At 40.3% G+C, this 144,179-nt stretch overlaps 4 protein-coding genes and 1 long non-coding RNA gene across 9 annotated transcripts; 4 read left to right on the top strand and 1 right to left on the bottom strand.

The window, feature by feature from the left end:
• The first annotated feature begins 35,208 nt into the window (after positions 1 to 35,208).
• wfdc1 (WAP four-disulfide core domain 1) lies at positions 35,209 to 54,908 on the top strand. Its single transcript, XM_088341073.1, has 6 exons — positions 35,209 to 35,611; positions 43,248 to 43,437; positions 44,118 to 44,201; positions 46,454 to 46,594; positions 48,304 to 48,354; positions 54,063 to 54,908. Exons 1-6 carry the CDS (start codon positions 35,519 to 35,521, stop codon positions 54,116 to 54,118), a joined length of 615 nt encoding a protein of 204 aa, XP_088197199.1. The 5' UTR covers positions 35,209 to 35,518; the 3' UTR covers positions 54,119 to 54,908.
• Positions 48,840 to 52,517, bottom strand: LOC148363405 (uncharacterized). The gene is made up of 3 exons (XR_015850998.1): positions 52,270 to 52,517; positions 51,384 to 51,500; positions 48,840 to 51,288 (listed from the first exon to the last, which is right to left on the bottom strand). It is a non-coding gene; the product is annotated as an uncharacterized LOC148363405 (long non-coding RNA).
• An 18,593-nt stretch (positions 54,909 to 73,501) lies between the features above and the next one.
• Positions 73,502 to 114,307, top strand: dyrk4 (dual-specificity tyrosine-(Y)-phosphorylation regulated kinase 4). Of its 4 annotated transcripts, none has more exons than XM_088341069.1 (14): positions 73,502 to 73,954; positions 78,156 to 78,233; positions 83,802 to 83,957; positions 87,079 to 87,229; positions 88,521 to 88,684; positions 91,856 to 91,992; positions 92,898 to 93,038; positions 95,090 to 95,228; positions 95,919 to 96,000; positions 101,934 to 102,106; positions 102,189 to 102,249; positions 106,152 to 106,281; positions 106,381 to 106,544; positions 110,529 to 114,307. In XM_088341069.1, the coding sequence occupies exons 1-14, from the start codon at positions 73,934 to 73,936 to the stop codon at positions 110,756 to 110,758; spliced, it is 1,827 nt and encodes a 608-aa protein (XP_088197195.1). In that variant the 5' UTR covers positions 73,502 to 73,933; the 3' UTR covers positions 110,759 to 114,307. The 4 variants fall into 4 exon arrangements, with proteins under 4 accessions (XP_088197195.1, XP_088197197.1, XP_088197198.1 ...); XM_088341071.1 differs by having other exon boundaries at positions 110,532 to 110,602; XM_088341072.1 differs by lacking the exons at positions 106,152 to 106,281; positions 106,381 to 106,544; positions 110,529 to 114,307 and adding an exon at positions 102,353 to 102,407.
• A 3,029-nt stretch (positions 114,308 to 117,336) lies between these two features.
• On the top strand, positions 117,337 to 130,081 carry ndufa9a (NADH:ubiquinone oxidoreductase subunit A9a). 2 transcript variants are annotated; one of them, XM_088341067.1, is made up of 11 exons: positions 117,337 to 117,461; positions 122,823 to 122,999; positions 123,177 to 123,274; positions 123,356 to 123,447; positions 123,527 to 123,668; positions 124,357 to 124,459; positions 124,532 to 124,602; positions 125,511 to 125,587; positions 127,652 to 127,747; positions 129,711 to 129,777; positions 129,859 to 130,081. In XM_088341067.1, the coding sequence occupies exons 1-11, from the start codon at positions 117,416 to 117,418 to the stop codon at positions 130,027 to 130,029; spliced, it is 1,140 nt and encodes a 379-aa protein (XP_088197193.1). In that variant the 5' UTR covers positions 117,337 to 117,415; the 3' UTR covers positions 130,030 to 130,081. The 2 variants fall into 2 exon arrangements, with proteins under 2 accessions (XP_088197193.1, XP_088197192.1); XM_088341066.1 differs by lacking the exon at positions 117,337 to 117,461 and adding an exon at positions 119,579 to 119,684.
• Positions 130,082 to 133,510: 3,429 nt separating this feature from the next.
• LOC148363401 (apelin receptor A-like) lies at positions 133,511 to 136,693 on the top strand. Its single transcript, XM_088341119.1, has 3 exons — positions 133,511 to 133,524; positions 135,361 to 135,791; positions 136,176 to 136,693. Exons 1-3 carry the CDS (start codon positions 133,511 to 133,513, stop codon positions 136,691 to 136,693), a joined length of 963 nt encoding a protein of 320 aa, XP_088197245.1.
• The last annotated feature ends 7,486 nt before the right edge of the window (positions 136,694 to 144,179 follow it).

The raw sequence follows: 144,179 nt of genomic DNA, 5'->3' as shown, positions 1-144,179 counted from the left end.
CTATCGTCTCCACTTGTGAAATGGTCTTCCCTTAAAGTAGGCACATTCCTGCCAATGCACGTACAATAAAAAATTGGTAGGGAAAGAATGTTGTTTGCTCGTTGACTCAGAGAGTTCTTAAGGAAAATGTATTATTATTATTTTTGTTTAACATTTCTTGGCTTGATGAGTGTAATATATGCCCTGTGACTGAATGGCAACCACTTGGTGTCCCCTGCCCACGGCCCAATGATGCCTGGGATGGCATTCTATGTTGACCTCAAATTTGTTGAGCATAAAAAGGTTAAAGAAAAAAAAGTTTAACTTTGTTTTTGTAAATCTAGAAGTATTCTGATGATGTCTCCTGTGTTTTTCTGTCAGTGCCAGAACAGGCAACAGGATCCACTCGCGTAACGTTACTCACAGTTTATTGGGGAGCACACTCGATCCGGAGATCGTTGGTCGCGGGGAGTACATTTCTCGGAATGCGGAAGTGGTATTTCCATGGCGAGCGAAGGCAGAGTCGAGAGCGGGGGGAAAAGAGATCGATGGCCGGGAGGAAAACAAGAACAAAAACACAGGACAGACGAAAACAGGGCTTGCTGAGTCAAAACGGAGATTCGCAGATGCACAAAAAAAACGACTGACAGGACAGTGTTTAAATAAAAGCAGGCAGCCAATCTGACAACAAGTTTCAGCCGGCGCCCACGGGCGGGGCCAATTGGGCGCCATGGCAACTGTGACATTTTCAGTGTTAATGTGTTTAATAAAAACGTGAAGTTACTTCTTTATCTCTTTTTTTGTTATTGCATTTTCCTTTTGTTTCTTGTTTTTATTTTTTGTCTTACTTTACTTTACTATTTCCCCCCTTTTTAAGTCCTTCTGTGCAAAATGTTACATGATAGTTCGTAATTGAGAGATTACAGCAACAAAAAGAACCTGAAGAGTCGTTTTGTGAGCCGAGCGAAAAAAGCCTAATCTCTAATAGTCAGAAGTTTTATTCATTACAAGTAAACGCCATGTTTCGTGTGTGCTCAGAAAATTTCAAATCATTAGGCATACTAAAACTTATTTTTAAAGTAATGAAAATAGTTACTTCCCTGGTAACTAGTTACTTATACTATAGAGTAAGTCAGTTACTTACTCAGTTACGTTTTGGAATAAGTAGTGAGTAACTATAACGAATTCCTTTTTTAAAGTAACGGCCCAGCACCACTCCCCTGTTCTTAACTCCCTTCATTGGCTCCCCGTCCTTTTTAGAATTTATTTTAAACTTTTAATGTTTGTGTCTAAAGAACCCCATATTATTTACCTGAGTTTGTATTTGTTCACAATCCTGGTAGAGTTTGAGGCCCAAGGACCAACTTGTGCTGGAAGTGCCCAGGTCAAAATTTAGACGCGGGGGTGACTGAGCCTTGTCTGTTGCGTCTTGATGCGTCTTGTTTCTGACCTGGGCCTCTTTAAATCCAGGCTAAAAACACAGTTTTAGGAAGGCACTTTTTTAAGATATATATTTCCCCCAGAAATGTATATAGCATATTTTACACACTACTTACAGTAACGGCAAGCGGGGTGAATATTTAGCCGAACAGAATGCAAAGGACAATGCACAGATGATGAGTTTAGTGTTTTATACTTGGGATGTCAGTTCTTTATTTGTACAACCCCTGGCAAAAAAATATGGAATCACGAGTTTTGGATAAGTACTCACTCTGTTCTGTAGAACACACTCAGATAGAAAGCATGAAAAAAATCAGTTTTTAAAAAGTGTAAACTCTTTGGCATTCAGAAACACTAAATCAAATGAATGAAAAAACTTTGTGGCGGCCAGTAAAAGCTACTTTCACCAAGCACAGGGAAAAAAATATGGAATCACCCCTTGACGGTCCATCAGCGAACCACCACACATGCAAGGCAAGCATTTTCGACTCCGGCTCCCATTCTGTTCTCCACCTGTACCTGTATCCTCCTCGATTTTGTTCCAGTTTCCTGTATCGATCCCCTGTCCCTGGCTTCCGGATCGTCTCCGGTTACCTGACTTGTTGTGATCTCTGATCCACGTTTTGTCTCCCGTCCAGGCTGTCCGACTTGTTCCGATCTCCGCCAATGCTCCGTTCTCCTATCCCGGCTGCCCGAATTGCTTCCGAACTCTAAACACGCTTCGTTTGCAAGGGCTTCCCACTCCTCCTGCCCAGCGAGCACCAGATCGCTGTCTTTTTCCTCTAGCCCTTACTTCCCCAATCCCTTAATAAAGCATTGTGTGAAACGATACACATTTCATTCCAGTCATGACAGTACGAACTGACCAAAAATGGATCCAGCGAATGCTCATACAAGCACTGATCGGGGAGAGTCGGTCTACTTCCGCCCTGCAGCGTTTACAACGGACTAATGGGGAGGTCTGAGAGATGTCGGGTGACGTCTTTGCCGTTCTTCGGCTTGTTCAGCAGCAACAACAGCTACTTCAGCAGCGACAGCAACGGCTGGCTGCACTCCCGGGGCTCCCTGCCCGTCAGGTGCCATCATCGGCCCAGCCCGCCAAGGAGTTCCCAACAGTCGTCCTGCTGCTTTCCCCGCCCGTCCAACCCATGGACTCTACAGTCATGATTTTGGCTGAGCCTGAAGTCAGCTTTCCAGAAAAGTTCAGTGGGGATCCTGCTCAGATCCGGCCAACTACCTGAAGGATGAACTTGTGTCCCACGACCCCGCCTGCTGATCTCGACGATGCGATTGCTCTGACGGCCCGTATCAATCATCAGGTCCAGGCGCGACGCCATGACAGGGGTCGCCAGAGCCGGCCAGCTCCCGGTTCACACAGATGAGTGGGCACCACCTCAGCATCCCAGCCACCACCCGCGACCCATCTAAATCCACCATAGTCTATTGATGCGTGTCGTTCAGCGATGTATGTCTGAGGGTCTTTGTGGCGGGCAAGGACTCAATAAGGGAGCTCACCGGACGTTTAGAGGAGTCTGACCGAGCTCAGCCAACACCCAGACCTCCAAGACCACAAGACCAGTGCTCCAGGCCCACATTCTTCGTTCCGGTTTCAAACTGTTCCTGTCCACTCTTGCTGACTCTGGAACTGAGGCCAACATCCTGGACAGGGCCTTAGCCCGAAGCATGGGTTTAAACCTTTTCCCCCTTTCAATCCCGGTTCCGCCCGAGCTCTGGACAGTCACCTGCTGGGCACAGTGACACACGTTTTCAGTGTTAATGTGTTTATATAAAAACGGGAACCAACTTGAGAAGATCTGGTTCCACCTGCTCCCCTCTTCTAGCCAGCCTCTCGTCTTGGGTCATCCTTGGTTGGTTCAGCACAACCCTCACTTCAACTGGCGGATAGGGGCGGTTCTGGAGTGGGGGGGTGAATGCCACCAGACCTGCCTATGCACGACCTCTCGTTCTGTCCAGTCCGCTCCCAATCCTTCACTGCTCGATCTGTCCAAGGTTTCCGACTGCTGCCACCAGCTTCAGGAGGTCTTTTGTAAGGCCACCTCTCTGCCGCCGCACCTGGGCGCAAGCACGTGACTCCCTTTTTCAGGCTGTCAGCGAGTACTCCGTCGGAGCAAACCACCTGAGGAGCCGCACCTCTGTCTACCAGGGGGGCCAGAAGGCTTGGTTGTCCACCGACGCCATGTGGGTCCATACGACGTCCACGTCTTCCACGTCAAGCCGTTCCGCCAGGGCATGTTGACGCCCGAGACCGAAAGCTGTCCAAAATGTCAATGTAAACTTGTGCAATTATTGCAGATTTGACCACAGCCATCTCCCCTGTGCCTTTGCCTGACAAGTAGCCCCATTTAATTAAGGACTTTGAAAAGTTTAATATTTTCTTTAGGCAGTCCTCTTTGTAAATCCCACCAGAATGGGAACAAACAAAAGTTCCAGCATATCACCTTGTCCAATGCAGATTCGTGACTCATTACTGAAGATAACCTTCATCCAGTCATCAACAGTCTATGATTGCCTCTTCTTAGCCCAGTGCAGTCTTGTTCTTTTGTGTTTAAGCGTCAACAATGGTTTCCCTTTGGCTTTCCTATATGAAAATGTTGTTACCTTTAGGGGGTTTTGCTAATACATTGTCATTTGTCTTGTTGTGCATTTTCTGTTCTCAAATCTATTACATTGGCTCCATCATTTAAGTTGGACCATATCAGTCCTATATTAGCTAACTTGGACTGGCTCCTAGTCCGCTTAAGATGTGATTTTAAGGTTATTTTATTACATACAATTGTCTTCCTGGACTTGCCCCCTCTTATCTCGTTGATTTGATTTCCCACTAAGTTTTTGCATGGAGCCTCTGCTTGGAAAATTCTGGTCTACTTGTGACTCCAAGAGCCAAGAAGAAATCTGCAGGCTCAAGAGTGTTCTTCATCCAGGGCCTAGAGCTGTGGAATGCTCTGAAACCTTAGTGGAAGTTTTAGAAAGCTAGACTAAAGACACACTTCCATTCTATAGCTTACAATTGATGCCGACCTCTTACTTTTATTTTCCTGTCCTATCTGGGTGCCTCGTTGGTGGTGAAATGAGGGAGAAAATTTTATCAAGATGAGTCAGCAGACCAGCACCTGGACCTGATGCATGTCAAAGTCTACATCAAGGAGCATCGTTGCTGTCATGGACTTTTTGGACAATGTTACATGTTACCTATGTTTTTTATTTATGTTCAACATAGTATGTGTATCGTTAGCCAATGCAACATCTATTGCAGCCTGGTCATCCTGGAAGGAGGATTACCTCTTGGGTGGCCCTATGTCAAGGTTTCTTATTTTCCTTATGTTGAGGTTTTGAGTTTTTCCATGCCCGCATGTCTGTTTCAGATCAAGGGGTGGTGTAACTGTGGCCTGCGTAGTCCTTTGAGAAATTTTGTGTTGAAGGGCTATGCCAATCAATATGACTTGACTTGATTTGAATCTGCTGCTTACACGCTATGTAGTAACTGTGTTGTGGTAGATTGCTGTGCTGGAATGCTGCCCAAATTGTCTTACGTTTGAAGGATTTTATACATTTGACTATAAAGGATTTTATACAATTAAACAAGTTACATTTATTGAATTTAATGCTATAGTAATTCACTGACTGTGCCTTTATTCAATGAGAAGTGAAAGTTCAGGGCAGGCATAAGTGGTGGAAGAGATTGTTTACATGAACGGTATGTACTGCTGATAAGATAATCAGCGCATCCAGACGTTGTTGACGCAGGCGTTGTTTTGAGTACCCCAGACATCGGGACGCTCGTCTACGAGATGGTGAAGCCCAGAGGCCTTCCTTGGCGCGCCCTTGGGAGGAGTCGGCACGCCTTTATGCGGGGAGAAGATGGCCAATAGGAAAAAAGATAAAGGACTTCAGAAGAAGGCTTCTCACATGGACTCAAACGTCACTAATTCGGCCATTTTCGATGGAGTACACTTAGTTAAATTGTTAGGGAAAATAAATCCCTGTCTGAAAATGTCGGCTTTCCTGTTCATTTTTCCCTCAAGAAACAAGCGTGCATAAATTGTTGGGTGAATGTAGGTTGTGTTTGGTTAATGGAGTCAGATAACTAATTCGAACAATTAGGTAAAAAGGTACATTTTGGTATTTAATTCCCAACACGTTTTAAAATAATAAGCATTCATAGAGAGTTGATGAGTACCTGGTAAATTAAAAATCCTGACGGCAAGCAAAAAAGTAATAACAAGATTATGATACAAACAAGATCTATATGTGGAGCGGTGGGTGTGCCCTGTGGAGGAAATCTTCGTAATGGAGAGGAATGCATTTCGAATAATACAGGAGGCCCAATTAATGAACGAATGGAAAAAACGAATAGACTAAGGGGAAGACAAGGGCACCACTTACGAACAATGAAGACTGGACTTGGAGAAAAATTTATTAAACATGGAAGATGTTCCCCAACACTTTTGTTTTGCTTTTTTTTTTGTCACCCACCGCCTTTCCCCCTACTACTCTTTGTTTATTATATGTTTAAAAGAAAAAATAGCACTATCAAAATTAGGTTACCAAAAAAAAAAACCAAGCATTTTTCAGAAAAAATCTGCATCTGCTGCCCGTTGTTGTAGGTACGGATTTATGTCGTAAATCAGATGTTAACTGTGCTGGATTTTTTTAATCTACCTCCCGCTGTATTGCTCCTCATTTTCACACCCTTGAATGCGCATGGAATTATTGAAAATGTGTGGCAAAAAAAAAAAAGATTTTAATATTTAAAAGCTGGGCACCTGGTAGAAAATGTTTGACCTTGCAATTATTTCAAAAAAATGTCTGAATGTATCTACTTGCTGAATAGGCTTACAGAATACTAAATTATACAATACATCCCTAGCGAGTGCTCTAAAAACAATCAAAGATTTATAGGCACGGCTGATAAATTATAAATCCGTGGCGGGGATCACTGGGAAGGCTGCAGCAGTGGTAAAGATGTTGAGGAACACCTCCTGAATTATAAATATGAGCAGAGGAGTGACACACAAGAGGCCAGAGGCAAGTGTTAGCTGCCCAAGGACTGCTCCACCGTCTTGTGTCTTAAGTGTGCGTCACCATTTCTGCCATCTGGTTGTTTGTGTCATATGCACCCTACATACCCTGTTCAACAAATCGTGTGTCTGGAGGCATGGTTGCGGTGCAGTGACTGGAATATACAATTATGCATGTACACATGGTAAAAAAACATTTGTACTGGCAAAATGATAGCTTTAATATTTTTACTTTTCTGACATCATCAATATAAGGATGTGCAATATTATCTCATCTCATCAGCCGTACCGCTTATCCTCATTAGGGTCGCGGGGGGGCTGGAGCCCATCCCAGCCATCTCTGGGCGCCTCGCCTGGGCAGGGGACACCCTGAACTGGTTGCCAGCCAATCGCAGGGCACACGGGGACGGACAACTCACTCGCTCATTCACACCTAGGGACAATTTGGACCGGCCAATTCACCTGAAATGCATGTTTTTGGAATGTGGGAGGAAACCGGAGTGCCCGGAGAAAACCCACGCAAGCACGGGGAGAACATACAAACTCCGCACAGGAAGTCTGGAGCTGGATTTGAACCCACGCAGGAGGTTCCCATGACATGAACTGTGCCGCACAAGTGCTAACCACTGCGCCGCCGTGCTGCCCTGTGCAATATTAATTTAGAGGAAAAAATAACTCTAACTTTAACTTTAAGATCTAAGATTTCTCTTTCAAGTCAATTCTCCTTTTAAATTCATATCTCAAGGGTGGTACACCATGTTGACTACTTACTATTAAACCACTCAACTATGTGCCTTTGAAGTAGAGGTCAAGAAATCGCTAATGACATATAATGTAATTAATGAACTTTTGAATGTTAAGTTTCCCCGATATGGTCATGCAATGCATATAAAGATTTTATCTCCTGTGCATTCTTAATTCAACACCAGGGTTCTGCAAAACTTCTACGAATGAAACAAAATGTTGAGTGCAGAGGTTCCGTTGACGTTATGATTACAATCAAACAATGAAACAGAATACATTCTGGGCTATTGAAATACAGAATTAGCTGTTTTCTCAGAAGGGCATTGACAACATTGCTGACCATTGTTTGAACACCAGAGAAAGAGAGAGAGAGAAAGAGAGGGAGAGAGATTGACAGAGAGAGAGAAAGAGAGAGGGAGAGCGATTGACAGAGAGAGAGATATCGAGAGAGAGAGAGAGGGAAGGATAGGGAGAGAGAGGTAGAGAGAGCAAGATAGAGAGAAAGAGAGAGACCAAGATAGAGAGAGAGAGAAGAATAGGGAGAGAGAAAGTGAGAGACCAAGAGAGAGAGACCACGAGAGAGAGAGAGAGAGAGAGAGAGAGAGAGTGAGAGAGAGAGGCTTGCACTGAGAAGAATGAAACCATAATACATGGTAATGATGAGGTGGATTAAGTGCAACTAAATGAATTAAGGCAGCATGGCGGCTGTGTGGTTATCGCGTACACGGCATAGTTTATGAGGTCGGACCTTCCAGTGTGCAGTTTGCATGATCTCCTCCGGGCACTACGTATTGCCCCGACATTCAAAAAACATGCATGTCAGGTCAACTGGCTGGTCCAAATTGTCCCTAGGCTTAAATGAGCAAGTGAGTTGTCCGTCTCTGTGTGCAACAGGCTGGCAACCAGTTCAGGGTGTCCCCTGCCCACTGCCCGGGGATGGCAGGGGTGGGCTCCAGTACCCCCGCGACCCTACTGAGGATAAGCGGTGCAGATAGTGGATGGATGGAAAATGAACAAAATGATTAGATAATAATGTGTGTAATTATGTCAGAATAAACAAATGGAAAAAAACTACAAAACGACTATATATGCAGTGACATGGTTTATTGGTTACAGTCATTTTCCTTAGCAAGGGAAACGATGTGTCTGCATCCTTCGTATTTATTATCTTAAGCTTTGTTTTCATTGTCATCAACTTCTTGTTTCTCTATTTGCCATGACTGCAACTCAAGTAACTAATAACTAAACAAATTCACTTTGGAGGGGAGCATTGTGTGAGGGAGTTTAGGCAATGGCACATCAGCATCCTCATATGTGTATTTAATTATGGAGTTAACAAATATTGATATACTGGAAAAAGCTAAAAATACATACCGTATTTTCCGCACTATAGGGCGCACCGGGTTATAGGGCGCACCCCCAAAAAATAGTTTTTGGTCCTATATCTTCCATAGATAAGGCGCACCGGATTATAAGGCGCTACAATGGGAACGTCGAAAAAACAGTCAGATGATTCAGTCAAACTGATTACCCCCTTAACATTCCCAAAGCTTGCAAAGAAGCAAATACTTGTCGTAGACACGTGCGGATGCGGTGTCCGTACGATGTCACTTAAATGCGTCATTTCAAATATCATTCGGAAGGTTAAAGTCTTGGAATTCAAGAAATGCCAACCATTCCTTACTTTCTATTTTCTTTTTCGCTCGCAACTTTACTGTGCATATGACAATAAACACTTGGAATTGAGTTTAATTCATTCAACTCATCACAGCAACATCAAGATCGTTCTAAAACAAGATACCGGGAAAATATAAAGCCGCATAACTCACCTAAGTTCTCACGTTCAATAATGATACGCAATCATGGTCTTCTTACAACCGTGAGTGTAGTAAATCCAGGAGAGTAAAATACAGACTAATGAAACATGTTTCTTTATGGCGTACTTTAGCAAGCTTGCTACTCAGTCATCTTTTTCGGCCAATTGCAGGGTTTATTTTGGCCCTCTAGCGTATCCGAGGCTCCGAATAACTTCAGTCAATAGCGATCGATGTAAAGGATGATTGACACATCTTTTTCGGCCAATTGCAGGGTTTGTTTTGGCCCTCTAGCCAATCCGAGGCTCCGAATAACTTTAGCCAATAGCGATCGATTCAAATATTGATTGACACATTGGTTAGCCAATGAAACGCCGGTATATAAATCCCAGCATACACAGCGGACTACTCCACGTTCGGGGGAAAATCGAGTCGGCGGCTGTTGCGTAAGTTGCGAGACCTTGCAAATTTAATATTGATCCATAAATAAGGCGCACTGTATTATAAGGCGCATGGTCAGCTTTTGAAAAAAATTAAGACTTTTAGGTGCGCCTTATAGTGCGGAAAATACGGTAATTTGAAACCATTTACTGTACCTTCCAGCAGGGCTTCTATGGCAGACACGTTCACACTTGCAATCAGTTCCTTCTTTAAATCGATTGTTGTTGTCACTGCTTTCCACTTCTCCTTCCCCTTACCAATGACTTTCTTGGGACCCATTATTATGGGCAGACAAAGGAAATAAAAACCAATACAATCAAAGTGAAATTAGATGCGGTCCTTTTTGAACATGCTGATTGGCTGTACAGGATCATATTTGGGCCTCTGTTTTTTTCTTCTCTCCATTACCTAGCCCTGACAAAAGTCCTCTACACATTGTAAACGGGTCCGGGACTCACATTTGAGTCCCAACCCTTCTGTTGAGAAACATTGGTTTTTATTTTGTGCAGATTGTGATGTTGAGACCTTTCAGGACAATCAAAAACACAGAAAATAGAAGAGTCTATAGTTTTGTTTTTCCACATCTGTCGAGTGCAAAAATATGTTATTCGTCATAATTGCCCTTTTTGGAACACCTGTGGCAGCTTGATTGGCGCCAACAGCCCGGACAAGCTGATTGGTGGCCACACCCTTCTTAAGCCCCCGACTTTATTTCAAACTTTGTCGGATCGTTGCGAGCTGTTGTGTTTCACTCAGGGAGCATTCACGTCCGACTTCGTCCCTGTTAAAACCTGTTTCCTGCCTGATTCCTGTTTTTTCGACCCGTCTCCGAACCTGACTACGCCTGTTTTGCCTGCCGCCTGCCTACGACTACTATTACGAACTCGACATCGCCTCTGATCTCCAGCCCTGGTCAAACGACCTGCTATTCCCGCCTGCCTTCTTCCGACACAGAAGTGTCACCCCCGCCTTGCTCGATCCCGCTCTCCCCCAGTCTTTGGATCAAGCAATAAAGTAAGCCTTACTCTCACTCTCTTTCAATAAAATCTGACAAACGCATGCAATTGAGTCCTGTGTCCGTTCTGGTCTGTGACATTATTTTCGTTACAAGTTTAACACAATTATAAATCAAAAGGTTTAGGATGATAGTAGAACAAAAACATCTTTGATTACTCTTGATGAGGCTAACATAACTAAACCCAGCATGTTTGTGTGTGTGCAGTAGCATATGCACGCTTGATTGTGATCCAAGGTCATTTCGGAAACACCCAATAGAGCTAATAATTTGTGGAAGGCAACCACTGGCAATGACCAGCCCACTCCCACTGTTGCCCCAACTCATCTTCTATTCATCTGATTGCTAAATTCATCTCTGCCTCCTGTGGCGGGGGAGGACATGCACACAGCCACACGCCACAGATACAAAGTCAGTTGTTTTCTCATCTGAGAAGCTACTACTAACGTGTTTATATTGGCTTAGATGTGTAGATGCTCCCCTGGGGGACAAGTAATTGAGAAGACTCAGTCGAAGTCGATAATTACAACCATATAAACTTCTTGTGATTAAGGGCTAAACAAATAAACATGACTTGACTTGACTATTTGTTTCCATTCAAAGTTTTGCATTCAAGTTTTTACTGTTTATTACTGCATTTGAGCAATGAGTGTGCAACGAATCTTCAAATCGATTTAAAATTACTGACCTGTATTGCAAAACATTGAATGTAACAGGAATTAAACCCTAGTAGTGGGGTAAGAGCGCCAACATTTTACCACTAGACCACTAGTGGTACAGATGACATACGACAAGGCATAAGGGCTTATCTTATTATAACACTATTTTTATGGTTCCAGGAGCACTGATTTGCCTAGAGCATTCTGATAGGTTAAAAGGTCTCTCTACTCGTTTACCAAATAATGTTAGAAAATTTAGAAAACAAAAACTATTTCAACAAAGTACTATACAAGCTCTTTTACATACGCATATTACAGTATCTTGTGAAACTCTTTAGCCCCCTTGAAGTCCAGACCTCAATCCAAATGAGAATCTATAGAAAGAACTGAAAACTGCTGTTCACAAACACTTTCCATCCAACCTCACTGAGCTTGAACTGTTTTGCAAGGAGGAATGGGAAAAAAATATCAGTTTCTCGATATGCAAAACTGATATAGACATACCCCAAGCAACTTGCAGTTGTATAGCAGCAAAAGGTGGCGCTACAAAGTATTAACTCAATGGGGCTGTATAATTTTGTTTTTTATTTGTTAAAAAAGTTTAAAATATCCAATAAAGTATGTTCCACTTCATGATTGTGTCCCACTTATTGTTTTTTCTTCACAAGAAATTACAGTTTTATATCTTTACGTTTGAAGTCTGAAATGTGGCAAAACGTCACAAACGTCAAGGGGGCCAAATAGTTTTGCAAGCCACTGTATATTGAACCTTTTGGTGAGAAAGTGGAGAGACTCTTTGAAGGTCATCACAAGGAGTCTCAAAGGGCTGCACAGACCGCAAATTATTGCAAACTGCAGACGACTCCATCCCCTGATCTAAAACCTACATGAGGGTATGGAAAAACTCAAAACTTCAACATGAGGTAAATGAAGAAACCTTGAAAAGGGACTGCATATGAGGTACCGGTAATACCCCTTCCAGGATGACAAGGCTGCAACGGATGTTACAATAAGAAATAATACACAGATATTGTCAACGTGAAATACAGTATAGGTCATTCATAAGCCACTGAATAGAAGTGTGTTTTAAGCCTAAATTTAAAGAGTTCCAATTAGGTTGCGGATCGAATCTCAGTGGGTAGAGCATTCCAGAGCACCGGGGCCCGAACTTGGGTTAGGGTTAGGGTGTCAGGACCAGGACAGGAAACAGGAAGCAGAACCCACACGCGTAACGTTACTCAGTTTATTGGGGAGAAGAAAAAGGAGCTCACACTCGATCTGGAGATCGTTGGTCGAGGGGAATAGATTGCTCGGAACGCGGAAGAGGTCAAAATCAAACAGATTGTAGCGAGAGCAAAACAGGAGCAAAAACAGGAAAAAACGGAGATTCTCAGGGCTTTGTCGTGTCAAAACAGAGCTTCACAGAAACTCAGACAAAAGGCGACTCTCAGGAAAGCGTTAAAGTAGTGACAGTGTCAACGAGTATCAGCTGGTGTCCATGGGAGGGGCCAATTGGGCGCCATGGCAACCATGACATAGGGTTAGGGTTAGGATCTCTTCTTGGCTCTTGGGATCACTAGTAGACCAGCATTTTCAGAGCGAAAGCTCCAGACCGGAACATAGGGGGATTTTAAATCTGAAAGAAATGAGGGAGCAAGTCCCTGCATGACTTTGTATTCCACTAAGAGAACCTTAAAATCACATCTTAAGCTAACAGGGAGCCAATGCAGGTTAGCTAAAATTAGGATAATGTGATCAAACTTGTCTTAGTTAAAAGCCTCCCGGGAGCATTTTGTACCAACTGCAGGCTCTTGATTCTGGACTTCGGGAAACCGAAGAGTACTACATTTCAAGAAGGGAGGTAACAAACCCATAAAATATGATCCCCGCATCAGACTGGGACAGCATAGGACGAATTTTAGCAATGTTGCAAAGATGGAAAAAAGCTTTTCTAGTAATATTCTTTGTTTGTTTGGAAGGACAGATTGGGGTCAAATGTGACACTATTTTTTTTTCGCTGAGTCACTCTGGGTGGTATTTCGTTTGTCAATTGAGGCGCTGCCCTACTTACGAACGATATAGGTTCCTGACGATCGTTCGTAGGTTAAATTTATTAGTAAGTTGCTTCACTGCTACATTTTGTACGGAATGTCTGTTTAAGGTTTATATAAATATGTTTAAGGCTTCTATAAGTAACTTGTAATGAAATGAAATGATCTGCATTTGTATTGTTTTGTTCTAAAAAATAAACATTTAATGAAAGAATTTAATGAAATAAATAGTAAGTTAAGTTTAACTTACTTTCGGAAGATGAGCTTCAAGAGTTATGCGACTTCCTCCGCCGTGGAAGAAAGTTGCCGAAAAAAAGGGATCCAACCATTTTGTCAACCGCATCAAGCTTTCTTATTCCACTTTCATTTCAAAAGAAACGGCTCCCCTCTTTACACTTTACTCCAACCATATTGAATGGATGCACGAGATATTAAACAATAGAAATGTCAAAGTTCTTAGCGTGCTGGAGATACTGTACGGTATGATTACACATGAACTAGGAAGAGGAAGCGGATTTTTTCTTCGGGGTGGATTCTGGGTGAGCTGTAATTGAAACAGAAGGGAAGCACGAATGTACTGTCCTGTACTTGGAGAGAGGTGCACAAAACAAAATTTAAGTTACAGCAATATTTTTCCACATCCCGAAAAAAATATTCGTATCCACAGTTCTTCGTAACTCAAATGTTCGTAAGTAGGGGACCGTCTGTATTCAGAGCAGTTTTTGAGAACAAGTCACTGCATTTAGATGGAACAATGATTAACATTTCAGTCTTTTTCAGGGTTGCGGTGCAAGAAGTTGAGTGACATCCATATTTTTTTCTCAGTGAGGCAGGCCTTTCAAATTTCCACAATTTAGTGGGGAAGATTCCTCCATTGGAAGATATATGTACCGTAAATTCCGGACTATAAGCCGCTACTTTTTTCCCAAATGTTCAGCCCTGTGCTTATTCAGTGAAGCGGCCAATTTATGGATTTTTTCTATCGGCTACCAGCTGTACTGGAGTATAAAATGTAAGATTAAGACCAATGGATTATGTGCGCCAGGGAAGACTGCAACCTCTACGTTCAAGCATACATTGTAAAGTTAAGGTACGTTCCGATATTGAGGAAGACGCCCTTGATGGCGATAGTTATGAGGAGGAAGTTGAGAACGATCTACCGAGAAGGGGGATTTTGTAGAGGTTTATTGTTCTACATTCTTTATCAATTATCCGTTATCGGTCAAATCATAACACACTACAAAGCCAAGAGGCTCAGATACTTGCTCCCAGCCAAGAGGCTGGGTCAAGGTCCTAGCCACAGGGCTGGGCAGTGATAAGTACGAATGCACCATTACCGGAGGTACTACAATACCGGGCCGATGCGTAGAATTTCACAATTAAGGGATTCTTTCTTTTAACAGGTATTTTTGATACGTTGCGAGCATGATGCTAACTAGCGTGTTGGTGCCTTTCAAAGGCACGGTTTGGGATGAAAGTTATATTCTTATTATTAAAGCTTTGGCTTTGTAGCGTATTATGAACTGACCGATAACGGATAATGGATAATTAATAAAGAAAATAGAACAATAACCCTTAAAAAATACCTCCCTCCCCCAAATCACAATCGTGGAACTCCAGGATGGTCAGGGTCTAACTTGTGATCGTGTCACGAGTTCTAATGCGGGCACACGCGGCTTATGCATGGGTGTGGCTTGTGTAAGTATAAAAGCGGTTAAACACCTAAAAAGTGGTGGGTGCGGCTTATAATCAGGTGTGTTCTATAGCCTGGAATTTACGGTAGTTGCGTGTCATCTACGTAGCATTGGACACTGATAGACTAGCGAATAATGTCACCTCATGGAAGCACGTAAATGCTGAAAATTAGGGGGCCAATTACTGAACCCTGCGGAACACTACTCGAAACACTCCTAGGGCTCAGTGTGTACTATCTGAGAGGTAGGATCTGAACCATAAGAGGACGGTTCCTGAAAGACCAATGCAATTTTCCAGCCGGTCTAGTAAGATATTATGGTCCACAGTGTCAAAGGCAGCATTAAGGTGGGGTGTGTAGTTTAAGGTGTCCTTAAAAAAGTTCAAAAATAGGTATTTTCTCTATGAAGTCTTTGTTAACAATGCCCAACTGAGTTCAAAGAGCCTTTATATAGAAAACCTTTTCCCTGTTGGATGAAAATCCCCTAAGTAAGAGAAGGAATGTTTCAAATACAATCCAAACACCAACTCATACCACCATGAAGATAAAAGAATGAGTTAATTTGAGTGCATCTAAGAGAGAAACGTACGTACATGCGGCACACAAGCAGCTTGACAGAGGCAGCAATGATGATTTCAGCCTGAAGATGGCATCAGCAATTGGGTTATTTTGAATTGACGTTCTTATTAGAATGTACTATGCAAATCGGTGTAAAAATTGTTGGATAATCGTATAAGCTCGAATGCATTTTTGTTTGTCATCTATGAGGTTGGTGGTAGTGTAAATAATACAAATACACACAGTAGCTCCTACTGTAGTCTCACTTTTATTAACCTTACGTATCAAAAAAATTATGACAACAGTCTGTTTTTTAAAGATGTGTCTTATAATCCGGTGGCTTTTTGGCTTTTTCTGCCTGTGCGTCACAATGGTTGTGGTCCAAGTTTCACACGAAAGTAAAACAGCTGACATCTTAGGTCCGATCTGCAACCTCAGAGGAGGTGTTTAAATCTAGTCTCAAATCACACTTATAACCAATAGCTTATGAATGATGTCGACCTCTGGAACCTGTCAAAAAAGGTGTTATTACCTATATAGTGCTAGCTCTACTTACAAATGTCTCTACATACAAAAGTTTCAGGTTACAAAGTACCTGAACACGAAAATATTGTCTCTAGTTACAAAGGCGTCTTAAGATACGAAGTCAAATTTACAGTACAGTACGTGCTGCCATTTGCCCCTCCCAGGGTTCTACCTAGAATCCCGATGTGTATGCATGGATCCCAACATGCTCTTTGTGTTTGCGGTATGGTATCGCTACGAAGAGCTATCGTTCACAATTTACCCCACGAAACATATGCAGGAAAGTGGACAAGGAGAAAATAAGAGTATGTTACTTTTTCTGGCCATAAAAACAAAGCAAGAGAAGTTCAGAGAAGACAAAGAGGAGGATGCAGCCCAAATGAAATTATTTTGGCAAAATTTCATTAAGTCTCAAAATTTGTGAAAAGGAACCACCCAGAAAAAGTGTTAACGGGTCGCTTTTTATGATGACGTTTGCCTCGCGCATTACCCACGGATTGTCAAAAGCAGACGCCATTGGATCTTTTTTTTTTTTTTTTTTTTTCAAAAAACGCGAGGCAAGCAACACTGCTGAGTACACGTAAACAAAGAGACCGGTTAAAAGGTAAATGAGTATTTTGTTTATTTCATTTATCCTTTGTTTTTATTTTACACTATATGCCTCTCATCTTATGTTTATAGCGCGGCAATCTAATTTTAATGTGTATTTGTTTCATGTTCCGATTCTCTTTTATGAATTGTTTGAAAATATATCATACTTCTGCGGGGCTTGGAACAGATTAGCGCATTTACATTCATAAGGTGTCTGTACTTGTTTCAGGTTGCAAAGCTACTCCCAGAACAAATTCAATTCGTAAGTAGAGGTACCACTGTATGTCATGTGGATGATGTGGGGGGATTACCTTATGTATGGCCCCTTCTCAAGGTTTATTCATTTCCTGATGCTGAGGTTCTGGGGTTTTTCCTTGCCCTCATGTATGTTTTAGATCAGGGGAGGGTGTAATAGTAGTCTGTGGTCTGCAAAGGCCTTTGTGATTTTGTGATGAAGGGTGTCACAAATAAACATGACTTGACTGGACTTGACTGACCAACTTACTATACTTTTGTGCAAATCTTTTTAAATTTCCAATTTTTCCATCATTCAACAAAACTCTCTTTGTGTGCCGCAACAAGGGTTGCTGACTAGTTAAAATGTTATATTTTGGGATTCATGTTGTCTAATCCCGGCAGCGCAGTGCTTAACGCATGTGCGCCACAGTTCTGAGGTCATGAGATTGAACCTTCCTGTGTGGAATTTGCATGTTTCCTCCAGGCACTGCGGTTTCCTCCCACATTCAAAAAACATGCATGTCAGGTTAATTGGCCGGTCTAAATTGTACCTAGGTGCTAATGAGCCAGCGGGTGAGTCTGTCCCAGTGGGCCCTGCGACTGGCTGGCAACCGGTTCAGGGTGTTCCCTGCCCACTGCCCAAATATAGCTGGGTTGGGCTCCAGCACCACAGCGACCCTACTGAGGATAAACGGTGCAGATAACGAATAAATAAATTAATGTTGTGTAATCCGTATTTGACTGTTGGGGGAATTTTTTTTTTCAGGGTATTGAGTTTTTTACAGCAGAAAGGGTAAGAGATGTACCAGTATATCACCAGTATATGGCAAAGTCTCACAGGTAAGAGAAGGGTGCTTGGGCCAAGTCTTATGGGATCTCATCTGACTTGCCCGATAAATGAACATTAATGCTAAATTTAAATTGTGTCGCGTGAGACTGACATTTATAATCTATTTTGCAGGTGAGATGTATATAGTGGGAACATACTTACTGTAGGGATGATGATATGTGAAAATATGTGTGTAAAGGTTGTTTGTGATGTCTGTAAACTTTTACAATAAGAGAGTCAGGCCTCGGGTGAGGTATGCTATGTTATGCTGGGCTGGGATCTCACGTGATTTAGTGAGACTTGCCCAATAAATGAACCTTAATGCCAACAATTAACATGTGTCGAGAGAGACCGACATTTATCATCTATTTTGCAGATGAGGTAAAACAAAAAAAAAAAAATATATATAAAACAAATGAGTAACACCAGCTTGAGCTAGCCTGTCCACCTGGGTCCCGTTACATGAAAACACAAAAGCACCAAAAGGCAGAAGAGCATACTTTCTTTCTCTCAAAAACTTCTCCACGTTCTAAAGGAAGGTATAAGCCTTTTCATGCCACATTTTTGTCTTCCAATAACGTCCAGGTGAAGAGACTAAATATTATCTGAAGTAAGGATGGCATCCTAATTTGATAGATCAGAAGTTATTTGTGAAAAATAAAATAAAAATAAAAAGATGAAGTAAAGTACTTGTATTTGTCAAAAAAAATGCTTGAGCCTGTAAATAGTTTGTTTTTTGGTTTTAATGTGTAAAAGTGTGTTTTATAAATTTAAAAAAATTCATGGAAGTTTGCGTCTTTTGACTTTTGGGAACGCAACCACTGTGAAAATGAAGGGATTACTGTATTTGCAATTCCAGTGATAATAGTTTTGACGCCGTGAATTGAAAATTTCCAGGCTATTAAAGCAAGTTGACTTATAAACAGACGTTGAGAACAATCCCTTGAGTTCTTCATGTGTTACAAAATTTAAAAAGGAAAACCCATTTTTGGAATCAGGGAGCAATTTTATGTTCAGAGCTTTGGGGATGCAGGCAACCAGTGTCGAATGCATCTTGCATTGGATTCAATGCAGCTAAAATAAGAAGGGATTACTGTATCTGTTGATGATGACAAAGTCAAGCTGTTGGATGGTAAAATAGCTGTTCAACCCAGCCACTGTATAACATTCTCTCAACGTCGTTGTATACAAGAGCCTCCACAGACTCTGTCGTTAAGTGACACTAGCTCAACGGAAGAAAAGCGGAGAGGGTGGCAAGAGCGGTACTAGGAATCCAATTGACTGAACCATTTCAAGGCACTGGAGTTCTTCTGACTCTGCAATGTTTGAATTCTTGGTTTGTTTTACTTTTTTTAATTTTTCATTTAGTGTTTTTCGTCATATTTGAAGCCCCAGTATGTAATATTTGACCACTAGATGGCACTGTGTTCCTAATGCGAACAAAAAACAGTGGCACAGAGCACAGTATAGCAGCAAGTTGCCAGAGAAACATGGCAGCCATCTTAGGTAGGGATTCCAGTATGTAAAAGACATACACATTTCTCAACCAATGATTTTTTTATAATATTTACCATTGGTATGATAGTTTGGGTATTTTGCCTAGTTAGTATTCAAATAAATGTTGTTTTTTTTACTGTGTGAAATATTTCTGTACCACTATGAAGCACTGAATATTCCACAATGTCCCTTTAAGCTTATTCTGTCCTTTATTAAGGAAAACAAGAGACTTGAAAATGCTATAATTTGGGTATAAATTGGGTTGAATTTGGAGGTGCTTGAGTACCCTCAAAAACTGACAAGGTATGCCCATGTTTGGAATGAAACCGACTTCACCAAGCTTCCATCAATACAAAATTGTTGTCTCTGACGTTTGGCATGAACGAGCTGGCATTGATTGTGCAGAGTTAGCCCCTTGCAGAGTTTTGGCTGAAATAAATAGCACCGGGATTATTGAAGTCAGTAATGATTTGGCCCACCCGAAACTTCACGGTCAAGTATTTTGGCACCCTTGCTAAAAGGCAAGCAAGTGATTTTCAAAAGATTTACTTACAGGACAAAAACGGACTACTAAAAAATGTCATGGTTGTAACCGCGGTGTACCCGTCCCACCAAAGATCCACATTCATGCTGGACTGGATGATGAGGTTTTTATTACAGTTGCTGCAAATGAATGTCATAGTCAATATAATCCAAACTTTGAGAATTTATAAAGGATTTGTCAATTTAGGTAAATTATACTACAATACTCCTTATGCCAAGCCTTCCAGACACACAGAGATATAAAAATATGCTGCAACTGAATGCCTTCTACAATGACCATGGGTTGAACTACTTTTACCTCTTCAGGGTTGCTGCGGATCCCAGAAAAGTCTTAAAAGGCATTTAATTAATTATTATAAAAATAAGGCCTTAGATTGACATTTAAATGTCTGAAATAAAATTTTGAAAGTCCTAAAAATAGATAAGATTTATATTTGTTTGAACTAAAAAATTCAATAACATTTATGAATTGTCTTTTTTAATAATTCACAGATTTACTTTGGTGGCAACATGGCATGGTAACGATCACGGAACTATCAAAACTGTGGTGTGGTTTCGTTCGGGCCTTTCAGAGCAGACGCATGTCTTAGGTCTAACCACAATACGCAAAGCAACTTTGGACAGACACGTTTACTTTGGACTATGGGAAAGTGTGAAATTAAGGAGTGACTGTCCGATCTATTTTTTTTCGCCATGGCTAAAAGTTGTGCCAGGTATTGTGTACGAGGCACCATGTATTGAAGGCAACAAAATATTTGTGTTGTTGTTTCTTGTGTGTGTTTCAATTGTGTTTTGTTATTTTGACTTGGTATTAAATTGTATTTCAAAATGTATTAAAAATGTCTTTAAAACTTTTGGATTTAACTTGCCTTAAGCAGGAGGAACCCTGCTCTTTGTAATCTGTATCCGCTCTATCAATATGATTATTGGTTTGTGACTTGAAATGTCATCAGGTGGCCGGAAAACAAGTATTGATTCCCTTATTGAACTCCCTACAAAAAACAATGCAATTTACTGTTTGTAACCAAAAAACTGTGTCGGCTTACACACAATAAGTGGCTGTTTTTCAATGCTCCATTGTTACTTAAAATTAGATAGCTACTTATCTACCAATTTATTTACTCCCATTTATATCTGACTTCACATATGTATGCACTTTATTAAAGTGTAAAATATTTTATGTCCTCATTTATCATACATCTACTCTAGGGGTCTGCAACCTTTTTCAAGCTGAGAGCAAGTTTTGTTTCTAATTAGCACAAAGGACTCTTCGTTCAGGATGTCTCATAAGGTGTTAATCTTTGTCTCCACCTGGGAAGCAAATATAGTGAAAATTTGAATCATTTTTTGCTAAAATAATCGTTCACTGTGCAAATCAATTTACACACACACACATATATATATATATATATATATATATATATATATATATATATATATATATATATATATATATATGTTGAAGTAGTTCTTTGATAAAGTACCTTGCATATTATTACACGTGTCCTACGAGTAAGATCACGTTGTAAATAAGTGCAATTAATTTATCAATTGGCGTCATCCATTGCAAAAGCATAATGAATTCAAGTGAATCAAATTCTTGGTACAGAGGAAAGCAAAACATAGTCTACACTGCTCTCTAGTGGATTACATTTAGAATTGCAATGTCAGCTGGGGACATATTTGTGCCTAACCATCATTTACCGCTGGATTTTCATCATTTTCTTCCCGTGCAGAATTCTTTGTGTGTGCATTCATCAAGAGTGAGCCAATTTCTTGCAAAACTGCCACTTCACATCACCTTCCATGAACCATAACAAATATTTTCGTACGAAGTTTGGAAACACTGCCCTTCTAATGGGATTTGGGCTAAGGCTTCTTTACTCTGTGCAAAATTAAGTTAGCATTTGTTGACAAAACGAAGTTCTATTGACTAGCAGGTAAACTTTTATTGTGGGATGTGGCAGGTAGCAAATGTTAATTGCAAAATGACCAAAAAAATGGGTTCAAAACTCTTGATTTAGATATTCTTCTGTGTGCATTGTACAAACTGGAATGCAATTACTGTATCTGCTATCAAAACAGCCGACTTGAGGCCAGTCAGTATTGGAAGAAAGGTTCCAATGCACAATAACTGTGTTTTTCCCTACTAAAATCTTGCTTCTGAAAATGCATACCACAAACAAAATCCAACTCGTTTTATGTGTGTCTTTATTTATGTTCACAAATAAAGTAACATTATACAGTTTGGATAAAAAAGTCTCCAAAGAGTAGTGTTGGAGGGATTAACTCCAGGGTCCGCAACCCGCAGCACAGCTCCACATGTAATGGCTCAGGAGCCACATGTGGTAGCTCTGGGGCCGCACGCGCGGCTCAGGTGTTGCATGCGGCTCAGGAGCCTTTGAACATTTGAATTGGTCACTACTGGCTAAAGGTTTTTGAAGCCGAAGTAGGTCATGACGGTTTTTATTAATCCAGGCCTTCATAGGTTGTCACAGCCTAAGGACCGTGAAAAAAAGCTTGCGATTGGCACAGACTGGTGTAAAAAAAAAAGGTCAGAGGACAACAGCTATATTGGAAATCATCTAACAAGACTGTTTATTGTTAAAAGGAAATTATGGAGCAAAACAGACAGATTTCAATGAATCGTCAAAGATGCAGGAATGTTTTTAGGCAGATTTTTTTTCTGTCACCATTATTGTGTGTATTAGAGTAAATATTTTGCTGGATGGACTTAGGGTTAGGGTAAGGGTTAGGGTTAGGATTAGGGTTAGGGTTAGGGTTAAGGTTAGGGTTAGGGTCATAATAAATCCATGTTTGCAGGTAATCCTATGATCAGCTGAATTCGAGAACATGTTGTTGGTGAGGTATACTGGCTTTATAGTTTTGGGTTATCTTATTTCATTGAGATGTTTCTGTGATGTGTGCATTTTGAAGTCATATCTTATATTCCAAGATTTAAAGATTTCAAGCTTTCCAATGATCTGCGGCGTGACTTATTTCAGTTACTGGTGGCAACGTGAAGACACAAATTTGTTTATCAACAGTCTGGCAGTAGGCTATCCGTCGGAACATTAGGGGTAAATTTAATTAAAGAAATGGATTAATCACCTGGACTGAACCATGACTTATCGACCAATTAATAAATGCTTACAGTATTTGTCAATAAAAGCTACAATTACTATAACAAGATATTGTTGTGGGCACCATAATGTAGACATAAAATGCAGATTATGACGGGTGGGATCATTATGTGAAAATTCTTTAATTAAGTCAAGTCATGTTTATTTATATAGGCCATGAATCACAAGGAGTCTCAAAGGGCTGCACAGACCACAGATTATTGCAAACAGACTATTATTACACCATTTCTTGATCTAAAACCTACATGAGCACAATGAAAAACTCCTAAACCTTTACATGAGTAAAAAAAATCTTTAACTCATTCTTATGATGTGACATTATCTTACATGTACAGACACCTTATGTACATTGGACCTACAGATTCCGGCAGATACGTTTTTTTTTTTCGGGATGTCGAAAAATTTCTGGACATTGCTGTAAATTAGATTTTGTAATGAGTGCACCTTTTTCTGAGTAGAGGACAGCACTGTAGTGTTTCTTCCTGGCCTGTGGCGCTATGAGAGGTCACCCAGCATCCACACCGAAGAAGAAATCTGGCTTCTACTTCCTGGTTCGTGTGTAATCATATCAACACGTACTCTGACTTTCATTCCATCCATTATCTGCTCCATTCCTCAGTAGGGTCGCGGGGGTGCAGGAGCCCATCCCAGCTATCTTCGGGCATATATACCGTAAATTCCGGACTATAGAGTGCACCTGATTATAAGCCGCACCCACCACATTTTAAGAGGAAAACCGATTTTGTACTTACACAAGCCGCACCAGTATGTAAGCCGCATGCGCCCACATTAAAAAATGTAACACTATGGCCCAATCCCATTTCTCTCACTCGGCCCTGAGAACCCTCCAGTGAGGTCCCTCGATAGAGGAGTGCCCTCCGCGAGTGGAGTGCAAAGTGGAGATGGTTTGGACAAGACTTGCAAGGTTCCACCCCTGTCCAGGAGATGGCGGTAATATTAATTGGCTGTAGACCTCAGTGACGTATTGGTCTACGTCACATGTAAACAACTCGAGTCTCAACCTGTGGTGTGTCAGTTGGAGAGTTCGTGCAACGTTAAAAATGCCCGCTACAGCTGTGTTATTACCGATTGCCTGAAAGCTCATCATCTTTTCCGTGTCTCCAATCAACGGAGGAGAAATGTGCTATACTGAAGACAGCTTCGGCGCTATGTAGTGCTGATTCATCTTTACAAGGTACGTACACTCATTAAAAAAAATGACCCGTTCGGTCAAATACAGTAAAAGTTAACATACAATGCACGTTCACATAATACCTTATGTTTGTGTAGACATAAATGGCAATCTACTTATTAGTATCTTAATGCCATTTTATGACATATAGTAGGGGTCTTTAGTGTGTGACATGATGAAAAGTAAACAAACACAAGAACAGTCCACCTGACCCTTAAGCTGACATAATATCGTCACCAAACTTCCCTGTACGACCCAAAAACCTTAGTTCATAAGGAATTTAATTCAAAAGAGTTGTCATTGGATATAAAAAAGGTCATTTCAACATTTTTTCATGATGCTTACATCATCTATGCCCACATTTATGTCTAAATTGTTTGTTATCTATTGTGTTCCAGAGTGGCTGTCCCATAAGCGTGGACAGGTTAGACAGGAATGTTCCCATCCTGTGCTTATGGTTCGATGTGAAGTCAAAACTCATTCAGGACTTAAGGTTGAGCAAGAAGGTCATGTGGGCCCTGCAGGAGCTGCTAAAGAGGGAACAGGGCCATGGCTGGAGGGCCTATACTGGCTGGCCCACGGTCTGTCCTACCGTGTGGTGTCACGGGTCTTCAGGGTTCCCAGGTCCACGATACACAGAATTGTCCACAGTTAATATGGAATAAATTGCCCAAAAGCCATGTTTTAGGCTTTGGAAGTCAGACCCACATTTGCATTCCGTGCTTTTCTGCATTACTATTCAATAAACATCTTTATTTTGAGTAACACCTTGGTGGTTTATTTCATAATGATGTGAGATACTGTGTGTGAACTATGTGACTGTTGGACAGAAAACAACTACAAATCACTCGAGTTTAAATAATAGTTTACTTTCAGAAAAACAAAATCACATTGGGCCGAAATACATAATAGTAAATAAATAATATGTCACAAATTGTAACAAAAATATACCAATACTTCCATAAAGCTGGAAAACACAAACTGGAACTTCATTGAGTTCTTAATAAAATAAAATATTTTCCTTTTATAAAACAAAGGGAAACATTGCAGGGATGTCACTGTTCTGGAAATTTGTCCACGAGCTTCCCAAAAAGGACGGGAACCGCTCAGTTTTGGCCACAGTTTCCTCGAGCCTTTTCCTCACTCCGGCAGACTCCGCTTTCAAAAAGTCAAGGAGTGTATCGTGCTTCCTTTTTTTTCTGGGTGGTTTGGCGCCGGATTAGAAGATGCCAACGACGTGCCCGTCGGTGTGGATGGCGTGGTAGCTGTGATGGTGGCCAGCTCTTCCACGGGACGTTCTACATTGGCCTTTAGGTTGGGTGGAAAAAACAAGAATTACTTAATGCTTGTGTATTGCACAAAAACAACTGTGTATAGGATGCTCAACAAGTTGATGTGAGAAATTATAGGATGTGTTCTGGATAATTATTTGATAGTGAATAGATACACAAAATTGACATGTTATTCTTATGGCTGTAAGAGCCTTCTATTGGCCAGCATCACATATGCTTTAGAATTGTCTCCACATTTGGACAACATTTTGAGAAGGTAATTAGTTTACTTAATATGTGTTTACAGAGAAGGCAGTGGACTGTGTGATAGTAATTTATTTCAACTGTATTTCCACGTGAAATTCGGAGACATTACTCATAATGCATGATGAAAACTAATGCATTCTGATCTCACATGAAATAATCATATTGTAAATAAAACACGACACCCGAAATTGTGTGCAGTAAACAAGCGCGTATGTCCAGAACGTTATTCTGACTATGCTCCTTTAGCGACTGGCCATGTAGATGTAAAAGCACGACTCGTTTAAGATACAAACAGGGATGGGCTGAACCGTGATTTTCTGCACAGTTATCCTACTTTAGAGTTTGTAACATGAAGATTATTTTTTGGCAGCTCCCTTGGTAGATTTGTGCACTTCGTAAAGTAGCGATTTTGCAATGTTCATGTTTTAACGCGAAAATACGATTTTCTATAGCATTTACGTCTAACTAAGATATCTCAATACATTTTGTTGCAAATACATGCGTGGTTGTGGAAAACTACTTACATTTGTGCGGTTCCTTTCCGGGCATGTTTGTTGATATTGAGAATTCGCAAAGCCTTCTGGGTAGTCACTTCGCCGCCAAGTGAGGTAGGGAGCCCCCTCGGTCTTGAAGTGGTTACGACATGGTTTGAGGTCACTTCTGCCTCGGACTTGAGAGTATCGGGACACACCCCATTTTCACGTGAACACGCAAACCGAGTGACTAGGGCACATAGCGAGTGAAAGTGCGAAGAATGGGACTCAGCCAAACACAAAATTAACCCAAACCCGACTTCAAGTCCCGCGATTGAAACTGAATTTTTGGTTTGAACAATTGTATTCACACTTTTAGCAGCAATTAAACACATTCACAATTTCGTTATATCATATTCTAACAATATGAGGTTTGAACAATTTTTATCAACACTTTTAACAGCAATTAAACACATTCACAATTTCGCCATATCATATTCTAACAAGGTTTCTGGAGGTATTGTGAAAGTGTGACATTCCCAATCATTCAGTTGGTCTTGGGTAAAGTCCGATGCTAAAAAGGGGTCTTGACGCACTGATCTCGAGATATGATCTAATACATGCCCCATTTCATTCTCATGTGTTTCTTTCCTTTCATATAATTTTTTGTAGTAGTCTTCGACTAATTTGGTTATTTCACAACTTTCTTTTGTTATTAGCCCGTTTTTGTTTTGGAGTTTAAAAAGCCCCTCACTTTTGCTCATAGTTTTTCTTTTAAATAGCGCGTACATTTTTCCCCTTCTTCAATTTCTCTTTCTTTGCTTCTTATTATGATGCCTTTGTTCTTTATTTCCGCCAAAGCGTTTAGTTCTTGTTTGATCTCTCTGATTTCATCATTAAAGTCCACCCCCTTTTGTGTTAGGGTAAAATAGCGATGGAGTTTTCTTTGTAGTCCCGACATCCGTTTCATCTTTTTAAGTTTCTTGTTTTTCCCTGCATTTAAAAAAAAAATCTGCGTTCGTTTCTTTGTCATCTCCCACCCTTGTGCTTGTGAATCATACGAGTCTTGAAGGGTCTGCCAGTCCTTGTACCGCTCCCTGTATTGTGCGGCTAAGGCCTCATCCTTTAGCAGGGAGCAGTTCAACTTCCACAGACCCCTCCCAACAGTCATGCCTGAAGGAAATGAGAGAGAGCAGGACAGTAGCAAGTGATCTGAAAAAAAGACAGGAATTCATCTGGCATCACTCAGTGTTAAACCCCTTGTAAATATGTAGTCTATTCGAGAGACTCTGGCATTGTCACTACTGAACCAGGTGAAGCCCTCCTCTCCTGGATGTATGGATTTGAAACTGTCTTCCAGTTTAAATGTACGGCACATGTCCTGTAACAAAATTGATGTTTTATCTACTTTAAACTCCTCATTGGTCCCCTTTCTATCCTTTCTACTTGGGATGCAATTAAAATCTCCTCCTACAATTAGTGGTTAATGGCCTGGCATATGTGACTGGATGTCTTCTAAGAGTTCGTACCTGAGTTGTTTGTCACGATGGCCGTATATGTTAATGAGGTTAAAAATCGTTCCCTATATAGGAAAGTCTTGCCAAAATTGCGTGTCCGTCTCTCATCACAGTGCTACCCTTTATGATGAGTTGAGGGTTGTTTATTAAAATGGCCACCCCATCGTTACGGTTTTCATTTGAGCCACTCCGTAATGAAGGATATGGCCTAATCTCTTCCCACTGTTTATAATTTTTTAAAAAGGGGATGCAGCATTCTTGTAGTAAAAACACATCCGTTCTGATGGTTTTAAAAACGATAAAACGCTGTGAGCTTTAACCTTTGATCTCACACTTCTCACATTGATAGTAGAGAAGGTAATGTTCATAAATGTTGTTAAAGTATACAAACTACTTAGACTAAACCTGAGTCCATTCTCTGGTGGTCATTGAGAGTGTCACCTGTGTCGGATTCCTGATTGGGGCACAAAGCACCACTTAAGAACGGTACCTCATTTGGAGACCCACCGGGGAAAACTCTGGAATCCTCTGACTCTCTGTCTGTGGTTCGAGGTCTTCCCCCTTTTTCTGGGTTAGGGGGTGGGCCAGAGGACCTATCGGAGGGTCTCTTACTTCCCTGCCCACAAGGGATCAGATTTTTTTTCTTCCCCGACTTCCTCCGGCTCAACTTCATACAGTTCCCTTGTGGGCGTTTTTATTGGCAATCGGCTTTCCTCTAAATCTCTTATCTTTGTTTCCGTTCTTTTCACCACCCCCAATTTTGTCCTATTTTTACCCCTCTTTTCAGTGGCCGTATGGGTTTTGGGAGAGTCATTCGCCTTTTCGATTTGTTTGTCTTCTTCAAATTCCGATAGTGGAGTAAAAAACAATTTTGATATTTTGGACTGTCTTCCAGGCCCTTCCTGATTAACATGGGTTTTGGGCAGGGGAGAGACAGTTGCCTTTTCTATTTGTTTGTCTTGTCTAAATTCAGGTAGTGTATGAAAATTCAAATTTGAATTTTTGGCCTCTCCTCCAGGTCCTTCCTGACTCAAATTTGATTCTTTGGCCTCTCCTCCAGGTCCTTCCGACTAGGAGTTTTGGGAGGGACTTCTGTATTTTCAATTTGTTTGTCTTGTCCATTTTCTTTGTGCATTACTTCTACATTTTCATTGGGTATTTCCATAACTTTATTCATTTCATTGCCATTGTTATCTTTATTCATTTTATTGTCTTTGTTACATTTATTCATTTCATTGTCTATGTTGTCTGTAATCATTTCATTGTCTTTATTGTCTTTGTTAACTGCCTTCCTAGCTTTTCAACTTGTTAGCAAACATACAGAGGTGGTTCGTTTCTCCACAGAGGTTGCATTTTCTGCTATTGGTACACTCCTCAAAAGAATGTCCAATTGTCCTTCACTTTCCACAAATAATTCGATCACGAACCTCAGCCAGATGCCCATGCTCACCGCATTTGCAACAGAGTTTTGGTTGTCCTTGATAGTGGCTAAAGCCACGGTTTTCCCCCAGGACTATCATCGACGGGAGGTGTTTCAGTCCCTGAAAGCCCTGAGGGTCTTGCCATCGTTGGATGGGTATCCTACGGGTACAATTCCAAATGCCGTTCTCATCCTTCACTTTCATAGCCTGGCCTTTTATCGAGCAATATCTGCTCAACCAAAAACAGATGTCACCTGCATTCACCACTCTATTAAACATTCTGACAATGACTATATTGCTAGCATTATCAGTCAGCTTCTCCACCATAAATCCAGAAAACTGGGGCCTCACCCCCTCATAGCGATCCCAGAACTCTTGCAAAAGAGCCGCCGTTACAAAACTTACATCAAAGCCCTTGCCAAAAGGCAAGGTTATATTGCAATATATCTCTTCTGGTTTAAACTTCAGACACTTTCGAACAAACCTGTTCGAAAAATCCAGCCTTGACATTTTATCCGAATCAGCTCCCACATCTTTGAACAGGAATCGCACGCAGTTATGTCTCCGCCCGCCTGCATAATGAATGGCAGGACTCGGCTGCTTTACTTTGCTAATAGGAACGCAATATATCGCAGACCGAAAGGATGCAATATAATAGTGGGCAATATACCTCTTAAAACAGATTGATACCAGAGCCACAAGCCAAAGTTCCCAATCCTCCTTCATAAAAGTAATGTCCTTCATTGAAGTACAAAGTCCAAAATATTTCTTTAAAGTACACAGTCCAAAATTCACAGCCGGCATAATGAACAGAAAATGATACCGGTACTTAAGGTTTGATGCAGACCTGCAGAGTTTGATAGATAGATAGATAGATAGATAGATAGATAGATAGATAGATAGATAGATAGATAGATAGATAGATAGATAGTTACTTTGTTCATCCCCGAAGGGAAATTCACATTTCCAGCAGCATCCCTGAGCTGAGAACAAACAATCGAGAACAATCGAAAATAACACAGGAGCTGCTGGAGTGGCTGCCATTCGTGACGGCGCCGGAAGAAACGATTCAATTTGAATCATGTACAAACAAACAAACAAAATATTTATGTTTCAATAAGTGGAAAATGGGGGGAAAATAATTTCTCATACTGAAATAACCAGGTAAAACTAATTTTAAGTTACCTGAATGTTGTGCCATCTCACCTTTCCCACTCTCTCTCCTGCAGTTGACTTGCTGCTGCTCGCTCCTGAAACTAATACTTACCTCTTTGTGTATTGCCTGCATATGGCGACACCCTGGATTGTAGGATTTCTTGAAGACTCTCCTGTCTGACACGTGTGACGTTCGCTCGCTTGCTCTTGGCCATGAGCATGGTTCCAAAACCTCCCTGGTAGTTGTTTGCAGAAGGGACTCCCTCCATGACACCATTGTGTAGCGGGAGCAAAAACGAGGCCTGCTACACGTTGTTTGTGTGATTACGCGACAGCTAGCGACTGGTCTGGTCCCAAGAAAGTTGAGGTCCGTGTTTTCTCCAAACAAGTAACCTTCCGGGTGAGTGGAGTCAAACTTCTCGCCCCCCATGATGAAATGGCTAGCAAAGTAACTTCCAGATTTGGGTGGAGGCCAATGCTACATCATTTGCTGGCATTTTAAGAAATTCAGGCGATAAGAGACCCTTTTATTTCTGTGTGTTCCTACTCAGATTACTCAATGTTAGTAGCACCTTCTGTTTGGGACACAACCTCAGTGATACCGTCCAAAAGAGACCAAACGTGTCTTTACTATCCAAACGATTCAACAACAGCATTCAATTCACTTTGGGTACGTCTTGGATTGGGATTTTACAGGAATGGTAAGGTGGGTCCCGTTGAAAGTAATCCAAGGAAAAAAAGTGTATATTTCCAAATGTACGGGTGGTAAAAATATATATCCACTATTGTCCGCCACGTCCACAAACACGTCTCACGTTTACTCCACTTCCCGTCGGCCCCCGTTGTTTTCGCCCCTTTTTTGATTCGCCCGTTCAAAACATATCAGAATAAGTCTCTAAAATAAATACATTACAAATACATATTATACATGGTTACACATATTTACAAAGAAAGACGGTACACCGAGAGAGTTTTCAAAGCTTTAATAATAATAATAATATAACCTTTCATCCTAAACAGTGTCTGTGACAGGTATCAACACGCTCGCAACACAATAAACGGGTCTGTTAAAAAAAACATACCGTTATCCACGGTAAACCGTCCTCATCTTCCTCCTTAGAACTGAAGCCATCAAAGTCGTCTTCCTCAGTGTCGGAAAGAAACTTTGTCATATAGACGTCGTCCCACGCTCCCTTATTCCAAAACACGCTAGCAACACGCTCACAACACTTTAAACGGGTCTGGTAAAAAAACATTCCGTACTTGAAAAAAATCACGGTAAACCGTCCTCATCTTACTCCTTAGAATATATATATTATACATATGTGTACCCCTGCTACAACGGGGTTTATCAACCGAAATTAGAATAGATGACAGGTCACTAACTGAAGTGTTCTCCATTAATCTTACCGGTCATCAAACTAAACTTGTCCAGTAGCCTAAGATCACACGTGTTAAAATTCCCGCACACGCTTACCGACCTAGGGACGATTTTGAGTTATTCTTTATTTTCCATCCATCCATTACTCACTGCTTATCAGAGGACTGGTTGTGAGGGCGCAGCCTCAGCAGGGTAGTCCAGACCTGCCTTGCCCGAGCCACTTTGTCGAGCTTGTTCGACAGGATCCTGAAGGCGTTGTCTTTCCAGTGTGTTTTTGGTCATCCCGGGGCCTCCCATTGGTGAGTGAAATGAAATGAAATGATCTGCATTTATATAGCGCTTTTCAAGTCAATGACTTCCCAAAGCGCTTTACAATGTGCTCCACATTTCCCAATAGCGGCCTTGCAGCCTGCTTATTGGGGGTATTAGGGGTTCAGTGTCTTACGCAAGGACACTTCCACATGTAACACGGACGAGCCGGGATTCGAACTGGCATCCCTTGATCCCAAGACGAGCGCTCTACCTCCTGAGCTACTGCCGCCCCATAAGACACTGTTGGAACACTTCCCGAGGGATGTGACCAGTAGGCATTCTTATTAGATGCCCAAGCCACCTCAACTGTCTCTTCTCAATGCGTAGAAGAAGCACCTTTACAGTGAATCCCTCCTGTATAAAAGCGCTTTATTTCCAAAGGAGATCCAAGCCACCCTGCAGAGTGAATTTATTTTATACACTTGTATCCGGGATCTTGTTCTTTCTGTCATGACCTACAGTTTGTGACCATAGGTGACAAAAGGAACGTAGATCGACAGGTAAATTAAGAACTTTGCCTTTTGTCTCAGCTCCTCAATTTCCGATTCCATCCTACTCTTGGTTATGAACAAGACCCCAAGATACTTAAACTTATTTGCTTGGGGCAGAATCTTATCCTTGACCCGTAAAGGGCATGCCACCATTTTCTGGCTGAAAACTATGGTCTCTGAAATGGAAGTGCTGATCTTCATCCCAGCCTTTTCAAACTTTGCTGTAAATCACTCTAGTAAGACCTGAAGAGCACAGCTTAAAGCCAATAACACCACATCATCTGCGAAAAGCAGAGAAACACAATGATGAGCCTCCCAAAAATGACCTCCTCCACACAATGGCTGCACCTAGAAATTATTTCTGTAAAGTGATGTATATTCTTGGAACAATTAATCTAATTAGAGAATTTCTTGTGGTGCGCTGGACAAGGTCTCAGGGCCCACTCATGGTCCACGACACACTGCCATAAAGCAACTCCTTTTTCCAAATGTTTTTATCTTTACAGAAAAAATTCTCATGTACACCCACACTTACAGTATGTGCGCTTGTCACTCTAAGAACCATTCAAGCAGGTTGCTTGCGTAAGGCCCTTCCTGCACTTCCATCTGGACTCTTTTGTGTAGTGTAGCCGGGCATCCCATGACATGAAGCCTGTTCCTATGAAACTAATAATGACGAGGTTTTTGTCGGCTTAGCATTCTTTCTCCCCTTCACGCCTTGACACCGAGAAGGTAACAAGGGGAGGGGGTAGGAGGGTCAAAGTGAGGTTTGCTTCTCACATACTCTACTCTTAAGTTTGGGGTCGCTAAAAAGATGCAAATGAAGGAAAAGCACTGTTTTTTTCAATGAAGATAACATGAAACTAATCAGAAATATGCCCTATACATTATTAACATGGCAAGTGACAATTTTAGTTGCAAATGTTTTTTCAATGCAATATATACATCAGGTAGGTTTTACACTCCGAAAAGACACGTAAAGAATTTTTTGGGGGTGGAAAAAAAGAAAGTTTATTAATTGACATAAGGTTACAAAAAATTAAAGATCATACAATACTGTAACAATCACACTGGAATGAAAAAGAACGATATCACAGCTTGTTTTCACATGAAACCTCTTACATTGTCAGATATTCTGAAAAACGCAGTATTTATGTTTCATTAATATTCTGCAGTTGGATTACATAATTCACACACGGAACATTGTTGTTGAGTAGAGAGTTCCAGTGAGACAGGTTAAGAAGTTGCGCTGCCCCTTCTTCCGGTTAGAGAGATGGCATTGTGCTATTGTTATTGTGCCCTGTTTTGAAGAGGTATATCATTAAAACCCCCGTTAGCTCCTACATGTATTACTCCGCCTCAGACTCCTGTTCTTAAACGCTAAAATTCACATTTTATCTGCTTGAATACAAACGTGTGAATTCACGTTCAATCGAAACCAGATGAGTTATTCATGTATTTTGTACTAAACATCATTTGGAGGTCGGCAGCACGGCGGCGCAGTGGTTAGCGCGTGTGCGGCACAGTTCTAAGGTCGTGGGAACCTCCTGCGTGGGTTCAAATCCAGCTACCGGCCTTACTCTGCAGAGTTTGTATGTTCTCCCCGTGCTTGCGTGGGTTTCCTCCGGGTATTCCGGTTTCCTCCCACATTCCAAAGACATGCATTTTAGGTGAATTGGCCGTACCCAAATTGTCCCTAGGTGTGACTGAGTGAGTTGTCTGTCCCCGTGTGCCCTGCGATTGGCTGGCAACCAGTTCAGGGTGTCCCCTGCCCACTGCCCGGAGATGGCTGGGATGGGCTCCAGCCCCCCCCCCCCGCGACCCTAATGAGGATAAGCAGTACAGCTAATGAGATGAGATGAGATCATTTGGAGGTCAGGGGTCTAAGAATACCGGACAATGGCTGATCCGTTTACTCGGATAATACAGATAATTTTCCCGGTCCATTTGAATCCGGAATAACAGAGTTTTACTGTATCAGCCAACTTACTACAGTCTGCTTTTTAGGGTTGAAGCTTGGGTTGCCACAGTGTATAGAGGCCTATTTACATCAACCAGCACTCCAGTGTTCTACTATTACATTGGGTTTGATAATTTCATTAGAGGGCTAATTCGTGATTAGAAAACCGTTGTACAATAAATAATGTTAGCACAGCTGAAAGAAGTTTAGTTAGTTAGAGAAACTATAAAACCGACCTTCTTTTGAGTTGGGCGAGTATCAGGAGTGTCACATTGTGGCTGTGATTAAACTTTCAGAATTGCCAGAAAAGGGTCTAGCCTTGTTCTAGATTGCCGAGAAACTGCAGATATCCTACAGAGGTGTGTGCTACTCCCTTCAGAGAACAGCACAAACAGGCTCTAACCGAGAGTAAAAAGAGAAGTTGGAGGCTAAGTCAAGCAAGAGGACATTAGAGTCTTTACTAGCAGCTTTTTTGAATAGTACCCACAAAACACCACTGTCAACATTGAGATGCTAGCTTTCAAGGCAGAGCGGCAAAGCCAAAGTCATTTCTGAGACTGGCCGACAAAAGGAAGAGATTCATATGAACAAAGAACACAGGCCACCGACAACTTTTTTGATAAATAAAAGTGTAACTTTTTCACAGAAAACAACATTGTTTTTGTGACGCCAAGCTTTCTATTTGTAGTTTACGCCAAAACAAAGTGCAAAACTTCAGTGCAAAAGTTATAAAATATGCCAAGTTCCCAGAATCGAGGTATCATTCCTTCTCAGACTTGAGAATATAAAAACCCCTCTGCTGCTTTCCCAGCCAAACACACATAATTCATCGCCAGCGCTGGCATGCCAAAGGAGGGCTGGAAATATTCAACACGAGTTAAGAAATACTTCATCCAATTCCTCAACTTGAAATTCCATGTAAGGATCCCCAGATGTGGGCGGGGATAAAAGTTAAGGGCAAGGAGGAGGTTGGTGTGGGGCCCTCTTCTCTAGACATGTGCTCGCAGTGCGTCTGATGCACAGACAGCTGCCATTCCTCTCATCTCCCGCTTACATTTCTCTCCCCCCCTAACTTTCCCCACAACTTTCCCGTTCCCCCTGTCTACTCTGCACTTTTCATTGTGTGGATATAAAGGCAAGTCCTGTCGGAGGGTGTTTGTGTAACTCAGGGTTGCGTATGAGCGCCGGAGGGTCTCTCGCTTGCTCGCTCACTGGACAAGCGTGAGAGGAAAGTGAGGAAGGAGAAGTTGGATTTCAGGTGCAGGAGCTTTGCACGCACCATGCTGGGATCTCTGGCACTTTTTCTGTCCTTGTTGCTGCTCTCCACAGGAAGCCATGGTAGACAAATGAAGAAAAGAGGACTCACTCAAAAGGTGAGACGAAAAAAATATGTTTTGTAAGCCTTGACCTTTTGAAATGTAGCTGCAGTTTATTATGTTTGCCTGTGGAAGTTGATGAAAGGCATCATGCGCTGATGCAGCACAATGGCCGCTCTGTTGGAAAGCAAATGCCAAGGTGAGAGGTCGGCAAATTCGGTCTTTGTGTACATCTCACTCGTGTTACTAGGAAAGTTGAGACGGTTACTTTTAAAAATGCACTTTGTCAAGTGTCTGTGCTGTAGAAACAGGGGGTATTATAAATTATATTGTAATCAAACATACTGTTCAGTCTCATTTTACAAAATATTTGATTTGTGGTGTGCTGCGAAATGTTTCCAATGTAAAAAAACGTGCCCTGGCTCAAAAAGCTTGAAAAACACTGGATTACTTCATTACTCTTGGATTACTTCAAAACAAATATCCTAATAAAAGCCTAAATGAATTAAATGTAAATAAAATTACTCAATATTGTTTAAGATAAAAGTTAAACTAAAAAGGAGTGCTAATAAGCACAGAGACCCAAAATGACCAATACGCATCATTTTACTTCTCATTGTTTTGCTTCGTCTTTTTTAATTCAGTGGGTAACCATTGCAGCAAGATGTCAGACGATTATGTCAGCTCCCTTGCTCATGGCAAATGTAACAAATGCAAACTTATTCTTAAAATTCGTGTTTATATGACAGTCAATGCGTTTTTGCTTATTATTTAAAAGACCCACTAATCCACCCTAATGACAAGCTGCAACCCAAATCAAGAAAATATTTTATCTTCTCAAATATATAAAATGAAAGGCATGTGCAGTTCAAAAAGGTTTTAATCCGACCTGCAAAACAACACTGAGGAGCGCAAGAGAGAATTGAGCTGCAGTTTTCAATATGTCCACCCAACCCAGGAACCCCTCGCAAAGCAACTGTAGTAGTATTTTTCTCTCTTTCTTTCTCTTTTTTCTCTCTTTTTTCTATCTCTTTTTTTCTCTATTTTCTTTCTCCCTATCTCTTTCGCTCTCATTTTCTCTTTCTTTCTCGCTTTCCCACCTTTCACCCCCTCTCTTTTTTCCTCACTTAATCTCTCTCTTTGTCTCTCTCTCTCTAGCTCTCTCTCTATTGCTCTTTTAATCAATCTTATTTTCCTACTCTCTCTCCCTCTCACTATTAATCACGCTATCATTCTTTCCCTCTTTCTCTTAAACTACTAGTCCGGCCCCTGAAGTATAATATGTATAAGTTACATACACAACCTTTAAGAATTATGTTGTTTGTTTGTTTTTACCACCAGGATGCGCTACACAATCCACACTGTCCCTATCTCCTTCTCTTTCTCTATCCATTTACCTACGAGTGGGGCCTCAGAGCAAAATGGACAAAATGTGTTTTTTTTTTCTGAGAACGGACAGAGAAATCAAAGCAATTGGATCGCATAGTGAAGTGTGTAGCATAATGGAAACAGTCAGAATTCTTTTGTATTTTTAGTGAGCACACTAATCAGCAAAGAACATTTGCATGCAAGTGCTAGTGTGCAACGGAGGCTGCTTTTGCTTGTAAACTGGGTTGAGTGTGGCTGAGTGATCAAAAGTTCATTGTGGCGTGATGCCATGTCATCTCCTTGCGCTCCAATGTTCTTACTTTCCCAGCAGTTGACATCATTTATGGGTTTCCATTCTTCCCTCAATTTAGCTCGAATCCATTGACCTCTTTTCTAATATTTCTTCTCCGTAGGCCACCGTTAACGTTCCCTCTAAGCTACGCGCGTGCCCAAATGCCAATTGCCGGACCCTCTCAGTGCACAACAAAAGCTATCCAGCGCATAAAAATCAGGAATAAAATTTGCCAAATCAATTGCCTAACAAATTCCGCCACAATTATTGTAATCTCTCTCTTTCTCTTCCTCTATGTTTCTTTTCTCAATTTATATCTTCATATCACTGAAGATATATCACTGCCTTTCATTTTCTCTCTCTCTCTCTCTCTCTCTCTCTCTCTCTCTCTCTCCTCTCTCTCCTCTCTGTCTTCAGTGTCTCCTCTCTCTCCTCTCTCTCCTCTCTGTCTTCAGTGTCTCTTTCCCTCTCTCTTTTTTCTCCTCTCTCTCTTCAGTGTCTCTTTCTCTCTCTCTTTTTTCTCCTCTCTCTCTTCAGTCTCTTTTCCCTATCTCTCTTTCTTCATCTCTTTATCTTACACACTTTCTCTTTTTCTCTCCTTCTTTATCTCAAACTATCTCTATCCCTCCTCTCTTATCTTTTTATTTTTTTCACTGTCTCTCTTTTCTCTCTTTCTTTCCCTATATCACCATCTCTTTTATCGCTATCTCTCTTCCCTCTCTCTCTCCTATCTCTTTATTTCTCTCCTTCTGTTTCTCTTTATTTATCTTGTTCTCTCTATCTCGCGCTCTCTTTCTCTTTCTGCCCTCTGTCTTTTTCTACCTCTCTTTTTCATTTTTCTTCTGTTCTCTTTCTCTCTCTCACACACACATTTTCTTTTTCTATATCACTTTCTCTCTCTCCCTCTCTCTGTTTTTATCTCTCTTTCTTTTTTCTCTTTCTCTCTCTTTCTGTCTCTATCTATCTTACTCTCTCTCTTTTATCTCTTTCAGTCTCTTTGTGTCTCCCATCTCTCTTTCTCAATTTCTCTATCGCTTTCTTTTTTCTTTATCCTGTTTCTCTTTCTCTTGCTCTTTTTCTCTTTCTTATATCTCTGTTTCTCTCTCTCTTTATCTTCTTGCTCTCTCTCTTTCTCTCTCACTCTCTCTTTCTCTCTATTCTCTATTTCTCTCTATTGCTGTCATTCTTTCTTATTTCTCTCTCACTCTCTTTTCTTTCACTTACGCTCTCAGTCTCTTTCTCTCTTTTTTTCTCTCTTTATCTCCTTCTCTTTCTCTATCCATTTACCTTACGAGTGGGGCCTCAGAGCAAAACATGAGTTTACCATTTTTTTACGGACTGTAATGCGTGCCTAAAAACCCAAAATTGGGCAGGAATTCGAAAATGTGCCTTACTGCCAGTTACTACACCATGACTTACAATATATTACCTTATTTGTGCAACTAATGATCCTTCGAAAAGCATCGCCGGACAAAAGTACACTACATCGAATGCAACAGGAGTCAAATCCGGGTCACGGCAGTGAAAGCTAGCCCGTAGATCACCAGCAATACAGGTGTGATCTGAAAAAGCATTCAATTTGATCTCATTATTACATTGTTTTTAGTTGGTGCAAGAAAAAAATATATTAGAGAATGGAGAAAACCAAAAGTTGTCATGTAAGATATAAATGAACGCAAAGTCCGATTCATTATCAGATATTCCAAAAAAATGTTAAAGTGTGGTTGGTCTTCACTTGCCCTCTTGTGGCCAATTGTAGAAACATGCTTGCTGCATTTCAACTAATGATGAAAGGGGTTCGTATATTAAGCAAAATGAAATGTTACTATTTTTGAATTTATCTTCAGGGCTCAGTCAATTATCTGAGACCTTTTCATCCAATAGGTTTTACTTTTTAAATTGTGTAGGTTTAATCAAGTATACATAAATAACATTCAGTTTTGTCACGTTTTGCGGTTGGACCCAAGCACAGGGAATCCAGAAAAGAGGCAGGTGTGCTCAAAAAGAGGGGTGTTATTTGTAACAAACAAACATGTGGTCACAAAACAAAAAAACAAACAAATCCAAACCTGACATGATAGCGGAAGACAGCAGAAGTGACATGAATATGGCAACTAGGATCACAATGGCAATGACCCGACGCAGTGAGCTGCCCGAGCAGTCAGTATAAAGTCTTGAAAACAAAGATAATGTGAACCAGGTATGGAACAAAAAGTTAAAACCAATGCACACCGGAATTCATCATTGTTCCCTGAAGTGTGCAACATAAAAATACTTTTGTATAAAATTGTAATCCTGCAAAGTAATCTCCTGTTACGTCTCCTTGCGTCCTGCATTTGTGTCTGTCCGACATCTCTTGACACATTCGATTTAATAGAGTTAAAATGAGGATGAATATTTGTTGATTAAAGTCATGGTATTGGGTGCTAAAATAGTTTGTAGTCAACATAACCACCGTTTAACATACTCTCATCAGAATACACTGGAGCCTCCATAGACTCCGGCACGATGCTACAAGTCAAACTAGCTGTGCGAAAGAGGAGCGGGGAGGGAAGCAAGAATGGTACTGGAAATGGACTGAACCATTTCAAGGTAGTGGAGTATTTCCGACGCTGTGTGATTCACATTTTTTGATTTGTTTTACTTTCTTACATTTTTTTATGGATCTAGAAGTTTACATCATATTTTCATTAAGGAAAAGAGAGCTTTTAAAATGCTATAATTTTGTGGGTGAATTTGGGGGTGCTTGAGAACCCACGTTTCCATCCCCTTATCTGAACTTGAAAGGTCGACAGCAGTTAACCATCGCCGACTGTGAGGGAAAGAGACTGTCTATCAGATGAAGAAGTTGTGAGGAAAACAACAAAAAGTGGGAACATAAATCTATCGTGATCTACTAGTCAGAAATGCTTTTGTGTGCTGTAAAGATTAAATGGCTTCCGCCTCAAAGAGTGCTTCTTTGAAATTGCCTGCACATCATACACATGCATGCACATAATGCAGACATAACACACCACTGGCTACCGCTTGCAGAATGTGAACAAAAGATGATTGACTTCTGGAAAAAGAAGTCAAATATGTACACTCTAAAAACAGGCCAAAGTAAAATACATGGTTGCAAAGGTTTTAGAGCGGTAGGTTTTGGAAAAGCTTTGACGTACCTTTACAAAAAAGTGTCAAATACAATGTTTCATTATTCGGATAGTGATCAAATTTGACTACGGACCAGTTAAGGCTTCATGCTCTTTTCCCATCTGCAAGCATGTGATTACAAAAAAATTCAAGCGAGAATACAAAACTTCTATTTCTGTGTGTTCTAACTACATGACTGACTCAATGTTAGTAGCATTTGCAGGGACCATTTAGTTTGGGATAAAAACTTCAGTGTGTTATCTATCTATCTATCTATCTATCTATCTATCTATCTATCTACCTTGGTTATATACCCCTCAAGAGGGATGACCGACAGCAAGACAAACATACAAAAACAAGGGAAATTAAAGGGGGGAAAAAAAAACAAACACACACAAAAACATTTTTGGACCATGGCCAACCCAAATGCCCAAACACCCAAACAAGTTAGGCACCTCGGCACCTAAGTTGGTCATGCTTTCGTCCCTCCAGATGAAACGGGACACAAGAAAGTGTCTGTGTCACTCGGGTCAGGGTGACACAACACACTCTTCTGTTCAACAGCAGGGCCCAACAGCTTTCACTGGTTTACCCCTGCCGCATCATTCGGGTGCCCAGCCCATCCTTTAGAACGCGCCCACAATCCCACTATCCTTTCACAACACCTCTCCACTCCTTCCTATCACCAACAAGTGCTTTAGCTTCCATTATATTTAGACCTCTTTCCTGCAGTGCACTCATCACACTATCCATCCAGGTCAATCGCGGTTCAGTGTGTTACCAGTAAAAAAAGACCAAAACGCCCATATTCTCTAAACGGTTCAAGAACACCATTTAATTTACTTTGGGTATGTCTTGGATTTGGGATTTTAGGTGACATTTACAGGAACGTTAAGGGTTTAAAATGTAACCATATAAGCATATATTGGGAGTTAGGTGACGACGGGTCATTTTGCCACAGGGTGTACACGGAAAATGAGCACAACACGAGGGTTAAGTAAAACAACATCTAAAAGGGCAAGGAGGTGCTTTCATGGCTTCTATTTGGCGTGATGGGACTTTTGGATTTACAATTTAAAATTTGGTGAAATTTGAGTAGAATGGAGATGATCTGGTGTGTTAAGTGCAAAAAACGTCCCCATCAATTCAAACAGGAAGGAAACATTTTGGATTTCGTCAGAGATTTTTGCAGGAGGACTGGGAATTGATCGGATACAAGATACTAAGTCTTTAAGCTCTTATCCAGCCCCGGTCGACTTGTGCTACATGCAGTTTTGGTGGAAACCAGACTTAGGTAAACAAAGTTATACTTAAAAGCAAGACATTACAGCCGAAAACAATTGTCAAATCATGTTTATTTGTATAGCCCTTGATCACAAGGAGTCTCAAGGGCTGCACAGACCACATAGGGTCAAACTTACCTTGAGATTACCGACTGAGAGTATACGACTGTAACAAAAAAAACAACTATAGATCTACAAATTAAAACACAGAATTGTTGTTGAATGAATAGTCTTTATTGTCATTATACAAAGGTACAAAGTAATTGGTCGGTTTCTCCTTTGCAAGAAAGCCATTTATGAGGTTTTTCCAATGCAGTGACAACAAAAATGGATTTTTGCAAACTATGGCCTATCCCTAGAAAGGAATGCTAGCCTTAAATGACGGAGTTTTCGAGTTTTCACTACTTTAAACCACAGAGACAATGGCTGTGATGCACATTCCATCACGTTAGCACACAAGAGCAGATGTCAGGAACAGTGGCTGCATTCCTGGCTGCGTGCAAATCTGCCCTCTGGGGCGACCGGAAAATTGATGTTTGTAGAGCTGCCAAGGTGTGTGAAGTGAAAACTAGCCTGTCTCTAGGTTGAGTGGACAACTTTCTGTTCATTTTCATTATATTTAATATTTAGTGCCTCCTATTGGTACAAAAAAAACTTCATTCAATAAATGAAAAAAAAAACGTTTTTGTCTGGAATCTTGTTGCTACTCTGTGCTTATTTGACACTGGTTTTCGTTCGCTCTAGACAATTCAGTGCCGGCTAGTGGTTGAATTTGACATAATTAAGTGATTTAGGATCATTCAACACTATTCAGGAGTGTCACTTCCCCTTTGTGAACATCACATTGCAATTTCTGGTTAGCAGAGCCACTATTACTACACCGTGCCCAGTTTTTACTAATTTATTTCTTATAGAGTACACATGCACATAAAGAAGAAGCATGGAACTCATTAGACAACGATGCATTCTTTTTAACACTTTATAATTCCAGAAGGGGAGAGGGCAGTTGGCGCAAAAGCAGTGCTAGAAATTAAACGGACTGAACCATTTCAAGGCAGTGGAGTATTTCCGAAGCTGCCTTGTTCACATTTTTTTTTTACGGTCTTATTTTTTTATCTAGCCTTTTTTCCATCATATTTAGGCGTATCCTGTCCTTTATTTCAAAGTTCTTGGGGTGGCTTAAGCAGCCCCCAAAACGGGCGGATTACTCCCCTGATTCTCAGTATGTGTGCCTGCGTGTGATCCAACTGTAAACTACCTTCAAGATTCAGGTCAAGACATTTAGAAGGCGGCGTACAGTCTGTACTGAATCCAGCCCACTGCAACACATCAACCGCATCTTTTGATGCCCTCTAGTGGTCGAGTAACCAAAAAGTTGTCTGCTTTCCACAGGGGCCTAGTGGTGCATCTGGTTAATTTATTGGTTGAACTGAGGCTATTTTTATTGCTTTATTTTAAAGATAATACAACAAACTATATTCCAATTGATTGGTTTTATAAATCAGATGAGCAAAAAAGTTTTTTTTTTGCTAGCTATCTTTGTAGCTTTGTATCTAGCACTGAAAACAACCATTATTTCCTTTTTTCTTCTTCTGTTTCCAATTTTCTGGTCTACCAGGACTACGAGAACCCCAACCATCTTCAGTCCACACAGAAGAATGACCGCTGTCCACCACCCCCTCAGATGCTTCCAGAGAGGGCCTGTGAGGTGCCAGGATGCCGCTCAGACTCAGAATGTGAGCACCACAAGCGCTGCTGCTACAATGGATGCATCTATGCCTGCCTGGAGTCGGTCCAGCCTCCACCAGGTCTGTGCAGCTACCCCAGGGGTCTTTCTTTCTTTCTCTATCTACCTTTACTTCTGTCCCTTTCTTTCTTTATATAACTGTCTCTTTTTTGTTTTGTATGTCTGTCTGTCTTCTCTAGCTCTTTATTCTTTTTCTCTTTTTATGCCTCTCTTTTTGTTATTTTTCTCTACCTCTTGAAGGCGCTCTCTTTTTTCTCTTGACTTTTTTTCTTTCCCCTTTTCTCTCTCTCTCTCTATACATATATACTCTGTACCTCATTGTCACCTGCTGTCTTTCATTTTTCTTTCTTTCCTTGTTTATTTATTTACTTCTCTATCATCCTCTACTTTTGTCCCTCTTCTTCTTCTTCTTTCTTTCTTTCTTTATATCACTGTCTTTCTTTTTGTATGTCTCTCTCTCTTCTCTAGCTCTTTATTCTTTCTCTCTTTTTATGCCTCTCTTTTTATTTTTCTCTATTTGTCTCTCTTTTTCTCTCTTTATTCTACGAGTCAGGTAGTATTTTTTTCTACCATGATGCCCCCGCATATTTCCCTCCCCCATCTTTTACAATTCGTAAACATTTTTGAAAAAGCACCAGGGAGCCACCCTGCGGGGCTAAAGAGCCGCGGTTTGCCGACCCCCGAGCCAACCAGTAAAACCATTGACTGATGACTGAAACCGTTTTTTGTTGTCTCGAGTAGTCCTGGACTGGCTGGTGCAGCCCAAGCCTCGTTGGTTGGGGGGTAACGGCTGGCTACTAGACGGTCCTGAGGAAGTACTGCAGGGTAAGTACAGTGATGAACCTGTTATAGATGATGTGTTAAACTCATGACCCACAAGCTAAACGTATTCCACTACTTTTTCCTATGTGACCCACAAGTCAGTGCTGAGTGAAGCACAAGAGAAAAATGAGGTGCATCGCTTCAAACAATGACTTGCCGTTTTAAATATGTCCACTGGATGTCACCAAAGCCTAAAAAAAACAAAAGAAGAAAAAAATTAAATGGGAAAATAAGGAAAAAAAACAGGAAACAAAGAAGATGGGAAAAAATCAGCAATAAAGAAAAATATAATAATAATAATTAAAAAACGGGGGGAAACAGGAAAAATGGGTAAGAAAAAGCTACAACATCAATGAGAAAAAAGAGGTTTTTGGCGGTTCCTTTTACCAGTATATTACCAATTATAATGTTATATTATGCATAAGATTCATTAATGTTTTTTTAATCTATTATTCTACTAAATTATAATAGCATTTATTTTTTCACAATCCAGCGAACTTTTAACGTATTTAAACTTGGAACCTTTTTAAACTAAGCAACTTGAAAGTAAAGACATTGGAATCCCTGCGTGACACAACAAAATGTCAATTAAAAAATTGATTTCAGTTCAACAACGAATAAACTACAAAATATAAAACTAATCTTTACCATTTTCAAAAGAGCTATTCGTGGCACACATTCCTGAAAAACACTGGAAACATACGTTAAAATGCTTACAGATGAAATAAGATAAAATACTCAGCAAATGTAAAGTCAACAACACAGAATCTATTTAAAATGCATATTGAGCAATCACAAGAGGAAAAAAAGTGTCTGGAATGGAGCTGGAGGCTGTCTACTATTTAAAACAGGGGTCGGCAACCGATGGCACGCGTGCCATTGCTAGCACGCGAGGGGTTAACCGGTGGCATGCGAGCATACGGCAATGTAACAATGATTTTTTTTTTTAAATGCGCATTTTTACCTGAAATTTAGACATTTTCATTGCGCGCTTTCATTGTTTAGCGGCTTTACGGTGAGCGTATGTCTGCGCGGTGTCTCGCAGAGGAGGAGAGATCTGTTTTAAACCTCCCACAGAAACACCGGCGCTCGATAAATGAACGAATCACGACAGCCAAATCATGAGGGCTCCTCGAGTGGAAAAATCTCGTTCTTTCCAGTCAGCGTGGACAGATGAAGGGCTTTGAGCAAAAAATGACTGTGCTGTTTGTGCATTATGCCTCGCGATTGTTGTACCTTGCACGTCAAGTGTTAAACGTCATTACGAGACAAAATATGAACATGAATTCAAGGACGAGTCTGAAAAGGCGGATTCATTAAAAAAATCCCCCCCCCCTGGGTGAACGCACATTCATTTGCGCTTCCGACAAAAGCGATCGCATTCTATATAATAAGTTTATTAAAACAATAAAGCGAGATAATTAAAACAATTAAGTGGTCGGAGTCTATATCACGCGTTTATTAAAACAATAAAGCGCGATCGTATTCTACAAAATGCGTTTGTTAACGCGGAAGAAAAAGTCACCAACACCGGAGACTAATCAATGTACGCTATGATATCCACGATCACAACTAATTGTACACAAATAGCCTTTATTTGATGTACTATAATAGCCATATGTAATTTATTTTATTATGACTGAAACCCTGGTTCCATTGGATCCCGCGGTGTAAACAAATCGTTGTTGTTTTTTTCATTTAAAATTGGACTTCCCTGCCTATACTGTTTGCAAAGTAAGACACACTTTAAACCTACTATGTTTTTTGGGCTTTGGGATCCAACTACAGAGGAATACCTCCACTTTGTGATGTGTTACTGAATAGGTGTTCGACAAATCTAGTTCGTTTTATTGCTACCATTATTGTTATTAATAATAGTAATATTATGAGAAACGTTCTGAAACTCTTCAAAATCACTGTGCTGAAATATTTATGTCACAGGAGGTTACCCTAGAAGTCACAAGTCTATATCTCAAACAGGGTCCATATTAGCAGGGGAGTCAGATTTTGGCAGGTAAAATGCCTGCCAAAGTGGCACTCCACACCGAAAAGGTTGCTGACCTCTGGTTTAAAACAATGAAGCTGTTGCTGGATGTGCTGTTGGTTATGTTTAACGTGTGCCAATAATATAATAATGATAATAGTTTTGCATCCCCCCGTGCATTTGATATTCCCCTTCGGGGGTTATGTGTGGTGACACCACTGATGTGCATGCATTTAAGATTAACGGCCATTTCTGTATTTCATATGAGCAGCTGAGGCATGCAGTACAACAGAGGATGGCGACGAGCCTCTGCACTGCCCCACTGGCTATGAGTGCCACATCATCAACCCAGGAAACCCTGCTGCCGGCATCCCTAATCGGGGACAATGTATCAAGCAGCGGGCCAACTCTGGTACAACTAACATGTACTTTTTGATGCCCTCTTTGTTTGAAATACACAGGAGATCAAAATCAGATAAAATCTTCATTTTTAAATAATACAATCTTCACTGGTTCACAGTTAAATTACATTTTATTGTGTCTATATCATGGTACTACGTTTCTCACAAGATGAATAAAAGCATGTTACCGTAAATAACATTTTTCAGAAAACGCACTGATCAAAATGAGAGAACAAGAATGACTTTGGCATGAGAAGAAAAATTGAGGGTTTCACCAGTCAGCAATTAATAAAAGGTGTACAGGCCTCTGCTATTAATGAAATTGGCACATCTACAGCCACGTGATAGCACTAATCTCTCAAAATGCTTTGGTGTGATTTTGGTCCATTCTTCTTCCAGCCTCTTCCACAGTTCGGTGATTGTAGTGGGTTCTTGACCATACCATTGTCACCAAGAATTTTCCAGAGGTATTCTATTGGGTTAAGATCAGGACCCTGGGCAGGGCAGGCCATTATTTCAATGTTTTCACCTTCAAGAAAATGCTTTACCTGTTTTGCTGTGTGACATGGGGCATTGTCCTGCCTGAAGACTGCAGGATGATTGGGCAACGAACACAAGTAAGGAACTATGTGCTGAAAAAGGTTTTGATACACATTTCCATTCACTTGGCCGTTTAGCTGTACAAGTAGCCCAACTCATACAAAACGTGCCCCAAACCATGATACTTCCTCCTCCACCTTTCACAGACCTTTTTTTACACACCTTGGGTTTAGTTTATTCTTTCTCCAATGTGAGGCCAAACATCCATCAGTCCCGAATCAATTAAATTTGCTTTCATCCCTAAAAAGGACTCTGGACCAGTTCGCATGTGTCCGCAAGATATGCTCCTCAGCAAAGCTCAGTCTATCAGTTTGTAGTTTTATAAGGATTCAATATTCTTGAAATCACAGATTTGGAACGATTAACTTGTCTTGCTGTGGCTGATAGGGCCATCCATTTCGTTTTCATCTTTGCTTATATTTGTTGCAATATGTTTTGGGTTGCCGAATTTGCCGTTTTCCATAATATCCACACGATAGCAGGAAAGGATGCATAGGTGGGGTCTAATATGATAACATGGGTTGTTATTCTTCAAAATTTGTAAAAATAAAAAAGTTGTAATATTGTCATATTCTAAGTGTTCCTCATAGAGTATGCTTATGACATGATGCCGTTCATGTTTTTTTTTCCTCACTAATTTTTTACCCCACTTATGGAAGAGTGTATGTACTGGTAGGTCATGCATCCAAGGGTTGATACAGTTGTGTAATAAAACGACAATATTATTTTAGAATTATAATTTGTCAATGGTAAATATCTGCATTAATATAGCGCTTTTCAAGTCACTGAAGACCAGACAAAGCGCTTTACATTAAAGTACATTAGTTTTATCTGCTTAACAGATACGTACACGTTAATTTTTTTTCTGGAGTACAGTACTAAATAAATTAATCAAGTAAATCAAAAAGAAATAAATAAAGGTGCTTAGTTTGCATGTTTTGACTATTACGCGGCGCTTGTGAAAAATGAAGGATTACTGTAATGGCTTTTTAAACAATAATTTTACTCTGAATTTTAGTTCCACAAATGCAGGACTATGTTGCCAAACATTTTTCTTGTTCTAATACTTAAGGTATGCCTACTTTTATTAAAATTCTGTTTTGTCTGTTCTTTCTATAAGATGGAAGGAGTCTCAGGCATAAGCTTTTTAAGGACTACAAGGACTACTTAGGTAAGTGAGGCACTATCAGAGGTGGGTAGATTAGCCAACAATTCTTCAGAATAATATGACCCAAGTAGAAGTAAAAAGAAGTCATCCAAATAATTACTTGAGTAAAAGTAAAAAATTACTTTGCTTTATACATATATATATATATATATATATATATATATATATATATATATATATATATATATATATATATATATACAGGGTTGGGAGGGCTACTTTAAAAATGTATTCCGATACAGTCACTAGTTACCTGTGGGAAAATGTAGTCAGTAACGTAATCCAAGATTACTCTCAATTACTTTTGGATTACTCCAATACAAAATATGCTAATAAAAGAAAAAAATAAACTAAATATAAATAAAATTACTAAATTTTGTGTAAGACAAATCAACAGTGTAACCTTGAAAAAGAAATAGAGGAAACCAAGGTCAGGTAGTTGCTTGTAGTCCTACAAAGAAAATGCTCAAATCTTAACCACATAGAATAGTTTATTAAGCAAAAAAAAAAAACTTTCTCTTTCACATTGCAGCCAAAATACGCTCTGTTTTAGTTCACATTATGAATTAAGAGCACATTAAGAGCCCAATATTGTTTTAAACACACAAAGTGTTCACTTTCTATATTTTCAACAAAAAAAATCCAAGCAAGTGAAAGATATTACCATAATGTAGATTCAGGCAGGTGCTTTTGAGTTTAAATTAAAAGTGTAGGCTTACAGCACAATATACAAAATAGAAATAAAGTCTGCTCCTTGTACAGTGAACACAAAAATATTACTTTAGTCTTTCATCTAGCACTCACACCATTAAGTAAACACAGCACGTAGGTAGATGAAATATGAATCCAAGTATGGACCTAAAGCAAAATTCCAAATGGAAATAGTCGGTTAACAAAACCTTAAGTGCTCTTTTAAAGTTTACTATATAGATTAAGGGCACCCAAAATACACAACTCTAAACAGAAATAAAGTATACTTCTTATGTAGTGAACACCAAATTCTCATACTTAAGTCCCTCGCACCATGTTTAACGAATCAGGTGTGCTTTCTGAATTTTTAAAAAATAAAATAAAAGGACAATCAAAATGAATGTAAGGTACTACACTTTTAAGAACATAAAGCAAGGCAAAAAGAACATTTGCTGCTTATACATTTGCAGAACTAGTGTGTAGGAAGTAGGAACCATTTGTAAAATCCTGAGACTGGAAATGTGCAGCGCAACTGTAGTCTTATATTCAATCAAAACTGAGCTTTGGGCAAAACTTTCTGTTATAACAAAGGAGGAGGACTTGCTCCATGTGGTCATCAGACATTCTACTACGAGATGAGGTAAGTATATTTCCACCATAACTGAAAAGGCGTTCAACTGGAGCACTGGAAGGCAGCGTAGTATTGTACTTCATGAAGAGCTGCTTAACCAAAGGAAATGCATTCAGGGAGTCCATAGTCTTAACAGTATCATCAAGTAACCTCTTCCTCTGCTGTGCTCTTGTCAGTCCTGTTTTTCTTCCCAAACACAAAAAAATCTTCATCTGATCCATCAGTGTCAGAGATGGTGTTTGTTGCAGCTGCAGGAGATTTCCAATTTTCCAAAGAGCTTGCCTCCTGAACCATTGTTTTGCACATATCCTCTTTCTTCTCAACAGGAAGCCAACACATGCGGAATTTAGGCATGGTAGTTGTAGCCATTTTTGCTTAGCATGGCACCAAAGCGATTATCAATTGCATCAATGATCAGTAATTATGTGTGCTGTGTACATCACTTGTGGCTCCTTCTCAGAGAGCTTAGATTTGAGGCTTGAGATTGTTGGAATGAGGAACCCCAGATAGCACTTTTTCTCCCCCTGTAGAAGATCAATGGATTGAGCAAGTGGCTGTAAGACAGCTACATATTCCCTGAGAAAAGTCATCTCATGAGGGTTCAGCCTGGTCACACAGAGTCTTGAGCAGATGTCTCCCAGCTGATCTTCTGTAAATTCAGTCAGTTTGGTAATGGCCATATATTCAGAGCTCCACCTTGTGGCACATGGAACCGTAACTCTCATACTGGCGATATCCTGCACAACTTCTGCCGCTGCTGATGATCGATGTGCTTTGTTCCATATAGAAGCACACTTTCCCATTGCACTTCAATACACTTTCCGAGAGCCGGCCCTTTTGATGCTGCTTTATCCACCTCATTGGTGGCAATCAAGTTAAGGGAGGAAGAAATGAAGTTCTTCATCTATCTCCACCTCCATATCCAAGAACCTAATTCCATCATCCAAATCATCTGGTGCTGCCCCCTCACTTGTTTCAAATGATCGGAAAGCCTTAACAAAGTTACTCCCATTGTCTGTAACTGTGGCCCTTACTTTGTGCTGCAACTTATAGTCTGCATGTATTTCACTGCTTTTTGCTGCAAGGACATCAAAAGTATGCCGTCCCTTCACTTGTGTCTCAAGAGTATCCTCAATCCGGTGGCATGTGATACCAAAAAAGCTTCTGTTGTGTGCAGTCCACAAGACTGCTGTTGTGCAGACATATGACACTTTAAGTGTGGCAGTCAAGTTTTCTTTCATGGCAGCTAATTCCCTCTCTATACGCTGCACTAGTCAAGTCAAGTTATTTTTATTTGTATAGCCCTTAATCACAAAGAGTCTCAAAGGGCTTTACATAAAATACATTTTAGAATATCACAATACATTTTTTACATCCATTTTAACAAGATACTTTTAACAAGAGATCGTATAGTGGATTTTTAACGTTTACAATGAATTCAACATATTTTTCTGTAGTCTGAATTTTAACAAACATCATCCTTTTTAATATATATGAAAAAATAAAAATAAGAACAATAATGAGTATAAAAACGGATACAATTTACCTGCAGATTCTGCACATGATTTTGCCACCGCTGATTCCCTCTATGAGCTTTTTGAATGAAGGCTGCTCAACTAAGGAGAAAAGGTTGAACGTCATCAATCACAAAGTCAAATATCAATCTACTGACAGCACTCTGGGATGTGTTGTGTCCAAGTTCAAGTTTTACTTGTTTGAAGGGAGGATGCCAGGCCTCTTGGCCATCTTCAGATTGACTAGGCTGTCATTTCATCTCAGATTGAATGGTGTCCTCCTTGGTCTGATGCAACTGTCTTGGATGCCTCCTCTGCAACAACACAAATACAAAATTAAACAATTGTAATATACATTTTATAGACGTATATATGCACACTATATATACATATATATAATGCTTAATCTATTCCGTTACTCATAACACTGACAATAATAATACCTCAAAGATCACAAAGTTTTGTATTGTTAGTCACAATGGTAGTGGGTGAAAGAATTCCCAAGGAAAAGAGGTACTACTGACATATCCCAAAGTTATCTACTGACAATTTTGGGGTAGGGTTACTTTAACTTGATTACTTTCAATTACTTTTGGATTACTCCAATACCAAATATGCTAATAAAATACAACATAAACTAAATATGAATAAAATTACTACATTTTGTGCAGGCTTGGGGAGTAACGGAATACATGGAACGGCAAAAATGATGTTGGCAAGCTGTTTGGATTTATTTTCATTTTGTTTCTGTCGCATTTTATGTTAGTTCTGCCAGAGATCAAAGAGATCAAAGCCAGGAGACAAAGCTTACCACGTGTTGTGAGTCATCATTTTATTCATATTTAGTTTATTTTGTCTTTTATTAGCATATTTGGTATTGGAGTAATTAAGTAATTAAGTGTCTTGCTCAAGGACACATCGACATGTGGGAATATGGGACAGACTTTAATTACCAGCAAACCAGAGCTATTGTTTGACAAAGCACTGAAAATATAGCCGGAGAATATTTTCCAGAGGTAGTAGTTGTCGCAGTATCAGCAGGTACGCTAGCTAACTAAAGTTAACTAATAATAGCGGTCTTACCTGTAAATGTTTCTTCAAATTAGAAGTGGAGTCCTTGGACGATGACAGCAGTTTCACAGCTCGAAGGCATGACTTGCACTGCACGGTGTTGTTGTTGCCCTTTTCAGCTCGATGAACAAAATAATGACGACATTTCCACCCAATAAAGGCATTCTTTCTATTGGAAGCCATGCCAGCAACTGCTAAGATTCTCTCGGTGCCGTGAGTCTCATGAAGTGTTGTAGCGGCGCGAGCACGTCGTGCGTGACCCCTATCTCTCTCGATCTCTCCAGTGTCTGTGACAGGATAATGAAATGATGATAGGCACAATTCGTGTATTGGCGCATTATGTTTATATAAATATACTTATAAATAAAATTGTAATCCTGCAAAAGAATCCTTATTTTTACTAAATGTACCTGTAATTTGATTACGTCTTTTTTTCTGTAACTGTAGCGATATACATTTACATTTTTTTTTGGTATCCAAATTACGTAACGCCGTTTCATGTATTCTGTTACTCCCCAAGCCTGTGTGTAATATATATATATATATATATATATATATATATATATATAAATATATATATATATATATATATATATATATATATATATATATATATATATATATATATATATATATATATATATATATATATATATATATATGGGCAGCACGGCAGCGCAGTGGTTAGCGCATGTGCGGCACAGTTCATGTCTTGGGAACCTCCTGCGTGGGTTCAAATCCAGCTCCAGACTTCCTGTGCGGAGTTTGTATGTTCTCCCCGTGCTTGCGTGGGTTTCCTCCGGGCACTCCGGTTTCCTCCCACATTCCAAAAACATGCATTTCAGGTGAATTGGCCGGTCCAAATTGTCCCTAGGTGTGAATGAGCCAGTGAGTTATTTGTCCCTGTGTCCCCTGCGATTGGCTGGCAAGCAGTTGAGGGTGTCCCCTGCCCACTGCCCGATGATTGCTGGGATGGGCTCCAGCACCCCCGCAACCCTACTGAGGATAAGCGGTGTAGCTAATGAGATGAGATGTATATATATATGTATATATATATATATATATATGTACTGTATGTATATTCATCACTTTTGGCTTTTATATGTTTATATGTTTGTTGAAATTCAAACCTCGTGGCGATGACGCTACATCCTTTTGCTTTTGTCACCTATTAAAGGCTCTTTTTTGTATTTATATTTTAGTATTTTATAACTATATTTGAATTATTAATGTATTTAAAAGAATAAATAATTGGATGGATAGATAGATAGAATGATACATTCAAAAATAAAGGAATAAATGTTTTGAAATAAGTTCCATATAATTTTAAATAAGTTCCCCAAATACGTTAAAAAATCAATAAAATGGTACTATCAAGAATAAATATGTAGATACTGTAAATAGTTGTGAATTGAAAACGTACTTAATGAGCGTCTGTCAAAAACATGAACAAAAGATTCATAACCCTGCTCAGAATCTGGAAGTTGTTTGGGTCACTGGTCAAATCTAAATAAAATAAATAAATAATGTGCCTTATCAGAGACAAATGCGGTGGAGGGGGTTTAAGTAATAGCTTCAATGTAGCCTAATATAGCAGAGTAAGAGTACAGTTTCTTCTTCAAAATCTACCCAAACAAAAGTAAAAAGTAGAGTGATTTAAAAATACTCCTCAGAGTACAAAATGTTCCAAAACTTACTCAAATAAATGTAACTGGTTACTACCCACCTCTGGGTATTATGACACAAAAACGTACACATTTCATATGGACTTTCAGAAAAGATTGACCTGATCCTTTTCTTTGCAGGTACCAGTACAAACAATGCATTAGGGTACGAGAAGCATCACAAGCACACGGGATGAGCAATTTGTCAGATTTGTCTTGTTGCTCTCACCTGTTATCATCATTATTAACTTCTCAAATTTAACAAGCCCGCTACTTAAGCTTTTGTTTGAAATTGTTTTTTGTCAGTCAGAAGAGATTAAAAGCTGCTATCTCCTCCTGTTCAAACTCAGGCACATTACTAGCTGACAGCCAATGAAAGATGGCACTTTTACACGTTACACAAATACACCAGCTTTGAGAAAAGGCAATTAAGAAGGGTAAAAATGCTGCTTACCAAACATCTGAAATGGAAAAAACATTACAAGTTATGTTTTCTACTATGCAGGACTGACTCAAATTGAAGTGTTGTGATAAAGTTTCTAATTTACTGTAATGCAATTGTTTTTTTTTAAAGTCTAACATTTTAAATTATTTTTCAATCAACCGAAATATTAAAAGCTTTTTTCATTTTAACATTGCTTTAGTTGAATGGCATAGCGCTGGGGTTGGGAACCTATGACTTACGGGCCAGATATGGCTCTTTTCATAAGTGCATGTGGCTCAGAGAAAACATTCTAGTCTCAGATAGTCATGTTTAGTGGCTCTTGGGTCAAAAAGGTTCCCGATTCCAGGCCCTAGCAATATACTTTTTCATGATATTCTTATATTTTGAGATATGCTATTTGAGTGTCTGCCATAATCACAAAGGATAGAATTTGTTATTGCATAACTGGAAATAAGTAACTTTCACAATGTTCTAATTTTCTGACAATTCCCTGCATGTATCTGGTACCCAAAACTTTACAACAACAATAAACGGTATGAACTAAAAAATACTGTGGGTTTTTATTTCTCTTGTCACTTGCTCATCCAAAGAGAGAAGAGTCGGTTCATGCTACTTTGCTACGTGCAATGTGAACAATCGGACTCTATAGACCACACAATAAATGAGGATATTTTTTTTTCCAAAAGTGCGTGAAAATGACGCTAACACGCCCCCACGCCTAACACAGCTCGAGTGACTTATCAATATGGCGTTGTGATGTGAAGTGTCACCGCCCCTTAATGGTTGCACCCAAGAGGACAGCTCTATTTAAAAAACAATAATAATCTCCCAAATTTCTCCCCAGATTTCTGCTTTTTTATTGATATTTTATTAATAAAAATAACCATTTATGCGCCAAATTATTTAGTTATTAGTAATTGTATATGTTTTGCAGGTAATCCCTGAAAAAACCCTGAAATACAAATATTCACAGATCTACAAAAACTATGTAAAATACAAAACAAATTTACGTTTTTCCACACTGAACAAATATAAAGTCGAACAACAACACAAATTCCCTGAAAATCCAAAGCAATGATAAAAAATTTTTTTAAAAATAGCGACTTTATTTTAGTCATCAAAGTCAACAAAAATAAAAAAGTTATTTTTATTGGTGCTGGTTTTACTCCTTCCTACTGGAAAAAATGGACAATTTGTCAAATTAAGTCATGTTTTTTTGTGCAGCCCTTAATCACAAGAAGTCTCAAAGGGCTGTACAGACTACAGTGGGACCTCGCTACTTCGCACTTCGACGTTTGCGGGTTCAGAGCTTCGCGGGCCTGAAAAATAATAATAATAAAATCAAATAATTTAAAAAAATATATATTTATTTATTTATATTTTTTTTAAGCATTTTTGAAGGGGCGTTGCTACTTCATGGTTCAGTGTTCGCGGGTTCAGAAATGATCTGCATTTTTTTTTTTTTTTTTTTTTTTCCCAGCGCTTCGCAGGTCTAAAAATAATAAAAATGATAATAATAATAAAATGAAATGATTTAAAAAAGAATTTATTTATTTATTTATTTTTATTTTTTTGGAAGCATTTTGTAAGGGGCGTCGCTACTTCGTGTTTCCACGTTCGAGGGTTCAGAGCTTCGCAGGTCTAAAAAATAATAACAATAAAATAAAAAGATTTTTTTTTTTTTTTAATTATTTATTTATTTATCTAAGCATTTTTGAAGGGGCGTTGCTACTTCGAGTTTCCACGTTCGCGGGTTCAGAGTTTCGCAGGTCTAAAAAATAATAATAATAAAATAAAATGATAAAAAAAATAAAAAATATATATATATATATATATATTTATATTTATTTAATTTTTTTAAGCATTTTTGAAGGGGCGTCGCTACTTCGTGGTTCCACGTTCGCAGGTTCAGAGCTTCGCAGGTCTAAAAAATAATAATAAAATAAAATAATAAAAATAAATAAATAAATAAATATATATATATATATATATATATATATATATATATATATATATATATATATATATATATATATATATACATATATATATATATATATATAAATCTCATCTCATCTCATTAGCCGTACCGCTTATCCTCAGTAGGGTGGGGGGGCTGGAGCCCATCCCAGCAATCATCGGGCAGTGGGCAGGGGACACCCTGAACTGGTTGCCAGCCAATCGCAGGGCACACAGGGACAGACAACTCATTCGCTCATTCACACCTATATATATATATATATATATTTTTTTTTTTTTAAGCATTTTTGAAAGGGCGTCGCTACCTTGTGGTTCCACGTTCGCGGGTTCAGAGCTTCGCAAGTCTAAAAAATAAAAATAATAGAATAAAATAATTTTTTAAAAATGTATTTATATTTTTTAAGCATTTTTGAAGGTGCATCGCTACTTCGCGGATTTTCACTTATCGCGGGTGGTTTTGGTCCCCATTAACCGCGATAATTGAGGTCCCACTGTATAGACTCTTACAAACTACAGTCTATTACACATTATTTTTACAATCAATATGCTTTTGAAAAAGTAGATTTATATTGTCATATATTTCTTTATATATTTACTTCTTGACTCTCTGTTGATATCTCTCTCTCTCTCTCTCTCTCACTCTCTCTATCTCTCTAGCTATCTCTGTATATATATATTACTATATACAGTATATGTAGATCGGGGCAGCACGGCAGGGCAGTGGTTAGCGCGTGTGCGGCACAGTTCTGAGTCATGTGATCAAACCTTCCTCAGGTAGAATTTACATGTTCTCCCGATGCCTGCGTGGGTTTCCTCCAGGCACTCCGGTTCCCTCCCACATTCCAAAAATATGCATGTCAGGTTAATGAGGTGTGAATGACTGAGTTTGTCGTGTGCCCTACAACTGGCTGACAACCAGTTCAGGGTGTCCCCTGCCTACTGCCTGAAGATAGCTGGGATGAGCTCCAGCACCCCCGGGACTCTACTGAGGATAAGCGGTGAGGATAATGGATGGATGGATGGATATATAGATCATTTGAAAAAAAGGGTGGCGTTGGTCTCTTTTGAAAGGAAACAAACTGAAACAGTCACTGCAAGTGCGACCAACATTGAGAAATCGAATAAATTCAGTTAATTGTAGGGTGGGCATTTTAGCTGGAAAACAGGTGAGACAATAGCTTGAAGCCTTACCTGGAACCCTGACACATTTTGTCACAATCTGAAACACTCAACATTGTATTTCACTAATTTTCCAAGGGAAGGTCTATGCGTTTCCAAAAGTGGCATTTGAAAGCGACCAGATTAACAGAAATAAATCTTCTCTATATGTTTACTTTACTTTGACCATTTTTCTAGACATTTGGAAATAGTCGTAAAAGTTTGACTCCTCTACCCGCGTCCCTATCACTCTTGTGTGAACAGGGTTGGGTAGGGTTACTTTAACTTGATTACTTTCAATTACTTTTGGATTACTCCAATACCAAATATGCTAATAAAATACAAAAGAAACCAAATATGAATAAAATTACTAAATTTTGTGCAGGCTTGGGGAGTAACGGAATATATGGAACGGCAAAAATTATGTTGGCAAACTGTTTGGATTTATTTTCATTTGTTTCTGTCGCATTTTATGTTAGTTTTCCTGGAGATCAAATAGATCAAAGCCAGGAGAGAAAGCTTACCACGTGTTGTAAGTCATAATTTTATTCATATTTAGTTCCTTTTGTCTTTTATTAGCATATTTGGTATTGGAGTAATCCAAAAGTAATTGAAAGTAATCAAGTTAAAGTAACCCTACCCAACCCTGTGTGTGAATCACGAGTGGCGTTACGCACGTTTATTTTGGGGTCTAATTTGAACACACTTCAGACATCTGCTTATTGTCCTTTTCAGAATTTCATTGGCGAACCAAGGTGACAATCATCATTTGATTATGTTACTACTGGCTAAATACATAGCTGAAAGAGGTGATCTCTGTTTTATCAATACAGGCCCCTATGTACTAATGCTGGCTGTGGACTGTAAAGAAAACTGCAATCGGCTGAATGTGGTGTCATTCAAAAGGTCAGAGGCTTGCGGCTTTATTGAAAATAATTTTGAGAGCCTGTTTATTTGTAAACTGGAATTATGGGGTAAAACAAACAGATTGCAACAAGGAATGCCCAATGAAGCAGAAATACCTTTAGGCGGATTTTATGTTATCTGTCGGCATTATTGTGTGTTTTGGAGTAAATATTTTACATGGTTGGATTCACTGGACAGTCCTGGATCTAACGAGTCCATATTTGAGGGAATCCTATAATCAACTGACTGCTAGGAAACGTAATAGGCGAGCTATGCCGGCTTTATATGTTTAGGATCTCTTGTTTCAGACTCATCTCAATATTTCTGAGATGAGTTCCAGTGATATATGGATGACATGTGTCAGTAAGTGGTGAAATCGTGAAATCATGTCTTTGTTCATCAACACTCTGACGTCACGACGGCCTGCCGGCGGGACGTTGAGGAGTTAATTACTGCACAATTACTAATCTCTGGTATTCTGCCTACTCAAAAAAAGAAAAAGCATGCAGCAGCAGTTAATTGTACACAAGTGTGTGTGAGATACCACCGACCAACAACATAGGGAATTTTTTTAGAAATGTACATCACACTGGACACCCCTTGCACTAATAAGTACCAAAAAGTAGCTTTCAGCGTGAAAAAGGTTGGAGGGTTGGAGGTTGCAGGGACTATAAATCTACTACTTTTTCAAGTTTGAACCAACCTTACCATTTCAATAATCGCACTATATAATATATACAGGTATATTTCAATAAAATATGTTGATTTACAAAGTTAATCACAGTGGCATCCTGTATGTCTTTTTCTCAAAGCTAAAAACAGGTTTATTTTACACTGAAAATAATAGTGTATTTTTTGTTGATCTTTTTCGAATCAGCTACCGTAAAGTTTAGAAGTTTCACACTCAGGTTCTTCTTGTGAAGGATCGGGATACAGACAGACAGACAGATACATTAAATTGTTGCCATGTTTCTTAGCTTGGGTGTTGGGCTTGGGTTAGGAGCTAGGTTTTGGGCTTTGAATAAGGTTTTTAAACTTATTCTATGGTTCCAAAACTGGATTGGGGCTAGGGTTACAACTAGAGTTAGGGTTAAGAACTAGGGTTTGAGCTTCATATTAGATTTTAAACTTTATATAGGTTTCCAAATTGGGTCTAGAGCTACGGTTACACTTTGAAACAGGGTTAGGGCTAGGGTTACAGCTAGAGTTAGGTAAAGGGTTTAGGGTTAGGAGCAAAGGTTTGGGTTGTAAACTGATTTTAGGGTTCTGAAATAAGGTTGGGTCTAGAGTTAGGGTTTGAAACTAATGATTAGGCTCCAGATTTTATTAGTGGTTGGCAGGGTCTATTTAACCCTACTTCTAATAATTAACCATGTAACAACATAGTAACAACAGTAATGTAACAAGTTGTCATTTTTTTAAATGAGTATAAAACTGGATGACCTTTGTGTTAATAAGTAACAAAAAGTAGCTCTCCGCTTAAAAAAGGTTGGGGAGCCCTGCTTGTTTTTTGCAAAGTTTTTACATTTAGTCATGTTTTTCTGATCAGGCACTGAGCGCAGTTGCAGGGACCTGAAAGTTAGAGTGCTAGGGTCCGCTTGTCTGGTAGATTGAATGAGATAAGAATGGTAGACGAACGAGAGGGCGCGCGAGGACAAATGACAAATGTAAACAAAGCTGATGCGAAATAAAACGATTCAAAAGAGTTACAACCAACGCACACTGGACTCATCATTGCACCCCTGAAGTGTGCAACAAATGTGTTTTGAGTTTGTCATCTATCGTGGATACGTGGGCATTGCAGCAAAATGAAAGAAACGACTGATAGTAGGAAAAAGGGGACCAGAAACACCTACAAAAAGTGAAAATTCGCAAAGTAGCATTGAACCTTCATATGAGCATACAAAAGGTTAAATCTACCTTGAGATTACAAATTACCGACTGAGAGTATATGACTGTAAGAAAATAACAACTATATATGTACAAATAAATAACACACAACACATAATCAGTTAAATAGATGGTTTTATTGTCATTATGCAATAGTTAAACAAATGTGGCGGGCTTCCAGAGTAAGAAAGCAATTTAGAGAGCGGCCGGCTATTTGCACGCTAGAATCGTGTGTCCTCGATTTGAGCCAAGTCTCTGCAATGATTGAAAAAAAGAGTCACAAATGTAGCATCAATAACGGAAGCGCAAAGTAACCATGGCTCTCTGTACTTGTTTAACATATTTGCAATACTTTTGTTCAGCAGGCTTGATTAAAAAGACTGACAGACTGTATGTAGCCCGAAGGCCAGAGTTTACCCATGCCTGAGCTAGGCAGAAAAACTAACCTAAAAGCTAGACTCAACATGCCCGAACTGCGACATCTTGTGACGATTTCTACAAAGACTTCAGCTAAGTTAAAAGATTCAGCAAAGAAATTTGGTCTAATTTGGTCTTTTAAATATTAGATTGCTTGCTCCTAAAGCTCTACTTGTTGATAATCTTATTCGTGATCACAAGCTTAACCTGATTGGTCTGTGTGAAACTTGGTTGAGACCGGGTGAGTTTTTACCATTAAATGAGGCTTCTCATCAAGACTAAGTGAGCTGTCATGTAGCACGCTCTTTGAAGAAGGGTGGTGGTGTTACGCTAATTTTTGAAAAAAATACTCAAACTTACTCCCTGTACCTCTAATAATTATAAGGCGTTTGATGCTCTTGTCATGCGGTCCTCTTTAATGTCAATTTATGTAGGAACTATTTTTCGCGCACCAGGACCATACTCAGTTTTCTTAGATGAATTCTCTGTACTGTTGTCTAACTTAGTAACCTATGCAGACAAATTAATAATTTTGGGGGACTTTAACATTCATATGAACTCCCCACTCAGTTCACTTACTGTTGCGTTTCGGTCTCTAATTGACACGTTTGGTTTTAATCAACTGATTCGTTGACTCATAAAGATGGAAACACAAATGTGACGGTCTTACTGTGCACGACCGTTATTTATGATCATTATTTAGTTACATTTGAGGTGCTGGCTAAATGATGTATTAAAGAAACTGAAGGATTTAGCGGCTGCAATATTTGCACTGGCATAGTTTCTGAGTTCTCTGATCTTCTTTCAGGAGTAGTTGCATCGTCTCTTTTATATGAAGGCTCAATTGACTCACTCATGAATGAGTTTAATGCTACCCTGGCTAGTGTCCTGGATTCCGTGGAGCCCCTACAGCTTAAATCACGACCTAAAAGACGCACGCTTGTGTTTACTGATGAAACTAGATCGCTTAAACAAGACTGCAGGAAATCTGAAAGAAAATGGCGCCCTACCCAGCTTGAGGTTTTCCGTCAAACCTGGTGTGACAACTTGTTAAAGTATAAAGCAGCCCTTGCCTATTGCCTACAAAATCAGCCTATTTTTCGAAGGTGATTGCGGCACAAAAGAATAACCCCAAAATCCTTTCTGACACTGTAGCATCACTAACAAGGCAACAGGTTATTCCAGATGGTTCTACCCATTCAGCCCATGACTTTATGGTCTTCTTTAATAAGAAGATTCGACGCATGTGGTAAGAAATTTCTAAAGACAATGTTAATACATCACATATTAAATGTCTTAAATCTATAGATGCGCGACATGGTGGCTGTCCACATATCTAACACAGGTGGTGAACATGGCTAAACCGACTACTTGCCTGTTTGACCCGCTTCCAAGTTTCCTGATTAAAGGTCTTTTTGGGGTCCTTGGACCTACAGTTCTAAATATTATAAACAAATCACTCTCCTCGGATGTAGTTCCAGCGGCTTTTAAGTCCGCTGTTATTAAACCTACACTGAATCGACCCAACCTTGATTCAGAAAGCTTATATAATTATAGACCTGGGTCAAACCTACCGTTTCTTTCTAAAGACTTTCTAAAGTACTTGAAAAAGTTGTGGGACAGCAGCTGAATGATTTAATATCCGAGAACAATCTTTTTGAATCTATGGAATCAGGATTTAGGGCTAACCACTCTACTGAGACAGCCCTGATTAAGGTCAACAAATGATCTTCTACTGGCAACGTACTCTGGCGCTTCGTCAGTCTTGCTGCTGCTGGACCTTAGACACTGTTGACCATAATATCTTACGAGAACGTTTGGAAAAATGAATTGGTTTCTCAGCAACCGTCCTCTTATGGTTCAGATCCTACCTCTCAGATAGGACGCACTGTGTTAAATATGGTGAAATGACATCTGAGCCCTTTAGTGTTACCTGTGGTGTTCCGCAGGGTTCAGTGCTTGGCCCCCCTCTTTTCAGCATTTACATGTTTCCATTAGGTGATATTATTTGCAAGTATAATATGAGTTTTCATTGCTACGCAGATGACACTCAACTATATCTTCCGATGGAGGAATCTGCCACACTAAACTTTCGAAATTTGGAGGCCTGTCTCACTAAGATAAAAGAATGGATGTCACTCAACTTCTTGTGCCTTAACTTTGAAAAGACCAAAATGTTAGTTATTAGTCCATCTAAATGCCGTGACTTGTTCTCAATAACTGCTCATTGACAAATGTAATATCACCCAGAGTGACTCAGTCAAAAATTTAGGTGTCATATTTTACTCCGATCTGTCCTTTCAAACACACGTGAAGAATATTACTAGAACAGTTTTTTTCTATCTTCGCAACATTGCTACAATTTCCCTATGCTGTCTCGGTCGGATGCGGAGATTATAATTCATGCGTTTGTTACCTCGCGTCTTGATTACTGTAATGCACTACGCTCCGGTCTCCTGAAGTCCAAAATCAAGAGCCTTCAGCTGGTACAAAATGCTGCAGCGAGGCTTTTAACTAAGACAAGAAAGTTTGATCACATTACCCCAATTTTAACTAACCTGCATTGGCTCCCTGTTAGCTTAAGATGTGATTTTAAGGTTCCGTTGGTAGTATACAAAATCATGCATGAACTTGCCCCCTCATATATTTCAGATTTAGACCTATATTTTATGTTGACAATATCTGTGTATTATTTGCCCTCATGTAGGTTTTAGATCAGGGGATGGTGTCATAATAGTCTGTGGTTTGCAATAATCTGCGGTCTGTGCAGCCCTTTGAGAGTCTTTTGATTAAGGGCTATACAAATAAACATAAAGTGACTTTACTTGACAAACCTCCAATTTCATGTACCAGGAATCGTGGCTGGCCACCCAGAGAGACTCATTAACGAATGCCTAGCTTGCATCGAGTGTCTGTTTCCTTAAAACATTATGTCATGCAAGAGACTCACAAAACAGTGGATGCCAATATCCTCCCACATAACATCCTCTCCATCTATCACCATAGGCTCATGAGAATTGTTATGTAAAAATGTATGAGGTGTAGTCTAAAATGTTATATAAAAAGATCATTTTGTCAGCAATATTATGTCACATAAGGAGAAATAATTCTGGGCGCGTTCCAATATAGAGAATTTGTGTTTCTGAGTGGAAACTAACTGGGGAAAAGAGACCTTTTGCACTACCAATTGCACAGCTCAGGGGTCTCCACATTGTATGTCAATCTATGTGACCTTTGGTGATTGGAAAAAGTCTGTATGCTCGTATAGCAGATTGTCTTTGACTGCAATGCAATTATAATCTAAGAGGACTTCGCACGCTCTGAGGGTAATCCTAAGCATTGTATTTCACATTGTAGCATACTATCTTTTCTGCCGAAAGTCATATAAATATTATTATATTATTGACTGAAATATAATTTTTTGGGTGTGTTTTTTTTCTTTTTGGTGGGGTATTATGTGTGCTTGTTAGTGTTTGCTAGTTAGTTGGTTTGTTTTGTCAATGGAGGTGTTAGTAGTTAATGTATTGTTTTTGTATGCTTCAAAAATCAGTGTGACTCAATATAAATCATGAGCAATCTAAATATTGTTTCATATAATGTACATGGGTTAAACCACGCCATCAAGAGAAAGAAGATATTGAATCAACTCAAGACATTGCAAAGCTCAATAGCCTTATACAAGAGACACACTTGACAGAGATTGAACATAAGAAGCTAAAAAGAGAATGAGTGAACCAGGTGTTTTACGCCTCTTATGGTAAAAGAAGGGGAGTAGCAATTTTACTTGGAAAAGGGGTGGCGTTTAAAGTCGAAAAAGAAGTGAATGACAATTTGGGGTGATATATAATGATTATAGGGTCAATGGCCGGTAGGGAAATATCAATAATGAATGTATATGCACCAATTGAGGAAAAGGGGACATTTTTTCAAGTATTAGCCAAAGTAATAACCAACTGTGCGAAGGGAATGTTACTTATAGGAGGTGACTTTAACACTGTACAAAATGGCAAAGTGGACAAGTATCCATCAGTACATGTAACAAATACAAAGAGGTTGAGGATGTTGAATAACATAACTAAAGAATTGGGATTGATAGATCCATGGAGAGAGAAGAATCCCCAAACTAAAGACTATACTTTCTATTCAAACCCTCATGGCAGCTTTTCAAGAATTGATTTATTTTACATTTCAAGACAACATATGCATACAGTAGTGGAGTGTGGTATAGAGAATATTACTATAAGTTACCATGCTCCAATTACTTTGAAATTAAGTTTAGACAATGAACCACATTTTAGGTATTGGAGGATGAATGTATCTCTCATAAAAACATAGTACAGGAAATAAAACAGTGTATAAATGAATATTTTCAAATCAATGACAAAGGTGAGGTTTCTCCATCAATACTATGGGAGGGAAAGCTGTAATAAGGGGGAAAATAATTAAAATATCTTCCCGACTGAAACGAACCCGATTAAAGAACCAAAAGGAATTGGAGGATAAGATTAAGGAACTACAAGAAGAACATAAAAAAACCCACCAAATGAATCCAGATTACAGGTATCAAAAACAACCAGAAGCAAATTAGACAAACTTTTGACAAATAAGGCAGAACGGGCTTTGCGTTTTGTGAACCAGAGATATTATGAAATGGGCAATAGAGCCAGTCGATTGCGAGCCTTCCAACTTAAAAAGGCCCTAACAGATAGAATTGGAGAAGTATCCAGACAGAAATAAAATTAATTATTGGCTGGGAATTGCGGTTGGACCCAATGGCCTATGTAGTAGGAATTTTGCCAGAAGAATTAGTGTCTGGTCAACAGAAATATATACTAAAGGTTATGCTTCTTGTAGCAAAGAAAATGATCACAGTGTCCTGGCCGAAACCACAACCTCCTGTCATAAAACAATGGAGAGACAAATTAAAGCAAATGTACATTATGGAAAAAAATCACGGCAAGACTTCAACTGAAACTCGATCAATTCGAGAAAAGATAGAAGCGTGTCACACAAATTTTACTTGATGTCTAAAAACTTCCCCCCCATTTTTATTTTATTGATTGTATTGTATTAACATTTTTTTTTCTGTTGTTCCTTCTGTTATTTATGGGTGTGTCAAGTGTATATGTTTTGTGTTTGTGTTGATGTATGATGGTGGAATCAAACCTCTGTCAAAATTAGTGTGAGAAATAAAAAGTTATTTAAAAAATTCGGCACCGTATTTAACAATACATTAGGCAAATGCATTTATTTTATTTTATCTCCGAGCCATATGTATGAAAATAGAAGCCATAGGTTCCTGACCCCTGCTGTAGAGCCTGGCAAAGGTGCGAGGTATCAAACACAGGAAACAACCTCTTTCGCGTCAAGGATCCAGCAACAGCCCTAGTAGAGCGGTAACAATCCCCCAGTGGCCAGATGTACATATAAATGGTGAATGGCGGTAAAACACCAGTGGGATAAGTGGATTTTGTCGAGGGCAGAAAACAAAAAGCAGAGTGATGACTTGTCAATGAAGCACCACAATCCATCGCACATTAGGAGGACAACAGCTGCAGCCTGTTCACACCCTCACACAAGTAGAAATATTGCACAAGCAGCAGTGACCAGTAAAAATTGGAACTAGAAGCACCCTGGGGATAAATGTAATCTTTGGCCACAGGGAGACGCCAACACTGTCCGATTCCGGAAGATGGCAGGCAGGCACAAAACAGACAAGGCATGCAGTTCGCTGACACCACTACCACAAGAAGGGCGAGCAAGAACACAGTCTTACGAGACACCTACCAAAAGCTCACCTTCTATAGTAGCTCCAAGTAAAAGGGGCCTCCACATTGCCATTCTGCACGAGGTGAAGCATCGGGATGAAGCCGAGTAATGGAACAACAACATCAGGTCATGGTACCTGATTCTATTATGTACTGTTTAAATCATTGTCACTATCAGTTAATTATGTTGCTGTTCTTTGATACACACCCTCTAAAGCAGATCTGCTTTTGGTAACCTAGGAAATTTAATAAAAAGAAAGGACCTTCTAGAACAGGTTAGGATATCTGAGAATTGGGTCAGCTCCTTTTCTCCTTGAAAAAAATCCATTGATGTTTTATCTCCTTTTTTTTGAGTGTCTAATGAACTACAAACTTATCAGTACCCCACAGACACAATGTCAACCCTGATATTGTCGTATGATTCTAAGAACTAAGAGTGTGAACTTTAAGTTGCATTGTTGTTTTTCAATTTATGCTGTGTCCTGGTTCCCATTATCCATTAAATGAGGGCGACTAGGTAGGAAAGGGACAGCCCCCTTATGACTGTGTCTCCAAGAAACAGTGACAAGAGAAAAGGATGAAGAAAGTCAGAACCCAGGGGAGTATCACCAAGGGACTGGAACCAATAACTCATGTAAATAATTCACCTATAATGTGTGTCTTCAGTAACTAGACGTTCCCCAGGTTCCCCAAAACCTAAATCAACACAAACTCCCAAAGGCCTTACAGGAAACCAAGTGTAAATACCATGTCATTGATGCCTCGGGCTGCTAATGAGTCTCTTGTTGAGTCACATGCATGCGTCCCTGCCAACAGCAAAACAAAGACACACTCCCATAGCATTAGAAGACACAGTTGCACCTCTCTCCGTGTTAGCGACCTTTCCAATTCCGTGTTTACGGAGGTGGGTTCATCAGGCAGGGAGCACCTTCACCAACACTTTGTCGATATGAAACGAAAGCATCTTTGATTTGGTTGGATTACAGCAGGACCTAATGCAGGAATATTTTTTACATAATCATCTGAAGTGCAAAAGAAACAAAACTAAACTAGTGCAAGACATTGTAGTCATGTGTCCCAGACTAATGGATTGCATAATGACAGTTCTGACCTGTTGAGGCAGTGGACAGTTTGAAGTTTATTTTTATTTTTTGTAATCGTGGAAGCATGGAGGAGTTGCATGATGCAGGGTGATGGAAGCCCACCTGCCTGCGGAAGATTTCATCTCCTCAAAAACTGCTGTTGGAAGAGGAACAAGAGAATTCAACCTGAGGTACATGGTAAAGCAGTAAACTTTTTAAGAATTATTTACTAAACAAACACATATACATTAACTTACAAAAATCCTATAACAATGTTGCATAAGCAATACTCCCAAACTGGAAAATAAACCGTACAATTGAAAAAAAAGGCAAAAAAACAACAAAATAAACATGCCAGGGTGGGAGGAAAGTTGTATTAACATGTTTGCAAACATTACTGGTTTTATTGGCCTTCTGCTTCTAGGAAAGCTTTATTGATAGCATGTATTATTTTGCTTCACAATGAAAGGCAATGAAATATTTTTTTCTATTAGTGAATTTGCAAATGTGACTGTCGAATTTCGCTATGACGATGATAAGATTGATAACAAAGGTTTCCTTTGCTTTAACTTACATGTCTCTAGGTCATATATGCCAAACACGGTTCCCTCTAATCTTCCACAAAGTCTGTGAGCATCGCTTGAAACAACATCATTCCCAAGTGCGGCAAACAAATCATGAGCGAAGATGTCGAAAAACCCGACATCAAATCAAGTTATATTTTGCTGAGTTTCTGGCAAAGCTAAATTATTTTTCCCATTTTAATAATTTGACTAATGTACTATTGCAAAGCTTATACCATGCACAACAACTTTTACATGGCATTTTTTTAAAGTATTTTTTTTGTTACATGATACTAACATATTATGTGACTTATTTATTCAGTTGCACAAAACAGAACTGTATTTCACCCCTCTTTTTTTGGGAAGTTCAATGTCGGCAACAAGATTGACCTGATATATTTGTAAATTATTAGAACGCAACACAAGACCAATCAAAGACACCCCCCAAAAGCTGTCATTTTTGTCTCCTTCTGGACTTTTTCTTCCTTTTCCCTGCTTTTTTTCTCCTATTTTAATCCTTTTTCCTCGTTTTGTTTTTTTCTGAGCTTTTTATTTATTTTATACTTGGTTTTTCTTCTTTTGTTCTATACTTTATTTTATTTGTTTCTTCCTTTTATGCGAGCTCCTAACTTCTTTTTCTGATTTATTCATCTATCCATCCATTATCTGCACTACTTATCCTCAGTATGGTCACGGGGGTGCTGGAGCCCCTCCCAGCTATCTTCGGACAGTGGGCAGGGGACTGAACTGGTTGCCAGCCAGTCGCAAGGCACACAAAGAAAGACAATCATTCACTCGCTCTTTCACACCTAGGGACAATTTGGATGGGCCATTTAACCTGAAAAGCATGTTTTTTGGTAAGTGGGAGGAAACCGGAGTGCCCGGAGAAAACCCACGCAAGAACATGCAAACTCCACACAGGAAGGTTTGATCTCATGACCTCAGAACTCTGTCAGAAGATCTGGGAAGTTTCCAATGACGCACGGAATTTTTTCACCTCAGGGCAAGGCCAAAAGAAATGGGGTGCTGTTTCATGGTCAGCGGATAGCATACTATCTTTTCAATATTTTTTTGGAACCTTTTTTTACAACACTAAATACACTTTGGCATTAAGCTCAATTCTTACACTTTCCTTATACACTTTGGCGAAGTAAATCCAGTGAATTAGTTTGAATCAATTTTCTCTTACTTTGTTTCTTAATAAATAGCATTTGTGTAACGATTTTACACAACTTACATAATGTAATGTGTGTTTGTGCATGTGTGTGTGTGCATTTTCTCTTTGTTTTTTGTTTTTAGCAAAGTCCATCATTGCTCCTATTGTTGTCTTTTTCCATACAATGGTTGTCTAACGAGTTTTCCTACACATTTCTTTGGACAAGGTTTTATCACCATGGTGCAGATGTGTTGCTGCTGGTTGTTGTACTTGTTGTTGTTGTTAGATCGCTTCAAGTCGTCTAAAGATGATCTTTAGGAACGACATGGAACGCTTCGGTTGTGTTACGAGTTCCGCGAATTGGCCGCTCCGAAAGCGGATGAGGTCAGCTTTGGGTAACTTGTACCGAAGCGTTCGTGTAGCGGGTGGGAGACGCATTCGTCGGCCATGAGGCCGTCCACAGGACACCACTTGGAGGTTGCGTTCCTTGTCCTGCTGTTGCTGCTGGTGATCAATGGCAAAGCTTCTAGTTTAAGGTTATTTGGTGTCTTATCATTTCATTGGGATTAAGAAGGATTTTATTGTTGAAGGATTATAGGTTCAGGTGTTAAATCTAGTCATCTATTTTAATTATCACGTAAAAAAAAATTCAAGGGGTGTTTTTTTTTTTAATGGGCACAAATAACTACCATGCACAATTGACATTATTTAATTTTGCCGATCAAAAACATGTGGGTAACACTTTATAATAAATGCACACGATTTGCATGGCTGGCCATTCACGTTTCCCTTAACCACCAGGGTTTTAGGGGCACCACTTCCTGTGTGTCTTAGGTGTGTACAGCCTAGCTGCGGCCATCACTCTCCAAGCCGTTTTTTAGGTTTGCTCCCCCACATGAAACACATAGCCTTCTCATCTGACTCAGATACAGCACCTTTCATCCTCTGGTCGCTGCTGTTCTTTAGGTGTACAGCATTATCCCGATTTTCAGAGATGAGCCGTACCTCGGCATTGAAGGGCAGCAGTGTGCTAAAATACTGATACTAGATTCTGAATCATTGTTCAGAGATTTTAAGTATTACATCGTACAATATGCATTGCTCTGCTACTCCCGCGGCTTAGCCTAGGTTCATACTGCAGAGCTTAATGCTCAATTCCAATTTTTTGTTGAAATCCGATGTTTTTGTGAAATCATTAGCATTTCCAACTAAATGTGACTTGTATGTGATTTGATCTTCCCGTTTAAACTCTTCAACTGCAAACAAGCACATTTGAAGTCACACGCAATTTACTACTATTTGTGGATGTACTCATGGATGTTAACAACGGAGCGTTGTCCTCCCAAATATTAATTAATTCCTAAACCTCGCTTTCCCCTATTGAATGCTGTCTGTGTGGTCTGATTTGAATGTAAATATACTTAACTACCACTAAAGGATACTAATATTTTAAGAATGAACTCGAGCGACATGAATGTGTGATTTAATGACACCCCATGTTTTCATCCGCTGTGGTTGTTGAATTATTTGTCTCCGCCCGCCTGGTTGGCAGAATAGTAACGTCTTCCGCCTATCAATGACTTGCAGGTCGCATGAATGCACACGTATTCCAAATGTTCAAATATGTTTCAGATTTTGGACCACGTATGAAAAAGGCTTACGTCTGGTTTGAAAAAAATCGGATATGTGCCGTTCAGACGGACTTTAACAAAAAATCTGATTTCCCTGCAGTGTGAACCTAGCCTCAGACAAACTCTGCCCACTCAATGAAAATTGTATGTTGTGGTAAGAGCAGTCCGAAAAAATGGAAAAAGACAAACAAAAGGAGAAAAAATAAATAAAAAAAGAGAAAGAGAGAAAAATGAAGTAAAAATAATAAATCAAGAAAACATAAGTTAAAACCTGGTAAAAAGAAACAAATGAGAAAAAGAATAAGACAGCAGGAAAAAAAAGAACAAGTGTCATAATTGGGAACACCTGCGGCGGCTTGATTGATTGGCACCAACAGCTCAGACAAGCTGATTGGTGGCCACACCCTTCTTCACCTTGTCAAATCGTTGCGAGCTGTTGTGTTTCACTCAGTGAGCGTTCCCGTCCGACTCCGTCCCTGTTAAAACCTGTCTCCTGCCTGATCTCCGTTTTTGACCCGTTTTTGACCCGTTTTTGACCTGACTACACCTCTTCTGCCTGCCTCCTGCCTACAACCCCGATTACGAACTTGACATCGCCTCTGATCTCCAGCCCCGGCCAAATGACTTACCATTCCCGCCTGTCTTCGTCTAACACGGAAGTGTCACTCCCACCTCGCTTGCTCCCGTTTTCCGCCAGTCCTCGGATCAAGCAAGCAAGCAAGCCTTACTCTCACTCTCTTTTCAATAAAAACTGAGAAACGTATGCAATTGAGTCCCGTGTCCGTTCTGGTCTGTGACAACAAGAGCAAAAAGTAAGAAAAAAGAAAATGCTAGGGAAAAAAAGCAACAAAAGAAGAAAAAAAAAACGTAAAAGGGAAAAAGAAGAACAAAAAGGAGAACAGCCACTGCTGAGGGAATTGGGTAATGGAAAATGAAGATGTAATTCACTGGAATGTTCAACATGTGAAACACATTCTCCAAATCTTACTTTTTGTATAATGTCCTGTTTTTGAATGAGTGACGTTCATCCAGATTAGTTTTTCTTTAAATATGAATCTGTCATATTTAATTGTCATTGATGAATCAGGCGCCTGTCTAGAAATATGTATGGGGAGGAGGGAAGGGTGGATCACAAAGGCATGGAATATTTGCACAAACATTAATTTCAGAACTAATTTATTTCAAACAGTAAGTATTGGACACGACACAAATAAGAATCCAACCAGAACTATTTGTGTTGTTAAAATTGTATTCATGTAGATTTTACTCCCCCCTTTTGTCTATTTTCCCCCGCATAAGACTAAACCCAGACTTGATGGTGGGTATACAAATATGTATACAAATATGACATATCTAACTTCCTTTATTCATAATAATAATGCCAAACAGCAGTTTAAAGCTGGTATGTGTAAAAATCGTTTTATTAATGATAGAAAAAAACTTTGAGTGCCGCACAAAATGCATCATTTACAATTGAATTTTTAAAGATGTGAGGAATTTGACATTGTGATACTCTCTCGCCTGGCTTAAAGTTGTTATTGTAGCCTTAGTCAGCTCATTTATGATGTGGAGTGTCGGGAATAAACGTTACGTAATGGCATTATTTTTTCAGGAACGGGGTAATCTAACTCACTCTAAACAGCAACAGAGTTATTCTACACTTAAAGTGCAACAAACATAAACCGTAAACAATATCATAAATAAAAATAAGTAGAAAACAATTGAGTTTATTAATTAAACCTAACTCGAATGGTCGAATGTACGGATGAGATTTCTGTCTTTTTTTAGAGAACCGTCTTTTTAGGTCGGCAAGCTCTTTCAGCTGACAAATTATCCATTTATCAACATTTACTATGTACTATTATGGGCGGCTGACGGATTAGCGCGACCGAGGCGCAGTTCTGACATAATGGGTTCTAAGCCAGCTACCAGCCTTCCTGTACGGAGTTTGCATGTTCTCCCCGTGCTTGCGTGGGTTTCCTCCAGGCACTCCCACATTCCAAAGACCTGCATGTCAGGTTAATTGGCCAATCCAAATAGTCACTAGGTGTGAATGAACGGTGAATTGTCAGTCTGTGCGCCCTGCGACCGGCTGGCAACCAGTTCAGGGTGTCCCCTGCCCACAGCCTGAAAATAGTTGGGATGGGCTCCAGCACCTCTGCGCCCCTACTGACGATCAGCAGTGCAGATGATGGATGCATGGATGCATTATTATAAATGCTGAAAAAGGAAAACCGCCGTTATTCTTAACACTGACAATTACAAATTGCTTTTTTAAAGTAACGTACCCAACACTGAACATAAATCAGTAAAGACTGGGTATGGCATAGTAATAGTGTTTCTGCTAACCACAAAGTGAAATGGGTTTTTTTGCAAATTGGAAATGACACTCCTCAACAGTGTTGAATGATTCAATCTAGGTGCTTAGCCCCCTAAAATCGCCCATGGTGGTAATGATTTGCGATGACGCACTGTGGGTTGTTTCTATGGAGAAGATACAAACCTGCTTATTTTTGGTCGACATTGGTGAGTCAGGAGTACAAAAAGAGAGCAAGCGAGCGAGCGTTGTGGCTGGCATGCGCGAATTCGTGGGTGGAAATGGCAAAAGTGCTCCACGCAGCGTTTTAAGGAGCAGCTCAGTGATTAAGTGGGCCGAGCAGCAGAGAGTGAGACACATGCACGTCTATTTGGGGACATCTTTAACAGCTGTCCGTTGCACGAACCCGAGCAGGTGGCACCTCGGTTCTTGGGCGCTCATCAACGCACGAGAAGCGACAACAGCTTGTCACGGTCGCTAATCTCCACTTCGGTGACGACAGGAGTCCTCGCATAAAAAGTGTAGCGCGATTCTTTTGGTTTCTTTTCCATTTGACATGTTTCAATGGAACTCTGAGAAGAACTCTTACGAAGCAGTTTTGCCTTCAAACACTCTTGACAAAGCTGTGCACGATATGAGGTTTTTCCATTAGGATTTTATAGTCAATCAAGCCTCACTTTTTGGATTCGAACTGGAATCATGTTGCCAGATATAAACAAGGTAAGGAAACTTCTTTATACTAGCCATATGTAGCGACCCTCTTTCATGCACGACACAAGGTTTCACAATCTCTGGGTTTATTGGATGCATTCAGTAAACAAAACAATACAAAAGTCAGGGGCATCTGTTCACAACTGCAATTATCTTCAGCGCTTACAAATTCACTTCAGCTACGGCAAGCGCTGAAGCCCACAAAGTGCCAAACGAAAAAGACAGTCGCAGACGCCCATGACTTAACAACTGAATGAGGTACCAGAATATTAACAGTAATACAACAAAAACACAGATTTTGTGAGAATTCAAAAAAACATTCAAAACAATCAAATTTCAACTCTGTTACACATACCTGTCAACCTCCATGGTTCCATGCCCTTACAAACTGTCGTATTTTCCCTTACAAAATACAAAATAATCTTACACATATTTTTTTTCCAAAACTTGTTTATTTATATAGTTTAACATGTTATATTGTACATGTGTTTCGTTATATCATATATGTTGTTAATTAACATTTTGTTGTGAGATCCTGAGTTGCTTGACATGAATAAGGTTTATTATACAAAAAAGTTCAAAAATTAAGTAGCTTGGACATTCACTGTAGAAGGAAAAAAATACATGCAAATATAATTAAGTTGACGATGATAAAATTTTGATTAAAATATTTTGGAATAGGCTTTTTATTTCAATGGGCCATTTTTATTGATTTAATGTCTCTCATCTCATCTCATAAGCTGCACCGCTTATCCTCAGTAGGGTCGCGGGGGTTTCTGGAGCCCATCCCAACAATCATCGGGCAGTGGGCAGGGGACACCCTGAACTGGTTGCCAGCCAATCGCAGGGCACACATGGACAGACAACTCGCTCGCTCATTCACACCTAGGGACAATTTGGACCGGCCAATCCACCTGAAATGCATGTCTTTGGAATGTGTGAGGAAACCAGAGTACCCGGAGGAAACCCATGCAAGCATAGGAAGTCCGGTAGCTGGATTTGAACCCAGACAGGAGGTTCCCAAGACTTTAGAACTGTGCCTGCACACGCGCTAACCACTGCCCCGCCGTGCTGCCCCTTATTTAATGTTCCATTTTTTAATTGAATTATGGGCTTCCATAATAACATACTCTCACTGTAATACAACGGAGCCTCCACAGACTCCGCCGCTATGCCGTAAGTGCAACTAGCCAAATTAAAGGGAGGAGGAAGGGGGGCAAGAGCAGTGCTAAAAATCAAATTGACTGAATCATTTCAAGGTGGTGGAGTTTTATCGACACTCCATTTCTGACGCTGCAGTTCTTTGTTCTTTTGTTTTCCTTTTTTTTTCCCTATTTTTTCTAGTGTTTTCTCTGTATTTAAGCCTATATTGTCCTTTATTAAGGAAAAATGCTATAATTTTTGGGGTGCTTGAACTTGGGGGTTTTTGAGCATCCCTAAACGGGCTGGATACGCCCATTAAATCCTATCGTGTTGTTGTATTTTTCCAAAATGAATAAAAAATTTATTTAGCATACAATTTGCCTATCTTACTTACTTACTTACTTATTGCTCCAGCGAAGGTCGGGGGGTCCCGTCCCTGTGCGTTGCCTATCATAATTTGCCTATCACAGGTATGTATTTATTATTATTCATCCAGTATCAACCATCAACATGATATCTACCGGAAATCATTTTGTCACGCGAAGCTATCAACGTGACTGGTCGCCTTCGATCGGCGCCGGGTTTTTAGACCCAACTGCTGTGTTGGGAGTCATTAGGTGACCAAACCCCCCAATTCCAATCCTTAATGCTGAACGCCAAGCAGGGAGGCAATGGGTACCAATGTTGTAAGTCTTAGGTATGACTCGGCCGAGGCTTGAACCAGCGACCTCCCAGTCTCGGAGCGGGCGCCCTACCATCTAGGCTACCGAGCTGGGGTGGGGTGGGTGCGTAGTTTAAGGTGTCCTTAAAATTCTCTCTATTAAGTATTGTCAAGTGTGTTAAGAATACCCAACTGAGTTCAAAGAGCCTTCATAAATATCTCTTTTCCACACGTGTTGTGATTTTCTTTATTTATAGGATGAAAATTGTGAAAGTAAGAAAAGGACTGTTTCAAATACAGACCAAATGTCAACCCAAACCCCCAAGAAAGAAAGAGGAGAAAAAAGAGAGACACAGTGAGAAAGATAGAAAATAGGTGAGACACAGTTAGAAGAAAAAGAGAGACAGGAAGAAAAAGAATAAAAGACACTGAGAGAGAGAAAAGATATAGACAGAAAGGAGACAAAGAGGGAAAGAGAAAAAAAAACGAGTGATAATCGGTTGTTAAATTGTTTATCAATAACCCATGGGCTTTTTGTCAAACTGATTTGCCTGAAAACACACACATTTATATTAGAACAAAGGTTTTTCTTCTCTCTGCCACTCTTGACAGGTAAAGTGATCACCGAGTGTTCTAGATCTTGAAATGGGATTAAGCTTTTTTTTTTTTTCCTACCACCTGTTTGGAGCCCTCTCACGCTTACATGCTGATCAAAAAGGCATGTGCTTGGTGGCAAAGGGGATTCATCCCAAATTCCCCAGTTTTTGTTTGTAGAAAGAGACATTAGTTTCTTTTCAGGGAGAGAGGGAACTGCCTCACTTGTATGTCCACAGGCAAACTCATTGACGCGTGCACATTTTCAGACACTCCAGCCAAGAAGGAAAAAAAAGCAGCATATGTGGGGCAATGATTGTTGCTTGGGTTTTAAGGAAGTAAATTATTTTTAGATTTCAGTGTCTGTAGTCTGTGTGCGTCTGTATGAAAATATGAAAATCTAATTTGGGAGGACCGCTTTTATCTTTTTGTGAAAGTTTTGAATTTAACAAATTGTTTTCACTTTGAAATTCTCCTTTGCACCATTTCCACTCTGCTTCAGGTGGGTACTAACGAGTTACATTCACTTAAGTAGGTTTTGGGACATTTTGTTCTAGCAGTATTTTAAAATCACTATACTTTTTATTATTACTTAAGTAGATTTGTGAAGAAAAAACTGTACTTTTACTCCACTCCATTTGGCTACATCGAAGCCGTTACTTAAATCCCCTTCACAAGAGGCAGCGTCACATACCAAGCACTTGGCCGGTTTTAAGCAAACTAGCAGGTGTGTGATCTGCCATGCATGCCAAAGGTCAAACGCAAAAATGAACTCCACAGAAATCAAACTTAAACCGTATTAATGTGATTTTATTTACTTTCTTTTCAAAAAGGTTGCTATTTTCTTTATAGAAATGAGTGCTATGTTTTATTGCACTCTTTTTGGCACATTATGCACCTTTGTTGTTGTATTTTCCGTTTCTCTAAAAATGACATCAAAATTGGATTTCTTAATTCCATTTCTTTAATTTTATCAAAACAATTAAACATTTTGTCATCCATTAAAAATCTTGAGGCAGTATTATACAATAGAGTGGTCACGTCATTTTCCACAGGATGAGCTGCATCCAACATAATAATTTTGACAATAGGCTAATATAGATACATAAAGTACCGTATGTGTTGCATTCATTAAAAGACTTATATAAGGCTTTTCATTTTTGTGGATCCTGACAAATTTGTTGGGGTTTTTTTGGGGGTCCAATATGGCTCTTTCAACATTTTGGGTTGCGGACCCCTGGGCTAGCTTGTTGTTCTGCAAGCAGAGCCTGTTAAAAAAGTACTTGGGCTTTAAATGTGCTACTTGTGCTTAATTAATTATTTTGAGATATACCATTATAATTTTATGGTTTATTAAATTATTTAAATTTACTTAGGTTCTTTCAATCTATTATTAAGTTCATTTATATATTGTTGATTAGATGGATTTTGATTTTTTGATTGATTAGTTTTTTAAAAATAAAAATAATTAAGACACAGTTACTCAGTACTTGAGTAGTTTTTGCACCATTTTATTCTACTTTTACTCAAGTAATTATTCAGATGACTACTTTTTATTTCTGCTTGAGTATTGTTATTCTGAAGTAACAGTACTTTTACTTGAGTAACATTTTTGGGTACTCTGCCCTCCTCTGCTCCAGCCAAGAAGGGGGAAAGCAGCATACAAGAGGCAATGATTGTTGCTGGGTTTTTATGGGAATTAATTATTTTCATTTATTTGCATTTATTTTCCCCTTTAAATTCTCCTTTGCCCCCTTTCCACTGGGCTTCAGGCATCGAGTTGCATAAAAGTATTGTTATTCCTTCTTCCAGACAGTACGTCCTGAGACCTTCCTTCACAGACAGCAAACAGAAGGCACTCGTCCTGGGACTGACCGATCCTGTTCACAGGTCAGATTTTAATCTCTTCAAGATACTGCTGGAACTTCATTATTGATGTCCACTTGCAAGAAGGTCGGCAACTAACGTTTATCTTGGTAATCGATGAATAGGTCTATCATTTTTTTTCGATAAATCGATGAATCTAATTTCTTGAAGACATTTTTTATTTCCTCCTTGCTTTTCAAATATTGAAGTTTTGGACGGATGGAAGAATAGTGCACAAAACAACAGTTCTGAGGTCATGGAATCAAAACCAGCTACCTGCCTTCCTGTGCGGAGTTTGCATGTACTCCCCATGCTTGCGTGGGTTTTCTCCGGGCACTCCGGTTGCCTCCCAAATTCTAAAAACATGCATTTCAGGTTAATTAGCCGGTTCAAATCGTCCCTAGGTTTGACCATTATCACTGGTTGTGTGTCTCTGTGTGCCCTGCGACTGGCTGGTGACCGCCCGAAGTCTGCTGGGATGGGCTCCAGGACCCCTGCAACCTTACTGAGGATAAGTGGTGCAGAAAATGGATGGATGAAGGATAAAAATGGTTTATAGTATGAAATTAGTAGTTATCTGCCAGTTTTAACTGAGGATCCATGATGCACTGTAAACATCCTTTTATTGATTATTTTCCCATGTCTAAAACTTTAGAGAGTGAAAGTTTTCAGATGGAAAGTTTTCTACTGGACCAAAATGTGATTTTAGAATAAATTAAAGGAACCTTTGTTTAAAATTCCCTCTAATTGATGTGGTGTGTTTTTTTGTTTTGTTTTTCGATTCTTTTTTTGTCGACTTGGTCTTAACTTTGAATTTCAAAAGGCATGAACAAGTCTTTAAACATCTTGGATTTAACCTGCCTTAAGATGTAGGGACCCTGTAAATAAATTCTGAACAAATGCTCTCTCCGGCTGCTTGCCCAATTTCGTTGTCACAATATGTTAACCCATTTTGTAACAATGACAATAAAGGTATATTCTATCTAGAGCGCAGTGTTCAGTTTCTATAGCGTGCTGAGTTGGCTCAGGCACATAAGAGAAAAAATGGAGACGAAGAGGTAGGTAGATATATATATACATATATATATATATATATATATATATATATATATATATATAACCCCAGCCATATCCCCCTAGTGGGAGGTGGCTAGAGTCATATCTGACTCCTTCTTGGGAGATTGATAAAGAGGAGGGGATTCCCAGCCCCCTCGCTCAACCCAACTGAGGTGTTGGGAGTCATTAGGTGACAAAAACCCCCCTATTCCAACCCCTAATCCTCAACGCTAAGCAGGGAGGCACCGGGTACCAATTTTTAAGTCTTAGGTATGACTCGGCCAAGGCTTGATCCACAACCTCCCAGTCTCGGTGCGGGCGCCATACCCCCAATGCCACCGAGCTGGAGAGGTAGATAAAGAGAAAAAAAGAGAGAGAGAGCGAGAAAGAGAAAGAGATAAAACACTTTGAGAGAGAGGAAGAAAAAGATAGAGTGAAGAAATAGAAAGACTGAGAGCGAGATAAACGAAAAAGAGAAGAAATAGAGCAACTGAGAGGGAGAGAAAGGATGACAGACAAATAGAGACAGAGAGGGAGAGAAACAGAAATAGAGAGAGATAAAGAGAGCGGTAAGAGAAAAAGTGAGAAAGAGAAAAAAATAGAGGAGGAAGAAAGATAATGAGAGAGAGTATGAGAGATATAATGGGCGAAGGAGATATATATATATATATATATATATATATATATATATATTAACTCATTCTCATCTCATTACCTGCACCGCTTATCCTCCGTAGGGTCGCGGGGCTGCTGGAGCCCATCCCAGCAATCATCGGGCAGTGGGCTGGGGACACCCTGAACTGGTTGCCAGCCAATCGCAGGGCACACAGGGACAGACAACTCGCTCGCTCATTCACACCTAGGGACAATTTGGACTGGCCAATCCACCTGAAACGCATGTCTTTGGAATATATATATATATATAGACAGACAGACAGAGAGAGCGACAGAGAGAGAGAGAGAGAAATACAGGTTCAGTTGCTTTGTGATTGGTGCCTGGCTTTGGCCGCATCCAATGGACATATTTTAAACTGCAAGTCATTTTCTCTTATGCTTCTCTCATGGGATTCTCGTGGGCCGGATTTAAACCTTTGGAGGGCCTGACCTATGATCTCTTTTTTCCAGAATGGTATATAAGAGTTATTTAAACCTATAAGACTCACATACAGAAAATTATGAAATATATTTTTACCCAAGAAGAGACCTGCTGGTTCGAGAGCGTTCTCCATTTGGAAACCCGGTGCTGTGGAACGCTCTGCCCACTGAGATTTGATCTGCAACCTTAGTGAAACTGTTTAATTCTAGGCTTAAAGCACACTTCTATTGTATAGCTTATAAATGACCTATATTACACGTTGACAATATCTGTGTATTATTCGTTATTGAACGTCCGTTGCAGCCTTTGTCATCCTGGAAGGAGGATTACCTCAGGTGTGGTCCCATCTCAAGGTTTTGAGTTTTTCCTTGCCCTCATGTAGGTTTTAGATCAGGGGATGGTGTAAAATTTGGCTGTAGTTTGCTATAATGCAGGGGTCAGGAACCTTTTTGACCCAAAGAGCCATAAAAGCAAAAAAATGTTTTAAAAAGAAATTGAGAGAGCCACATCATATATTTTCAGACAAAATTGAAAAAACGGCCAAACACGCTCTCTTGACAAAAGCTAATTCTTCAGCACATTTTATTTCATTGTGTGTCATTTGATGATTTAATGAAATGTATGAAATGATAATAATGCCAAATCCTGTGTCCCAAATCAATGTAAATATGCCATTTACAATTTGTCTTCCACCTTCAGTTAAGAATGTTGAGGCAATTTTTTTCCATGAAATTTGTCCTTAATAACGGTTTCAAAACAATGTGCATGCAAAGTTATTTTATAAAAATGTCACAAATGACTGAAAACGATAAGCATATCGTCATATTCACTTTCGGTGTAGATTGCACTGAGCGAGAGAGAGAGAGAAGGAAGTGCCTTGCGCCGTGTGCAGGGATCCGCCCACCTGTACTGCTCACCCAATCAAAGTCGTTTGCCAGCGTTTTTATTTATCAGTTTAAATGGTTTCTTATCAAACTTCTGCATTAAGTTGCTTCGGCTTTATATGGACCAAAATCGGGATGAAATAACTTGACTTTGGAACGCCACAGAGAGATGTGCAATAGTTACATTTTATTTACGTACTCATGAAAAGAGCCGTATATGGCTCCCGAGCCATAGGTTCCCTACTCCTGCTATAATGTGTGGTCTGTGCAGCCCTTTGAGACTCCTTGTGATAAAGGGCTCTACACATAAACATGACTTGACTAGACTATCCACTGTGTCTATGTCATTTGTGGCCCCCAGGATGATAGATTAAGGCCTCCCATTTAATATGAAAAATGAAGGGAAGGTGTGTATTGATTTACCACTAGATGTCGCTGTATCCCGCCGTACCACCGGGAATGAGTGCTCAAAGCACCACGGAAAAAGACAAAATACAGAGACTCAAAGTAACCAAAACACAACTTATTACTTTTGAAAAGAATAGAAATAAGATATTATTGGTCAAATATGAAACACTGTCCCTTTAGGAACAGCAGAATGTTTTTTTTTTTCAGCGCTGCTTTTGTGGAAAACCCTATTTGGCCCAACCTCACCCTCATCCTAGCTGCAGCGTCCCCCAACTGAATTGAGTTTGAGACCCCTGTTTTAGGTTATCTGCCCCCCTCAATTTATAATCCCCATCTCTGATAATGTCATGTTCTTTTCCTATGTTTACTGTATGACAGCCAACGAAATAAATTCACTCTGTTCTTCCTCATGTACCACTGATATAGAGCTTTACGAGCTTTGGATACAGGTTTAATTTTACTCATCAAACTCCCAGATTATGCATGATGGCAGCCAAAGAGGAGTCAGTTACTGCCGTTCTCCCCCACCAAGACCATGACTCCTCTTAGTCTGAACCTACAGGATTTTGTACCCATTGCCCTCAGTAACACCAGCCTCTCTTTGCTGGGGGTTGTGATCACCTGAGCCTCACACTAAAAAGCGATCAGCCCGACACAAAGACATCCTGATGAAAGCCCCTCTGCCAGGAGTGTAAACAGTGTAAACATATATTATTTATTCATAGGTCAAATTCTCCAACCCGGAGGTCGGCAACAAGTGACTCGTGAGATGCATGTGGCTCTCTAGGGTTGCCTATTGGCTCTCTGGCGCATTTTTGAAAATGTTTGATGATGAAGGAGGATGTTGTTTTGTACGATGTGTTACACATTATTTTGGAACAAAGTATTTTTTCTCCAGTATCAGTTTTGTCACCCACCACTGCGGGATGACGTTTTACACCTAAAAACAACAGCAACCAAAGGATGAAGGTGCTGTATCTGAGACAGATCAGGAGGCTTTTCATGTTTCTGGTAACCATGGCAACCAGCATATCTGTCTCATGTGGGGGAGCAAACTCATACCCTAAAACCTGTCCCAGAGATGGATTGTTGCTGCCAGGCTGTATTTGTCCAAGACACACCGCAGGAAGCGGTGCCTCCACGACCCTGGGGTTAAGGCAGGGGTTTTAAACCCGATTAAGTTAGGGGCAGCCGAAAGCCAAATGGTGTTTTCCACAAAAACAGCGCTTATAAAAACATTCCACTGTTCTTAAGTGGACAGTGTCTTATATTTATCCACTAGATGTCGCTTTATTGTGTAGTGTCACCCAAAATGAGTCCCAGGAAGACAACAGACTACAGAGATTGAAAATGAGTAAAAAGCTGTCTTTTTTTCCAGCCTTTCTAAAAAAGCAAAAAAGAAGGGAGAATTTTCTTATTTCTCTCCTTTTCAAATGTAATAAAATGCGTTTTGGTCACTTTGAGTCTTTGTATTTTGTCTTCTTCCGTCTTTTTTTGCGATTGTTTTCAGTGGTACGACAGAATACAGTGACATCTAGTGGTCAAATAATGCACACTGTCCTTTTAACTTTTATATGAAGGCAGGAGCCTCAAACTACCATCCTGGGGTCAGTGAGTTCAAGATCCCTGATATAGAATACAAACTAAGACCATTTGTATCAAACTAAAGAAAATAAATGCTTGATTGAAGATAAAATTTGCTAGTGAACCGCGACTATATTAACAATCTACGATGATGTTGTCGCCTGCTACTAGTGAGCAAGACGATCTGGATTAAAACCGAAATTGGTCAGACAGAAAATTTGGGTTTTTGGTTCTTTTTCTTTTGTTGTTTGAAATGATCCCCCCCAAAAACATGTAAAAATGTGTTTTTTGGGGATAGGCTTTTGGAGGATGATGGACCCATGAGGGGGATGCAGGAACCACATTTCTTTACAACAATTCATCATTTTTAAGTTCTGCAGGCTCCCATTCCAAATACATGGTGCCATTGAAAACAATGGCGTCCGAATAAATGAGACCCCATTCTATTGAGTTACTCTAAAATGTGTAATAATTCAGTCTTTTAGGGGGTCAGATATGTCTGTTACAGGTTCATCGTACAATGCAGTAGTTTTTAAACATTGTTATATGTTGTTTTACTAAAAGAGGTTTGGCCAAGGAGTAGAAACTTTGCCTCAGCTAGAGTCTCCAGTGGTCCAGGTGGTGGTCAGCAATGCTAAGAATCAGAACCAACATCCGTCTGACCACATACTGCCCCAAATTATCCATCTGGGCGTTCAGAACCACTACCAATCAAACACGGTAAGGATCTCCTTAACTCTGCTTTCATTTAAAGCTTGGAAACCACAAAAATGTAATTAAATGATGAATAAAGTTCAGTGATTTACATAAAAGTTTCTGTTGAACATCATCGAGGTCTCTGTGTTGTAAATACTCATAAGCATAGGTGGGTAGTAACGAGTTACATTTACTGTGTCACATTTTCTTGAGTAATTTTTGTGGCATTTTGTACTTTTAAGAGTATTTTTAAATTGCTTTACTATTTACTTTTACGTGAGTAGATTTGTAACGAAGAAACTACTCCTACTCTGCTGCATTAGGCTACATTGATGCCGTTAGTTAAATCCCCTCCATGTAAGTACGTGTCTCTCTCTGAAAGGCGCATTTTGACAGAGACCTCAGCCAGCTCCGGCCTGTTTTATTTAGATTCGACCAGTGACCCAAACAACCGCCAGGTGGCGCTTGTGAACAGGTTTATGTTTTTGTTTTTTGTTTTTTTACTGCAGTGACGAACAGTCGCTGATTTAGTATGGTTTTATTTGACAACTATTTTTCTAGATGTGGTGGGTTGAACCCTTAAAGACTAGGGTCGTAGAGGCATCTGTCATGGTCGCCGTGGCGACCCGTCTGTCCCGCCCCCTGGTCACCAGCTGAAGCAGATCAGCTAATTGCATGGCTGCTATTTAAGGTTGGGTGGTGGGTATTGCGGGGGTTGGCTCATTATATACCTTTTCTGTTCTGTTATGCCTTGTCCTGTTTAGTTTAAGTCGGAGGAAACCTGTACCTGACCATTCTTAGTGTAAGAATGTTTTTGTTCTGTTTTGTCCCGGAGTTTTTGGACAACTTTTATTTTGGTAAATAAAAGCTTTGATCGTACGCAATTGAGTTCTCCCTTCCTGCCTCCTGCCTCCGTTCTGGTCCGGTCACCCCTTCCACCTCAAGACAGAATGAGCCAACCCGAAAAGAACTCAGCGAACGATCCCAGCGCGATTTGGGGAGAGCTCGAGGACGCCGTTTGGCAAGCACCCATTGAGGTAACCTTCCCTGCCCCTTCGAACCACGGCCCCGCCCATCGTGGCCAATGCTGTGCCTCGAATGGGGTCCCGGGAGGATTTGACGCCTGCCAGTCCGACTCCGCGGCCTGCCACTCCGACTCCGCTGCCTGCCAGTCCGACCTCGACTCCACTGCCTGCCAGTCCGACTCCGCCTGTCCTGTTTTCGCCTGTCCTGTTCGACTCCCTGCCTGTCCTGTTCGACTCTCCGGCCTGCCTGTTCGACTCTCGGGCCTGCCTGTTCGACTCTCCGGCCTGCCTGTTCGACTCTCCGGCCTGCCTGTTCGACTACCCGGCCTGCCTGTCCGACTACCCGGCCTGCCTGTCCGACTCCTCGGCCTGCCTGTCCGACTCCCCGGCCTGCCTGTTCTGATTCCGCCTGTCCTGTCTTGCCGGTTCTGATTCTGCCTGTCCTGTCTGATTCTGCCTGTCCTGTTTTCCGGTTCTGATTCTGCCTGTCCTGTCTTGCCGGTTCTGATTCTGCCTGTCCTGTCTGATTCTGCCTGTCCTGTTTGCCTGTTCTGAGTCGACTCTCCTGTTTTTGCCGGTTCTGATTCGACTCTCCTGTTTTTGCCGGTTCTGATTCGACTCTCCTGTTTTTGCCGGTTCTGATTTTGCCTGTCCTGAGTCCGACTCTTCTGATTTTGCCTGTCCTGAGTCCGACTCCTCTGATTTTGCCTGTCCTGAGTCCGACTCCTCTGATTTTGCCTGTCCTGAGTCTGACTCCTCTGATTTTGCCTGTCCTGTCCTGATTCTGCCTCTCCTGATTTTGCCTGTCCTGATTCCGACTCCGCTGCCGATCGCCTATCTGACCCCCCCTGCCGAGCGTCGAACCATTCCGGGGCGCGAGGTAGTAATTTGTTCTTTTGGGGACCTCAGGAGCTGTCCCTTAAAGCGGGGGCTCTGTAATGGTCGCCGTGGCGACCGGTCTGCCCCGCCCCCTGGTCACCAGCTGAAGCAGATCAGCTAATTGCGTTGCTGCTATTTAAGGTTGGGTGGTGGGTATTGCGGGGGTTGTCTCATTATATACCTTTTCTGTTCTGTTATGCCTTGTCCTGTTTAGTTTAAGTCTGAGGAAACCTGTACCTGACCATTCTTAGTGTAAGAATGTTTTTGTTCTGTTTTGTCCCGGAGTTTTTGTACAACTTTTATTTTCGTAAATAAAAGCTTTGATCGTACGCAATTGAGTTCTCCCTTCCTGCCTCCTGCCTCCGTTCTGGTCCGGTCACCCCTTCCACCTCGTGACAGCATCATTTCCTGTGGTATGTCAAGTACAACCTGGTGGCTTATTTATTCATGTATTATTTAGAAAAGCCATTTTATTCAATTATTTATGTATTTAGGGAACCTATTTTAAAGTAGCTTATTCTAAATCATCTATTCCTTAATTTTTTAATGGAATCATTCTATTTACATATTAATCCATCTATTCATTTAAATACATAAATTATAGATACAAAGTACAAAAATATACGAAACAAATAGCCTTTGATATGTCACAAAAGCAAAAGGACGTAACATTATCGCCACAAAGTTTGTATTTCATTAAACATATGAAAGGCACAAGTGATGCAATGCATACTGTACAATGCCATACTCCAAATTTCGGAACAAATTTGTTTTTCCCCAGTGATTTAGGATATAGCACCAGTCTTGTAACATACTATGGCCTCACATGTGTATGTATGTATGTATATATATATATATATATATATATATATATATATATATATATATATATATATATATATATATATATACAATGTGTGTGTGTGTGTTTATGTATATATGTCTGTATGTATGTATATATATATATATATATATATATATATATATATATATATATATATATATAATGTGTGTGTGTGTGTGTGCGCATATATATGTGTTATGTGTAACTTTGGCTTCGTAAATACTAAAATTGAAACTAATGTGTATGTGAGAGGCTTATATATTTCTCAAGTCATTATTTTAGTAACATTCTTGGCTACTCTACCCACCTCTGCTAATAAGCATGCTACTTCAATCTCGTTAAACAGCTTACTGTGATGAGACAGAACTGAAATATATACCTGTATGTCCAACAACAGATTGAAAGGCCTAAACCCGCTCAGCAGTTCACCACGCGATTTGGAGCAGCTATGGATAAAATATATGTGTCACGCAACAACAAACTCTTCAGTAACAGGCTGCACAAAGATAAAGCACCCGAGAGTCGTCATTTACCAATGTCTCCTACAGGTACGTTTTTAGGGAGCACTTCAAAAACATTAAATATTATTCATGGACTCATTGTAAAGAAAAACTTGTTTCCATCACAGGCGCTTGTTCAACCTCTTCTGCTCTGTGATCAACAGTGTTGGGAATAACGTTGTAATAAATAAGTCGTTACGTAACAACGTTAGTTTTTTTCAGTAACAAGGTAATCTGACTCATTATTTTTTTGCCTGTAACAACTCCATTATTGTTACTGACTGTCAAAAGCGTTGTGTTACTTTGGCTACAGAACGCCCTTGTCGACGTGCCCCCCTTAGCACACCTGCCCTTTTCAGCAGTTGTCAGTTTTCCTCCGAGGTGTCGACGTCACGTCACCATTCAAATAGTGACTACCATATTGTTTGATAGCAATTACGAAGAGAGTTTTTACCAGGGCACCAAAAGAAAAGGCGAATGAGGGCTGAGTTTCGAGATCACCCAATTTGTCTCATTCGCGAACGAAATGTCTCTATGACCCAGCTCTTGGAAGTCAACGAAGGAAGCCGCCTTCCCACCAATCAACAGCTGGTTCTCTCCGAGATGCCTTTTTTCTCTTTTGATTGGTCAATATGCATTTTGGAGAGATTCTGTGTTTTTGACGTGGAATTTGTTAAGCATAAAAAGGGTTACAATGTTTTGTATTTTATCTTTTTTTTTTGTGTCTTTATAAATAATTTAATTATATCTCCTGTGTTTTTCAGTGTTAATGTGTTGAGATAAAATGTAACAGTTTTTTTTTTGTTCTACTTTTATCTCTCTTTTTTTCTTTTATTATTGTATTTTTGCTTTTATTTCTTTTTTTTTTATATTTTTGTCTTTTGTTTCCTCCCCTGTCCCTATCCCTTTAAGTAATTTCATGCATAATGTTACATAATAATTGGTAATGTAGGGAATAAAGCAACAAAAACTACCAGAATAGCCATATGGGACCCAAAAGAGAAAGCTCTTCTTAGTGAGCCGAGCCAAAAAAGTCGGTATTCTAAAAATATTCGGAATTCCCATCCCTACAAAAAAAACCACGGTGTTACGTATTTGCTCAGGAATTTTCAAATTATTTCACATACAACTTATTTTTAAAGTAACGGAAATAGTTACATTTCCTGGTAACCAGTTACTTTTACTATAATTTTATTCAGTTACTATATCAGTTACTTTACGGAAACAGTAGTGAATATCTGTAACTAATTACTTTTTAGGGTAACGTGCCCAACACTGGTAATCAATACAATCCATAATTTATTTGGTCCATGTCCTTCTCTTCCAAATGTGCTTACAGACTCAATTCAATATTTCCAAGAACGTCTAACTGAGTTTGAGAAGGAAGAAATCATGGACTACACAGAAATCTGGTTCCTCGGCCTTGGTTCTGAGAAGATCCAGGGCTCCCGGGACGTGCCGCAAAACTGTGGTTATGACGACGAGCACGGCAGCTACATCCGGGTAATTTGATCCTATGGCAAGAAGATTATTACGCGACATAAATGTTCTATTGAAGTTGTCTTTTGGAATCATGTCCAAAAGGGACGCCCCCAGAAAAGTTTCATAGGGATAGCCAGACTTCAAACGTTGGGGTGGCACACCAAAACTAAAAGCCATCATTTCAAGTTATTGAAGTAAGAAGGTCAGCAGAAAACTATCAGAAAGACTAAGAAACGGCTACTGATACACTTTGGTGTACTGTGTAATATTTGATGTTACAGAATTTCTGTCTTTTTTTTTCTCTCATTTCACTCAAAGTGATTTAGGATCATTCAACACTGTTCAGGACTGTGAACATCCTATTAGACTTTGTGGTTAGAAAAAAATGTATTACGCCATTCCCAGTTTTTACTCATTTATTTGTAACAAAGTACACACAAACATACACATACAGAAGAAGCATGAAACTTATTAGACAATTTATATAACGCTTTTCAAGTCAATGAAGACCTCCCAAAAAAATGTGTTTCACACTTACCCATTCACACACACACATTCACACACCCTTTCAGGACACCCAAGGTCGCTGTATTTTTCTTTTGCATCCATCCATCCATCCATTAAAATGTTTTTTTTTACCTCCAATTTTTTTAGGTGCGCTTTTAGTCAGGTGCAGGTTAAAAATGTAAGAAAAAAAATTTCCCTTAAAAACAAAGTATCAACTGCGATGTATGGTCAAGTGTGGGTTATAGTCAGGTGCAGGTTAAGTGTGTAAGCACAACATTCTTTCCCTTATTATAGTCAGGTGCGGGTTAGGTATGAATTCAAATGTTTTTTTTTCCTCTTAAAAATGTATCATGTGCGCGGTATGTACGTACAAAATGGGTCTTTTAAATATGTATCGGGTGCAATTTATATTCAGAAGCGAGTTATAATCCAGAAATGACAGTAACCATTGTGGTTTCGTGGCAGGCACGATGGTAGCCTATCTATGTGTTCTACTCAACACTTCATAATTCTAGTGTAGAGTAAAGTGCTTTAAACTATATAGAATTAAAAATCGAATTCGGTGGTGACCGATTCGGCCAGTATGTGGTGCTCACGGTTTTACGAATTAATTCAACATAGCCTTATATTGTCTCTAGCATTTATCATGAAGGAAGCAATACTCTAAATATATTTTAATTTTAGCTTTAAATTACAGATTTTTCAGTTCATTGATATGGCTAAGGATTGATCATACCAGAAGGAAAATAGTAGAGACACACAAATGAATAATGCATGTGTTTGATACCAACAAATTACATTTATTTCCATGACACAAAAGAATAAAAGGACATTGTTGACACAAGCCCTCGCAGTCTTACAAAACGGATATGGGGGAAGAAATTCGGTAGCAGTAATGAAGTTCGGTCCATAAACCCCGTTAAACTAATCAACTCATTTAAATGATCAGGAATTATTTTAAATGCATAGTGAATTAATTTCATAATTTTGAGCCTTGATTGTGCACCGAGATGGTCTGGGTAGTGCGCAGTTGCGTCTCACGCAGCTTAGAGGGGACATTGTTTGCTGATGCTAGGTCTTTGTGATTTTCTAGTAAAATAATTTTTTTAACGGTTGACTGAGTCTATTTAACCCTACTTCCAATAATTGAAGGCGAGGTGCACAATTTTAGGTGTCCTTAAAAAGTTTAAAAATAAATATTTTCTCTGTTAAATATAATATTTTGTAGTTACGGACACCACTTTTGACCTGGTAATAACATAGTAAAGACAAAGTAATAACATGATAAGTTGTTGCTCTTTTAGCTAGCTAGTTACCCCCCTTTATTTTTTTTTACCTGTTTATCTTTCTAGTTTTCTTATCAAACTACCTTTTTAGCTGTTTAGCAAGCCATCCAAGCCATTTTAGAAATACATACCGAACTGGGTGCCCTTGGTGCTAATTTGTAACTAAAAGTAGCTCTCAGCTTGAAAAGGTTTAGAGACCTCTGATGTATCCTAAAAAGGAAGTCAAACCAAAGAATTTCCGGAAAATCATTTTAATATGAAACCTTAAGGTTCCAAAACAGGGCTTTTTGCTTGGTTTCGTAACTTTCAAAAATCTGCTATGAAGAAAAACCCATTATAGATAGATAGATAGATAGATAGATACTTTCTTCATCCCCGAAGGGAAATTCACATTTCCAGCAGCATCCCTGAGCTGAGAACAATCGAGAACAATCGAAAATAACATGGGCTGAGAACAATCGAGAACAATCGAAAATAACATGGGAGCTGCTGGAGTGGCTGCCATTCGTGACGGCGCCGGAAGAAAAGATTCAATTCATTATGGCTTTGCTTCAGATATCGGGTGAGCCGTGATTTGTCGCTAGTCATTTATAGTCTTCTCAGGAAACACTTTAGCTGTACTAATTTCATCTGTAGTTCTTAGCAGGTCTAAGAATTGTCACCTCCAAAGTTGGTTAATAACATGTGGATTTTGCTTCTTAATGCTCATTCTATAAACACAAAATGCTATGTTAAGCGGTCCATAAGATATTATATTAAGATATCCTTTGGCTCGCCTTCTTTAAAATACAAACACAATTCATGATGATAGGTAATAATTGCATTTATTTGTTTTTAATTACATTTTGCATTTTTAAGGTGCTAAGAGTACAATGTAGTGTGTTTAAAGGGAGGGCTTGCTAAATGTTTGAGTCTTCTTTAGGTGTCAAAAATATTCTGTTATAATCTTCTGAAGGGCCCCTAGATTATTCATTTTGCCAACCATAGATTTGTGGGTTTTGCCTTGTCAGATGTAGAACACAGCGTTCAGTGATGTTTGATAAACATCTCCATAAAGCTCAGTCAGGGGGAAAGGAGAATGTACTTAAATCAGAGAGATTCTAGACGCAAGTGATTTTCGTATGGGAGTGCATTTTTTAATTTTGTTGACCGTCAGCAGGATAGTAGCAGCACTGTCTGGATTTATGTACTAGACGTAGTAGAACCCCTAGGTCACAGGAGTCAAACCCATGGGCGGGGGGCCAAATGTGGCCCACCACATTATTTTATGTTGCCTGCGACAACATTATTTGTCTACAAAAAAAATTCTCAAGAATACTTTGACCAAAAACTACTTTTCCAACAATGCTTATTGATGATGATAATGATGACAATAAAAGTTGGCCCTTGTTTTTTGCAGGTGTTGCACGACCACATCGCCTACAGATTTGAAGTACTTGAAGTTATTGGCAAAGGTTCATTTGGACAGGTTCTGAAATGCCTGGACCACAAGACTAATGAACTTGTGGCTGTAAAGATGATACGTAACAAGAAAAGGTACTAGTTGGGAAGATCCATCTCACTTTTTGATTGGATGTTAAAGGTCGCAGTTGTGTATTATTTAGCGCCTCCTAGTGGTAAAACAACCTTCATTCATTAAAAAAACACTATTGATTTAAATAATAAGCAAAAATACATGAACTATCTTATCAACATACGGTTTTTAAATACTTGCAGGTCAAGAAATTTGAATCTATTTTACATAACATTGGGCTCACCTAGATGGAGCTGACATGATTGTCCAACATCTTGCTGTGAAAAAAAACAACAAACAAAAAAGTATGCGAATGGCTAAGCAGAAAATGAGATCACTATGCCACTTTGATCACTTTGAGTATCTGTAGTTTGATTTCTTCATTGTGCTTTGCAGCACGCGTTTTCGGTCGCACTACAGTGACTACACAATACAGGGACATCTGGTGGTGGTTACAGGTCACACAAAACAAAAACAGACTCCGAGACAGTTTCTTCTCCAGAGCCATCACCACCCTTAACACACACTGCACAAAAAACTGAAACTCTTGCAAACACACTACCTCATACAAAAGTAAAATTGTATTCATGCCTTTGCTTACTTTGCACAATGTTGCCTTTTTGCACTACTGCATATTGGATTACAACAATTCCAAAACTGTATGTAAACACCCAATGTAAATATATTCTGCCTCTACATGCCCACACTTTCTTGTGTAAATATTGTGTAAATTATCTTTTATCTTTTTTTTTTAAATTCTCTCAGTCAAATGTGAAACTGGAGTCCCACGTCCAATTTCGTTGTCACAATATGTTCAACCCATTTTGTAACAATGATTATAAAGGTATATTCTATTGTATTCTATTCTATTCTATTCTATTCTATTACACGTGTCTATTTAAATATGCAACCAAAATTTGTTATTCAGGTTTCATCACCAAGCTTTGGTTGAGCTGAAAATCCTGGATGTGATCAAGCGGAAAGACAAAGACAACCTTCACAACGTCATCCACATGAAAGAGAACTTCTATTTTAGAAATCATCTCTGCATTTCCTTTGAACTTCTCGGGTTGGTATAACCCTTGTCCATTTTATCCTAAATAACACATGCTTCCACAGCACATTGTTGTCAGTGTGTGTGACATTAAAAAGCAACAGTCACACTTTTGTGTCTCCCTTTAAACAGACAACCTTTAGAGTACATCTTAGGCTGCCACCTTGTCTTACATTTCTGAAACCAAATCCTTTAGTTAATACCTTGATTAGAGCCCTATATTTTACCTTTTCTTGCTTCACTGTGTGGAGGCTCCAATTACCTAATACAGAAAGCAGCTAATCACAACAGACAGAAGAAGAACATTGCTTTTGCAATCATGTATTATTACCAAAAGGAGGGGACACTGCCTTAATCATAAAGTGTTTCAAAATATTTACTGGACTGTCTCAGAAAATTAGAATATTGTGATAAAGTTCTTTATTTTCTGTAATGCAATTAAAAAAACAAAAATGTCATACATTCTGGATTCATTACACATCAACTGAACTATTTCAAGCCTTTTATTATTTGAATATTGCTGAATTTGGCTTACAGCTTAAGAAAACTCAAAAATCCTATCTCAAAATATTAGAATATCATGAAAAAGTATACAAGTAGGCTATTCAACTAATCACCTGAATCATCTAATTAACTCGAAACACCTTGCGAGGGTTTCCTGAGCCTTAAAAACACTCAGCTTGGTTCAGTAAACTAAATCACAAGTATGGGGAAGACTGCTGATCTGTCTGCTGTCCAGAGGACCATCATTGATACCCTCCATCAGGAGGGTAAGACACAAAAATAAATTTCTCAAAGAGCAGGCTGTTCACAGAGTGCAGTTTCAAAGCATATCCACAAAAAGTCTGTTGGAAGGGAAAAATGTGGCCGGAAACGCTGCACAACCAAGAGAGATGACCGCAGCCTTAACAAAATTGTGAAGAAGAGCCGCTTCCAGAATTTGGGGAAGCTTCAAAGACAGTGGGCTGAAGCTGGAGTCCAGGTATCAAAAGCCACAGTTCACAGACGTGTCCAGGAAATGGGCTACAATAGCCGTATTCCCATGGTCAAGCCACTTCTGAACTCAAGACAACGGAAGAAGCGTCTGACTTGGGCTATGGAGAAGAAGCACTGGACAGTTGCAGAGTGATCCAAAGTCCTCTTTTCAGACGAAAGCAAGTTTTGCATTTCATTTGGAAGTCAAGGCGCCAGAGTCTGGAGAAAGGCTGGAGAGGAGCAAAATCCAAGTTGCTTGAAATCCAGTGTGAAGTTCCCACAGTCAGCAATGGTTTGGGGAGCCATGTCAGCTGCTGGTGTTGGTCCACTGTGTTTCATCAAGTCCAGAGTAAATGCAACTGTGTACCAAGAGATTTTAGAGCACTACATGCTTCCATCTGCTGAAAAGCTCTATGGAGATGAGGATTTCATTTTCCAGCATGATCTGGCACCTGCCCACAGTGCCAAAACCACCAGTAACTGGTGCACTGACCATGGCATCACTGTCCTTGATTGGCCTGCTAATTCCCCTGACCTGAACCCCATTGAGAATTTGTGGGGTATAGTTAAGAAGAAGATGAAAGACACCAGACCTACAAATGCAAATGAGCTGAAGGCCGCTATCGAAGCATCCTGGGCATCAATAACACCTCAGCAATGCCACAGGCTGATTGCCTCCATGCCACGCCGGATTGATGCAGTAATCCGTGCAAAAGGTTTCCCAACCAAGTACTGAGTGCATCAATGGACATTTTCAAATGTTTGATTTAGTTTTGCTGTTATAAAATTATTTTTTTACGTGGTCTGAGGAAGTATTCTAATATTTTGAGATAGGATTTTTGAGTTTTTTTCAGCTGTAAGCCAAAATCAGCAATATTCAAATAATAAAAGGCTTGAAATAGTTCAGTTGATGTGTAATGAATCCAGAATGTATGACATTTTTGTTTTTTTAATTGCATTACAGAAAATAAAGAACTTTATCACAATATTCTAATTTTCTGAGACAGTCCAGTATAATTGTGATAAAACTGCCATGTTTATTTTCCTCACTGAAGATACAATAGATCCTAATGATTTATTTCTCTTACTAGGGTGAATTTATATGAACTCATAAAAAAGAACAACTTCCAAGGCTTCAGCTTGGCCCTTATCCGTCGCTTCACCCATGCTCTGCTCAGGTGTCTGAAGATGCTTCACAGAGAGAAGATAATACACTGCGACCTCAAGCCGGTACTGATACTTGGATTACCAGATAGTTGTATAATAGTCCAACACAAACAACTGGAGTATGAGTACAATAGAGACACAATTAAGTGACTACATGCTTACTTGCTAGACCAGTGCTTCTCAATTATTTTTTGTCATGCAACTCCTAGGAGGAAGAAAACGTAATGGTTTTTCAATGCTATAATTCTTTTTCCATTTTTTGGTTGAATAAGGAAATACTAATAGAAATAAGCAAAATTATGTGCAGAAGGTTTATTCTTGATTTTTTTTTTTTTGCAGTCCAATCCAAAAAAAGGCTTCATCAAGCAAAATAAGATCTTAAATATATCCTCCTGTGCTACTTCATTATTAGGAAGATTATATAAAAAGAAAACAAAAATAAACTGCTGTTCCCTACTGATACGGATAAATGTTAGTTACTTGGCTTATGACTGGAAGATAGCAAAGACACTGAACAACGGCATGCTTATTTGCAAAGATAAAATTGAACTCTTTTCTGAGGCATACTATAACAGGTCTCACGGCACACAAGTCTGCCCTGGCACACTGGTCTAAAAACACTGTGCTAAACCAAGAAAAATAATAAGGCAGTAGACATCTGTGTCATCTTGGGAAGCTCTCTCTCATTAAAAGTGGGTTGTTGCAATAAGAAACAAACGAACAAAAATAATGATTAATTATTTTCTTCAACAGGAAAACATCCTATTGTCTCAGAGAGGACCAGGAAATATCAAAGTGGTTGATTTTGGATCCAGCTGTTACGAACACCAAAGAGGTGAGAGCATATGACTGAATATGAACTTTCATCAGTGTCAAATCGTACGAAGTAGATGTGTTATAGCTATATCCATGCACAAAGTAGCAAGAGAATAAATATACAGATTTCAATGCTTTAAATATGATTACAAGTAAAATGAGAATATTGAATAATACCCTTGTGCTGTTTATTATGTTGGTAAAAAGGACAGACAGTAGGTAAGTGGGCCCTATTTTTTGGCTAGAGTGCATTCAGACTGCAAATTCAAACACCTAACAGTACAAAAATACACAAAATCAACAAAATCTTTCGTCTTGTAGATATTCAAGTTTTGATAGTTGTGGCTTAGTTACAGTGACGTGCGGTGAAGTTTGTGTCTGGTGAGGCACAAACAGATTTACAAATAAATAAACATTCATCCTGTTCATTATTTGACTGGGAATATATAAACATTTTAAAAAATATATATTTTATTGTCTTATCTTATAAATGAAGGCAGCATGGCTGCGCAGTGGTTAGCGCATGGTCGACACAGTTCTGAGGTCATGAGATCGAACCTTCCTGTGTGGAGTTTGCATGTTCTCCCCGTACTTGTGTGGGTTTCCTCCGGTCACCCCCCCACATTCTGAAAACATGCATGTCAGGTTAATTGGCCAGTCCAAATTGTCCCTAGGCGTGAATGAGTGAGTGAGTTATCTTTCTCTGTGTGCCCTGCGACTGGCTGGCAAACAGTTTGGTGTGTCCTCTGCCTACTGCCCGATGTTGGCTGGATGGGCTCCAGCTCCTCCGCGACCCTAATGAGGATAAGCGGTGCAGATAATGAAATGAATGAACTTAGAAATGAAGTATTTGTGCTGCTTCTTGTGAAGTACATCATTAATAGATAGATAATCCTTCATTATGAAAAAAATCATGCAAAGAGAAAATAAAATACTTGAGGGCTTGACATGCTGCTGGCTAATATTATCACTCTGTCTATTGTTTCGGACAGAGGAGTGCGCCAAATAAAAATCATTGAACTCACTGGTGACCTTGGTTATGAGGCAAGAGAATCGCGTGTCTTACTCTGCGTCTACAGACGCTCAGCACAGTAATACATTACATACTGATTGTGTTAATAATATTCATAATATATTGTGAAAATTCAGTGATTCAAAAAAAGAAAATCTGTAAATTGGGAAAGTCAATCAAACAGAAATGCAACTGTGAATAAATATAGCCATTTATTTTTTTCTCAATTTTATATTTTCATAATGACACGTGAGGCACAGCAGTTTTAAATATATTTACCGGATGTCGCCAAAGCAAGGTCCCACTCAAAAAGCACCCTGTGTAGCTGAGTTTTCTGTATTCCAATAATCAACCAGAGAAAATTGAGGAAACCCATTCTAATATCTTTTTACTCAAAAAAAAGTCAAGGACATGCTGTTTAAGGCAATATAAAATATACAACATTTCATGGAAATAACACATGGGTGTCTTTGCTAAAGTTTAAAGCCACAGTCTGTAATATTTGACCACTAAATGGCACTGTGTTTTCAAGTGCGGGCGAGGGCTAGTGCCACAGTGCTACAGTGCCACAGTACCACAGTGCCACAGTGCACACCATGGCGGCATTCTGTTGGACAAACATGGTTGGACCTACGTAGGGATTCCACTGAGTAAAAGAAACACAAATTTCTCGACCACTGCTTTTTTTTATAATAATAACATTGGTATGATAGTCCATTTATTTTTGCCTAGTATTCAAATCAAATTTTTTAAACTAAATAAAAGTTTTTTCAGTACTATTAGGAGGTACTAAATATTATACACTGTCCCTTTGAAGAAGCTTTACCTCCTTTCTACAATAGATATGAAATCTAACAGAAGTTCCCATATTCAGGTAAACATTTTCTTATTAAAATTAAAAAAAAGACTTTTAAATCATTATATACATTTAGATTAGTGTGTGTATGCTATTTCTGTCACACACCAGTCTGCACTAATTTCTGCGGATAAATAAATTGTTGTGGAAAGGAATTTATCTGTTATAAATGGTTAAAGACGCTTTTTATTGAAATATATAAAAAAGGACTTTTAAATCATTAAATCAATTAGATTTCCCCCCCCCCTTTTTGATACAAATGCACAGTTACATTACCAGAGATAAAATATTAGTAAAGGGGAAGAAATTAAGAAAGAACCATCCCGTAATCATAAATTTTTAAGACCTTCTGAAAAGCCCCCCAGCCTTCCAGCTAATGCGCACTTTATATGCTATAAATGTACTAGTCGAGCCCCAGTGGTAATAAGTTTTCTCCCATGTTGTGTCATGAACCAGAACGGACACTCGGATCCAATTGCGTCAGTTTTAGAGTTTTTATTGACAAGGATCGTTGGAACAGGCTTGGGACGTCGGCTCTTGCTGGTCGAAAGCCTCTTCGGGCGAAACGGCAGCTCCGTGATGAAAAGCGTAAGGTGCAACGTAGCGGGTAAGTCGGTGGCCGGGGCGGGAGAGTAGATCGTAAAACTCGCAACAGAAATAGGTCAGGCAACGAGAAGCAGGCATGAATCAGGCAAGGGAATTCGTGGGTACCTTGTATGTTGGAGTCACACTCAGAGATACGAGGAGTACACTCGAACGTCCATCTCTGGACACTGACAGCTTAAGTGGGGAATGCCATCCAATCAGGAAGCGCATTCCAGCGCGCCAGATGATTACCCCAGGTGGCTCCACTTAGGTAATCACGACAGAACCCCCCCCTCAAGGGACGGCTCCAGAAGTCCCCCAGGAAAAAAATTAATCCAAGACACGTCACAGGGAAACACAGGTAATCCAAGGGAACAAAAAGTCATTGGCAAGTCACAAGTAATCCCCCCCCAAAAAAAAAAAAATGCGTCACCGATAATCCAAAATAGTGCGTCCAGTAGTCGTCCGACGAGCCACAGAAGGTCCACAAACACCACACCAGCGATCCCCAGGAACGAATAAACAATCCGTCGGTTAGAACAGAAAAAAAAAAAAAAAAAAAGAAATTCCACAGGTAAACGGAGAACTATGTAACAGCACAGTACCTCTCAGAATTCCTCCGAATGGACGGACACCCCATCGTCCGCATCTGGAGGGGCGGCAGCGGGTGGGTCTGCAGGTGGAAGAGTAGCAGCGCCGGACCCACGAGGACGACCACGGCGCGGCGCTGGTTGGTCTGGATGTAGTCGATGGAACTCCGCCACGAGAGATCGGTCCAGGATCTGCCTGCTGGGGACCCATGATCTCTCCTCCGGACCGTATCCCTCCCAGTCGACCAAGTACTGGAACCCCCGACCCCTGCGTCGGGAGCGGAGCAGGCGGCGCACCGTGTAGAAAGGTTCCCCGTCCAGAAGGCGTGGAGCCGGGGGAGGAGGTAGTATGGGTGCCAACGGGCTCTGGCTGACGGGCTTGATTCGGGAGACATGAAACGTGGGGTGAACTCTCATAGACCTTGGTAGGCGGAGACGGACTGCTGAGGAGTTGATAATCCTTTCAATAGGAAACGGGCCTAGATATCGAGGAGCCAGTTTCCTCGACTCAACCCTCAGTGGTAGATCAGCGGATGAAAGCCAAACACTTTGGCCCACATGGTAATTCGGCATCGGAAATGTACCCCTCCATGGCCTCCCTCTCGGGAATAGACAGGGAGTAGAGGCGGCCCCGAGGAGGAACGGACCCTGGCAGAAGGTCAATCGTGCAGTCGTAAGGTCTATGAGGGGGCAGGGAAGAGGCCTTAGCTTTACTGAAGACTTCCCGTAGGTGGTGGTAACAGACTGGGACCTTGGACAGATTGGGTAGAGCCTTTGTGGAAGCAGGGTGATCCGGGTAAGGAGCGGCTCGCAGACAGGTTTGGTGACAGTCCATGCCCCATTCTAGTATCGACCCAGTGCGCCAGTCGAAATGGGGGTTGTGTTGGACCAACCATGGATGACCCAGAACGAGGGGTTGGCTCGGGGAGTGAAGTAAATGGAATCGGATCTTCTCGCGGTGATTTCCAGACAACTGTAATTCTATGGGTTCAGTTATTTGAGGCACGGTGCCTAACAGGTGACCTTCTAAAGCCCGAGCTGATACTGGATTAGGAAGGGGTTTAACAGGTATCCCCATTTTGCGTGCGAGGGACAGATCAAGGATATTTGCTTCAGCGCCAGAATCGATCAGGGCATGTAAGGACTGAGATGAACCGGAAAGAATGAGATCAGTCTTGGGGAACGAAACTAAAGCCGAGCTCAATCGGACGTCCCCTATGTCCGACGAGCGTTGGCTTTTAACGGGCAATTGACCACCCTATGACCCTGGCCGCCGCAGTAAAAACATAGCCGTTCGGAACGCCTTCGCTGGCGCTCTTCGACGGAGAGGGAGGTATGATCCACCTCCATCATCTCATAAGATGTGGTGGACGTGGTTGAGGGGTTCGGTACCTTACTAACTTCTTGACTTTGCCCGGTGACGAATTGGCTGGGACCTTCCCTCTCTCGGCGTCTCGCCTGGACCCTACGGTCGATCCGGGCGGTCAAGTCGATAGCTTCGTCAAGTGTTGCCGGAGGAGCGTGGGATACTAATTCATCCTTGAGATAACCGGACAAACTGTGGAGGTAGGCGTCGACCAGCGCCTCATCGTTCCAGTGACTCTGGGCTGCTAGCGTACGAAAGTCGAGAGCATAGTCGGCAATGGAACGTCTCCCCTGGCGGATGTTGATGATCGAACGGGCGGCGTCGACCGATGAGGAACCAGAGTCAAATACCTTGATCATTTCCTGGCCCAGTAGGCTAAAGGAGGTGCTGTCGCCCCCCGTTCATATCCGGCCGTTCCCCAAAGGCGGGCTCTTCCAGTCAAATGATTTATTACATAAGCCACCTTCGTCTTTTCGTTCACAAAGCTGCTTGGCTGTAGGTCAAATATTAGTCGGCAATTTATGAGGAAGGGGCGGATCTGGGCGGGATCTCCACCGAATCTCTCCGGCGAACCCACTCGTGGTTCAACAATGCCGGTGCCGGACTGATCGGGAAGGGGCGCAGCCGGATTTTGTGGCCGGGCTGCTAGGGAAGTGTTGCTTTGCTGCTCGAACAATTGCTGGTGTCACTGTACTTGCCGAACCAGGGTGGAAACGTCGTGGGCTATTTGTTGCACCGCGCCTTCAGTGTGCAGTAGGCGCTGAAACGCGGATTGGTGCTCGGCATTTCCGCATTCTCCGGAGGTAGGGGAAACTTCCGCTGGATCCATGCTATGGTCCGAGTGTTCTGTCATGAACCAGAACGGACACTCGGATCCAATTGCGTCAGTTTTAGAGTTTTTATTGACAAGGATCGTTGGAACAGGCTTGGGACGTCGGCTCTTGCTGGTCGAAAGCCTCTTCGGGCGAAACGGCAGCTTCGTGATGAAAAGCGTAAGGTGCAACGTAGCGGGTAAGTCGCTGGCCGGGGCGGGAGAGTAGATCGTAAAACTTGTAACAGAAATAGGTCGGGCAACGAGAAGCAGGCATGAATCAGGCAAGGGAATTTGTGGGTACCTTGTATGTTGGAGTCACACTCAGAGATACGAGGAGTACACTCGAACGTCCATCTCTGGACACTGACAGCTTAAGTGGGGAACTCCATCCAATCAGGAAGCGCATTCCAGCGCGCCAGATGATTACCCCAGGTGGCTGCACTTAGGTAATCACGACATGTTGCCCCTAAACTAAAACAAGTTTGACACCCCTGGTGCAAGACATATTCATACATTCCCTTCTTTGTAATGCAACTGTTGCATGTCCTACAATGTGAATATGACAATTAACTCATAGAGTCATACTCCAAGAAGGGTGTGTAACTGAATTGAAAACTCAGAGGTCAAAACACAAAGAATCCGTGAGAATAATTGTACCTGACAAAGATGATATGTTTGGTTAATTCAAAGGGAGACCATTTATAGTTGTCTTTACCTCATATGTTATAGTGTACACCTACATCCAGAGCCGCTTCTACCGCTCCCCTGAGGTTATCCTGGGTCATCCTTACAGTATGTCTATTGACATGTGGAGTCTGGGCTGCATCCTCGCTGAACTCTACACCGGGTACCCTCTCTTCCCTGGAGAGGGTGAAGTGGAGCAGATAGCATGTATTATGGAGGTGTGCTTGCGTTGAAGCACTCTATCAAACAAATGATTCTGACTATACTGTGGATATGCTAAAGTGCCATAATTCTTTGCAGCTTCTTGGAATGCCTCCAAACGATTTTGTTCAGTCTGCATCAAGGAGGAAATTGTTCTTTGGTAAGAAGTTATCCTCACTCTTTTGTATTACAATAAACTGTGAGTAACGTTACACGAGTGGGTTCTGATTCCTGTTTTCTGTGCTGGCACCTGACGATGTCAGGTTAATTGGCCGGTTCAAATTGTCCCTAGGTGTGAATGAGCGAACGAGTTGTCTGTCCCTGTGTGCCCTGCGACTGGCTGGCAACCAGTTCAGGGTGTCCCCTGCCCACTGCCCGAGGATGGCTGGGATAGGCTCCAGCACCCCCGCGACCTTACTGTGGATAAGCGGTGCAGATAATGGATGGATCGATGTTTACTTTAGTTGTGAAATATTTGATGTGTGCACAGTATGTCTAATTGACCGGTTAGGGTTGGGGTTGGGGTTAGGGTTAGGTTTAGGGTTACACTTGAGACTATGATTTATGCTACTGAGTGAAACTCACTTCATATTGTTTTACAATCAACTTTTCTTGTGAAGTAAATATTTTAAGTTCTGTTGCCAATGTCTACATGACCAGTTTTCTCAGGTTGTCAGTCAGATTTTATTTATTAAACTCACTTTATATTGTTTACTGATTATTGTTATTCTATTACATTGTTTACTGTTTGTTTTTGTTGCACTTCAAGTGTATGATAAATCTGTTGCTAGTGAGGTGCAATAAATATAACAAGGTTCTTTAACACACTTACCTGTCTGTCCTACTCTATTCATCTGACTTGAGTACTGCTCGGAAAATTTCAAATTCTTAGACATACAACAACTTACATTCAATGTAACGGAAGTAGTTACTTTCAATTGTAACCAGTTACTTTTTCTACAGTGTAATTGAGTTACAAAACCAGTTACTTTTTGGAAGTGAGTAACTATTTTTAATTACTTTTTTTAGGTAACAGCCACAAAACTGTTTATATCAGGAGTCTCTTGCCTTCCTCAAACTGAGAGCTACTTTTTGTTCCTAATTAGTGCAAAGGGCACTCAATTTGATTTTGTTTCTAAAATAGAAACTTAGCTAGATGGTCTTCTAATAAGGTAAACATGTAGACAGGTAAAAAACTAAAAGGGAGATAGCTAGTGTCACGAGGCGTGGTGGCGTGGAAGGGGAGCGGACCAGAACGGAGGCAGGAGGCATGAAGGGAGAACTCAAATGCGTTGACGATCCATAAGTTTTATTTAATAAAATAAAAGTCGCCCAATACTCCGGGGCAAAACAGAACAATACAGAGTTCCTCCGGCACGAACTCAACAGGACAAGGCATAACAGACTAAAACAGGACAAGGCATAACAGACCGGGATTGTGAAGAATGCGTATAATGAACCCGCACTCGCAGAGCCCACAATGCAGCCTTAAATGGCAGACCCACAATTAGTGGAACTGCTTTCAGCTGTTGCCCAGAGGGCGGGGCAGACTGGTCACCAAGGCGACCGTGACAGAGCCCCCCTCTTAAGGGACAGCTCCCGAGGTCCCAAAAAAAGAAAAAAAATACAACCTCACGCCCCGGAATGTTGACGCTCGCGATTGGGGCAACCCCGCTCCCTCCTCCGAACACGCAGGAACGGGGAGAGGCAGGCGCCATCTGCGTCGGGCGGATCGGAATCGGCGCTCGGCAGGGAGGGGGTCTGGTGGGCAAACTGGACAGGGGATAACAGACAGGCAGAACCGACGAGAACAGGACAGGCAAAATCAGGGCAGGTAAACAGGACAGGCAAAATCAGAACAGGTAAACAGGACAGGCAAAATCAGAACAGGTAAAACATGAGAGGGTCAAAATCAAAACAGACAAGACATGAGAGAGTCAAAAATCAGAACCGGCAAAACAGGAGCAGCGGAGTCGGACTGGCAGGCAGCGGAGTCGGACTGGCACGCAGGCAGCGGAGTCGGACTGGCACGCAGGCAGCGGAGTCGGACTGGCACGCAGGCAGCGGAGTCGGACTGGCACGCAGGCAGCGGAGTCGGACTGGCACGCAGGCAGCGGAGTCGGACTGGCACGCAGGCAGCGGAGTCGGACTGGCACGCAGGCAGCGGAGTCGGACTGGCACGCAGGCAGCGGAGTCGGACTGGCAGGCAGGCAGCGGCGTCGGACTGGCACGCAGGCAGCGGAGTCGGACTGGCAGGCAGCGGAGTCGGACTGGCACGCAGCGGAGTCGGACTGGCACGCAGCGGAGTCGGACTGGCATGCAGGGGAGACTGAATAGCAGGCAGTCGGCACGGGAGTCGGGCAGGCAGGCATCGGAGTCGGAGTCGACCCGACGGGCAGCGGAGTCGGAGTCGGCCCGACGGGCAGCAGAGTCGGAGTCGGGCTGGCACGCAGGGGAGACGGAATAGCAGGCAATCGGCACGGGAGTCGGGCAGGCAGGCATGAGAGTCGAACAGGCAGGCGTCAATTCTTCCCGGGACCCCATTCGAGGCACAGCAAGGGCCACGACGGGCGGGGCCGTGGTTCGAACGGGCAGGGAAGGCCAACTCAGTAGGCGCCTGCCGAACTGCGCTCTCCAGCTCTCCCAAGTCGCGCTGGGATCGTTCGCTGAGTTCTATTTGTTGGCTGGTTCATTCTGTCACGAGGCGTGGTGGCGTGGAAGGGGAGCGGACCAGAACGGAGGCAGGAGGCATGAAGGGAGAACTCAAATGCGTTGACGATCCATAAGTTTTATTTAATAAAATAAAAGTCGCCCAATACTCCGGGGCAAAACAGAACAATACAGAGTTCCTCCGGCACGAACTCAACAGGACAAGGCATAACAGACTAAAACAGGACAAGGCATAACAGACCGGGATTGTGAAGAATGCGTATAAAGAACCCGCACTCGCAGAGCCCACAATGCAGCCTTAAATGGCAGACCCACAATTAGTGGAACTGCTTTCAGCTGTTGCCCAGAGGGCGGGGCAGACTGGTCACCAAGGCGACCGTGACAGCTAGATAACTAGCAGAAAAAGATACAATGTGAGCTAGATAGCATGAAAAAAAATTAAAAAGAAAGCTTGCTATATTGCTAAATGGATAGGAAAATAGCTAGCTACAAAGCTGAAAAGGTAGCCAGAGAGCTAGCTTAAAAAACTGCACATTTTTTGCTCATTCACTTTTTAAAACCCATAAATTGTAAGATAGTTTTTTTTGTATTTTCTTTTAAAAAGATAAAAATAAAGATGAATCAATAATTTCGTTTAATACACCAATAAATTCACATTCTGCTTTCTTAATTAATTGCTTAAAAATAATTATCAATGCTTGAATACTTTGTATTGTCCATGAAGCCCATGAATTGCAATTTATTTTTTGGAATTTCTAAAATAACTTATGTTATAGCTATGTTATTGCTATGTTATTACCAGGTGAATCATTAAAAATAGGGTAAAAAATACTCAGTCAACCACTAAAAAAATCATTTTACTAAAAACCACAAGCTCATCACAATCACAGCTCCACAGGCACCTTCACTGTCCTTTGGTGACACCTTGGTGCCCACGGCGCCACGTTGGAGACCCCTGGTTTATATATTTCAGTAAGAATTTCTGTTATAATGAGGTTAAATCAATTGCATTGTCGTATTTTATCTGTATCCTGAGTAGTCTAGTGGTTGGGTTCTGGCGCTCATACCACCATGACCCGGGTTAGATTCCTTTGCTTAAAATATTTTGCAATTTAAGTCGGCGACATTTTTGGACTGATCAATCATTGCACTAATATATAACGTAAGTGTATAAAATGTAAGTAAATACGGTAGCTCCTATTGTGGTTTTAAATCCATGCACCTGATAGTCCAGTGCACATTAAATATGAAAAGTATACAACAAAAGACAAGAGTTGTGTGGTACGTCTTATAATCCGGTACGCCTTATGGTGCAGAAAATATGGTCCAATTTTGTATTTAGAAATATATCCATATATATTTATAACTATACCTGTTTTTACTGATGCTCAGACTCAAAAGGGAACCCAAGAAACACCACAAATAGTAAAGGGAAGAAAAGAAGACCCAATTCTAAGGAGCTGTCAACTACCCTGAAAACAAATGATCCTTTATTCTTAGACTTCATCAACCGCTGCCTCACGTAGGTTTGATATCCATTCCTTATAAATCTGTCAAACTCGTCACAAATTGTATATTTTATTGCTCTAAAAACTCTTTTTGTATCCTTTTTGCTGTTTAGTTGGGATCCAACTAAACGAATGACACCGGATGAAGGTTTAAAACATGATTGGATCGTAGAGGGCAATTTCAACAACGTGAAGCCCAGAACCAAACAGTCGAGGAAGAAGCCAACAGAAAGTACAGACAAAAACCATCACTGCATACAAGCAAACAGCAAATCTTGTGAGTTGTTTTCATAAATAATTTTGGGTAGAACCACTTGTATATGAATTTACACTTACAGGTCATTGTGTATTATTTAGAGCCTCCCAGTGGGAAAAAAAACTTCCTTTGTTGAAAAAAATACAGTTGATCTGAATAATAAGCAAGTATAGACCTAAAATACTGGATAAAAAAAATGTTAATTTGTTTACATAATAAAAAGTTCACCCAAAGCAGAGGTAAGATCTTAAGCCCAAGTTCGAGCCTGACCCTACGATGTCAATCAATACATTCAGCTAGGGTCGCCGACTTTTTTTAAAGTAAATATATGTTTGTAAGATCGTATACTAAAACAATGTGTGGGTACTACAATTAATAATAATAATAATAATAATAATAATAATAATAATAATAAAATATATGTAGATTATTTTAAAGGTGGTGCCTGGAACTTGAAATTTCCTGGCTTACGGTCATGATCGCAGTCTCAGTCAGCTCATTTCTTCTTTTTTTCCACTTTTTTGGGGTTTGAGTTGGCGTATAGACTGTATTTGAAAAGGGACTTTTCTTACTTCTGCCATTTTCAGGCTCCACTTAAAAAAAAAAAACAGGGGAGAACATAAAATCACTCTCCACCCCAACTGCCCTCTTCTCTTTTTGCTTCCTTATGTGTTTTGCGTCCCGGAACACTGGTGCTAAAAGTAAAACAAATTATAAAGGCTCTTTGAACGCATTGCTTCATTGTCAACACATACTTAATAGAGAAAATATCATACTTTCAACTTTTTAAGGACACCTCAAATAAGGCAACCCACCTCTAACTTTTTTTTAACCAAAAATACTACTGGACTGTCTCAGAAATTGAGAATATTGTGATAAAGTTCTTTATTTTCTGTAATGCAATTAAAAAAACAAAAATGTCATACATTCTGGATTCATTACACATCAACTGAACTATTTCAAGCCTTTTATTATTTGAATATTGCTGATTTTGGCTTACAGCTGAAAAAAACTCAAAAATCCTATCTCAAAATATTAGAATACTTCCTCAGACCAAGTAAAAAAATAATTTTATAACAGCAAAACTAAATCAAACATTTGAAAATGTCCGTTGATGCACTCAGTACTTGGTTGGGAATCCTTTTGCACGGATTACTGCATCAATCCGGCGTGGCATGGAGGCAATCAGCCTGTGGCATTGCTGAGGTGTTATTGATGCCCAGGATGCTTCGATAGCGGCCTTCAGCTCATTTGCATTTGTAGGTCTGGTGTCTTTCATCTTCTTCTTAACTATACCCCACAAATTCTCGATGGGGTTCAGGTCAGGGGAATTAGCAGGCCAATCAAGGACAGTGATGCCATGGTCAGTGCACCAGTTACTGGTGGTTTTGGCACTGTGGGCAGGTGCCAGCATGCTGGAAAATGAAATCCTCATCTCCATAGAGCTTTTCAGCAGATGGAAGCATGTAGTGCTCTAAAATCTCTTGGTACACAGTTGCATTTACTCTGGACTTGATGAAACACAGTGGACCAACACCAGCAGCTGACATGGCTCCCCAAACCATTGCTGACTGTGGGAACTTCACACTGGATTTCAAGCAACTTGGATTTTGCTCCTCTCCAGCCTTTCTCCAGACTCTGGCGCCTTGACTTCCAAATGAAATTCAAAACTTGCTTTCGTCTGAAAAGAGGACTTTGGACCACTCTGCAACTGTCCAGTGCTTCTTCTCCATAGCCCAAGTCAGACGCTTCTTCCGTTGTCTTGAGTTCAGAAGTGGCTTAACCATGGGAATACGGCTATTGTAGCCCATTTCCCGGACACGTCTGTGAACTGTGGCTTTTGATACCTGGACTCCAGCTTCAGCCCACTGTCCTTGAAGCTCCCCCAAATTCTGGAAGCGGCTCTTCGTCACAATTTTGTTAAGGCTGCGGTCATCTCTCTTGGTTGTGCAGCGTTTCTGGCCACATTTTTCCCTTCCAACAGACTTTTTGTGGATATGCTTTGAAACTGCACTCTGTGAACAGCCTGCTCTTTGAGAATTTTCCTTTTGTGTCTTACCCTCCTGATGGAGGGTATCAATGATGGACCTCTGGACAGCAGTTAGATCAGCAGTCTTCCCCATACTTGTGATTTAGTTTACTGAACCAAGCTGAGTGTTTTTAAGGCTCAGGAAACCCTCGCAAGGTGTTTCGAGTTAATTAGATGATTCAGGTGATTAGTTGAATAGCCTACTTGTATACTTTTTCATGATATTCTAATATTTTGAGATGGGATTTTTGAGTTTTCTTAAGCTGTAAGCCAAATTCAGCAATATTAAAATAATAAAAGGCTTGAAATAGTTCAGTTGATGTGTAATGAATCCAGAATGTATGACATTTTTGTTTTTTTAATTGCATTACAGAAAATAAAGAACTTTATCACAATATTCTAATTTTCTGAGACAGTCCAGTATGTATTGAGATATATTGAAACTAAAAATCTGCAGGCCATGAAATTTATATTAAAAAAAAAAGTGTTGAAAAGTGTACATAAATACCTGGATGAGTGCGTAATGCTCCGTCAGTGTCAGAGCTAGTTGCGTGGGACAGGATGTGCAAGAAACATAGTGATTAAATCAGTATCTTGTCACAACTCACTGTGATGTTCTTACGCTAACATCACGGTGGTACACTAACATCACCATGCGCTGAGGCGTTTCCAGGCCATGAGCAGTTTTAGCCACCAGTGCCCATGGTCTGCAAAAGCAGAAGTCGCCTCTTCCAGTGATAATTCAAATAACTTTTTCCTGTCTTTATTATCTACCCATCATTCTTCTTCATGGTATCTCTGCCTTTCTCTCTTAAAGTGCGGCGCTAGATTCTTAAAGTTGTACTGCTGCTGTGGTTTATGGCCAAATTTTCCTCCCAATTCAATTTTCAAAATGATTGACGGCTATAAGATTTTTCAGTCAACTCTCAAAAACAACTCTCAATGATGAAAAAATCAGCGGTGAATGCAACTTCTGTAGACACAGAAATATAAAATATGTAAATCTTTATACCATCTTGTTTAACTTTGATTTCGTAACAAAAGACGGGCTTTAATTTTTTATCATAAATCATGTCTTCTTCCGAGTCCTCACAAATCAAATGTTTCCGTTTGGCTTCAGGCTCGGTCCTGCAAATAAAGTTCATTGATCGGGCTCAGGCTGAGTCGGGCTTTAATACCCAAGGGTCTGGTTGGGCTGGATATTTCTGGCCTGGTCTTATTAAAAAAAAAAGTGTTGAAAAGTACATAAATACCTGGATGAGTGCGTAAAGCTCCGTCAGTGTCAGAGCTAGTTGCGTGGGACAGGACGGCAGTAGCTCAGGAGGTAGAGCGATCGTTTTAGGATTAAGGGATCCCAGTTCGAATCCCGGCTTGTCCGTGTTACATGCCGAAGTGTCCTTGGGTAAGACACTGAACCCCCAATTCCCCCAATAAGCAGGTTAGCGCCTTACATGGCTGCACAGATCACGGCCGCTATTGGGAAATGTGAAGCACAATGTAAAGCGCTTTGGGAAGTCATTGACTTGAAAAGCGCTATATAAATGCAGATCATTTCATTTCATTTCACCTCTGGATTTAAAGGAACAGGCATGATTGTCTACCATCTTGTCCCCTAAAAGCCTTGTTAAACAAAAAAAAATTAGGAGAAAAATTGTGCGGTTTGGTCACTTTGAGTCGCCATAGTGTCTGTTCTTCTATGTACTTTGTAGCACTCGTTTTTTAATTGCTCAACACAATACAGTGACATCTACCGGTCAAATTATACACAGTGTCCCCTAACAACCGTTTTATGATAGCCATGGTTTAAGTTAATAAAAGATGGCTATCCAATAGTATAATTTTATGAAATACATATTTCAAAACCTGAACAAAGCAGGCAATTGCATTCTTCATCAAGAATTTGATAAGCATCTTTTCACTTTCCATAAGACATTCCCCCAAAGAAGGATTTTGATATATGTTTTATGGTTGTACAGCAGAGAGCTTAAACTCTGATAACATCAGTGATGATGAGGACCCGAAGAGACAAAGTTCATACACAAAGATGGGCCCTAATGAGCGTCTACGTCCTATTGGGGGCTCAGCAGAGGACAAGGTGTGCGAGAATGAACTTCAGGATGCTGGTTTGGAGAGGCCAGTTCACATCATTATCAAACCTCAGAAGGAAGAAGGTGAAAAGGACCAATGTCTGACTCCAGTCATATAGATCAGAGAACGGGAACCTATGATGAAGTGGTATATTTGTTGATATGGAACAAGGGCTTTGGCATTATTCTTTTTTATAAATTTTATCAAATCATCCAATTTCCCACAGAGAAATAAAATGCGCTGAAGAATTAGTTTCAAAATATATGGTTTGGCTCTATCGCAAAAAAAAATCAAAATATTTTGCTATTATGGTTCATTGGGTCAGAAATGTTATAGACCCCTTATATAAATGTAAGGAAAAGGAGAGTTTTGCAGGAATGTCCTGCTTTCTCTAACAAGTATATAGATAGATAGATGGATACTTTATTCATCCCCGCAGGGAAATTCACATAAAGTATGAGGAGTGAATGCCGAGATTGGCTCCAACTTTCCCATTCATCAGTTGAAAATACAAACTTAATGAAAGGCTGATGGTGACGAGTTGCAGCATACACAGCCGCTCTTTGTTTATTGTTAACATAGCACCCTAAAAGTTAAATGAATTATAAGGATACATAAGCAGTGTTTGAAATAATGTTTGCCCAGACGCCCGGGGCGTGCATCTTTTACGTCAGGCATACAACTTGCAAAACGTCTCCGCCCGGGTGGCCGACAACTTTTTCAAGAAAAAAAAAACCCGAAAGATTTTTTTTCTTTTTTTAAATAAACATTTGCTTTATTCCGATTTCGAAATCTTCGTTTGTTTTGGAAATTTCGGAATTTCGGTTGTTTAGCAATTTGCATACTCGGCAGCCGATCATTAGCCCGCTTCGAATAACTTCGTGCTTCCGGACTTTCCTGAGCGTTATAAGGTTGCGCTTTTGCATATCATTTTCCAAAGTAGACGCACAGAGAACACAAGAAAAATGGATAAGTGGTTAGGAATCAAACCAAAACCTCAGCCCCAGAAGAAAGATTCAAAGCAACATTCATGACGCTACAAAACGCAAACGTACATTAAAAGCATTGTGGAAAGAGGAGTTCACGTGGCGTGTAGCAGACGACGCAACGCAAACATGCATGAAGATGAGTAAATACAGGTACATACTGATGGCAGATGGAAAACAGCGATGTCATATACATGCAATGAATGTTATAATAAACTTAATTTTAAAGTGTTGTTAGAATAGAATTTACTTTTATTGTCATTCTTTGTAACAATGCACACAGAACGAAATGTCGATAGCTCAGGAGGTAGAGCGCTCGTCTTGGGATCAAGGGATCCCAGTTCGAATCCCGGCTCGTCTGTGTTACATGTCGAAGTGTCCTTGGGTAAGACACTGAACCCCTAATACCCCCAATAAGCAGGTTAGCGCCTTACATGGCTGCTATTGGGAAATGTGGAGCACATTGTAAAGCGCTTTGGGAAGTCATTGACTTGAAAAGCGCTATATAAATGCAGATCATTTCATTTCATTACAGTTAAACTGTAGCGAGCCGATGCAGCCGCAGCCAAACATTTTAGTCATTAGGTGACCAAACCCCCCAATTCCAACCCTTAATGCTGAGCGCCAAGCAGGGAGTCAATGAGTACTAATGTTGTAAGTCTGTTGTAGGTATGACTCGGCCGAGGCTTGAACCAGCGACCTCCCAGTCTCAGAGCGGGCGCCCTACCATCTAGGCTACCGAGCTGGTTTTGTTCTGTTATATATTCTGATTATCAATCCTTAATACTTTGCAACAATGGGTTTTTTGCGATTAGTAGTTTCAAGTTGTGAAAAATGAGGCAGGCAACTTTATGGCTGGTGTCCAGTAACTTTTTGTCATGAGTTATAGACACTGCATAAGAAGATGATGTACTGTATAAATAAAGATTTATATTTGTGAAAATATAGCTCTTTGAAATATATATATATATATATATATATATATATATATATATATGGGCAGCCATAAGGGAATGCTGAGAAAATGCTATAAAAGTTGTATTCAACATTATTTATTAGTTGTGGTTTAAGCTTTGACAAAAATGTATTTTTTTAAGAGAAAAATAATGTTACTTTTTAATGTGAAGAATATTCATATTCATGTAGTCCCCTTTACAATTATTTTCTAGTAAAGTATTTCTAATGCAAATGCATAAAAGTGTGTGCAATACAGAGCGAGCCAAAACCTTTGCATGGATGGACAGAATGTCATGTACATTTCATTTGGAGCACATATCCTGCTTGGTTATTATTTTGGGTTTTTGTAACATTTTCATTTGTTATTTGGAAAATGGGCCCTGACAAATACTTATTTGTGTTTTTATTATTTTATTATTATTTTATTTTATTATGTGTCCCAACTATGTGGAGAACAGCGCACCCACCCATAAGACTATACTTTCAATGTATGAGTTACACAAAATTAATAAGATACGAGTTGACTAGCTTGTGCCTTGCAGTATTAGATTCCTTGCACTTTACTGGTCAGTAGAAACTGTTGAATTCCTATTTTTGTGCAGTACAAATGATTCTCCCGACTGTATGAACACTTTTGTATTTTTTTTCTGATGCTTTTTGTTTGTCCTCAGGGCCCGGTCACACAGCCGTTTGCGGCTGAATCACGGCCAGAAATTTCTGCCTGTGAGGCGGACGCTATTGGACGCTTTGAGATCGCCATACAGACGAGATACAGCAGTGCTTAACACGCGGTCGGAAATTCACGCGCGGTTTGCAGCGCGAATAAGTTTTGCGCCGCTCAATACTTTAGCGTCCGGGTACACAGCCTTTCACGGGCGTATCGAGGCTGAATCACGGCCAGTAATTTCTGGCCGTGAAGCAGACGCTGTTGGGTGCTGTTGGACGCTTTGAGACCGCCATATAGACGAGATACAGCAGTGCTTTACTCGCGGTTGGAAATTCCGCAAAAAAGTTTTGAGCTGCTCAAAACTTTGAGCACGTGTTAACCGCGGGCGGCGCACGAGGTAATGACGCGGAAATGATGCGGAACGACGTGCTCTGGCCGCGGCCAGGGCGTGGTTACACATGGGTAGGACCGGAAATTTCAGCGGGTAATCGTGGGTGGAGCATGGTAATAGCATGTTCTGCGCCTGTATCGCGGTGTTATTACGTGAAATTAGCGTGTTACGCGTGTGACGGTCAAACACCTTTCTCCGCGTATATACAGCGCGATTTGCCGAGCACACGTCAGTTGTGCTCGAGACGTCAAGGGGTGGACATGGATCCCCGTCACCGTAGTGACCTCGTCTTAATCCATTTTTATTTCTTGACATTTATTTTCATTTCATAACAAGATAATAAAATCAAAATGAAAAACTATTACAATAATAACATATTGGCTTCTTCGGTGCCATAGCTTGAAATCTTGATCTTCACGGGACTGTGTCTTGAGCGGTTATGATTTCTACAGCCCGGTGTTATGCCGAGAAATGCATCCCTGCCGAGATTTGCATCCCCTCGCTACTACAACCACTTTTACCTCGTTTTATCTCACTTTTATATCACTTTTAGGGAATGTAATGGCGAACATATAACCAAAACCACTTCGTCTTGCATTTGTTGGGAATGTAATACAACTTAAACCATTCCGTCTTTGTTTTTGTTGAACGTAATCGAACGGTAATGCACACCGTATATAAAATCCTCCCCCCCTCGCGTGAACGCGCATTCTGCTGCACTTCCAACAAAAGCGATCGTATTCTATATAAAACGCTTATTAAAACAATAAAGCGAGCTAATTATAACAATTGGGAGATCCTAGTCTATATAACGCGTTTATTTAAACAATAAAGTGCGATCGAATTCTACAAAATGCGTTTGTTAACGCGGATGAAAAAGTTACCAACGTCAATGCACGCTTCCAACAAAAGCGATCGCAGCAGAATGCGCGTTCACGCGAGGGGGGGGGGGTCGCGTAGGAGTCGGATTTGGGCACAACACCGACTCGGGAGCTTTTATACCCGTGGTCCACACGAGAAAATGACGCGGAAATGACGCGATGAGGAAGCGGAACAGTCGCCGGCGTCTGTTTTGCGGGCATACCACCGATGAACAGCGGGTTGGCCAATTTTGCGCATTTTCCATCGCGGGCAACCACGGGCAAAAAAAAAACGCAAAATTTTACCCGCGATACAGACGCAAACGGCTGTGTGACCGGGCCCTTAGACAACTGTTTCATAGTTTTCAGAGGTTTTACCAAGATTAAGAAAGAACATGAATTATGAAAAATAATATATTATTGGGCCAGCACAGCGGCTACGTGGTTAGTGCACCGCCCCACGGTGCAGGGGTTCAGAGTTCAAGTCCAGCTACCGCAGCCTCCACGTGTGGAGTTTGCATGTTCTCCCCGTGCTTGCATGGTTTCTTCCAGGAACTCCGGTTTCCTCCCACATTCCAAGGTTAATTGGACAGTTAAAATCGTCCTTAGGTGCGAATGAGTGAGTGAATGGTTATCTGTCTCTGTGTGCCCTGCGACCGGCTGGCAACCAGTTCAGGGTGTCCCCTGCCTACTTCCCAAAGATAGCTGGGATGGGCTCCAGCAACCCTACTGAGGATAAGCAGCGCAGATGATGGATGGATGGATGAATGGATGAATGGAATTTATTATTGTAATTCATGCCCAAATAAAATGCTTTTTAAAATTGTAAATCTAGTGTGTTTTTCCTTTTCTCGGGCAGACCATGCAGTTAACCATATATTAAGAATGGGTATACACAAAATTCTAGATAACATGAGATAAAAACAAACACAATTGAAATCTATGTAAAAGTACAAAGAACATGGTACTCACAGTTAATGGCCGGTTATTGAAAAGGAATAGCTTTTCTTCCTCAGTGTGTTTTCATATCCTGGTTGTGAGACGAGAAGTTGGTCAAAATAAGAGCGGGAGATGAGCAGTTACTTTTAAGGTTTTACTACAGAAAAATCTGGTCATGAATGAAAAAGCGAAGACAGTGGTGGTTTACCATAATTTCTATACAAAAATGGCAGTCTATAAGCTAATTGTAAATCTATTCTAAACTTAAACCTAAGAAGGAACCCATGAGATAAAACCGGTTTCCGGTCATAAGGTCATCAACATTTTTTAAAAAGCCTAATAAGGTAAAACTTTAAAGCAATTTCTTTCACACGTACGGATGTTTAATGGTATGTAGTGGCCGCTCAGTACGGTACTCTGTATTTGTATTGAATCCCTTAACCACCAGGGTCAACGAGGCACACATCTGTGCTGTGTCTTGGGCATCTACAGGCTGGTGGCGCGCATCCCTCTCTCTGTATTGAAAAAAATGGGAAATGGAGATTAAAAAATAACAGAAGACGAGTGTTGGAATATCTGTATAACACAGTGCACATCCACTAGCTCCTGGATTCTGAGGGAATTCCGCTTGAAGAACCCGGTCAGACTTTTTATAACCCCCACAAGTTTGTTTTAAAGAAAATTGTGGGGTACTAGATACCCAATACATTCAAGGTTCTCTAATCGGTGAATGTTACAGAATAAATATTAGAGAAAACTACTTTGCTGGGTTGACGCGACAGCTTAGTGGTTAGCACGTTCGCGGCAAAGTTCTGAGGTCATGGGTTTAAATCCAATAACCAGGAGAACATGCATAGGTTTCCTATGCGGGGTTTACATGTTCTCCTCCTGCTTGTGTGGGTTCCTACAGGCACTCCAGTTTCCTCCCACATTCCAAAAACATGCATGTCGGGGAATTGGCCAGTTCAGATTGTCCCTAGGTGTGAATGAGCGAGTGAATTGTCTCTCTCTGTGTGCCCTGCGACTGGATGGCAACCAGTTCAGGGTGTCCCCTGCCCACTGCCTGAAGACGGCTCGGATTGGTTCCAGCACGCCCGCAACCCCACCAAGGATAAGAGGTGCAGATAATAGTTGGATGGATTGAACAGCTAGCATAAAAGTAAAAACAAGATAATGATATGAAAAGCCCCCTACCTAAGAGCAGTGGGTGTGCACTCTGGAGGAATTATTTGTAATGGAGAGGATCACTTTTCAATGACGATCCAGGAGACCCAATCCATGGACAAATGTAAAAAATGGATGGATTACAGGAAAAATAAGGACAACAGTAATGAACATTGAAGACTGGACTTGAACTGGATAAAGGTTTGAGCAACCCAACACTGCAATGTTTTTTTCTTCCCCCCTTTGTTTTTGTATATTTGTTGTGTATTCAAATAAAAAGGGAAAACAAAGCACAACAAAAATAATGTTACTTTTAAAGTTATTAAGGAATGGTTTAATGGAGAAGCTATCCAACTGACGATTCCTCGTATTCCTTGGGAAAATCTTACTCAAGTTGATAAACATTTGCCTGGGTAAATCAATTGTATTTTGTTAACAGTGAGGAAAAATGGACTTGACTAATTGTCATCTTCCCTGCTTGCATACTTGAGCTGATCTCATCTCAAGAGCTGAAACTAATACTTCCTGTCTGTGTGTTCCACTGAAATAAGTAAGGGGCTATGTCATGGTTTGGCTCCTGCAGTCCTTTTGATTCTCCAAACATAGCAGTATTACCCCATGTTTCAGTCCCTTCACTATTCCTCTCCCCAGGTGATTCCAATCAGACAATTACCCACCTCCACCATAAATGGTCCGGGCTCTAATTTCACGCTGCTGAATTGTTTTGATTTCTAAAAACATTCACCCGCAAAGACCACAGGCTTCTCCTCCCACGGCTTAATTCTTTACTTACTTCCTAGTTCCTCGTTCCATGTTCACCCACTCCAAGTCCTGCCACTCCAACCAACTTTTGAAAGGTACTCCCAAGTCTTTCTTTTAATATTTTAAGCTTCTCCAAGAATTGCTCTTTCAATTCCCTCATTGTCCCAGGATCCTCAATATTTTTTATAGGTACTCCCAAATTTTCCTTTCAAGATTTTCACCAACCCAAGACTTTCTCTCAAATTTCCCTCCTCAGTAGTTATGGTTCCACACTCCCTTCTCACTAATAAAGTATTTTGTTGTTTGAAAAAAAAAAACGACCCCTATTGCCGTTTGATCACGTCCCTGTAATGCGTGTCCTTGTTGTCCTGCATTTGGGTCTGTCCAACACCTCGTGACAGAGTAGACGTAACACTGGAGCTTAAGGCCAATTTTGACTAAAAAGTCAGATTGCTTAAATATGACCATAAAAATAAAGAATGTATTTAAACATGACTAAATACCGCCAGTGACACGATTCACTATCACATTAGCCTTCTCCAACAGTGTTTTATGAAGGGATCAGAAAGAAGCAGACCTTAAAGAAACAGTGTGTATAATTTAGCGCCTCTTGGTGGTAAAAAAACTTAAACGAAAAAAAAAAAAACCATTATAGATTTAAATAAATGAATTATGTAAACATGCATTTAAAAATGCTCATCAGTGAAGAAATTTGCATGTATTTGAGATAAGATGAGTCTCACCTCAAGGGAGCTGACATGATTGGCGGCCATCTTGCTGCCAAGGCCCCCTCCAAACTTTTTTTTCTTTTCTTCCTTTGGCACGTAATTTCAATTATTTCCGTTTTCATTTTTTTTCAGAACATTGTAAAAGATATAGTTCCACTGTAGGATATTTGGGCAGCATGGCAGTGCATTGGTTAGCGTGTGTGCGTTACAGTTCTGAAGCCATGGGATCAAACCTTACTGTGTGGAGTTTGCATGTTCTCCCCGTGCTTGTGAGGGTTTCCTTCCGGTTTCCTCCCACATTCCAAAAGCATGCAGGTTAATTGACTGGTCCAAATTGTCCTTAGTTGTGAATGAGTGAGTGAGTTGTCTGTCTCTGTGTGCCCTGCGACTGACTGGCAACCAGTTCTGGGTGTACCCTGCCTACTCCCTGAAGTTGGCTGGGATGGGCTCCAGCACCCCCCGCAACCCTACTGGATGGATGAATGTAAGATATTTTTGCTTATTTATATATTATTTTGTAATTTTTCCCATTTTTTCTTTTCTTTTTTCTTTTTACTTGTCTTTAATTTTTTTCCTTTTTTTCTTCCTTTATGTCTGATAACTTTTTAATTACTTTTTTGGGCTTCATTAATCTTTCTCTTTAATTTATTTTATATTTTTCTTCTTCCCCTTTTTCTTTTTCATCTTTTCTTTCATTTTTCTTATATGTTTTCTTGCTTTTCGCGTTTACTTTTTTCATATTTTTCTCTTTTTCTATTTTCTTTCTCTTCTTTCGGTTACTCTTTTCTTTTTTTCTCTTTACGAAAGGCAAAAAAGTGAAGGGAAAGTATGTTTTGCTTTGTTCACTTTGAGTCTCCGAAGTGTGTATATTTCCTTATGCTATTTAGCACTCATTTTCGGTCACATAACACCATACAGATACATCTAGTGGTCAAATAACACACACTGTACCTTTAACATTACATTCAAACCGCAATGAAAGTAACTTAAATGGACACTGTATATATTTGATCGCTAGATTCACTGTTTTGTGTAGTGGAACTGAAAACAAGTGCCAAAATGAAGAATACAGACTACAGGTATTCAAAGTGACTGAACCACATTTTTTTCTTCTCAAATTTATTTATTTTTTCATTTTTGGTCTCAGCCTTTTACAAAGTTTTTGATTACAGGGGTTACCTGTAGCAGCAACATGGCAGACAAGTATGTCAGCTCCCTCTGGGTAAGCCTATTGCTATACATAATAATACGAATATCTTGACCCACGAGTATTCACAAAAAACATTATTTTTCTTGATATTCAAAATTTATTTATTGAATGAAGTCTTCTTAACCACTAGAAGTAGCCAAATAACACAGCATGGTCTGCCCAAGAAAAAAAACCACAGAGGATTTACAATTAAAAAATAACTTTTTATTTGGGCATGAATTACAATAGTAAAGTCCCTAAATAAAGATCTGATTTATTAATAGAACACGCCATTGCGCTCTAATACGCTTTTGCTCCTCACTGGATACCGTAGGCCCACAAAAAGATGGCGACCCTCACTTTGGTCGGCCGTCCTGCGAGTGTCCTTCCAAAGATTACGAGTGAGTAGCGTCAAAATATAATCTAATATCTGTTGTTGATGTTTTGTTAATTGTGGGAATACTTGACACAACTGCTGCAGGCTGCATTTCATTGCGAACGCAACCCTGCGTTGTACGACCTTGCTTTTTATCTTTGCTAATGACTAACGCTAGCTTGTTTTTGTTCCGTAGCAACCTGGCAGATATAGAAGAATAGAATAAGAAATTAGTACAGTCTTGCAAAAACTGTTTATATGCACTGTGCAATAGTTTTTGAACATACATGTGTGTAACATATGCATTTTTAAAGGGTCTTTGTGTCCAACATAAATTAACAACGATCAAACCGGCGTCAGCTACACAATCTGTAGTTTATACCAAGTATTCGGTGTCCAGTCCTTGAAAGTTGAAATGAAATGAAATGAAATGATCTGCATTTATATAGCGCTTTTCAAGTCAATGACTTCCCAAAGCGCTTTACATTGTGCTTCACATTTCCCAATATCACCCGTGATCTGTACAGCCATGTAAGGCGCTAACCTGCTTATTGGGGGTATTGGGGGGTTCAGTGTCTTACCCAAGAACACTTCGACATGTAACACGGACAAGCCGGGATTCGAACTGGGATCCCTTAATCCTAAAACGATTGCTCTACCTCCTGAAAACCAAACATCTAGGCTGTATAAAATACATATGCATATTATAAATATATTTATCATTTGACCATATTTGTGCTTAATAAACGGCTTGCATCAGGGGTGTCCAAACATTTCAGAAAAGCGGGCCAGATTTTTAGTAAGCTTAAAATGTGTGCTTGATGACTGTTCAGCCTGGCATTGAACAGTCTTTGATAACTTTACTCCGAGAAAGGTTTGCAAGTGTTCCTCTTATTTTTAGAGCTTTGAATCTAAAATACCGCTTTTTGAATTTTTTTTTTTTTTTTAAACCATATACAGTGGGACCTTGCTACTTCGCGCTTCGACGTTTGCGGATTCAGAGCTTCGCGGGCCTAAAAAAATAATAATAATTAAATAAAATAATTTAAAAAAAAAAAATTATATATATATATATATATATATATATATATATAATATACTTTTTTTTTTTAAGCATTTTTGAAGGGGCGTCTCTACCACGCTCGCGGGTTCAGAGCTTCGCAGGTCTAAAAAATAATAATAATAGAATAAAATAATTTTTACATTTTTTTTATTATATATATGGGCAGCACGGCGGTGCAGTGGTTAGCGCATGTGCGGCGCAGTTCATGTCATGGGAACCTCCTGCGTGGGTTTAAATCCAGCTCCAGACTTTCTGTGCGGAGTTTGTATGTTCTCCCCGTGCTTGCGTGGGTTTCCTCCAGGCACTCCGGTTTCCTCCCACATTCCAAAAACATGCATGTCAGGTTAATTGGCCGGTCCAAACTGTCCCTAGGTGTGAAAAAGCGAATGAGTTGTCTGTCTCTGTGTGCCCTGTAACTGGCTGGCAACCAGTTCAGGGTGTCCCCTGCCCACTGCCCGATGATTGATGAAATGGGCTCCAGCACTCCCGCGACCCTACTGAGGATAAGCGGTGCAGCTAATGAGATGAGATATATATATATATTTTATTTTTTTTAAGCATTATTGAAGCGGCATCGCTACTTCGCAGATTTTCACTTTTCGCGGGTGTTTTTGGTCCCCATTAACCGGGTCTAAAATAATAATAATAATAATAATAATAAGATTTAAAAAATAATATTTTTTTTAAGGTGCGCCGCTACTTTGCGGATTTTCACTTATCGCGGGTGGTTTTGGTCCCCATTAACCGCGATAACCGAGGTCCCACTGTAGTTGGGTAGTATTGTACATTAGTGCTGCACGATTTTAAGAAAATACAAAACCAATTCTATGATTGTAAACTAGTATTGCTATTTCAATGGTATTATAAAATAAAAATTGATTTTTTTTCTTGACTAATTTTGTTTTTTATGAGTACTTAACCCTCCTGTTGTGACTGGCCACTGTGTTGTTAAAAACCCAGAACAATCCCCTTGAATGATATTGTATTTAATTTTGAAAGTTGGGACATTTCCTACATTCTTCCCAACAGTAGAAATTGAAATGCTGTTTTTCATTGACATTTCCATGTAAGCCAGGGGTCTCAAGCTCACGGCTCTGGGACCAATTGCAGCCCCCATGATGACAGTGTAAGGCCCCGCGTTAATATAAAGTGGAGGGACATTGTGTATTATTTTCTCACTCTGTCGCTGTATTCTGTCCTGCCACCGAAAACAAGTGCTCAAAGAACAACAGAAGACAAGACATGGTGACCATAACGCACCTTATTACTTTTGAAATGAAGAGAAAAAAAATGAAAAAGAAGAAAGAATGAAAAGAGAAATGGGAAAAAAGAAACAAGACAAAAAGTAAACCTCAAGAAAAGAAAAAAGAGAAAAATCTAAAAATGAAGAGAGAAAATTGCCTTTTCTCATTTTTGTCCTTTTTTTTTTTTTCCATGTCTTTCTTCTCCATTTTCCTTTTTTGTTTTCTTTTTCCCTATTTTTTTTATTCCCATGTTCCCTTTTTTGCCACTTTTTCATATTTCTTATTCCCCGTTTTTAAATAATTTAGAAAAAATCTTTTACCCTTCTTTTACTCTCTTCTTTTTTTGAGAAACGCTGGGTAAAAATTGGGACAAAAAAGGCTTTGGCTCACTTTTAGTCTCCGTAGTTTTTAGTTTTCCTTGGACTCATTTTTTGTTGAACTACACATCTAGTTGGTTGAACGTGACATCTAGTGGAAAAATATAAACTCTGTCCCTTTAAGAACAGCGGAATGTTTTTGTTTTTGTGAAACCCGTTTGGCCCAACCTACCCCGGATCCTAGCTTCCGTGGCCCCCAACTCAATTGACTTTGAGACCCCTGATAAAAGCAGTATTAAAAATTTAAAAAAAGGGGGGGGGGTGTCCTTAAATGAAGACAACTCAAGGTTTAATCATATTGACATGCTTTAACCTTTAAAAAAGCGTCCTCTTCTGGGGAGCTTTGTTATGGTTGCTGTCTGCTCACACACACAATCGCACTATGTCACATTGCAATATCGATTAGATTTCGGTTAACCGTGCGGCCCTTCTGTAACAACTGATACCATCGCAAGTGTGTTGTGCCTCTTTCCAAACAGGGAGTAGCTGTCCTCCCGTTGGATTGTTAGCCACTTGTGTTGGCCCATTTCCACAGAGAAAATTGCACCATGCCGTCATTCCGAAAGGGAAGGGAGGCCGCTCATCATCCAGTGGCATCGCCGCCACTGTGTTTGGTGCTACAGGTTTCTTGGGACGATACGTGGTTAATCGCCTGGGTGAGCCGAGAAGTAACACTACTCATCCAATCTCCCTTTCATGCAAAGCCAGCATACTACTTTTAACAATAAGACGGATCTGTTCTTAGTTTGCACTAAATGGGAATCCTAGCATGCCTTATTGATCTTTTCTGACAGTTACACATATATTTAATTTGTTATGTTACTCCGTTGCAGGACGTATTGGCTCCCAGATCATAATCCCCCATCGCTGTGATCAGTATGACATTATGTATTTTAAGCCTATGGCAGACCTTGGACAACTAATTTTTATGGTGTGTAAATTCCGAAACCAAGTACAATCCTCCACAGAAACTACCACATTGGCTTTAATGTGTTTTTTTGTTTTTGTTCAGGAATGGGATGCTAGAAACAAAGACTCCATCAAGCGAGCTTTGGAACACTCAAATGTGGTCATAAATCTTGTCGGGAAAGAGTGGGAAACCAAGTATGGGGCCTTTTCTGACACCGTTCCCAGCTAAGTAATCAGTGAATATTGGCGTGTATTTTTATGTGTGTTTGTGAAGGAACTACCGATTTGAAGATATCTTTGTGAGCATCCCTCAGCAAATCGCCAAGGCAACCAGAGAGGCGGGGATTACTAAATTCATCCACATCTCTCACCTCAACGCTGATATTCGCAGCTCTTCTAAATACCTCAGGAACAAGGTTAGAAGCATGTTTTTAGGGGTCGACCGATTATCGGATGGTCTGATTATCAAGTCAAGTCATGGTTATTTGTGTAGCTCTTAATTACAAAGACCAACATTTGGGAATTTGATGGATATCGATATCTGCATTTTTATTTATTCGACGGGCTGATCATTTAGTTTCAGATGCAGCCTACACTCTCTTCCCTTGCTCCTACTCCTTTATACAACTTGCTGATTTTTTTTCCTTTACTGTTAGTTTTGGGTTCAAGTGAAAGCTTAGTCACGATAGTTGTGTGAAAATTGGATTTATTTTCTGTAAAAGATTTCAAGGAGCTTTTAAGTTTATTTAAATTTATAACAAATATTTGTTTCTTTTTGCATTGTTATAAATTTCTTGCACCATTTTTAGGCTTTTACGTCAAATGAACATCGGCATGCAAATATGTGTCATCAGCCACCTCTAAATACTAATAATCGGTATTGGCACAAAAAAAAAAACGTATCAGTCGAAATAGATATGAGAGCAAAGCAAAACCTCTGAAGCCTAAATATTTTCTGTTGTGAAAGGTTTTCCAAAAGTGAAACCATTCTTTCATGTGGCTAGAATGCAAGCCCATTACATTATTATCCTTTCTTTAAAATTAAATTTTGCACTTTTTTGCGTGGTGGACTTTTATTTTACATCCGTTCTCTGTTTGTCTCAGGATGTCGGAGAAACAGCTGTGAGGGATGAGTTTCCTGACGCAATCATCATGAAGCCATCAGAGATGTTTGGGAGAGAGGACAGGTTCTTCAACTACTACGCAAGTACGGATAACCGTACAAGAACTACATAAAAAAAATATACAAACTTCACTCACTATGATCTCGTTCCTGCAGACATGCGTTGGTTTGGCAATGCTATTCCACTGATAAGCATGGGCAAGAAAACTGTCAAGCAGCCTGTTCACGTAAGATTACTTCTTTTTCTGTCACAAACACAGTCAGCTTGTTTTCTTTCCTTTTGATTTGTTGGTTTCAATAGGATGCATCTTAAATTGATCTGCTTGTGCTGTTTCCAATCCCGTTGCTGTACCAGCACAATAGTAAAGTCTTAAATATGAAGTGCTGGAATGAAAAAGCTTTCCATATATAAGTCGGCAAGTCCACTCCAAAAAAAACCCCACTGCTTTCCGAATTTTCATTTTTGGCAGGTGGTTTTCGTCTTTATTAATCCCAAAAACACGAGGGATTCTGTACTTTTTTCAATAGTCACATAAAAGTACACTTGTGTGCCTGTGTATACAGGCACTCAAGTGGCTTAATAACCTGCCAATTGGCTAGCTAATATTACTGATACACTGGTGCTGAAACAACCTCACAAACTGAACTTCCAAATAAATCTTAACAGCTGAACGTCCCATTTTGTACTCAGGCCACAGCCACAATGCAATCCAGTGTTAGCTGATTATGTTAAGAGCTCGTAGGCATCATAAAAAACATCATAAGATGAAACAAATCTCTGTGTTCAATATGTGTATTGGAAAGTTACTCCATTACAAAAGCATCTGGGAGGTTCCATTAATTTCAAAAGATATATATCATCTGCGAGTGTTTAAATTACGAGTGGGGTTATAGAACACATTCTATTTTTACCTTTAGCAGGCATTGAACAGTTATCAGCTTACTAACACTGATAGTTAATAGTGATGAGCCCTTCTTTTTTTAAATCCAGAGTTAGGATTTAAAAATAAAGTGGAGTGTGCTCAGTGACGTGAAACTTTTATTTTTCATTTCTGACCCTGTGATATTTTAATCATGTTTATATCATATCAATGTACCACTATATTCTACTCTGTCCTTAAATGTCTTTCGTAAGGTTGTCGACGTGGCAAAGGCCATCGTAAGTGCGGTCAAAGACCCAGAGGCCAACGGCAAGACCTACGCGATAGTCGGGTAGGTTTTTCACTTGCAGGATATTCTACGTACACCAGCTCATCCTAGCGGGTTCAAATATAGTGGTACCTTTTTATACGAGCACCTCTAAACACCGAAAGTTTAACATAATTTCTCTTTTTTTTTTTTTTACCTGTGTAAAAATTGTTATAGGGTGTACACAATGCAAAATGATTATAAAAACATATTAAATACAAAGAAACTGTATACTTTTGTGAATTTCCCTGCGGGGATGAATAAAGTATCTATCTATCTATACCAGCTCAGTAGCCTAGATGGTAGGGCGCCCGCTTTGAGACTGGGAGGTCGCTGGTTCGCGCCTCGGCCGAGTCATACCTAAGACTTAAAACATTGGTAAAATGGCGGCGCCCTCTGTTGGCTGCGGCTGCATCGGCTCGCTACAACGGGTCAGGTGTATCGACATTTCGTTCTGTGTACATTGTTACAAAGAATGACAATACGAAGGAAATTATTATTATTATCTACTTTGACAAGTATGCACTCTCCATGACTTCTCCTTGACAACCGCCACCCCCTTCTCTGCAGCATGCGCATACTTTCGTTACAGTGCTCATAATAAAATTGCATATGATTTTGTTAATATCCTCTTATTTGTCTTACTACTGTATTTTTTACTTTTGATAACCATTTCAATGTGTTTTTAGTGTCCAGGAGATTTATTTTATAGCAGTTTACAGTTCGCTTGGGTGCTTTTGGGAGGACCGGAGAAGACCAATGAATAATTTACTTTATTTTTAATTGTTTAATTTCATTTCTGAAAAAAAATCACTCGTTATACAAGCTACCAATCCTCAGTGTTCGTATGGGTGCTCGAAATCCTTAAATGCTTGAATTCTAATGTGTTTTCAAGGTCAGGAAAATGCTTGAATTTTGGGGGTGTAGTGCTTGAATGCTTATTCCATTGCCATGTTTCTTGGCAGTCTGACTATAAACCACGCAATAAATGAAGTAAACAGTTTTTAAGAAGTGCGTGAAATTGACGGCAACATGCGGACAGCTCTCAGTGAGCCAGCCAAAAGCTTTTTGGCTTGGCTCACTGAGATTTTTTCGGCTCACAAATGGCTACTCCTTTTTTTTTTTTTTTTTTAATGATATATTATCGATAATAATAAAACTTTATGCACCAAATAATTTAATAGTGTGTGTGTGTGTGTCACATTCACAGGTCCACAAGTAAATTTGTGAAATGCAAAACGGTGTAGCTTTTTACAAACTGAACAGACTTGGAGTGAACAGAAACACAAAATCATTCAAAATGTAAAACAATACAATAAGAATTACAAATTTTAATGCTTGAGTGCCAAAAATAATGATTAAATGGAAAAAAAAAACTTTTGACCATCTTTTGAAAAACACGCAAAAAATATAAATTCTAGTAAGTTAAATAAAAATCTGCAGTTTTTATACATTGAAAGATTGTATGTACTCTGCTTCGGAGCAATCAATCTCATGAAAATTAGTCTATATTCGGCTAATTTGTTTTTTTATACATGCAATACGTTTTCTTTTTGTCTTCCATATTGAACTCAATTATTTCCCAACACCTATAGAGCACTTTCTGTGTTTGTAAACAAGTGTGACTTGTTGAAGCAGAAATCATGTCAGTATATTAGCAGCCCATTGACACAAAAAGAGCAAAGATAACAGATGGGATCAGCTCAAAATAGCACAAATTATGTTCTAGCAGCAAGATAGCGACTTCATTTTTGTCATCAAAGTCAACTAAAAAACATGCTCCGTTAAACGGCGCTGGATTTCTCCCTTAAAGGTACTGGGAAAAATTGGCCTTGAAAGTGCTCGAATTTGGCAATGGAAAGGTGTGCAAACTCTGAATCCTGGAAAGAATTAAGCCTGAAAAAAGGTACCACTTTATAAGAGATGTATTTGATACAGTATGTGCCTTCACAAACATTTCTAGATGTGTGCAGGTTTTTATCGATATTGTAAAGAAGTTCTAAATATTTGGGTATAAGGTGGATTTGTTTTGATTCACTATCAAATGGCAACATAGCATGGTGACACAAATGTTCTTTTGTTTCAAAGCCCTAACCGATACCTGCTCCATGACCTTGTGGAGTACATCTACGCTGTTGCACACAGACCCTTTGTGGCGTATCCCCTACCTCGCCCACTCATTCAGTAAGTGTTGACATCATTTTAGTTGTCAGATATACTTCAAGTTGAGAATGGTGTTGAAATGTTTTAAAGGTGCTCATTTGCACCGTTGTTTATGTCCACTTAACACATCAGTTTCTGGAGGCAACAGGCCTCCAGAGCAGGGGTCTCAAACTCAATCTAGTTGGGGGCCGCTGAAGCTAGGGTCCGTGCGAGGTTGGGCCATGGGATTTTCCACAAAAACAGGGTCGATTAAAAACATCCCGCTGTTCTTAAAATGGCAGTGTTATATTTGTCCACTAAATGTTGCTGTAATGTGTAATGCAACCAAAAATTAGTCCAATGAAGAATATAAACTAGGGAGTCTGAAAGTTAGCAAAATGCAGCATTTTTCTTCCAGCCCTTCTTAAAAATAGACAAAAAGAAGAGGCAAAGATTATTTTTTTACAGAAATAAGAAAATGTGAAGAGGAAAAAAGGATAATGGGAATGGGAAAGTAGAGGGAAATAAATGAAACAAGAAAAATGAAGGATAAAGGAATTAAAGGGGGGAAATGCAATTTTCTCTTTTTTTCTTTTTTCATTCTATTTTTCATGGTTCTAATCCTTTCCTGAATTTTCTGTTTTTATTTTTATTGTTGTCCTTTTTTCTTCTTTTATTTTTAAAAGTAGTAAGATTTTGTTCACTTTAAGTCTCTGTGTTTTGTCTTTTGTTGTGCTTTTAGCACTCATTTCTGGTGGCACACAGTACAATGTGACATCTAGTGGGAAGCAATGCACACTGTCCCTTCACTTGCGAACCTTCAATTCATTAATCTTCAATTTTATTGCGGGAGCTGCTTGGTTTCATTGTTCTGCTGCGTAGCGTAGAAATCAACACACCACAGCAGATGAAAACACTGAAAAGGACGCTTAAAAGTCACAAACGCATAGATCTCGCATTTAGTTGAAAATTCCGCATGGAGAGACAGGGCACACTTGCGTGCGCCTTTTTGAAAGATACAATCAATCGGAAGAATAATTGCCCGATTCATCATTAAAATAATTGTTATTTGGAGTAAAAGTTACATTTACTCAACTGTTAAAGAAACAAATCGAACACATTTAACGCCAAACTTTAACAATCTTTTCCCCATTGTTTGTTGATAAATGTGCTTAGAAAAGATACCCTTGCCATCTGTGATTATCATTTGTAGGGTAGGCTACAAATGTAGGCTGCATGATAAACTAGTCGCTTTAAAAGAAAGAGTTGGAGAAAACTGGAGCGAGAACCTGGGAATCTCTGTGTGAGAGAGAGAGAGAGAAGGTAAGGGGCAGAAAAAAGGTGAAATATTTGGAGAATAAGAGAGCACAATTAGAGAGAGAGAGAGAGAGCACAATAGAGAAAGCGAAAAAAAAAATGATACGACTGAGGAGATCATTTCTTCCTCATGCCGTGAGGCTCTTTAACTCCACCCGGGGGAGTAAAAGCCTACATTAAACCACACCCCCACATTGCATATACCCTATTTTTATTAAATTGTGTGTTTTATGTTGCACTATTTAAATACTCTATATCAACACGTTACATTGGGTATTTATGTATTATATTCCTTCTACTTTATTATTGTTTTATTTTCAACACAAGGATACTGCTGTGTGAATTTCCCTACGAGGATGAATAAAGGATCTATCTATAGAGAAAGATCAAAAGAATGAAAAGTGAAAAATACCAAGAGAGAAAGGAGTGAGGAAAAAAATATCTACAGAAAAGAAAGAAAAAAGGGTGAGAAAAAGATTAAGAAGAAAGAAACGCACTACATTAGCTTTGAGACTGGTGTCTGTCTTAAGTGACATCAAGTGGACATATTTAAAACTGCAGTTCATTTTTTGCTTGCGCTCTCTGTGTTGTCTCGTAGGCCGGATTAAAACCCTTAGCGGGCCGGATCCGTCTTGCGGGCTGCTTGTTTCACACCTGTGCTCTAATGTCATACTTCTGTTCATTTCAGCATGATAGCTCAGTTTTTTGCAATGAATCCTTTCGAGCCATGGACCACCCCGGATAAAATAGAAAGGGTAAGAAACACCCAAAGTTCAATCGGGTTCTAAGAATTACAACCCCATAATTTAAGATTAATAAAATCCTTTTTGTCCCAGTTTCATGCAACTGACCTGAAATACCCAGGACTTCCCGGTCTGGAGGATCTCGGTATCAGTCCCTCCACCGTAGAGCAAAGGGCGATCGAGATCCTGCGAATTCATCGCCGATACCGATACCTGGATGCCGACTTGGAAGCAGCTAAGCCAGCAAAGACCGTCAACTACTAATGTTAGAATCTCAACATCACTTCGATATGCTGTAAATAAAAACTTACTGCTTTATTGTTTCCTGTGAGATATTGTATCACGAATTGGCCTTTAAAGTAAGATCAGGCCTAAAAAATCCAGCCCAACCCACTTCGCGGGTATAAAAGCTTGAACCAGCCAGAGCCCGCCCGAATAACTTGATTTGAGTGATCGGGTTCGAAGTAAATCAGAAGCTGCACTTCGGAATTGTGCTTGCTTCGGCGCCGAAGTACACGCGTTGTTTGAGTGCAGCACCAGGAGGGTGCGGTGGGGGGACTCTAGTAGCGGGGGCAATGGAAACGGAGAAGATAGGACCAAGTATGTGGAAGCAGAAAAATAGAACTGGAAAGAGCAGTTCAGTTGAGGACCGCTATTACTAAATAAAACTGAGTGCACTCCAGACTAATTGTTCAGAAGAGTGTTCTCCTTCCAAAAAGGCCTTGACAAATGGCTGACCACAAGGATTGGCTCAATTGAACATGAAGCTTTGACATTTCTAAGGACTCTCATTACAATAACTCAATGTACAAGGAATTAATACTGCACACAGCTGTGTCTTTAAGGTTCTATGATAAGGTAGAGTTGATGCATCGGAAGACCAATGCTGGGAAAATACTGATATGAACGAATACATTCATATGAATACAGCAAGTAAATACTTCATTAAAATATTGATAAATATAAAGTGTTGCAAAAAATAATAAAACTAACAAGGCTTAAAACTCAATCTAACAGTAACAATCAGTAAGTTTCTGCCTTTGCACATGTTTCTTTCTCCTTGACTATGGTCATAGAACAACTTAACAATCTGGTGTTACATTCAAATCATTTGCAAATATACCAAGTCAATATTTTAGGTGATTTATTTTCTTCGTTTAGAGTGCTTTTATATAGTACTTTGAGTGTCAATTTATTACCTGAAAAGTGCTTTACAAATAAATTTGATTTGAAATAAATCAAAGTGTTGGTATTATATAACAAAAGATACTTTTTAAAAATGGAAATCTCATGTATAACTTGTAAAAACATGATTGTGGGTTGTGCAACCTTTCTAAGAGTGCATTATCAAATTCATTAATTTATATAAAAAATAATTAAGCATTGCTGGAACCTTAGCAAAAGATAAATTGATTTGAAATCAGGTTTTGGAAATGTTTGCTAATAAATTGGTTGCCATTGTTAGGGACTGATGATGCTCATTGTTCCAAGTGAATCTCAGTTTTTTGTGTATTTGCTCAGACCAAAACAGCCGAAAAACAACGTAGGCTAACTGTCCAAATTTTAAAACTGTATGGTTATAAAATGCACCTAACTTCTTATTGTTTTGAGCTGTGAGGCTCAAGCCTGAGCAGTTATACCTGTCAGAAAGTGTCATAATAATTACAGGTAGATTTAATCTAGAATTGTATGCTTGTGACGCCATGTTAGTAAAAATTCCACATATAGAATAGCATAGAACACACAGTGCTCTGGTCAAGTTAGACCAAAATTGAACTTTTTGGGCTGAATGCAAAGTGTTGTACTTGGCGTAAGGGTAACACTGCACATCACCCTGAAAACACCATCCACTCTGTCAAACATGGTGGTCGTAGCATCTGTTATATGGCTTTCTTCAGCAGGGACTAGGAAGATTTTTAGAATTGATGAGAAGATGGATGGAGCCAATACAGGGCGATTCTGGCAGAAAATCTGAGTGCAGGGGACCTGAGAATGGTGCGCAGATTGACCTTCCAACAGGACAACAACAGTTTACAATAAAGCAAGATCTACAATGGAATGGTTTACAACTAAAAATATAAAGTTGTTAGATTGGCCAAGTCAAAGTCAATTCAATTTTTAATTTGTTAGCACAATTTAACATTTTGAATTAATTTGTTTTCACAATTATTGAGTCATACAAAAAAAATAATACTATATATATATATATATATATATATATATATATATATATATGAATTAGGGCAGCACGGCGGTGCAGTGGTTAGCGCTTGTGCGGCACAGTTCAGTCATGGGAACCTGTCGTGGGTTCAAATCCAGCTCCAGACTTTCTGTGCGGAGTTTGTATGTTCTCCCCGTGCTTGCGTGGGTTTCCTCCGGGCACTCCGGTTTCCTCCCACATTCCAAAGACATGCATTTCAGGTGAATTGGCCGGTCCAAATTGTCCCTAGGTGTGAATGAGCAAATGAGTTGTCTGTCCCTGTGTGCCCTGCGATTGGCTGGCAACCAGTTCAGGGTGTCCCCTGCCCACTGCCCGATGATTGCTGGGATGGGCTCCAGCCCCCCCGCGACCCTACTGAGGATAAGCGGTACGGCTAATGAGATGAGATATATGAATTAGTATTTTTTTCTTTTGACAATAATAAAAAACGGAAGCCTAAAATATGTCAATATGTCAAAACTTTCTGGGGGTTGGGGCATGGGTCATTGATTTTGCAAGGCACTAGATTCTTGTAAAGAAAATATTTTTGGCTGCACATCCGCTTTGTCATTGTGAGTCATCACTACAGTCATTGTCTATTTGGTGGTCTTAGTGGACAACTTCTTACTTTCAAGCATTCTTCCTGTTTTATCTGTTTGTATTGATAGGGATGACGTCATCTATACACAGGAAACGTAAGATTCTCACCTAAGTGATTCAAAATGTGTGACATGAGTTTCATTTGAAAGGAGTGTCAAGTCATTTTTATTTGTATAGCCCTTAATCACAATTAGTCTCTAAGGGCTTCACAAGTTATTACATATAAGAAGTTTAGGTTACTCGTATGCTATAGAGTAGAAGTGAGTTTTAAGCCTAGATTTAAACATTTCCACCGAGGTTGCAGATCGGATCTCAGGGGGAAGAGCATTCCACAACACCAACACAACACCAGTGTCTTCTCAATTGCATATCATTGGTTTCCAGTGTCAAGCAAGTTACTTTAAAAAGTAGGTACATATACCCACTGCTTCTTTGAAATGGTAACTGAGTTTCTCCATAGTAGAAGTAACGAGTTACCAGTGACACTAACTAACTCTGTTACTTTGTAATATTCATTGCAATACACCAGCGACAGATTTATCTCACACTTGAAGTGTAACAAATGCAGTGAAGAAAATATGTATTTGAACACCTGTTTATCATCCAGAATTCTGACCCTGAAAGACCAGTTAGTCCGCCCATTAGAAGTCCACCTGCACTCCATGTATCATCCTGAATCAGATGCACCGTTTTGAGGTTGCTGCATAAAGACACCTGCCCACCCCATACAATCAATAACTTATAACATTGACCAAAGAGCTGTCCAAGGACACCAGGGACAAAACTGTACACCTCCACAAGGCTAGAAATTGCTACAGAGCAATTGCCAAGCCGCTTGGTAAACAAAAGTTCCACTGTTGGAGAAATCATTAGAAAATGTAAGAAGCTAAACTAAATCTTAATCGAAGTGGAGCCCCATGCAAGATATCACCTCATGGGGACGCAATGATTCTTAGAAGGTGAGGAATCAGCTGGGAACTACATGACAGGAGTTGGTCAATTACCTGAAAAGAGCTGGGACCACTGTTTCCAAGGTTACACTTAGACATGATTTCAAATCATGCATGGCACGAAAGGTTCCCCTGCTTAAGCCAGCACATGTCAAGGCCCGCCTTAAATTTGCATATGACCATTTGGATGACACAGAGGAGTCATGGAGTTTTGTGCTCAGAGGAGACCAAAAACAACTTTTTGGTCATAATTCCACTTAGGGTGTTTGGAGGAAGAAGAATGAAGACTACAGTCGAAAGAACACCGTCCCTACTGTGAAGTGTGAGGGTGGTAGCATCATGCTTTAGGGGTGTTTTTCTGCACATGGGACAGAACGAGTGCACTGCATTAAAGAGCGGATGACTGGGGCCGTGTATTGTGAGATTTTGGGGAACAACCTCCTTCCCTCAGTCAGGACATTGAAGATAAGTCGTGGCTAAGTCTTCAAACGCGACAACGACCCGAAGCACACAGCCGGGAATACCAAGGAGTGGCTCCGTAAGAAGCATATCAAGGTTCTAGCATGGCCCAGCCAGTCTCCAAACATGAACCCAATCGAGAATTCTTGGAGGGACCTCAAACTCCGTATTTCCCAAAAACAGCAGACACTTGACTGATCTAGAGAAGATCTGTGTGGAGGAGTGGGCCAAGATCCCTCCTGCAGTGTGTGCAAACCTGGTGAAAAACTATAATGTAGTTGCTATTCTGAATGGTGTCATGATTCGAAAAGATGTGATGTAAACAACTCGGGCGAATAAGGAAAACCGCTTTATTCAAAGTAACGGACTGCTTTTGACCATCAGTAACAATAGCAGCGTAATTAGTGGGTTTATCCCGTTACTGAAATAAAAAATGTTATTTAATGGGGTTATTAATTACATTGTATTCCCCACACTGCTGGTTGCCCTCGAAGTTTTGTATCACGACCAATAATGATTGAAAATTGCAGACGGACATAACAAAAAAGGGGAAAACATCATAGTCGAACGAGGAGTTTTTATGTTCTCCTGCATTGTGACGAAACGTTCATACGGTGGTTACCACAGAAATTCTTGAAGATAAACAAAGGTTATGACGCTGGTATACTCTCAACATTTGGTGTACAGTGCTCTTCTTGATTTCTGTGTTTTTTCCAAGTTTATCACTCACAGAGGTTTCAGATCATCAAACCAATTGTAATATCACACAGAAACAACCCAAGGAAATACAGAATTCAGTGTTTAAATATTGATTCAAATTATCAATGCACCAAAAAAAAAATCAAAATCTGGCCCTATGTGAAAGAGTAGTTGCCCACATAACCTTATGGCGAGCTGGGCAAACTTTGGCAGTGATAACAGAAATCAAACGTTTATGATAATTGGTAATGAGTAAGAACGCTGCAGAGGAATTTTGCCCATTTTTCTTTGCAAGATTGTTTCAAATCTGCCATATGGAGGGGTTTAGTAGCATAAATTGCATGTTTAAGATCACATTACAGTATCTTAATTTGACTCCACTCCAGAACATTTTTTTTGAGCCAGCCGAAGGTGGACTTGCTGGTGTGTTTTGGATGGTTGTCCTGCTGCGTATTCCAAGAGCGCTTAAATTTGAGGGCACAAACTTCCCTTGCAGGCCCCGATAGCCTACCACTGCTATATAAATATGCAGTGACACATTTCAACATTACAACAGTTAGAAATGAGTAAACGTTTCTACTTGGAGTGGGATGTGGTTTCGTGAAAGGAGGAGGTGTGAAAGGAGCTCACAACTTTGAGTAAGAGTAAAGAGACAGAGAAGAAACAAGCAACTCTGAGCGATTTTAGGTGCTACCGAAACCAGGACATGGAGAACTCTACAAAGTGTGACTTCTTCATTTGGAAGGTGAACCCATTGCTCATCACCGTTATCCACGCCGTCGTCTTCGTTTTGGGCCTGTTTGGCAACAGTGTGGTTATTTTCACTGTGTGGCGAGCTCAAGGAAAGAAACGAGCATCTAACCTCTACATTGGCAGCCTGGCCCTCGCCGACTTGGTTTTCCTTTCCACGTTGCCCCTGTGGGCAGCAGAGGCTGCCATGGACGGCCGGTGGGTTTTCGGTATGATCGTGTGCAAGATGGCCAGCTTCGCAGACCTCCTCAGTTTTTACTCCTGCGGCTTCCTGCTCACCTGCATGAGCTTCGACCGCTACCTGTCCATCGCGCATTCACTTTGCAGTAGAGGTAAGATCAGGCCAAAAAAAAGCACCCGAGCCCAACGCAGGCCCGAGGGGTATTAAACCCGACCCAGACCGAGCCCCACTAATTAACTGGATTTGCTGGCCCGGCCCGAAAGGGGCCCGAAATTACATATTTTATTTATAAGGAGGGGTGATTTATGATAACAAATTAAACTCTGCCTTTTGTTACAACATCTAGGCCTAAGTTAAATAAAACTGTATAAACATTTACATCTTTTATATTTCTGTGTCTGCACTGCAGATGTTACATTAAGCGACAATCTGTCATTGACGTTTTTTTTTTTTTTGAGGTAGCGAAAACATTTAAGGGCGTCCGTCATTTTGACGACTTGATCATTGGGCCATAATCCACAGCAGCAGTAGTAGTACGTCCTTAAGATTTTAGCGCAGCACTTTCATTGAGTGGGTGTTGCTGTCATCTGGATCATCTCGGTCTTTCTTTCTATACCTGCGCTGGTTTTCCGCACCACCTGGGAGGACCCGAGCAGTAATCTAACTCTTTGTACTATTGATTTTAGCCTGGTGGCGGCCACCGAGCATCAGGACAAGCTCTGGTTTGCCCTTACTGGTCATGATTTTTTGCTACAGGTTGATCAGATGTACAACATCCGACGTAAGGAGAGCCGACGCAAGTGGCGTCTGTTGAAGATTATTACCGCAGTGGTGATGGTCTTTGCCGTGTGCTTGATTCCCCAAAACGTGTTGATAGTCATAGGCGCTCTGGTGCAGCTAGGCGTGTTCTCGGCCGATTGTGCTTTCCTTCAGTTCATGCTTGTGGCTTTCCCGTATGTGAGCAGTCTGGCTGTTTTTAACAGCTGCCTCAAACCCTTTCTCTATGCCTTCTTAGACTTGCGTTTCAGGTCCCAGTGTCTGGGGCTTTTTTGCCTTAAAAAATTCTGCCGGACGCCCACTCGGGTCTAGTGCCCTGCTTAATTACCATATTTTCACTACCATAGGGCGCACTGTGTCAAAAGGCATAGTCTCCATAGCTGGTTCTATTTCTATATCTAACACTGTTGTGGAAAATAGACTTGCATTTGTAGAATAGAGTTGCATACATTTAGAAATGTAGAAAGACTTGCTTACATTGCTTACAGTAGTTAGGGAATGTTGACATCATTCGAGAATATCCTTGGCAAGACAGTTGAGTTTCCCTAAAAGGGCATGAGACCTGCAAGGCCCTTCTTCAAGGACTCTCTGAGCAAACTGAGGCGAACAACATGTCCTAATAAGGGTACGACAGCATCTTCCTTGTTGATTACTGAGGACTAGGGCCGCCTTTTGGGTTGTACTCAAACTGAAGCTATAAAAGCATTGTTATGTCTGGAGTTCTCTGAGTTCTTTTGGGATGACGAAATAAAAGGCTCCCCCTCATGGCTGGTTCCCGATGTACTTAATTCAATCACGAAGAAGACTTAAAAGATTATCGAACCTACATTTTCTCCTACATTAAATGGCGCCCTAGCGTGTTTTTTGGCTCAAATTGACTTCTCGTCGTGAACGCTGCCCAGGCGAGCGGTTGAGGTAAGGACAAGGTTTTTCTTTCCTTATTTCGGTTTGCTTGTCGGGGTAAGTGAAGTGCATTGGGGCCTGTGACGTGAGGGCTAAATTATGGAAATGCGTGCACGTGGATAATCCGTCTGTAGTCCGGCAACAAGTTGGACGGATTGTATGAGTTGATATGAGATTTTTGGCCGGCAACAATCTTGTGCTCAGGGATTGTTGTGATGTTTTTTGGTCGGGCTCCGGGGAGTCTGGATGAAGTAACGGCTGTAATCTGCCGGTCCGTGGCGATGTTAAAAGGGGGTCGGTCTAGAAGGCGATGATAAGACGTCATCAGTTGCTGATATTTTCGGTGACGGAAAGTAGACGATCTATTAATGGTCCTACGGGGGTGTGTTTTTTATGTGGAGAGTTATACCGGCAGAGGTTAATGAGCAGATGTTCAGATGTTGTATTATTGAAATGACTTCGCGGATAGACAGCGTTGGAGGAGCTGTGTATGAGAATTGCTGACGTAATTTCGCTCTGAGCGTTATCTCGCTCGGGAATGTTGGCTGTTGGTGTGTGCGTGAGTTGTTTGGTGTGCGTCTTTGCCTTTTGCGGTCTTGTGTGTATCTTTCGCGCGTCTGAATGCGTGTTAGGGATGGGAGTGTGTTTGAGACAGTTGTAATCGAACTTTGTGTGTGGGGGTGTGTGCCAGCTGGCGATAATTGTCAAGTCAAGTCAAGTCATTTTTATTTGTATAGCCCTAAATCACGAAGAGTCTCAAAGGGCTTCACAGATTGTTACACTATATTACACAAACTATTTTCAACCGACAAGAGGAGTAGGTTATTCGTATGCAATGGAGTAGAAGTGAGTTTTAAGTTTAGATTTAAACATTTCCACTGAGGTTGCAGATCGAATCTCAGGGGGAAGAGCATTCCACAGCACCGGTGCCCGGATGGAGAACGCTCTCGAACCAGCAGAAGACTTCTTTGCTCTCGGGATCATCAGAAGACCAGCACTCTCAGATCGTAGGCTTCGGACCGGGACATAGTGGCAGATCAGATCTGAAAGATAAGAGGGAGCAAGTCCATGTATGATTTTGTACAATACTAAGAGAACTTTGAAGTCACATCTTTGGCTAACTGGGAGCCAATGCAGGTTAGCCAAAATCGGTGTTATGTGATCGTACTTTTTTGTCCTGGTTAAAAGCCTCGCTGCGGCATTTTGTACTAGCTGAAGAGACTTGATTCTGGACTTCGGGAGACCGGAGAGTAGTGCATTGCAGTAATCGAGACGGGAGGTAACAAATGCATGAATTATTGTTTCCGCATCAGACTGAGACAGTATTGAACGGATTTTAGCAATGTTGCGAAGATGGAAGAAGGCAGTTCTAGTAATTTGCTTTACATGCATCTCAAAGGATAGATCAGGGTCAAATATGACACCTAAATTTTTAACTGAGTCACTCTGTGTGATGTGACATTTGTCAATGTTCACAGCAGTTTTTGAGAGTAAGTCCCGGCATTTAGAAGGACCAATGACTAACATTTCGGTCTTTTCAGAGTTAAGACGCAAGAAATTGAGTGACATCCACTCTTTTATCTCAGTGAGACAGGCCTCCAAATTTCCACAGTTTAGTGTGGAAGATTCCTCCAACGGAAGATATAGTTGAGTGTCGTCTGCGTAGCAATGGAAGCTGATATTGTACTTGCGAATAATATCACCTAATGGAAGCATGTAAATGTTGAAAAGTAGGGGGCCGAGCACTGAACCCTGCGGAACACCGCAGGTAACATTAAAGGGCTCAGATGTCGTTTCACCATATTTAACACAGTGCGTCCTATCTGAGAGGTAGGATTTGAACCACGAGAGGACGGCTCCTGAGAGACCAATCCATTTTTCCAACCGTTCTAGTAGGATATTGTGGCGCACTGTGTCAAAAGCAGCACTAAGATCCAGCAGCAGCAAAAATGATGAAGCGCCAGAATCCATTGACATTAGGAGATCATTTGTTACCTTGATCAGAGCTGTCTCAGTAGAGTGGTTAGCCCTGAATCCTGATTGCATGGATTCAAAAAGGTTATTCTCCGATATGAAAGCATTCAGCTGCTGTGCCACTACTCTTTCAAGTACTTTAGAGAGGAAAGGTAGGTTTGACACAGGTCTGTAATTACTTAAGATTTCTGGATCAAGGTTGGGTCGTTTCAGTGTGGGTTTAATAACGGCGGACTTAAAAGCTGCTGGAACTACACCTGAGGAGAGTGATGTATTTATAATATTTAGAACTGAAGGCCCAAGGACGCTAAAAAGACTTTTAATAAGTGAACCTGGGAGCGGGTCGAACTGGCAAGTTGTCGGTTTGGCCGCATTCACCACTTGTTTGAGATCATCAAGTGACAGTTCACTAAAACCGGCCATTTTCCCAGGGCAGCCACCCTGTCGTGCATCTGTAAATTTCAGTCCTTTAATACGTGTGGTACTAACAATATCTTTTGCAATTTCTTCCTGTATGCATTGAATCTTCTTAGTGAAGAAGACCATTAACTCCTGAGCAGAGTGTGTCGAACTGTCTGCGATAGGCTGTTGCCTTGTAAGCGATGCTACAGTGTCAAAAAGGGCTTTGGGGTTGTTCTTTTGAGACGCAATCACCTTCGAAAGGTAGGCCGATTTTGCAGAGGCAAGGGCCGCTTTATACTTTAACAAGCTGTCACACCAGGTTTGATGGAAAACCTCAAGCTTGGTAGCGCGCTATTTTCTCTCCCATTTCCTGCATTCTTTTTTAAGGGTTCTAGTTTCATCGGTAAACCAAGGTGTGCGTCTTTTAGGACGTGATTTTAGTTTTATGGGCGCTATTGAATCCAGCACACTAGTCAGGGTGGTATTGAACTCATTCATGAGTGAGTCAATCGAGCCATTGTATTTAGGAAAGGACGCAACTGCTCCAGGAAGGAGTTCAAAGAGCTCAGAAACTGTGCCAGTGTGTCTCTCTGTATGTGGATGTGTGTTCTGTTTGGTTCGGTTTTTCCTCCGCTCGCTCGACCCCGCCCGCCTGAGTGAGTGTGTGCGGATGATTTCTTAACTGTGTAAGGGCTGGGAAATGCTGTGCGGAGGAGAACCTTTGTTTCTTTTTGTCTGTTTTGTTTTTCGTTTTGTTTGGCGTTGGGAGGGGAGTTAAGGACGTCTGGATGAAAGATGGAGTGACTGCTTATTCTCGCGGGCGAGGACACAGTGGTAGTAGAGAGTGGTTTAACGGCATGAGGGGTTTTGGGAAGCAGTGAAGCCGGGATGAAAAAATATTGCGCAATTGGTGTGTGAGATAAGTGTAAGATACTTACGTTACTGGGAAATACATTGGGATGAATGATTCGTCCAGCGCTTCGTCTGCGTGTGGCCTTTTAATTTGTGAGATCTTGTTCCGTTAAACGTGATATGTATAGTTTGGGTAAATTAAGAAAACGATTTGTCAAGCGTTTTCAAAAGACAATAAGGAGCAGATTACTCGATCTTGAGGAAGACCATGAAAAATTTAAGAATTTAATTGCTAAGGTGATGTATTCATGGTCATTTAACCTAGACTAAACATCCGAGTTTGTAAACATGACCGATTTAACAGGATTCTGAAGTCAAACGGACTGTTGAAAAGGGCTGAAGATGGACAGAAAAACAAGCAAAGAACAAACAAAGACGTTCACTCATCCGTTGTCTGCGCCGGTTGTCTTCAGCAGGGTCGTGGGGACACTGGAGCACATCCAGGCTGTCCTCAAACAGTGAGCAGGGGGCAATCTGAACTGATTGCAGCCAGTTTCGAGGAGAAAGAGGAGGAAAACTGGTCACGACCAAGGTCAGTGATAAGGCTCATGGACACATTCCTGCAGCGGATTGCGGTGGAACGTCACAATGGACTGAGCCAGACGGCCAAGGCCGTCGACGGGGCGGTGATAACGAACGACACGAGTCTGCATTGAATTACGTTAGGATCTTGTTGATTGACGTAGTGTTTACAAATCTGAGGAGTATTGATACATTTGGATTGTAAATTATTATTATTTTATTTTTAACACAGGAATACTGCTAAAATTGTATTTTGAATCTGCTTTCCAGGAAAACGGTGATGTGTCTCCAGATGCAGGAGAACAGGTGACAGGGGAGTACCTTTGATTTTATATCAGTTGCATTAGCACAATTTAAAATATTGTGCAAGGGGGGAGGTTGTAAAATAGCTGGGGAAATAAGGTTACAGGTCTCCGTATTTACAGGCCACGGTAGACAAAGTGCTCAACCAGTATATGAAATCTGTGCAGAGAATAATATCAGGAGCAGTTCCATCAAAAGATCTAGGTGCGTAAACAGTAGTTACGTTTTGATCAGAGAAGTTATTCCGCGATTTGGTATACCGTCTGAAATAAGCTCAGATGGTCGTAATAAGCATTAGTTCAAAAGGTCGTGGAAAGAGTAAATGGAATATTAAAATCAAAGATAAACAAGATCTGTGTGAGTACTAGGCTCAACTGAGGGGATGCGCTACAGTTAGCGCTGATGAGTTATCGCATGCAAACTCATTGGATCACGCATTTAACACCGCATGAAATGCTAACAGGCAGACCAGCGCCGCATCTGGGAGGTCCCTACAAGGGACCGCCACTTGAGCAACTACAAACTGAACTGAGAGACTGTATGAGACAATTGACGGCATTCATCTACCGGCTGGTTAAGAGACGAGAGTCCAAGGTCGAATGACCATTTGAGAAGACGGTGGTCCCAGGGGATCTCGTCTACATCAAGGTTTCGACGAGAGTGGAACCAACCGAGGCGTAAGGGACCGTACACCGTCGTGAGGGCAACGCCGACCGCAGTCCAGGTCGAGGGTAGCTCAACCTGGTACCATCTGAACCACTGTACCAAGGCTCACGCTGCCACCGTCAATGGGATCAACCAAGATCAACAGGGCAGTAATGTTAAATTAGGAAAACAAGATGTGTATGATAAAGTGGTGTGTGGTAATAAGTTGTTTGATATGGTTGTTACTAGGAGCAGAGCTCGAGAAATCGCAACGGCGAATGGAAATCGCGGGTCCGGAAGTGCAGACCTTGACGCATCAAAAAGACAGCAGCCCGGTTAAGTGTGACACTACTGTACAACATGCCAAAACGGTTGAGAATTTGGAAAGTACAAGTACATTTTACCTCATGAAGGGCTCATTGGCCCTGAGGTATGGTAGCTCGATAGTACCAAAATTAAATTATTACAGGAAAAAAGAAAAAAAAAAAAGAAAATGTGAGATAAGACGAAAATGTGTAAAATATAATGTGTAAAATATGGTGTCATGAGAAACATGCACTCAAAACCTTTTAAAGGGACAGTGTGTATAAATTGACCCCAAGATGTCTCTGCATTGTGTAGTGCAACCGAAATAAAAGTGCTTAACAGGATAAAAAAGGAGAGTCAAAGTGCCCAAAGAAGCACTATTTTCTTCTAATTATTGTGTCATATCCACTGCCTCTAGGTGATGCTCATGTTATGGAAAACTCCAGTAACTCCAGTTTACAGTAACGTTGTCACACCAGCAGTCCTTGTTTTGGATGTAAATTACTAAAAATACTTTATAAGAAAGCTGATTAAACGACTTAGGTTCACTATCGAGACATTTTTGATAGAAACTCACAGGAAAAAACTTTAACCCAAAACAAACGTTAACGTTTTATCCAGAAGCTGTAGCAAAGCAACTCAAACAATTTGATTGGGTGGGTGTTAGGAACTATAAACAGGACAAGCGCATTTTACTCCATTGCCCAGCGCCTGTGCTAAAAGTAAATACAAAGTATCTTCAGTTTTAGGAATTTTTGGCATTTTCACAAAATTAACTTTGAGACAAAATGACAGACAAAATGAGCCTCAGCACTCATAAGTGACGGCGGGAGGGAGTCGAATTTTAAGTCCTACACCTCTATTGATATGGAACACTCAAACGTCACACAGTGAAATTAAATTCGCTGAAGGAAAAATACCGTAGAAGTACTACGACAGTAATACGGTAATGCAGAAATGCCACTAGAGATATACTAAACATTATCACAAAACTAACGATTCAATATAGTGCTTTAAAACAAAGACATAGTACACTACATCAATTAAAAATAAATGACTACAAGACTAAATACCAAGTTAAGTACAAGCCGGATCTCTTCAATGAATTGAGAAAAAAGCCGTTTTGTCTAATGAAAAAGACTTAACCAATTACCAACAACAATGACGTAATCTCGAAGCGACGAGATCTCATTAGCTAAGATCGGCGTGCAGAAAAATAAAAACTTATACAGCAAAACCAAAATAACAATAAGGCTTGTAATGCGTTAAATCTTTGTTAAAAAGGAATTAAATGATAATGACAATTTAAAAGAAAAGGTTGCGTCCCCAGCATAAATGCTGCATCTAGGACACAGGTACATGGGAAAATGAAAACACTGAGTGTATAATACAATAGTTTTATAGTGGAATAGTTTAAAAAGGAAGAATGTTTAAGTAAAAAAACTAATCATCTCTCGTTGAATATGCGAATGGAAAAAGGGCGGCAGTAGCTCAGGAGGTAGAGCGATCGTCTTAGGATTAAGGGATCCCAGTTCGAATCCCGGCTTGTCCGTGTTGCATGTCGAAGTGTCCTTGGGTAAGACACTGAACCCCCAAAACCCCCAATGAGCAGGTTGGCGCCTTACATGGCTGCACAGATCACGGCCGCTATTGGGAAATGTGAAGCACACTGTAAAGCGCTTTGGGAAGTCATTGACTTGAAAAGCGCTATATAAATGCAGATCATTTCAGATCATTTCATTTCAAAATTTGATACGTGTAGTTTTGCTCCTAATAAAGCAAGGACGAGTAAAGCAAAGAGGACGACATATTAATATACGACATATTAACA

Source organism: Urocampus carinirostris, chromosome 7 (assembly GCF_059441175.1).
Source record: "Urocampus carinirostris isolate Australia breed hairy pipefish chromosome 7, RoL_Ucar_1.0, whole genome shotgun sequence".
Taxonomy (NCBI): Eukaryota; Metazoa; Chordata; class Actinopteri; order Syngnathiformes; family Syngnathidae; genus Urocampus; species Urocampus carinirostris.
This window is presented reverse-complemented; position numbering and strand designations above follow the sequence as displayed.

Bases quoted from the DNA above. Each gene is read 5' to 3' on its own strand.
- dyrk4 (XM_088341069.1), top strand. From the start codon at position 73,934: ATGTTGCCAGATATAAACAAG. The intron at 95,229-95,918 runs GTACTGATACTT...TTTCTTCAACAG, and splicing joins TACACTGCGACCTCAAGCCG to GAAAACATCCTATTGTCTCA. The intron at 102,107-102,188 runs GTGTGCTTGCGT...AATTCTTTGCAG, and splicing joins AGATAGCATGTATTATGGAG to CTTCTTGGAATGCCTCCAAA.
- LOC148363401 (XM_088341119.1), top strand. The intron at 135,792-136,175 runs GCAGGCCCGAGG...ACTTTCATTGAG, and splicing joins AAAAAGCACCCGAGCCCAAC to TGGGTGTTGCTGTCATCTGG.
- ndufa9a (XM_088341066.1), top strand. From the start codon at position 119,630: ATGGCGACCCTCACTTTGGTCGGCCGTCCTGCGAGTGTCCTTCCAAAG. The intron at 123,448-123,526 runs GTATGGGGCCTT...GTGTTTGTGAAG, and splicing joins GGGAAAGAGTGGGAAACCAA to GAACTACCGATTTGAAGATA. The intron at 124,603-125,510 runs GTAAGATTACTT...GTCTTTCGTAAG, and splicing joins CTGTCAAGCAGCCTGTTCAC to GTTGTCGACGTGGCAAAGGC.
- wfdc1 (XM_088341073.1), top strand. From the start codon at position 35,519: ATGCTGGGATCTCTGGCACTTTTTCTGTCCTTGTTGCTGCTCTCCACA. The intron at 35,612-43,247 runs GTGAGACGAAAA...CTGGTCTACCAG, and splicing joins AAAGAGGACTCACTCAAAAG to GACTACGAGAACCCCAACCA. The intron at 44,202-46,453 runs GTAAGTACAGTG...TCATATGAGCAG, and splicing joins TCCTGAGGAAGTACTGCAGG to CTGAGGCATGCAGTACAACA.